Source organism: Heliconius melpomene, chromosome 12, assembly GCF_056956725.1.
Source record: "Heliconius melpomene rosina isolate 202511_hmr_F chromosome 12, ASM5695672v1, whole genome shotgun sequence".
In the NCBI taxonomy this organism is placed as follows: Eukaryota; Metazoa; Arthropoda; class Insecta; order Lepidoptera; family Nymphalidae; genus Heliconius; species Heliconius melpomene.
Genome location: NC_140400.1, coordinates 2,035,553 through 2,173,201, shown reverse-complemented (window position 1 = coordinate 2,173,201; position 137,649 = coordinate 2,035,553). Strand labels below are relative to the sequence as shown.

The 137,649-nt window shown below is 32.0% G+C and overlaps 3 protein-coding genes across 4 annotated transcripts; 1 reads left to right on the top strand and 2 right to left on the bottom strand.

The window, feature by feature from the left end:
- Positions 1-27,363: 27,363 nt before the first annotated feature.
- On the top strand, positions 27,364-30,414 carry LOC146533384 (stress-associated endoplasmic reticulum protein 2). Its single transcript, XM_085194622.1, has 3 exons — positions 27,364-27,502; positions 28,574-28,688; positions 29,518-30,414. The coding sequence occupies exons 2-3, from the start codon at positions 28,602-28,604 to the stop codon at positions 29,623-29,625; spliced, it is 195 nt and encodes a 64-aa protein (XP_085050748.1). The 5' UTR covers positions 27,364-27,502; positions 28,574-28,601; the 3' UTR covers positions 29,626-30,414.
- A 189-nt stretch (positions 30,415-30,603) lies between these two features.
- B4 (imaginal disc development protein B4) lies at positions 30,604-137,005 on the bottom strand. 2 transcript variants are annotated; one of them, XM_085194621.1, is made up of 7 exons: positions 136,867-136,979; positions 102,332-102,367; positions 88,792-89,372; positions 50,002-50,139; positions 48,641-48,777; positions 34,656-34,878; positions 30,604-33,961 (listed from the first exon to the last, which is right to left on the bottom strand). In XM_085194621.1, exons 3-7 carry the CDS (start codon positions 89,345-89,347, stop codon positions 31,770-31,772), a joined length of 3,246 nt encoding a protein of 1,081 aa, XP_085050747.1. In that variant the 5' UTR covers positions 89,348-89,372; positions 102,332-102,367; positions 136,867-136,979; the 3' UTR covers positions 30,604-31,769. The 2 variants fall into 2 exon arrangements, with proteins under 2 accessions (XP_085050747.1, XP_085050746.1); XM_085194620.1 differs by lacking the exon at positions 102,332-102,367 and having other exon boundaries at positions 136,867-137,005.
- Positions 38,568-39,254, bottom strand: LOC146533383 (uncharacterized). Its single transcript, XM_085194885.1, has one exon. The coding sequence runs from the start codon at positions 39,233-39,235 to the stop codon at positions 38,630-38,632; it is 606 nt and encodes a 201-aa protein (XP_085051011.1). The 5' UTR covers positions 39,236-39,254; the 3' UTR covers positions 38,568-38,629.
- Positions 137,006-137,649: the final 644 nt, after the last annotated feature.

Below are 137,649 nucleotides of genomic sequence, written 5' to 3'. Positions count from 1 at the left end.
TGCGGTGGACATCGAACTCACAACCACCACTTGTAGAGCCGGACCCTGCCCCACTGCTCCACGAAGGCCTCGAATTTTTGTGTACCTTTTAATTAAATTATCTTGTCTGAGAATAACATTTTAAAAAGTTATAAAATTGTTACGACCTTGTTTCCATCTCATCCTATTTCGTCGAAAAGACATTAAGCAAAATATGATATAACAATTTCCTTGTAAAATTTAGTATATTTATATTAAAATTGGCCTCTTATCGCTTTGGAATGTCGATGTTATTTTTTATGTTATTTGCTTTACGATGTGCATACGAGCTTAGAATATTTAAGGCTTTTCTTGAAACCCTTACAAAAATTTTATAGTAAAAAAAGGAAGTTCAAATTAACATTCCTTCTGTGTATATTTTTAAAGTCTTACATTCCATTATTTAAAATGTAAATATACTCGATATAACTGTATCATTTAAATATCTACCATGGCGCAACGACACAGTGTCTGACTCTAGGTATTGGTTCGGGGTTCGGCTTTCAATCGGGGGAATGAATAATTTTTATTTCCTCGCTGTAATACGTAGATAAAACGCACCATTGAGTTCCACCACTAGTAGAGTATCTCAACTTCCCGGAGCTTCCCTTTGCCTAATCGCTACATGTTATAGGTATAGGTACAGCCTACATTTATTATGCAGGAACGTATAATAACGACGTCAAATTTAAAAAACTCAATTTTTATTAATGCTTTGTTTTTAGCATTGAATACAGTTTTTATAGCACTACAACACTAAAATATTTTTAGTGTTTCCAAACTGCAATATCTTAAAATGCTGTCTTTTGAATATATTATATTATTATAGTAAATTTTTAAAACACTGTGTGATGATTGGCGGAATTCAACGACGCGCTTAGATACTCCAACAAAAAACAAGTATTATTTACCTTACTTTTTTTCATAACTGACAATTTTCATGAAAATAATTTCAAAACTCTTATTATGTGGATATTTCAACAATCAACTCATAAAAAACATCATCGTCGCGTACAATTTATCTCAATAAAGAAAAATTATAATTTTTTACGTCACCGAATAAAAGTAAAGCCATCAGTCGAGTGAACCGTAACCCAATATGTCGGAAACCGGATAGCAGACAGTGTGGCGCGGCCTTAAGTTTTCTTTTTAATTTTTCTTTTTTTTTAAAGGCAAAGGACTTTTATCTTGGAGCCCGTTTTAAGTTTTTTTTTTAAAAACCCTTTTTGTATCGTGTGTGATCCTTTACTTGATGAACGAATTGTTTTGGTGGTAGTTGTATATTAATACGTATAAGAATCGATTAAGCGTGTGCGTTTGTCAACTTCTTATTAAATAGAAAAAATCGATAAATGCTAGCCTTCTGTTCCAGGGAGTTTGGTTACAATTAATAATTTTAATAGATCCTGATATATTACATTGGAATAAGATAAAGTTTGTGTACTCCATTATGCATATTCAAAATATTTATTATTAGCTATTTTATTTTATATATTTTTTTTAGTTCACGCTTTACCCCGCATATTGTAACTTGGCAGATAGATGGGACGTAGTGTGGCACAATTTTGAAGACATTCTGTGCTTAGAGGCGGAATTCAATGTCATCCTTTATTTTTTATTAGAGCAAGAAAATAAAGAGAATTCATTCCCTCGAATGGGAATCAAACCCACAACCATCGCTTTTGTACTAAGTCACAACGGTTGTTTTATATTATGATTTATTATTAATAATAATAATCACTTTTATCTACCACATTATTATTATTATTGTATAGAGTACGCAAACGGAGTATATTATCTTAATGAGTTGATAACTGGATGACTAAAGCATGACTGCACTCGCCCGTCGGCCATAAATCACAATTATAGGGCAGATGACCTAAACACCTAGTTCTGGTGATAAAATACGAAAATTACATATGACTAATATTTATTATTTAGTATTGTAAAATCTTAATATATTATTGTTATCTTTAAATACTTTAACAAAAACCTCTTGAAACTTACAAATTAAATATAACACCTGTACGCGATGGTTATGGAGTCGGCGACTGTAAATGGTATGATTGTGGGTTCGATCCCCATTAGGAACTAAGGGTAAAACCAAGCACGGCTGCGAGTTTCGTCAGTTAATACGCAATGTCTCGAATTCTAGCTTAAGTTAGAAAACGGAGTTTTTCTCACTAGTTTCTTTCTGTTTACCCAGATTTTAATAGAGAAAGAGAGGGATAAAGAGATATGAATGATTGATGAGGAAATGTCCTGCCTTCACAAAAAAAAACAGGATTTCACACTATTTCTTACTGTAACAATATCCTACCTATGTTTTTTAGAACTAAAATGACAAAGATACATGTAATTTTTAACTAATATCTAAACTAAATTTAGCGAACACGCCCCCTCCCTGACAGGCGAAGAAAACCAAACCCTTTGACATGATAAATATTATTGCCATTCGACACCGATTTCGTTTAAAAACATACCTAGAGCGTACGACACTTCTGCGTATCCATTTTAATGAGCGCTTTTAAAATTAGAATGTTTACTTTTTAAATTGATGTGCTGTTTATTTATGGGTCTGTGGTTTTTTTTATCTGTTAAAAAATGTATTTATTTATTTTGATTCTTCTTATTTAATTATGATGTTTTTTATTTTGTTTTACTATTGTATCTGTGAAGATAAGAACTATTGTTCTCTTTTAACGAAGTAAATAAAGTTATTGATTAATTATTTCTCTCTCAAAATTTTAATATACAAAATGCAATTTAAAAAAAATTACTACATATATATGAACCATAGAGTCTATGGAGCCAATCTAACTCTACTTCTCAACATTAGATGCGGAAGACGCACAGACAGACGTCTATTATAATCTATTAATATTTTCCATGCTGACGTAATATGTGAGTTGTGCATGTAATTATACTAGTTCATTCATGATATTGAATGCAGTTGCTATACCCTGGGATCCGGCCGTTGAATCCTGCATAAACGAGTTTTCTTAATTAAACCTATATTAATGAATAATACATGATTAGTAGAACAGATTACACCTGGGTTGCCTGGAAGAATCCTGCCGCAATCACCTTTAATTTCATTTTTTCGTAACTCGTTTTTGGAGATAATTGCACCAATACGTTTTTTATATGAATCGCACATCATTTGAAAGATAATCGCATAAGGAATTGGAAAATTAAGGGTTGCCAGCTCTCAGTCTGCCGCAAGTCTAGGGTTGCCTGGTTTAAAGATGTCACTAAATGTTAATAATTTGCACTCATGTGTTTTTTTAATGAATTATATATCAAATTAAAGCTTATTTTTTTCTGAACACTATAAAACAGGGTTGCCTGGAAAATTCCTGCCGCAAACTGGGGTTGCCAGCGTTTGAAATATTTTATTCCGGTTCCGTTTGACTATGAGAATAGACGATGAAATGCGCGGTCTGCCCGATGTTTTAAAGTAAAATATTATATAATAGAAGGTCAATCTTAAAATCAATGTTTATTCTAATTGTTCACCTGTTAAATGATGATTTTAATCATATTAAGTACACGTAGAAAACTATTTAAAGATGAAATCATCCTTATTTTTCAAGTAAAATAATGAATGTATAATATTGAGTCTTTGCAAAATCTATTTTCTAAATACTAATATTTATTTAAATTACCATTTTGAAACAACTAAAATATTTTATTAAATAAATGTTTACAAATATCGATCTACTATAAGCTATTAATATACATACATATACATCATGTTTCCTTAATATAATGAAGGGTGACCATTATTGCGGATATTTTTTAAATTAATTATATTGAAAAATATATTTCAATGAACTCTCTGTCTCTCTCTCTCTCTCTCTCTCTCTTCATCCTCTACTTGTTTGATTTGACAACGCTTGCCGCAATTTTTTTTTCTCACGCAACTTTTAATAATTTGCATAGGAAAAAAATATATATATATAATAGAATTATAATAAACAAAACTAAGTTAGCAAAGATTAATTCCAAGAAAAACTATTCAACTAATAATAACTATTAAAAAATTATAAATAAAAAATTTCACTAGCAAGAACTTGTCCGTTTATGCTGATAGTTTTTAAGGCATTTAGGTCTGAAATAATTGTTCTTATAATTATAATGAAGCACAATCACTCCTAACGTCCCTAACTTAGTGTAATCAAAACTGAGGCAACTATCCCACTGCCACAATTGTCTAGATTTTATTCTGTATTAGAAGTTATTTACATAGATAAAAATATATAATATTAAACATTAAAGTATACTTACGTTTTGCATTAGAAAATAATTAAAAAATACTTCTTTATATTTTTGTTTTAAAACAATGAACTTTTTGTAACACTGTAAATGATAACCGTGCATTGTGTCACTATTAAAAAAAATGTCACTGTATTTAAAATTCATTTTTTGGCGAAACAATAGCATAATTTTACACTTTTGGAGAGATTCCTCGTTAAATTCTATCACATTTTCACTCCGGCCGCACAAAAAACACATCTTCATTTTTGTCAAGTAAAAACGTCTTTACTCTAAAACGAAAGGTAAGTAACTAAGTAATATGCTCAAAAACAACTCATTTGGCCATCTGCCCTTTTATTGCATTTAGAAACAATACATCTTCGAAAATAATTTTATTGCATGTGGTTTGCTTTGTTTCGCGCTGCAAAATGTTTATCTATAGTAAAAAATAGCGAACTAACTAATTGATATTTGCCGACTCCTGGTCATAAATCGTAAATAGCGTTTATTAGTCGGCATTACTGCCGAATTTTCTTGGAATTAATCTTTGCTAACTTAGTTTTGTTTATTATAATTCTATTATATATATATTTTTTTTTCCTATGCAAATTATTAAAAGTTGCGTGAGAAAAAAAAAGTTGCGGCAAGCGTTGTCAAATCAAACAAGTAGAGGATGAAGAGAGAGAGAGAGAGAGAGACAGAGAGTTCATTGAAATATATTTTTCAATATAATTAATTTAAAAAATATCCGCAATAATGGTCACCCTTCATTATATTAAGGAAACATGATGTATATGTATGTATATTAATAGCTTATAGTAGATCGATATTTGTAAACATTTATTTAATAAAATATTTTAGTTGTTTCAAAATGGTAATTTAAATAAATATTAGTATTTAGAAAATAGATTTTGCAAAGACTCAATATTATACATTCATTATTTTACTTGAAAAATAAGGATGATTTCATCTTTAAATAGTTTTCTACGTGTACTTAATATGATTAAAATCATCATTTAACAGGTGAACAATTAGAATAAACATTGATTTTAAGATTGACCTTCTATTATATAATATTTTACTTTAAAACATAGGGCAGACCGCGCATTTCATCGTCTATTCTCATAGTCAAACGGAACCGGAATAAAATATTTCAAACGCTGGCAACCCCCAGTTTGCGGCAGGAATTTTCCAGGCAACCCTGTTTTATAGTGTTCAGAAAAAAATAAGCTTTAATTTGATATATAATTCATTAAAAAAACACATGAGTGCAAATTATTAACATTTAGTGACATCTTTAAACCAGGCAACCCTAGACTTGCGGCAGACTGAGAGCTGGCAACCCTTAATTTTCCAATTCCTTATGCGATTATCTTTCAAATGATGTGCGATTCATATAAAAAACGTATTGGTGCAATTATCTCCAAAAACGAGTTACGAAAAAATGTAATTAAAGGTGATTGCGGCAGGATTCTTCCAGGCAACCCAGGTGTAATCTGTTCTACTAATCATGTATTATTCATTAATATAGGTTTAATTAAGAAAACTCGTTTATGCAGGATTCAACGGCCGGATCCCAGTCTACTAGGGCGTCGCGTCTGAAGCTGTATTACTTCATCACCGAAGAAACCTATTTTTGATATTTGTACTATTGTAATATTTTTTACCTTATGTATATAAAAAATATTTTAAAATTCTATATAATTCATATTTATATTATGAAAACATGTAGAATGTTGTTAACTTCATTTAGCTTCACTGTAATGTAGCGAGAGGGAATGAATCGCTAAATGCTACGACCTCTCCATACCTCTTTCGCCTCGTCCACTGTCATGAACTTCCATATACATGACCTCCGGAGGGACTTCATGCACTTTATAATTTTTGAATGTCGTTATACCTAAGTGCTAATTTTACATATTGTTCCTATTGAAAAGATTTTAAGTTATAATCAACATTTTTGAACAATTTAATATTTCCCTAGCACTGATCAAATTTAAGCAAAGTACTTACATGATGATAAATCCTATATCTTATAAAACAAAGTCGCTTTTCGTGTCTGTCTGAACTTTCTAACTCTTCTTCTTCTAAACCACCCAACGGATTTTTATGCGGTTTCCACCATTAGGTCGAGTATTTCTCAGGGAAGGTTTATATATAGTTTATTATTTGTACATTCTTATGTAAATTAACATAAATACGATAAATGTGTATAAAGTCCTACCCGTTGAGACACTTTCGCGCATGCGCTGCTTTAATGGTAAGTACTACATGAAAATAATGTACTGGAGTATTGTCCCTCTCAATAAGATCTACAAAAAAGTCCGCGAAGGCATATTTTTATCTTTTAAGGATAACGTGTAGTGATCATATTTCTGTCTAAAAATAGTAATTTCAATATATTTTTTATTGTGAGGGATATTTTTCCATAATGGTATTAATCCTTGTCCTTTAAAATACTTTATTAATTTTCTACGTTAAACGAAGATAAAATTTGCTGTTTACACTATTTCGAAATTGCGAATAGTTTTAGAGAAAAACGCATATAATTGTTGACACATCACGCCGTTGACTCATCAGCTGTGCCGACTCAAGTTTTACTTATCCGTTACTCTCAGCATATAAATAAGTATATTAGTTACGTTGTAGATCAAAACTGTACCATTACCACTTAATGTAGATCAAAACTGTCTTTTACTGTTTTTCATTTTAATAAGTACTTTAGAAGTTGTTACAATATCAAAACATCCTTGCTTATTTATACTCGTACAAGCGCGTCATGAGCAGTCATCGGTGGTTCAGTGGTAGAATGCTCGCCTGCCACGCGGGTGGCCCGGGTTCGCTTCCCGGCCAATGCATTCTATTTAATTTTCCTCACAGGCAGCCACGTAGTGCTTGCTTTTTATCACAGACAGAATACCCTCTTCAGCATTAACCACAAACTCGAAAAAAAAAACCCGCCCGCTGTAGAGGCATAGCAACGAAGATTTAGATGCGTTTGCACGTATTGGATAATTGGAGTTGAATGTATTATTTCAGCGCGATATATTTGGTTTCATATTTTTTGTAGTAGTTATTAGTAGGTAGGCTTTTGTTTATAATTTCTTCCGTTTAAAAATAGTCATTTAACTATATAAAAATAGTCATTTAAATATATTTTAATAAGTACTTGAAAAGATTAGTAGTACAGATTTAAAATTACGGTACCTACTAAAAAATCCTTGCCGAGTAAAACAATTGGAAAATACTTATTGGAACTACGAAAATGCGGGTTGCATTAGGGTTTAATTAATTTTCACATTATCTTAAGTGCTTTGCAAACATACATTATATGAATAATCCAGTAGTAAAAGCGGGCGAAGCCGCAAGGGGGTCGCTAGTCATAAATAAACCTTACATTTTTAAATTAAACCTTCATCAGTAAAACCTTTATCAAAAACATATGCACAATCAGAGCTACCAACCGAAAAATTGTGTTCGGACGAGTAGAAACGAGGAAATTCGATATTTTTGCACGAATTAGGGAATATTGTAAAAGTCTATTTTTCTTAGACGCATCGGCGCATGTGCTTGCGGTTTAGAGTTACCGTTCAATCAATAAAAAAATACATTTTACGAACAATGGATACATAGAAAGGGTCAACCGTTACTTTTTTTCACATAAATCCCAAAAATTATAACGCTTTGTATCGATGACCCTTTGAGTTACAATAATAAAATGTTTCCAAAAATATTTTTCGACCTTTAATTTTAATGTGATGTCTTGTATTACATGAACTATTTTTTATTGTTTAATTGTATAAGGAAAGGGTTGCTCAAACCTCAGTGGATACATTATTCTTTAATTTACTATATATTGTTATTTTTTATATATATTTATATATATTTTTACACGCTTAGATCCAATATTTTTTTTATTTCTACTACTTATTAAAATATTTTTAATTAACACTAAATTGCACAACTGTTTTATTTCTTTTTAAATTATTTTGGCAAGCATTACCTGTCTGACACCTGCACAAAACATTTGTAACATCGCCGCCGTTAATTAAAACCCATTTACAATTAAAACTAAACCAACCACCGGACACAGCTGGCGCGCTTCTACCATATTTACTTTAGTTCTGTCTTGTTAGTCATTCATACATTAGTAACGTATGGCCAACATACAAATTCTAATACAAAAATAAAGAAATAACAAATTTGACTTTAAATTTCCTGTAAATAAAAGCTAAAATACAGATTTTCATGAATATTTTTAAGTTGGTAAATAGAAATGAGATAAACATGCCGGAGTGAGACGTCAATCAGCTGTCAACGACTTTCCGCTACGTTATGCTCTCCTGGTACTGTAGTTAGTAATGTACTGGGATTTGGACGGATTTGGGGCGGATTATTTCTGTGGTCACGTGACGTTTGGTGGACATACGTTTGATACGTTGGTAGTTTTAATTAAACATTAAAAAGTTCGTATGTCGTTATACACTGTACTACGACTTAAATTAAAAAAAAATAATCATCTTCACGCTGTATCCCGCACACAGCAGGGTAGACAGAGGGCATTTAGTGTTAAGATACTCCGTTCCCCTAATAAGTATATGTAGTACATATAGTTATTACATACGTTGTTACGAATAAATCTTACATTTATTGCAATAAACTCTAGTTCTAGTTTTATTTTATTATTAGCATTCCTAGTACATTCGACGAAGCTAGACTTCTAGGTACGCTATCGCGGTTCACCACACGGCCGCGGTCCCACGAATATCGCTGGCTTTCTAGTTCACGCTCCGATTGTCGCATGTATCACCTACCTATGTTATATACCATATATAATATTTATATGACTTAAAGAATGATAGATTTTTTTTATAAAAAGTAAAACAATCTTTTGAGAAGTTTTATCCGTATGGTACCGTCGTGGCCCAGGGGCACAAGAGTGTGACTGTATCGCGACGATTGTGGGTTCGATCCTCATTCGAGGAATTGAAATATTATTTATCAACTTATTCAATTTATCTTTATACTTATTATAATATCAATTTATTTATCAAGTTCCAATGTTCCAATAATAAAATAACAAAAAGGAAAGTGTACATAAAAAAATCTAATTTTCAAAGCTTAAAGGTACGTTCACCTTCAATATTAATATCGGATACTTTTTAATGAGACCTATGAGAAAATTAATTTAAAAAAGTTATACTTTAGGGTACAAAAGGAGTTTTTGAATATAACTCATTTAAAAGTAAGGTCACACGAAACGTAAATCGAAGAATTTAGAGGGGTTCATTTTTATTAATAAAAGGGTTAAATTATTGACTTTTCTTGAATTTGGGTTAAAAAAATCGAAAAAATACTCAAGAAGGTCATGAATTAACCCTATTGTTACTATTTGTGGAGGTTAAACTTTTTCTCAAGGGTCATGTTTAGTATAAACTTAAGTAACCTTTTTACATTTTTTTGATATTAATATGAATTCCTTTAAAATTTGTATGCTTTTATTATTATAATTTATCGTCTTAGAAGGGACTTTTTTATAATCCCAGAGCTTTTTAATAACTATATTATATAGAACATGGAAAATTCATAATCTTACATTTAAGTAATATTCATGATTTAAAAAAAAAAACAAATGCGATACTTTTGTTTAAAGTAAAACTGCATCATTGTATTGTCTTCCTCTTCCTCCTGACATTAATCCCGGCGTATGTTGCCAGGGTATGCCTTCCTACTTAACTTACTCCCTTTGGACGGTTGTAGCATCCTCAGTGGTTAGACCATTGGCTCTCATATATACACCATTGTATTGAAATAATCATATAATCGATATACACAAATTATACAAATTTTACCCTCCCTTGTGTGGCGCAGTCGGGTCGCGCAAAAATCTTAGCTCATGCTTATGCTCATGCTTTTTCGCTTCACAAGTGGACTCATAGATTGCGACGGATTTGGTTCTATACACACATTTGTACAAGACTAAATAAGTACAGCTTTAGGCCAGTCGTGGCGTGGCGTGGCATCGTGGTTGTGGGTTCGATGCCCTCTCGAGGAAACGAAATGTTTATTTAAATTTATATTTCCATTTCTACGCTCTGGTGTCGAGGCAGTTTTAAGGCAAATCAAAATACGTATTATAAGAAGCAGGTGGCCACGGCAGGTCGGCGCCGTTTGTTTGCGAACCACTCCCGGCCGCCCTCGCTACCCTCGTACTTTAGGAAAAGTAAACACTACGAGAATTGGCGAAAAAACATTCGAGTAAAAGCCTTCCAATGATAGATCATTTAAAATACCTAGTGTAGTAAATAGATGTGATCATAGATTGTACCCAGTTTAGATTTATAAATAGTCAAAGAAAAATGTACCTAATGGTTCTTTTTTATATGTTTTGCCTAACTTTTAATGACTGCCTACTATATAATGGTAAGTACGAGTATAATTTAGATAAATTATCATATTTTTAATATTCATTTATCAAAGTTTGAGAAACTGAATGAATAGTTTTGATTCAATTCATATCACATGTGTATAAAGGTCCTTGCAAAGAAATAAAAATGACATTATAGAAAAAAATAAATATATATTTGTAAAAATCTTTATTTATACATTATTTTTATTGGTACCTACAGTAGTAGCTAATTCATAGAAGTTATATTCCTTTAAGTTAACCCTTTCTTTTATTATGTGGCAGAGGGTGACAAAAAATGGTTCAGCAATACAATAGAGGTCAAAGGTGCAATTTCTCAAGATCCAAATTTATGTTTTTATTATAAAAATAAGGATTTGGAAAAATATTAACAAACTATAATAAATTACGTATTTTTATACTTGTCGGACGGCTTTCTCTGAAGAATATCGTTAAACTTGTACACATGCAGAATCAATGGTTCTTATACTACCTATATAAATTCAGATTTAGCAAATAGGTACAAAACTCTTTTGTGTGACTGATATCCATGCTACGCACAGGCTCAGAATATCCAGGACTTGGAAAATTGAAATTTTGCATGTAGATAGGTTAGAGAGCGTAGGACCACCAAGAGAAGTTTTCTCGAAATTCTTTAAAACGGAATTAGGAATAAAAATATGTTTTCCATTTTACATCTTAAAGTCTACATAAACAAAGTTGTGGACGACGACGACTAGTCGAAAATAAATGATAAATGTGCAAAGCTATTAAATTACGATAATGGATGATTAAATTAAAAACCAAATCGTGCCTAAATGTAGGCGATGCCATTATACTGTTTGTTCTATTAAAAGGGGCAATGGAAACAAACAGACCCTTCCTTTTGTTTGGGGAGGACTCGATTCACAATCATTACGTGCGGTTCCAAATACTCCACCCTTGTGCCTCGGTGGGCTATAATGATGGGCTAGCTTTACTAAATATGATGTAAAATTAAATAAGAGTTATAAAACTTTATTTTTGTTGCCCAGATTAGATAGTTTTTTACGTCACTTTCATCTACATTACATTCGTCTTATGATAACTCTATATTTGATAGAATCATTTCTCCAAAAAGAATAACATAATATATGGACTTTTTTAATTTTGTTTTTGAAACGTTAAGTATTTTAAAATTATTTATTAAAATTAAAAAATCGTCAAATAACATAAAATATTAATTAAAGAAGTCTTACAGCTTTGTATATGGTTTTTTTTATATTAGGTGGGTTTGTAATCTCCCATTTTGTTGTTGCGACCAGTTTGAATTAAAAACAATATTCATTATATGTAATTTTATTGTCAACTAAAGTCGTATTCCAAATTTCAAATTATATATATGTAAATACAATTTTTTATGCCTTTTTAATTTTTAGTCAAATATTACAAGGTTAAAGCCACAGATAAAAAATATTTTTTAAAAATATATCTTGCTTACAAAAAATAAATAGACGTATTTATTACGTATACGTATAGACGTATACAGGTAAAATAAAATTTATTTATTTATTATTCTCTAACGAACCACACCTCCATAGTTAATAGGTAATCGTTACCAGGGTCGCATAGGTAGTGAGCACGTCAAATTATGCTATTACCGTAACGAGGGAGAATCGGATTTCGAATAATTAATTCCGTCAGGCGCGTGCCGCGTAATTGTGATTTTTAATTTACTTTATCTTTAGTTATATATTATACGCATAACACGCTAAGTGCATATAAATCCTACTACATTTTATCTCATTTATTATTATTAATATTATAAATGTTAAAATATATGAGGATGGAAGTTTCTTCCACATTCGAGCAAAAACTACTGGACGCATTTTCTTTAAACTGTACTATACCTAATATATTTTATACATTTAGAAAAAATGTATAACTTGGCTTGGCGAAGCTGCGTTTGCGTCACTAGTTAATACATATGCCTATGTATATATTCATAATAATAAATAATAATTCTGATAAATTTATGTTTATCACGTAGGTAACATCGTAAAATGAAATGTATCGTTTTAAATAATTGTACAGTACGTACATACGTAAGAAGTTTATAATAACAAGCATCATATCTTTGGTGTGGCCGTCATGGGTTTCATTTCTTCATTTACATTTCTTCGCTCTGGCAAAGAGCGGCGTTGAGTTCCGCCACTCAACACGCAATGCATTCAGAATTCGGCCGAAAGTGGGGAACGGAGTATCTAAACACTAGGTTTCCTGCTGTGCGCGGGATACAGCGTGAATTTGATTTATTTCATATCTTTGGTAAATTATTATACTGAATAACATGATGCATCAACTATTTATAGACTAATGTACGTATGCTGTGTGTAAAACATAAAATTACATAAATTATAGTTATATTAAATTTACATGCATATTTTACAGTTATTATTTTATTTACTTGCATATTTAAAATTAATTTAATTAAATTAAAAAAATACATTATCTATGTAATTAGATCATTACATTGGGGTATCATAAAAACACAACAGCTATATCTCCTGTAATGACTTCGAAGTAACACCTTAATAAACAATTTCAACAGTTTAAATTATATAATAAGGCTTAAAATTAACTGTAAGTGAGAAGCATTCTATAAATATACAGCATGCTCTAAGTTACGTAGGCCCACCGCGACCGCAAAGGCAACCACAATGGGCCGTCACAGGACTGAAACAGTATATAAAAATAAATAGGAACACTTTTAATAGCTATTAAGATTCTTAAAACAACGTTGGGTGTAAAATAATACACAGAATAATAGCACTATGTAATAAAAAAATAGTCATAGTGTAAGTAGGACATAAGTTGTCAGTGTTTCAAAGATCTGTATAATTTAAGAAATATTGTTTTAAATTACTTTATGATGACGCAGAGGAAAATTCATGAAGTAGGTACATGTGATAGTTGGGGACTCAATATCTAATCGGAAAATGACTATAGGTATTTAAGTTATGTTCATCTCTTACACCTACCTGGCAGGCTAGATTAAATTACTGTTGAATAGTACAGTTTTTTTATTTACCTCTAAGTAGCCAACGTGGTTACACAACACAAACGTACTAAATATTACTAAAGCTATTAATTTTTGTTTCAAAATATGTTAAATAAAACTTATTTCAATAACGAGTTTTCTACAAGCACGTTCTATATTTACATCACTTCACTTTATGACATAGGCACCATGGACACCATCAGCTGTAAAGACTCCATAAAAATACAAAAACCAAAACTCCCACCGCGTTTCACAAAAATACCTTATTTCAGTAAACCGTATAGACATGTTAAACAAAGTAAAAATAAGGTAAAAACTTAAAAAAATATTCTCCGAGAGCGGAAGCGTACGTAAATACACGAAAAAAACTCAGCCTGTATATCAAATTACCGTGCATCTGGTTTTAGTGGAAATTGGAGCAGTTTTAAACGAGTGTTTTATTTTAATCGTCTTGTAACTTATGAAAGCCTGGTACAAAATTATAATTTTTTAAAATAATATTGTTAAAATTAAATTGAATATAACCATAAATGGAAATAAAGAATAATAAATATTTATTTTTCTACCAACACCACCAATACAGAAAATATAAGTAATTTTTAATCGACCTTATCACACGCGTAATGTTAGTCAAAACAAAATTTAACCTTATCATATTGTATTTAAAGTTTATTTTCGCACTTTCTATAGTATTTGTACAAAGACTAAATTATATACGTAAGTTATATTTATGAAACCACTAGAAATACGATAGGCAATGAGATTTTTCCTTTATTAATTCAAAAAGCATCATTAATTGAAAGTAATATTTTTAAATACTAAAAGAAAAAATAAATCAAGTTATCATTATGTTTTAAGAAAAAATACATAATTTATTATGTAGATATGGAATTTAAATTAATGTTACCTATACGCAATTTATGTTGTATCTAAGAATGAAAACGTCATCTCAAGTTCGATCTCAGACCTGACAAATACGGGCAGGTTTACTTAACCTTACATTGTCATTGCCTATCGTGCTAAATGTGAGATAAAGAGTGAAGCTGATAATAAAAAAAAACATTAAGTATTTTGAACATTTTAAAAATTTCCAAGAGGTGCTGGTTTTAATCCAGCTACGTTCATTTTTTTTTAAATATAAAAATTAAATAATTAAATGTATCAAGAAAACTTGTCTACCATAATTATTACGCACTTAGATTCCACGTAATTATTAAATATTAGGCTTATATAGATGGAGCTTTGTTTGACGGCAACAAAGGCAACGTGTTATAAGGCACGTGACTTACTATTATGAGGAAGGGCCGTCATTAATTGAGGAACACTCCGTTTCAAGGGAACTTAAGCTTTTAATGGCCAACCGTGTGTGGGTCCGACCTAAGTTGTTGTATATTGTTAAATATTATTAATTATTAGATATTATTAATTATCTTTTGCTTCACGCTGTATCCCGCATACAACAGGATAAGCATAGGGAATTTTGTGCTAAACACTCCTATTCCCCCCACTTTCCGCCGAATTTTCGAGATTTCATATTGGGGATTGGAGAGCGACGGAACTTAACACCGCGTTTTGTCTTATTAACAGAGTAAAATAATTTATTACTCTACTCTAGTTTAAATCAAATCCACAACCGTCGCGTCGTGGTGACAGGCAAACACTGTGCCGCTACGATAATTTGCGAAGGCTGCTCTAGATAATATTTAAATTAACAGCTGTACAAGTAAAAAAACAATAGCTTACTTTTAAAATTTCCAATTGAAATCCCATTTAAAGCAATATATTCTATAACTAGGTACCTACTTGATATTGCCGCTTGGAAACTGCTCGATTTTAAACACAATTTTTTTTAATAGAGTAAGATATCACTTGTCTCTTTACTTATATCGGAAATTCAAAGAAATATATAAAGAATAATATTTATTTACTACGCATGAACAACTCATACCTACTATTCATTTTTTTTATTTCAGTATTTTATTGTTTATTTACTTTCAACTTAAAAAGAGCATTTTAATATTTTTTTTCTCGTCTCAGTAGGCAACACATTAAAACCTCATTAGCAATGTATTTAACTTTTTTATTTAATTATTGACACTGGCAAGACAGAGGGCGAAATACTTTTGAATGGAACAAACATTTGCATTGGCCAATTTTTGTTCACTTTTCAGCATTCTTTGTAAATAATAATTTGGCTTTTACGAGGTAAATTAACCGGTTAGTCGACAAATATTGGTTCTAGTTATTTATAGTAGTAAGTGTTTTAAATGTCTTAAATTTTAAATATACCTAGGTAGGTACATAACTCTGTCTGTTTGAGTATGAAGTGAAAACAAAGAGTTTCACTAAGTTCCTTTTAAGTAAATAGGTGTCTATCACCTGAAACCATTGTTGCTCAGCGTCGTCATCAGCATTTGATTATAACTGCCACGCTTGTGGGTTCGATTCCCACTCAGGGGAAAGCATCATTTTCATTTCCTCGCTATGGTAACATGGTTTGTCCTGGAACTTAACGCCATGCATGCATTAAATATCGAAATATTTAAACTCAGTTTAGATAAGAAAGGTACCTATCTATTTATTTAAAATATTTATATATAACGTAATAGCCATTACAGTTAGGCCCACAAATCACTACCACTTGAAATAATATAATACCCGTCCAACGCAAACACCATCGGTTTGGACGTAGCTGACAAACAAAACATAAGGTACACGCACTCAAAAAATACCTAACCTTGTATGCATCTAAAATGCTGCTTGAAATTATTAAATAGATTAGAAAAATCAGACCCAAATCTTGCACACAGCAGAGTAAGCAGAGGGAACCTAGTGTTAAGACACTCCCGTCCCCAGTATCCGCTACGTTCTGGAGGTGTGCATTCTGGACATGATGAGTAACGTAACTCAATTCCGCGCTTTACCTCGATATCGGAAAGAAGAATTTAAAAAAATAAGTTTTTAAGTAAATTAAATATGTATTATTAATATATAGATATTATTTCAGTTTTAAACAATGTTAATATAATTATTTAGGAAGCATACTTCAAAATTACAAAAAACATCTTACAAACCCCAAATTCAGTAAGAACCGGAACACTGTAGAGCAAATACAGAACGGCGCGGCGTACGTAGGTACCTACGAGGTATCTGTAATGTTGACAGTGAGGCAACGCGCATACACGGCGGCAAACAGATTAACTTTGTTCTCTTAAAAACCTAAAAAAACAGGAAACTTTATTCATTTTTTTATTTTCTTATGACACAGATTAATTATGGAGGACAGAGTGTTTTTATTATTTAAGTTTTTTAAGCCGGAAGCTGAAAGCCATAATAATGCTATAAGCTGAAAGTAGATAAAAGTTGAAATTATAAAATGTTGATATTATTGTTACGATAATTGGGTAGGTACTTATTATAGCAAGTTTATATTATATAGTTTTTAATCTTACATCAATCTCGAATGAAAAAATACATAGGTATGTTTTTTTTTGCGATAAATCGACCTACACAAATAAACCTCATATAATAATAATTCTTTTATAACGACTGATTTTTATTTAAAAAAATTATCATAAATTTCTAAATACTTTAGCTTTTCTAGTCTATTCTGTCTCACATTGTCACAGACCGAGACTGCTCATATTACAAGTAGGTAAAGTGACACTGGGCGCGAGGCGTGACGGCACCGACACGCTCTCTGTTTAATAAACCTGTTTAATTATATCTATATGTGATTTTTATTTGAGATAATCCTAAATATTTGGTTTTGTATTTAAGGAATTATATTTTTCTTTGTGTCTTACCTTCGTGTAAACAACCTACAGCAGGTTAGGCAAAGGGAACCTAATGTTAAGATATCGTTCGATTTTCCGGTCAATTTTTGAGACATTGTGTGCCCTGAGGCTTAGTACGCTATTAGCATATCTACGATTTACGAAAATAGAAAAAATATTGAAATGACTAATAAAATACAATATTTCTTTGCTGACCTGAAATTTAATTTTATTAATGCAAATTAAATATTAAAAAAATTAAAATATTAAAAAATCAAATATTTATAAAAATAATCTAGATTTATTACCGTTATAATAATTAGTGTTGCATACCAACTTCTCATATTACAAGATGGTAAAATAATATTGTTCACGAGGCGTGACGGTAGAAACACACTGTATGTTTGACTGCGAGCTTTACCTTCACTATAGAATATTGCTTACCTATAGCTAAATAATAATATCACTTCAATTATGGTATAAAATGTATAAGTAATAAGTATAGGTAGGTAGGTATTGTCTATACAGGTACTCAGTTGCGAGTCAATCCTCACTCGGAGAATCTCTAGCTCCAATGTCTTGGTTCTGTAATGGATATGTAAATTTAGGTTTTATTGTTTTAATGTAATTGACCAGGGAAAATACATTCATAAAAATAGGCAGTCAAAACTTAATAAAACAAAAAACCTAATAAAAAATCATTCGAACACTTATATCTTCATTTTCTTTGTCGGTTGAACATATTGATTTCTGCCGGGCCATGCCAACTTTTGCAGGGAAAGCTTCGAAGAATATTTTTGCAGTTCATTTCAAACTATACCTTGGTAGTAGGTAGGTATTAGGATTTATTTGATTTCTTCTATAGCATAAGTGAATGTTAATGTTGTTTTTACGTCGTTTTATGAACGATACAGCTATATTTTAATAAAAAATTTAAAACAATTATTATATATCAACAAAAAGTTTCGCATTTTCCCCCAAATAAGAAAAAAAAAGAACAACTTAAGTAAAGAAAACAAACATTATTTATATTTATATTTCCTATCCTGTAAAACTCTGTAGGAAGCCGTAAAACAAAATGCCTTAACTTTTTAACTTAAGCAAAGCCACTAATTTGTGAGGCTTCGTAACCCTTCAGGGAGCGATGAAAAATGTACACCGACAGTGAAACCCCGCAGGCGTGTTGTGGTGGAAATTAAAAGCTTAAAATATGTTTTCCATGGGGTTCTTTTGTTATAAAACAGATAGATTGAAATAATTACATGTTATATTTATTAGAGAATGTATTCACGACGGTTGCAAGTTCGATTTAAAGTACGGGAAGGAAATTATCTGGCTCTGGTAAGAGGTCAAAACTTAATATAGAGTTACGCCACTCAACAGACAATATTTTGAAAGTTTGGTGGAAAGGAGAGTACGGAATATATTAACATTACATTCCCTCTGCCTATCCAGATATTGGGGAAAAAGAAGAAAGCTTTCTTTATTATTGAGATAATAGTACACCGGCGTACATACTTATATTTATAAAATATGTATCGCTATATGTACATACTTCCATTAAGTAGAAATATAAAGGAATTTGGAATTTCATGCCATCAAAGAAGATACGGGTACCCCGCATGATTATCGAGCTTAATTGATATCGTATTTTTGAGATTCTGTGAAGTTTTTTATAGCTTCTTACTGAACCTGATTCTATACAATCTATATAGCATCGTAAAAAAAGATTTCTTAATGCTAAAAAATGTGTATAATTATGTTTAACGTCTATGTCGTCGCTTTGATGGTAAAGAGAGTCAACCCACATATTAGTAGTTTCGAGATAGAAAAGTAGAACGGTTAGAAAATTGTATTTTAATTTCAGTAAAGAGAAGAAAAATTCGCGTGGCGTCAGTGAGTCGTCAGTCAAGAAACTGAAATATTTAATATTTTCATTTCCTCGCTTTGGTTGGGTCCCGCAACTCTACTTAGGTACAATGCCTCTATAATCGGCGAGAAGTGAAGGACGAAAGTATTTTAATGAGAAGAAAATTGCTTAACACTAGCTTACCAGTTTCTCTTTGCCTACACTGTCACGTGCGGAATACATACCGATATGACGTTTATAGATTCTCTTAAGAAGTAAAATTTATTTAAACAACAATTGCGCAAACGATTCAAAAAGAATTCTTACACGTATTCAATACCTTTTACAAAAACTGTCACCCGTATAACTTCACAATATAAATCCTCAAGTTCCAAATTGCCTAAAATACAAAGAGACATACCAACCAACAATAAGACACTTCTCTACATCTCCGCCCGACCGTAGCCTCTTGACTAAGTAAAAGTGATAGTCAAGAACTCTTAAATGCCTTTTGCGTACAAATAAAGTGATAGTTTCGTCTAAAATTGACAAAAACTTAGGTAAGGTATATAAATTATAATGAAACCAAATACGCAATTGTATTTTAGAACGAAATGTTTAGTTGACCATTAAAATTGGTAATAGCGTAGGTAAGTATTGCCGGCGCCAAATTTTTGTGTCAACTTCTTTGTTTGAGGCCAGTCGTGGCGCAGGGCCACAAGTGTGTGACTGTGTGTGTGCCACTGGTTCTGGGTCTGATCCCCATTCGAGGAAATTAAATGTTTAATATTTTCATTTTTTCCCTCTGGTGTCGCAAATAGCGTGAACCTGAATATTCTTAAAACTTATTTCATTTATAGTTTCACGCTGTATCCCGCACACAGCAGGGTAAGCAGAAGGAACCTAGTGTTAAAACATTCTGTATACCATTTTCGAATTCTGGATTGCGTGTTAAGTAGCGGAACTAAACGCCGCGAAACAGACACCGTGCCAATGTACCACAACGGTTTATAATAAGAAAGGTCGTCTCCTCCAGTGATATGACATTTCCTATTATTTTAGGACAGAAAGGCAAAAGTAAGATACGTACACATACGAAGGTTATTTATTTGCCAGTGGCGCCTTCTATCCGCATTGTTTGCTAAAGCTCCGGAACTTAGTTTTCACTTTTAAACAAAAAATAATTTTGTTTTCAATCACCGTGAACTCCCGTCGTGCTCGCGTTGCTTATATATTATCTATAATTAATTTCGAGAGAATAATTGTCTGTCAGTCCATTATCGTAGAAACAAGCCAAATTTTATTAAATGTGCTGTGAAAATCAGATAAATAGGTATTTTAACTGTATTTATCTGATTTTCAGATTGTTTTTAGTAAAAAAAACTACAAGCACTAAAAATACTGAATTTTCTTAATATTTACAAAATATTTTTTTACGGAGCAGAAAGATATCGCCAGTCTTAAAAATTTTTTGTTAGTTTCATACTAGGAACCCGCAACCATCGTGTAGTCATCATTGCAAATGCGCTAGTATGGTACTATGGCCTCAATATTACATAAGTTAATATAATAGTTGTCTAAGTTGATTAGTAGAACGTTGACTTCGAATATAAAAGCTTTATTTAATTATCGCGTCGGAGGTACGTACCGACAGGAAATAATGACAGTTATGATTCCTATAGACAATAGAAGAGATATGTCTTAATTTTTGCAAATTACAAATAAAAAAGTAGTGATTCTCAGTGTTTCTCACTCTCTTTATTTTACTTTTTGTGTTCTTTAACATATTTTTTTTCGTAAGAACAATAGTCCTTAGAAAACAACATAATAATATTGTTTCAATATCTAGTAGGTATATTTGGCAAATAGCAAATTAAAATATATTTTTATATGCTTAAAAAGCAAAAGAAATAAATACGAATGACACACTATTCTATTTTACACATTAACCATAATGGCGACGTATTATATCTATATATTTCATTTCATGTCTACCGTTTCAATAGATAAGCGTGATACACATCTACCTATAGGTAGATGGTGGACCTATAGGTAAATAAAAGCGCGCGAGCGAAAAAGCTCCTTAAAAATATCCGAGTATTGTATACGCTACAATGTTATCTATAATCTTTTAAGGACAAGGGAATAAAATAGTAATGTATTAAAAAAAGATATCTCATCTTTTCTCAAGCCAATTGGTTAATTTGTATTAAAAATATATTTTTTTATCTGTTTCACGTATTCGTATTTGTTTAGTATAGACAAAGTGGGAGGCTGAAAACTGAGTTTTGACATGAGAATTATTTCTTAAAATGTCTATAGAAACGGGAAAGAATAGATATTATTTTCTGTTTTTTTAGCTTCACCAGAACCCTGCATATAGCAATAGGCAGAGAGAATCTGGGAAACTGAAAACTGAACTGAAAGAAGTGGTAGGTAACACACGCCGTGAGCAAAAGTAAATATTAAATATATCACTTCCTCGAGTGGTAATCGAACCTACAACTATCTATCACGTTTTGTTGCGCTTGTTTGTGCCCATGCATGAGATGCATATCATTAATTATTAATCCCTCTGCTTCGTTTGCTGGGGAAAATTGTGAAGCTTCATATTATTTACTAAAAATTTACTTTATTCTAATAGATCATAAAAGCGACTGTAAATTGTTACATTTAATAATTTTAACTTATTAGTGTTACCTATTCCTTTTTATAAATTAACTTGCAATACAACCAGTATACTGTATACAAATAATATGACCGAATCTTTTTAAAACATATCCAAAATTTTTCGGCATTAAGACACAAGAGACCAATACCAGAAAAAAAAACAAATTTAATTCTAGAACAAAGTAAAAGTAAAATGTTTATCTCGAAACGTTATCAGGAATTAAAGTAAAACGTGCAAATGTGCGTGAACATTTGCAAAAATAAACAAAAACTAAGTAAATTCTATAGGGATTATCCACAGACAGACGCTCGGCGCCGAAGCGTCGCTATTCCATTGTAAGCTTAAATAAGTTTACTTTCGATATACCTATATGGATTTGTATGTATGTATTAGACGTATTAGCTCCGAATTACAGGTTTTGCGCATTTTTAACCTAATGGAGATTTACGATAAAATATATTGATCGTAGAGTCTTAGTCTATGAAACGTTTTTGTTTACCTTAACCTATGTCCCCCAGAGTAGATAGAAGGAACCTGGGATCACGACTGGTTCAATTCTCACACAAGATATGGGCGCAGCTTGAGTTCCACCACTAAACACGCAATGCTTCCAGAATTCGACGGAAAATAAGAAGAACGGAAACAAAAACGAATGGAATGGAAGTGTCTTAACACTAGGTTCCCAGGTTCCCTCTGTCCATCCTCCCATATCCCATATGCGGGACATAGCGTGAAGCTAAATATGTAATTAAAATATTGACAGACAAACATTAGAGAACACTACCTATTGCCCATATACCTATAGAATAGGCTCTCACTGCCTCCATACGTAGTTATTACATAAAGAAAAAAAAACATACCTACCACGCTCAAAACTTGATACTTTCTTATAATTTAGTCAAATTTTTTTAAAAAATCTATAAAAAGCGCGCGAAAATAGTTTTTTTTTTCTTTTTTATTCTGCGTGACTTGAGTTGTGAAGAGGTTCGACGTAATGCAAGTAGCGTCGACCACACGTATGAAAAATTAACCAAAATCCAATTTAATGGTTTATTATTAACAAGCGATGTGTGAAATCCGTGTGGGCCGTAATCTTTCGATGTCGATCGTTTCTTTTTTTTTATAAGTAGGTATAGATATAATAAAATGTTTGTTTACTCTGTGGAGTAATAAAATATTTTTTTTTATCTGTTCTAGGATGCATGACGTTGGTCATAGCTTTATTATGTTTTACTAAGGAATAAAATAATAGTAATATTAATTAGAGGCCGTCGTGAAGCTGTGTGCGACCGTAATCGCGTGTGTTGTGGCTTCGATTTCCGCTCGGGAAATTCAATTATTTATTATTTTCATTTGTTCGCTCTGGTAACAAGATAAAACAATGTTTCGAAAGTTCTAGAGTGTAGTTATCTTCCGACACCCTGAGATGTTATGATACGGCGTGAAGCTAAAAAATATATATAAATGATATTAAAACTAGTTTTTAAATTTTTTATAAATGCTTATTATGCGTGTTAGCTTTACAAAAATCATATTTATTATGTATTTTAGCTTCCAAACCGCTACGTTTAGATAGACATGAGATAGATAGGTGGATACTTAGCGTCCAAACCATCCCTCGTTTCAGCGTGAATCTAAAATTATACAAACCGGGGCCGACGGGCGTAACCCGATACACCCCACCTCCCCTAACGCGAAACGTATGCCGCTCAATACTAAATTGGATGGCGTTATGCCGAAATATGCAACAATGTGCTTCATTAATATGAAGGACTTTGGTGATGCTTTTTTACCATGGTACCAGAGCAAAGAAATCAAAATAGTATAAATAATAATTATCACGAGTGATCAGGAAAACCCGTCGTGAAGAAGCGACAGCTCAGGTACAACGTCTGAGTGTAAACGTGACTTTTTGGTGTTGTGCGTTCAATTTTCACTTGGACTCCATTTTCTCTGGTATAGTCGTCTGGTAAGACGAACAACGGGGTTGAGTTCTGTTACTCGAACCTACTAGAAGTTAGAATCTTCTTCTCAAGTTAGGAAATAATATGTTTAACGGCACAGAAATTAAAGTGTATTTTAAATTACTAGTAACTTTTTGCCTAAAAAATAGTAAAATAATGGAGCACACCGCATTAAACCGTCCACGCAAGGTGCAGACAGAACAGTACAGTCACTTACGCAATTGTTTAAACAATGCTCTAATAAAATATCGTATTTCGAGAACGCATCCTGGACCATTGTGATAGCTGTGAGCGTTCTTTCGCTAAGGGTAATTAAATAAAATGGAAGGTACCTATCTATGGTTAGATTTGATTTAGTTTTTAACGTAGAGTTTTAAATAGTCAGTTGTTAGGCCAGTTGTAGCGCAGGGGTTCAATACTTTGACTGTAAGTAGGACAGGTAGTGAGTTCAATTCCCACTCGAGGAAATGAAATATTTAATATTTTATGCATATAGAAATATCTCATCTGTCTACTATATGAGAGGCAAGTGTATAAGACACTCTGTTTCTCAATTTTCGCACAATTTTCGAGACAGCCGGTACCGAGCTGATGATTGAGTGGAATTTTTCAAAGGTTAAAGGTTAGGTGGGTAAATCATTCTAGCTTAGGCTCTTATGTCTACGTAATTTACAGCTCCGAGCAAATTCTAATATAAGTATTATATTATAGTATTTGGTAGGGGAGAGGTGTTTTTAGTTATTTTTTAACTATGTACTTATAAATAATTACATTATTATTCCCTAGGTTCACTACCAAAACATTTTAAAATACAAACTATCTTCAAAAATATCGAAAAATACCTTCGTACTAAGTAACCTACAAAAATGTTAACAAAAGCCAGTTACTTCCCATCACATCCATGCCCCAGCAAGGTGCAACCAGAAGTGAACAGTCACTTACGCAATAGTGCTGTAATAAAATATCGTGTTACGAATACACATCCTGGCGTGCTACGGTTATAGGGGATGAGGGCTGCTCTTTTTTTAACAAAATGACTATTTGTTTTATTATTTATTGTGGTTTTTTTTTATATTAATATTGTCGAATTTATGATTTTGGTAATTTTGCTTATTTGTTTTTTTTTTCTTGATTAGGTAGGTATTGGGTGTCGAAAAATTACTTTTCATTAAATACTTATAAAATTTAAAATATGAAACAGTTATTGGAATATAGTAGATACATCTACTATATACTCTATTATAGAGTAAATTAATGAACTATTTGAAAGTTGATAGTGGGTTTGATACTCCGGGAAATATTTTTTTTTTCCAACCAAAAGATGATAACGCGTGGAATTATGTTGCACCATTTAACAGGCATGTCAGGCAACCTTTAAAGAAATACATCGTTTCTAATGTTTGACAACTATCTATTAGGTCTCTATCTATTACCTATATAAAAACACATCTTTTGATGTGTCAAGAATCAAGATAATTTTTACTTAACTTTACTAATTACTTAGTAGGATTTCTCATTTCTACTTTAAATTTGTGAAGTTTTATGTACTTAAAACGACTTGCTACATATAAAAAGATTGTTTATTTAGATACACGCGTAAGAGACTAAAATTAGTTTTTATTATTAATAAAAATAAAGTATCAACTACAGTATTCTATTATGAGAGTTAAGTTACATTAATTATTAGACTTCATTACTTTTAAAGATGTAAAATTTAAATTTCAAGAAATTAAGAAAATTAATAAAATTATAAGCTAAATATCAACATATTACCTATATCTATAGATACAACTATCTATTTCAGTTACTTATAACCTTCTCCCTTCGATATTCGAATTCAAATGACTTATTAGGGGCGTGGCCAGGCGTTGTCTATTCCCACCAATCAGAGAACAAGGATCACCCTCACAGGATAATGAATCATTCTGATTGGTCACATTCCTGACACCTATCATGTCCTTACATCCTATATATATCTGTCTCTTTTGTTCCTACAAATACAGTGTATGTCTATCTCTTTGTACTTAAGGAGCAAGTACTTTTATCTTTGAGGTGTTCTATTGACTTATCTAAATTACGTCTTTGTCTTGTTACTTCTAATAAATTATATAAAGGTTTCTAAAAAAATGGCAGTATATCAAATTTCTATGGATATTTATATTCTATCTCGCAATGTAATATGTATCTAATATCCTTATTATCTAGATAATAGTTAGATAAGTAGGTAGGTACTTCAAACATTAATAACCGTAGTAGGTACCTATTCACTTACTTAGGTACCTAAGATCTCAATCATGCCTACTTAATAGCTAGGTATACAATTAGAAGATGCAAAAAACATTTTATTCTTTAAAATAAGTTATAGGTGGTTAGCGGGAACCTGGTAACCAAGTGTACACTGTTTCTATTAAAACACTTCCATTCCCCTGTTCCCCACGTTTCACCGAATTCTAAAGGCATTGCGTGTTGAATGGCGGAACTCAACATCGCGCTTTGCCTCGTTACCAGGGCGAGGAAATTAAAATATTAAATATTTAATTTACTCGAGTGAGAATCAAACCCACATCTATCCCTTGTCTAGGTACCACGACGGCCTCATGAATTTTATATTATATTTATTTTTCATAGATATCTGCTTAATAATTCGTATTACCTTAATAATTTTACATTGATCTTAATCTTTGTCGTACAGAAAAAAACGACATATCTCTTCATGTAGAAAATACTTAAGACGTCAATAGACCGTTCATTAATCTTAATTACTTAATAGTTACGCGCATAAGTACCTACTTCAATTGTCCTTTACAATTAACAGAGGGCAATTCATAACTCAATTTAGTAATTACGACATAATTATGGCTTACAATAAACTATACCTATTTATTCAAACATAATAATCGACACCTGAAATAATAAGGTTCTTTTAGTAAATTCTATAATTGCTAAAAATAATGGATAATAACTCCAATATAATTGTATACTTCTCATAACAAAATAAATATAGCTGCCAAAGTGAGTGTGAAATTATTTATCAGCGCCATCTAGTGGTCAAAAGTTATAATTAATCCTGCTAGTTCCACCTATTGGGGAAAAGCTTATACAATAAAGAGTTATTGTATAAGCTTTTCTCAGCCCATAAGCTTGTTTAGCAAATAGTTTTCATTAAGTTTACTAGGTGGCGCTTTCATCGGTTAAAATTATTTATCAAATTTATTTAAAAATAAAACGCGAATTTTAACAATTAAATATTTTTTTAACTTAATTATTTTTTATTTATTTTATATTTGAAAACAGTGAATAATATAATTACAAAAAAATATTTTCTAATGATGGCAACACAAAACTGACGCGTGTCAGCTCGCGCAGGCGCAAACAACAAAAGGAATTTCGTGAAGTGACGTACAAACGCGACGTGTTGACGTTTAATAAAGTCGCTTCGGCAAATTGTTTCACTTTTACATACGTGTCAAGATAGCTTGTGCGTGTTTGGCTTAAAAGCCTTTAATTTTAAGATTATTGTAAGTATTTTTTATCAATTCTTTACTTAGAATAAGTTTTTTTAGTGCATATTAAAAGTTTTAACCATTTCTATTTAAATTGTCAAGTATATCCAATTCAAGGTATAATATTTACGTTATGGAAAATCTAGAACGATTTCTCGTTAATCACTTGCTGTTAACTTAGCGTTAAATTATATATTATCGGTGCAAAATGCAAGCAATATTTATCCCAAATTTTCGTTTTAATATATTTGTTTCGAGCTACTTTCTATTTTAGAAACTAAACAGCTGTGCAAACATTTTTAGTTCTTTTTTGTATTGTTTTTATGTATAGCTAAATAAAACTACGCAATTCCTGTGTATCTTGTAGCTTTTAAAAGTATCTTTATTTAATTAAATATACCTCACATGAAGATTAATTGATTTATATAGCATATATGATTGGGCAATAAATATTTATTTTCTATGTTACCATATGGAACCCCATTTATCTAACTAAAATCCAATACTCTATGTAACATATGTGTATATTTATTTACATTTTTAAAGTGTTATTCCACACTAACGATAAAAAATGCTTTAGAAAACATATATAAATTAAGATAGTGGGATCAAAACCTGCACTTCTTAAATACATTATTAAAAGGCATTTGTAGGAGTCTCTTTACATTAGAAATGTTGTTTTCCAAAATATATTTCTTTTATGTTCATTTGATTTTGCTTTCACTTTACTGTAAAATTAATTGCAATTTTCATGCTTTCTTTTAGGAATTAAACTATGAGGTAGCTTTTATTTGTATATTTAATTATTTTATGTTGATTTCTGTTCAAATTCTTATGTCTATAAATCAGCAACATAATGTCTGACTAAATGAGACAGTTATGGTATCAATTTCCATTCAGGGGAATAAATCATTTTCATTTACTTATTCTGGTAAGAAGATAAAGCCCAGCGTTGAGTTCCACCACTCAATAAGCAATAGGTATAATGCACTAGGTTTCTTCTGCATACCCCTGCCATATGCGAGATACATTGAGAAGATATAAAAAAAAGAAATAAGTAATAAAGTAAAATTTAACTGTTTCCAGGACAAATATCACTGTTTTTACAAGAAGAATGGCGCCCAAACAGAGAATGCGTATTGCAAATGAAATTGCAAGCAAAAACATCACCATGAGGGGGAATGTTCCTAAAACCACTAAGGTAATTTTTTTATCTTACTCTTGACTTTCCACATAGTAGGGTAGCTAATGAGAGCATAAAGAAAATTTAAGATATTATGCATTAAATGGGCCGACCTAACACCATGCTTGTCATAAAGGGAAAATGAAAATCAATAGTCTTTCTCTTTCGAAGGGATTGAACCCACAACCATGTTTACAGTCAGTCAGGGGACAGTGCCAATGCAACAATTTTTTATAATTTTATTTGATAGAAACTTAGTCAACTTTTAAAATAACAGATTTAACAACAAATTTAATCATTAGACACTCCACAATCTTTTATTATATGTACTAATTAATCTTGCATTATCACTGATAAATTCTTGTTTTCATTTATTTTGTTCTTTTATCTTAAACAATTTATTATTGAACAGTGATTACAATGATTTAGTAACTAAACAATTAAATTCGTTAATATTAAACTAATTATATTTTTAAAATCATATTAACTAATGATATGATTACCTTTTCTAAGTATGCTCTTATATATCAAAAACATAATTACTAGATACCATTTTGTCACAGCGGGATAGCATCTGACTGTAAATGCAATGGTAGTGGGCTCAATCCACACACATGGTGTTGGTTTATTTATGGAGGAGAATTGAATGTTGTATATTATGGCTTTCTGTTTATATGTCAGTATTACTTTAAAAATAATTATAATTTCAATCTCTAACAGTAATATAATTATAATATAGAAGAAAATGTATTATGATTTATAATTCATTAATTAGCAATATCTTTTCATCAATTTTTTTTATTATTTATGTTTATTGCGACTGACATGTTATTTTCTTTATTTCCAGGAAAAGGACGATCAATACCCCGTAGCACCATGGTTACTAGCTCTTTTCATTTTTGTAGTTTGTGGCTCGGCCGTCTTCCAAATCATTCAATCTATTAGGTTAGCCTAAACCTGTGATTCCCCGACTGATAATTTTAGTATCACGAAATTGTGGCTAAGTATTCTTCCTTTCATCTTTCTTTTACTTTCCATCCTATCAATTAAACATATCCCTTCTAATATATTTTATAATTCTATTTGCCAAATGTAAATATTTTTTAAATAAATGTTCAGAAGGGCCTTAATATTATTTGATTTAATTATGAATTATTTTAATAGAAAAAATAAATTTATAAATACTAATTGTTTTTAACATACTTTTGCCACAATTTCTAGAAAAAATTGTAACATCTTCATTACTTTGTATGAATGAAATATACACATGTATATATATTTGATTGATATAAAGCCTATCCATTTTTCCTGTAGCTGCAAATGCAATCTGTGTTTAGACTAAGCTCAGGTAATCTCTTTGTATGTACTATATTCTTGTATATTGTAAAATAAATATAAGCTTGGCCCGCACTTGAGAATTTTTATAGTACCTTATTATTATTATATTAAATAATAGTTAATTTAATTATATGTTTTTAATATATAATTATATTTGGTTGTCAAGTGTGGTCTCAGCTTTACTTTTAAGGTGCATTTCGACCAAGAAATTTAATTTTCATTCCTTAATTTTTTTATTATTAAATTAAGTTCAACGCACAAATCATAATTTTGTTTCTGCAAAGTTATGTTGACTGTAATTTTATTATGTTGAATATGTTTCTGTCCCAATGTTATGAAATTATTTGTCGGTACTATTTATAATTTTAAATGTAAATTATTTGATTAAATACAGTATATTTGTCTATTTGTGTTTTATTTTTTTATTTGAAGTTTTTCTTTTAAGAATAGAAGTATAATATGTGAAATAATAAATTAATTTTCTTATTTTAATTTTCTTTTAATGTTTTTTAAATATTTTTAAAGATAATTTTTTATACTTCCACTTTTTTATTTAAGTGTGGAGTAACTTATTTAGGTACATACACGTTCATGATATTTTGCTCATTTTCTAATAGGAAAACTTAAAAATACATTTGAATCGAAGGAAATCATGCAAATTAGAAGACTCCTAAAATAGACGAAGTGTTATTTTTTTATAATCGTTTTATTTGTTGAAAGCTCTAAAACAACAATTTATTACATTTCGTTTTCGAGAGCGACAAATTTAAATCAATATTTATAATACACAATATATCGAACTATATGGTACAAACAATTTACAAATATAATTATAATAATTGTCATGTGATATGTGATACTTATATAGTTATAGCCCATTACAGTCATAATATATTTATATACAGATATAAATATATTTTTTATTTATTTTTGTAAATCAATATTTTTTTTATTAAACACCAATTGTAATTCTGATACAATCACTAATGATTCAGCATATAAATATAAGAGAGAAAGGTAGATAACATATTATTTTTTACTATAATTTTCAAATAATATTTTTTATTTCAGAAATATTGTCTTATATTATATTAAGGGCCAGTTTTAAAAGTGAAATAAGGCTATATAAATTTAAATTACCGTAACATTGAGCACCTATAATAGCACCGATTTATAATATAAAATATTGCAAAAAAATATGTACTGACTTAAGGTTTCTTTTATGTATTTTTAATATATTTTTTGAATTAACATAAAACATTTGTAATATATAAGTATATTATTAAAAATTATTCAAAACAATAATATAAGGTTTGGTGCAGGTGCTAGAATTTACATTTACAAATAAATTGTAAATTTTACTAACATGTAGGAGATTCAATGAATCAACATCAATAAAAAAATTAAGAGACATACAAGTAATGGATGTGATCAGCCTCTTTTTTACAAATGTAAGATTATAATATGACACATTATGTATGTGAACGAACGGTGTATCTAAAAAACTAGGCAAAATCTAATAAAGCAATTCTAGAGGAATATACATATTGTTATAACATATTTCTTTATAAAATTGCATGTTCAAAACATCATTTTTGAATACCTACGGGTAACGCTGAATTATTTTAAAATGTTTTTAAATATCAACTTAAACATCAATTGATCGATAAATATTTTCATTTAAAAAATAATCGAACTGATATGATGTGGCTCCGCCGTTCAGTGTTTCTGTTGTAGACAATATATTAATATACAATTAACCTACTTTAAAGTATCGTAGATGGCCTCGTTGGGATATGTACCATTCAAATGTATACTATTACTAAAACTTAATGAATTATCTTTACTGAGATGAACCTCGCTGTCTAAATTTTGATTGTCAACAGGATAGTCCTCTATATTACTGGTTATTTCTAATCTAATAGCGTGGATTTTTGGTTCACTTTTAGTATTATCACGTTCCCATGAACCTATGATGGAGACGTCATTTTTGCTTCCTGTTTCATCCAACTCACTCGACATGACGCTGGAATTGTCTAATTCGGCTTCACTCCTCTCTATTACTACTACTTCTATGTGTCTAAAAGGGTTATCTTTGCTACCATTCATTTGTTTCGCCCTTTCATCGTTACGATCATTCACTTCTTTCTTAACATTGCATATCACAGGATCCGTTGCTAATACATCAACGTTGTAATCATAGGTTTCTTCTTCACTGGGTTTAGTGGTCGGAGCGCATATTTCAGCGTAAATATTATCTGTACTGGAATCTGAATCTATTATCTCCTCTTCTATGTGCACCGCATCGGCCACTTGACCATATGGTAAATCTTCGATCACAGGTAACTTTCGTTTTTGAATGGAGGATATAGATCGCCTAAGCTTTTTCTGCACCTGTGGTTCTTCAGATATGTCTACAGCGACCCCATCATCTAACTCTGATTTGGGTGTAGGAGCTCTTGGCTTGTCAATTTTTTTTCTAAAGTTTACCAACTTTTCACTTTCGTTAGAACGCTCAGTTTTTGTCGGCATGCTATTACTATTACTTGATTCTTTTCGGTCGTTAGATTTTTTAGGATGTAATAAGTTAGAAGTAGATTTGCTGAGCACTCTTTTCGTTTTAACGTGGAATTCTGAACATAGTTTTTCGGTAATGAAAGAGTGCTGTTTATAATTAATTTCAAAATCACTGTCGTTGTATAAAGATCCGGCTCCAAACATATTAATATCTTCGCAGCTTTGAATTTGATTGTACGATTCTGATTTTACCATTGCTTTTTCTGGTATCAAATCTGGTTGTATTCTTTGCCTTCGCTCCAGATTAGATGAAGATTTACTAGCTGATGATTTTTTAAGCATGTTTTCGTCAAGAGATTTTAATTTTCTACCAGAACTTGAGTCACTTTCCATTGAGCCACAATAGTTAATTTGATCAACACTTAGATTTTTTCTGCCATGTTTCATATTTATGCCACTGTCTTCTTCTTCTGTGTATGAGCTGTCAGGCATACCTGTTTGCACTGATACTGATTTAGTAAGAACTGGTTTCTTGTGATTAGAACTACATTGACTTGTACCCATATCAGAAGACGAAGTCGTTAGACTTTTGTAAGAATGGCTTTTCTCTGCTGTCCCATCATTTTTTCTTAAAACTCCAAATCTGTCTTCAATTAATTTAGCCATATCTTGATAGCGTTCTATTGAACTATGTTTTTCCCCTAAAGGATCAAACGGATCTTTAACGTCCTTATACTTTTCACTATTTTCAATAGCCGTAATTTTGCCATCTAATTTTTCTGTACTTTTTAACAATTTAAGATTCTTGAACCATTTAGTTTTCTTAGCCCCGGCATCTTCTCTGAATACATGCATTTTATCATTGGCAAATTGTTCTGATTCAATTTTTTCCTCACTCTTATCGTCTTTACCTTCGTCATCGCTGTATACATCATAGTTCATATGCTCGAGTTCATTTTTACTTAAAAATATGATTGAACCTTCTGTTTCATCTGGTATATCTTTTAATACTTTATCACTTTTCCCGAAAAGCCTAGACGTGTCTATTTTTAGGCCTTGTAGAGTAAACTTCTTTTCTTTTTCAAATTTCACTGGTTCGTGGTCTTCTTTGATGAGGTCTTCAACTGTCTTTGCTTTGCTAACAACAGTCGAATTTGCATAAGAGATCTGCCTGATCCAGTTGTCAACATTCAGTTGACAGAAGGTTAGTGCTTTTTGAAGGCGCGCAGAGAGGAACATCCTTTTTTCACTTTCAAATCCGAGTTGAGTTCTTCGTATTTTTATATTGCTGTTCAATGGGAGAAGTTGTAGAGTTTCCTTGGCGTGGTATCTTGGATCCATTTGCTTGCTCGGACTGGACGGCGAGGAATTATACTCTGGGAGAGTGCACATCACTAGCACAGGTTCAGTGATCGCCGCTCGCAGCAAAAGGTCCTCTGCAAATAAAATGAACAAACGTTTATTCAAGAACATGTACTATGTCACAATTGATGTGTATTTATTGTTGCAGGGTTTATATAAGAATGATGATTTATTTGAGTGCGCGGCCATGACAAAAGCCTTAAATTAACAAATAAAACGAGTCAGACGGGTCTGTGGGTCTAGTAATGCAAGTTTATTTATAGGATCATCTCAACAAAGTGCAAGCAATAAAGATTATTATCGATATTTTATCGTCCGTATCGGTAAATTACGAACTACAATTATGATATCATAGAGTTTTGTTACTGCACTGCAAAAAATATATGAGATTACTTCTCATAGGCCACTATCAGTAAAGAAAAAGATTAATCGTTCGATATTAATCACGGCCGTTTAATTCAAAGATACCTATATAAAATTTAGTTAAAATAGGCATTATTACAAAATATATAAGTGTTACATTTTTAGAAGTAGAATCTAAAATTGAATATTGCTATTTTTGGATTGGAACTCTTTTTGAAAACCAACCGAGAGGCGTCAATCTAATCCCATTACATTCAAAAATTAATATGTTTTCTAAAAAAGTATTTTTTTGTCCAAAGTTGTTTTTACAAAACACTATAAAAATGTAAAAAAAAATATCCAATCTCTTCTTTTTCTGTACACTGAAAAAAAGCTAACATTTCAAATTGTTCTCAATAAGCTTACCTCCAACATCATGCGCCATTTCAATAGGAACGGTGCCTGCCAACAGTCTCACTCGTGTGGGAAGCCTCCACAAACTCAAGAGATGAGGGAGTCGATGAGCTCGCGAGGATATTTCAGGAGGCACAGTAGCTGAAGGTGCAGCCTCTTCCCACTCCGCCGGTGACAGCTCCTCAGGACACACTTCGTACATTTCGCCCTTAGTGTTGATTGGGACGAAGAATTCCTGAAATTAGAAATTTTTTGTTTAATAAAAATTGATAATTAAGTTATTACTTATTTTTAAATAGCTTTAATAGATATAAATACATTGTCAAAATATTTTTCAATAACAATGTAATAATCCTGTCCGATACAAGTTAACATCAAGCTTTAGTCAAGCCGAGGAAACGAAAAATATTAAATAAACATAATTACATAATATTTTATCTGTGATCCAACTGATTTTTGACATACAAATAGCATCAGGTTTAGTTATTGATAAAACGTTGCATGTTTAAAATATAATCAAAACTTATTTTCTTTCTTAATTAATTGATTATTACAGCTCCACACTGACAAAACGCGGCGTTGAATTCCGCCACCAAAAAAGTATGAAAATCTAGACACTCAATTCTTTCTTAACCTGCTTTATGCGGGATAAAGCGTGAAGATATTTAATTAAATCCCATTTATAATTATTTCATGTCCACGTGTACAAGGGACATAACTATAAGGCGGGCCATTCACTACAACACATTCAACGTCACGCGTTACGGCATTCCAACATGGCCGCCATTGTCAAAGTATGGCTACAATACAATGTACTTGTATTTCCTTGATGTTAGTACTCTTAATATATTCAGGATAAGTTTTAATAGTTATGGTAGAAATTGATTAGGAGTGTATAGATAAGTAGTTATTATAATATGAATGTCACTCAGATTGTTTAATATACGATGTACACTAAAAAACTTGATAAAGCATCCATGGATGGTGCACGGAAGGAGAAAAACGGATAAGTAGATGGAAAGTTAGTAAAAACCAAGCTAAAATCGAGTCCTAGGTCATATAGCCGTTCTACTGTAGGTACTTTGCACAATAGCAAAATAAACAAATAATAGCAAATCACAAAAAGACAAAAAAGGAACCAGTAATGGGCCCGTAAAGTTACCGTCCGTTATTTAAAATATTACAAGCAAACATACGAATATATTTCAATAAGATTTCTTTTGCTAGAGTAAATAATTGCTTTAGTCTACGAGTATATGGAGCTTTTGGTGTATTTGGCGGTAGTGCTTTTAATTTCAAGCTTTCCAGAAACACCTGTCCAAGTAGCTACACAGCTTACGTAGTTTTTTTTAGCTTCACGCTGGAAGGGAACTTGGGAACCTAACGTTAAGACACTCCATTCCCATTAAGATTCTTTCGTTCCCTACTTTCCGCTGAATTCTGGAGATATTGTGTGTTGAGTAGCGGAACTCTATCTACTACGCACTTTGCCTCGACACCAGAGCGAAGAAATCAAAATATTTTATATTTCGTTTCCTCAAGTAGGAATCGAACCCACAACATGTCGAGTTTACAGCTCGCTTCTGTTCCTGTGCCACGAGTGTCTTCAAATTGTAAATAGTAATAGCAGTATATAATAGAGAAAAGTGAATTCAAATAATAGATAAAAATATATATTTTGATATCAACATGAAATATGTAACCATTAGCTTATCAGTGTGTAATCAGCCTACGACACGTTCCACCGCGAGCGACGCTACGACCACTGATTAATCTTATACTTAACATAGCAAAATGGAGACCTACAAGAAAATAACAAATATATAAACTAAATATTAACATTTTCAACTGTCAACGCGGCGGTTGTGGGTTCGATTAATAACACATTAAAATTCCAGCTCTGTTCGAAGCGCAGCGTTTAGTTCCGCCACTCAATTCGTGAACGTTCGAAAAAATGGCAAAAATCGAAAAGGGATTTGGTCTCTTTACTGTGAAGACAGTCTTTTCTAGACAATCCGCCTGGATTGCGTGCCAAGTGCGTGCCAAGTGGCGGAACACAACGCCGCGCTTTCTCTCTCCAGAATACGGAAATGAAAATGTGAAATAAAAAAATAAACTACACTTAAACACTTATAACACATACATAATATGCATATAAAATTTTTACTTTGTTAATTTAATACAAGAGCCGGCGTTGATTGTTGTCAATTCTTAAAAAAGCTACCGTCGACTCGAAATACAGTTGTACTAAGAAAGACCGGAAAGCAACGGAATGGAATCATAATTACGTCGTAATTGTGCCACCATATAAATAATATGTGGATGTCTCTATATACTTGATAAAAAAGGGATGACAAAAAAAATCTTTAGGTATATCTTGCCTGTTACTCAGTAAATGCTCAGGCTTAGCAGAAAATTCGCGGCGTAGAACGCTGGAACTTAACGAAAATATAAATAACACTCTATGAAGTGTTTTCTCGAAATTCCTGCGGGAAACGGGAAACAACTGGATTTTATGTTTCGTAAACATTGCAAAAAAAGTGGCGAGCTACAATAAGTACAATATAAAAAATTAGAAAACATCTAAAATGTGCTCAACTTTTTTAACATATGTTTTTTCAATTCATTATCTAAAATATTATTAGGTAACGACTGTACCCAGTATTCAAACAAATCGACAATAATTAATAATTGATTAACACAACGCTATTAATCATTAGAACTAGTTTCAATTTTGAAATTATTATACAGAATATATTAAAGTTCAGTAGACACCTATTCTTTTCTTATCTTTGTATAGTATACTGAATTTCAACGAATCTATCTCATAATCTATTTCACAAAGCATCGCAGCACTTGTAACTTGTTTGATATAACCCAAATACTGTAGTGTTGTAACTCTTATCTGATGCGAATACAAGTTATTTAATCACACCACGTAGGGTTGTCATTATGAAATTATATATTTTTTTATTTAGTTTATTCATTTAATTTAACTGAGATATTGCTTTTTAATTAATATTATTTATTATTTTAAATTAAATAAAGAAAAGAAATAGTAATTATGAATGTATTCATGAAACATATAATAATAAGTGCCAACCCTATATACGATAATATTGCAAACAGTTGTTAAAAAGTTTAACTTGTATATGCAAAACTATAAAATGTTCACGCCTATTTATCACATTAGTTATACTTATCATATATTAGTGGTTCTTTTATTACGAGCAAACAAGTTAATAGCATTTCTTTCAAATATTTATTTACTATTAATATTAATTAAAGTGTACTAGCAAAACATAATAAAAAAGCGTTGGTTATGGGTTCGATCATATCTGTTCTGATCTGTGTTGATCTGTTGCCAGAATTTTGGTGAAAAGCGGAGTTTGGGACGTCTTAACAAAGTTATAACAAATCAAATAATTATTTTTAAAAAATCAGCTGGAAAGTATAACTCTGTTTTTATTTTCATAAACCTACTTTATAGTATGTGCAATATTAGAATTAAAAAAATTAAAACAAAAGCCTTTTCTGGCCCAGTAATTAAATAGAAATAAAAATAATACATTCAAGTTCTTACAAAAATAAACTTAAAAGTGACAGCCCTAGTGTTGCAAAAAAGCTATAAAAAGTTGAGCTTGCATGCAAAACAGTTTTATCTTCACGCCTACTTAGCGATCACTTGTCAAATATTGTGACGATTCGTTAATGAGGTGTCATGTTCTTTAAATAGTGTCGCTCTTAAGTGATTGAACACTAAGTCTTATACTTAGTGTTCAATCATATAAGAACTTAACTGCGAATAATTAAAAAGAAATATTTCTTTAAAAAAAACGAATTTAGCTTCTCAAAGAAGACAGTAAGCTCGATTACTATAAAATTATAATTTTTATAATGTTTTCAGAATTGGTAGTTCTAATATAAGTTAAACATAACTAAGTTATTTTTTTAATACATGTTTAATATCTAATTTTAAGACTATTTTAATCTGATTTACTGTGTTTGCCAGCTTCAGTACCCTTCTTATATTTTTTCTGATAGCTGCCCTTGTCTGGTTTCATATTATTCATATAATTCCATTTTTCACCATAAAATATGAACTCCTTACTCAATTTGCGAGGTTTCATTGCAGAGGCGGTTTTGGACGTCCACGTTATAATAGCATTTTTCCCATATTGCTCCAAATCAAGTATACCATGGCTTGAAACTACAGTACCATCGATTTTGATCACCAACAAATGCGGTATACTGGTAACAGAATACATATATTTAAGAATCGTCACTAGAGGATCGTTAAATTTTATTCTGAACCAATTAGCTTGATTGTCGTAAGCTTTGACACTGCCTTCTTCAGTATCGTCCATGGGTATATAAATCACTTCTATGGGGAAGTTCAGAAATTTTGCATCTTCATATATTTCGTAGAATTTTTCAATAATACCATTTCTATCAACATTATAAGCGGTGAAAAGAAGTATTATAACGTCAGCTTTTTCTTCAAGCCACTGGACGGGTATTTTCTCGTCGTTTTTGTTGTATATTGTAGCTTCGTATAGCCATTTATATGGCTTTAAGTCATTGGACTCCATTTTACAATGTCGTTGCAAAAATTTTGTCTATTTTATGTCAATCGTATGTAGATTAAATATTGTTTGAGGAGACGTTTCATGTCAAAATTAAAAAAAAATAAAATAATAGTCATCTACGAAATATTTCAGAAAAATTGTACAAGAACTTTTCAAAAAGTAGACATACAGTAGGTCTAGTGACAAAATTACCGTTCTCAATTTTCCGCCAATGTAAAGATATTTGATAAGCCACCAGGAAAATATCTGTATTTATTTATTCAGATATTTTCCTGGTAGTTATATGACTTTGATACATATTTAAGTATACGAAGCCGTTGTCAAGCAGAGGGATAGTATCTGACTGTTCATTGGCAGTTGTCAGTTCGATTTCTGCTTGGAGAAATTATTATATATCCAGATCTGGTTGGTATTTTTAAAATATAGTGTATCTAACGGACCAGCAATAAAAGTTATCTGTCATATGTCACAGTTCACCCAAATATGGTTTAAAATAGACAAACACTCAGCTGCGGCTACTTTCAGTACTTAAAACCACCATAATCTTTATTCCTTTAGTAATAAAGTCGTATTTACAACCACTTATTGAAACTTACTGCATTAGAATTTCGGTCAAAGGCAAAACACAAAAAGACTATTTACTAACGAAAAAATTTGCTGTAGCTTTTATTTCATTAAAATAAGAACTAATTTCGATTGGCAAAAGGAATTTAAAAAAACAATTGTCTTAGTAAATGCATTCGTGCTATGATTTTCAAATACATAAAACTGACCGTGGCCGAAGCGTGACTGTAAAAACTGTCGCAGAATATAAATTACCCTTTGTTTTATTTTATGCCTCATTATTATAATAATTAAGTTGAAAATTGTTATTTTAAATATTGTTCGTGCATTGTGCGCTTCGTTTCTCGTAAGCTATAAAGTTTCTAAGTATTAGTTAGGTGGTAGAGACGAGTCCTAAATGTAGAGTTCCTGGCATTTTATATTGTTTTTTATTTTTTTTAGCTTCACACTGTATTCCGTAGATAGCCGGTATAAGGAAAACTATCCGCTCTCCATTTTTTGCCCAAATTCGGGATATTCCGTGGTCTAGTGTTATTCCACATTTAGGAAACAAAGATACTTTAGTTAGAAAAAAGGTTCCAACAAATTGAGAATCTTTTTTTTTTAAAAGTAGGTTCAAAACGTATAAGAATTTAAACATATGGGGATTTTATACGTGTTCTAAAAGACTAAAAAAAGAATGAAAAACTGCACTGAAGTTTGATTTAAATAAAAGATAATTAATAAAAGAAAATCAAAGAACCTGCCCTAATATTTTTATAAGGGACCCAATACACCGTACTAGATCAGGACAAGCGATACATTATTAAAGTTTTGCAGGTAATTAATTATTAATAATTTCAACTATGTGAATTCTATATACATACAATGTATTAAACATTGCATTTCATGAACTATTTAAATCTGAATAAGTAATTCTACCTGGCGTCCTATTAGGAAGCTATGGATATGTCTGGCTTTGGTGATATTCCTTTGACCACTCCATTTTCCAATTCGCAATCTATAACCTGTGTAGAAAAAATTTAGGTATTTTCTCGACGTTGCCATTAAAAATATTACAGTAAGGTAGAATACCTTAATAATTCATTTCTTTGTAAAAACAATAAAACCACTTAAGGTCGTAAAAGAGAGTTAGCAATAGAATATAAAATAAAAGATACAGGTACAAACAATAAAAAGAGAACAGCCCTACCATCTTCTACTCTACAATTAAAGAGGCAGTATAGGTAATTAAATAAACACGGGGACTATTAAGCAATTTGTTCTTAAATGTCTTAATAATTTGCGCAGTGACATTGTAGGTAGCGTTTAAACGATGGTTTAGTTAAAAATTATAAGATAAATATTATTAAAATTGTTGTATTATCTTTACTATAACATGAATTATAATAAAAGTAATTATATTTTTTAGTTTTATGCTAAATTCCACACATAGCAGTAAGTAAAGCACCTAGTGTCAAAACACTCCGTTGTCCACTGAATATAAGAGCATAGAAATAAAGATAATGCAATGTCCAGAGTAAGTTTCCAGATTTCACAACGTCATATTGGTAAGTTTATAGCAAAACACGTGTGTATTGATATTAATACAATAAGGCAAAAGAGTTTGCTTGGTTGAGCGTAATAACCTCAGGAATAGCTAGTTCGAATTTATTTCTCGTATAAGCTATATTACATCTCGGCCGGTCTGAGTTACCCTAAGCACTGAGAATGAGTCAAGTGTCATATCCTTACTTGTTTCCATTTACCACGCGGGCGAAGCCGCAGGCAAAAGGTAGGTAGAATTATAAAAATTCTTTGAGTGTGATTAGAATTGGCAATTATCGTGTCCAGTCAAGCATAACACAACTGCGCCATGTTGGCGTCAGCTTAATTAATATGTTCACATACTAATTAACATAATAAAAATATATATTTCATAGTTTTCGAAAGAACTAAAAGATTATATATCTAACAACTTTCGACATATGTGTATAAATATAATCTAATCTAATATTATCAAATTAAACGACGTAAGGTTCAATCAAACCAAGATACTTAAAAACTGTTACGAATTAGAAATATTGTTATTGATAAAATGAAGATCTTCGGTACACAGCGCCTTATTGTAAAGACGACGGTTGTGAGTTCGATTTCCACTCGGGGAATTAATATTTTTTTTATTTATCTATTTTGGTAACAACACAAACACACAAAAAAAAAACATTCTATCTATTGCCTTTATTCATTTTTTAGAGACTTTAACAAGTTTTCGCCTTTTTAGCTATAAAATGACCTTGTCCCTTAACGCCCTTGTAAGGTCATTTAGGTACAGATTGAAGGGTCAAGGGAGCGTCTGCCTGCCTCCAAGTTATAAGAACTTCTCAGAACATCCTAATTATATTGTAAGTATAGATCTTTTTGGGTCTACGTTAAAATGAATTTCATTTTAGGATGCACCAGGTAGTCCATTTTAAAAATGTTCTTAGTACACATGGTTCGAAGAATATTAGTTTCTATAGAAACGCCGACTCGTGTGTTACCATCTTTTTTTAAAAAAATCTTATTGAAACATTATAAAGTATGCGGGTTACATTATAAAGTTAAATTTTAAGTCAGAAGAAAAATATAATAAGCGCGACCATTTCGAATTTCTGAAATGACACCTAAAATATCGACAAATTCTTTTATGATCGAGAAATATATGTTATTACTTAAATAAATAACAGCGAAATTACATAATTGACCGCAAGTTTTTTTGTTCGCAAGCAAGACATTAGCAGATGAAAGTGTGCTCACTTACCGTTTCAAAAATTACCACTCGACGGTCAAATGGTGGTGGTGGTCATTTTCTAATGGGGTTACTAATACATTATATTAAACATTACAGTGTAAAGGTTTATTCAATTTTATATAGAAAAAAACTACAATAATAACTTTATTTTGAGCGTCTACTAAAACAAAAAAATCTTATTTTTTCCGTCTCCGTTGAAATTTCCAGAAATCCTCTCCAAGGAACGTTTTATTGATCTTATGAGCGATCTCAGAATTGAGAGCAATTTATAAATACAGGTCTTAGTGCTATCCTATACACCCCAACGAACTTACATCCGTATCTCATCGTTTTTGCGCTGTGTAGCCTTTATATGAATTTATCATTGCATCACTAATCTATAATTAAATATATCTATATTTTATTAAATTAGAGTCAAGACATTCTGTTCCCATTAAGACACTTTTGTTCCTCACTTTCTGCCGAATTCTGGTGGCAGTGCCTGTTGAGTGGTGGAACTCAACGCCGCAGTTTGCCTCGACACCAGCGCGAAGAAATAAAATATTAAATATTTAATTTTCATGTCCTCAAATGTCGGATCGAATCCACAACCTGTCAAGTTTATAGTCACAAGCTAGTCCCCCTGCGTCACGACTGGCCTCAATTGGCACGCCTATATTTTATATAGATACATAATTATATTAACAAAAGAAAAAAATATATGGCTGAGAGGCAAATTTACATACAAACAACATGCAGATTGTAACAAGAAAGCTAATTCATGACAACGAGTCACTTACGGATCCCATTACCATTTCTTGCTGTTCGTCTTAGAGTCGTGCGCTTTAAGAATAGCTCGCGGCGGTACGCTGATAAATGTTTAGACCTAGACTACATCACTATAAAAAGATGAACTAATTTTACTTAATTATATTTTATAATCTATATCTTTACCAAGGGAATAAAAAATATGTTTTAAATATTATAATGATGAAATTAAATCATTTTAATAAAATAAAAATTTGGTAAACATAGGTATTGAAAATAATTTGGAACACTTTTCCAAATTATTTTCAAAGGTCCCCAATTTCAAGTTAGAGAGTATGCATACAGTCTTAACTACATATTAGACTATTAATCTTCAAAATTTCAGCTTTGCTAAAATGACGTAGGTCTGGGGGTCCTGAGATCTTAGTTTATTGTCTTTACAAGGCTAAGAAATGCCGGTAGTACCATATTAATATTATTTTTAAGTTGGTAATTTTGTTTTATTTCTCGATTTATAAGTATCGACTTCCTACACTACTCAAGCTTTTTGTAGCTAGGTGTTCCTTGTAATAATTACACTTAGGTATGCATAAAGAAATCGTATACAACTGTATATGTAAATATGATAAATATTGAAATTATAGCTAATTTAAATTACATAGTTAATATTTAAAATATTTGTGAATTTTAATAGCCGTTTTGGAATCGAGGCAAAGCATGGCGTTGAAATCCGCCACTCATCACACAATACCTCCAGAATTCGGCGGAAAGTGATGAACGGAAGTGTCTTAATGGGAAAGGAGTGTCTTAACCTAGGTCCCTAGGTGCCCTATAGGCATAGGCCTATAGGGCACCCTGCCCTTCCCGGTGCCCTGGTATGTACGAAATAAAGCGCCAAGTTATAAAAAATATCTATATCTATATAAAACATTTCCACGCAACCCAAGTGTAGGCGACGACTACCTCAACATATTTAAGATAGAATTTCACACAAAAAAGTACAACTTATTTTTGAATGTTGTATAAGTACAAGAATATAAAGTATTTTAAACACTTACATATCATAACTCGTCTAATTTCTTTATAACGCATCATTTCTTTAGTATTGTGCTCGTATTATTCGTAATAGTCTCTAGTACTTATATAATTAAGCCCATTACACCAGAAACGAAATGTCGAGCGCATCACTTGTATATCCCAGGGGCGGGCTGTGAATGTGGTGATGAGAAAAATATTATGCTTTAAAATTTAACTTTAAAACTTAAAAAAATACTAGGTATTATATATATATTATTAAAAATTTGAAATTTTGTACTTTTTTGCGCTTTACGCTGTCACGCATATAGGAGAGTAGGTAACTTAATCTAGAAATTGGGATTAGAATGGCGGAATTCAATTGCCGCGCTTCATCTTGTTAGCAAGTCCCTTAAGTGCTAATCGAAACCATTACCACTTACAGTCAGATCCTGCGCCAAGACAGCCTCTTTTTTATACTACCTATGTTTTTAGTTTTATGTAGGCATCTCGCTCGCTTTATGTAGGCAGAGGGAGTCTAGAGTTGAGTCACTCCATGCCCCACTTGATCGTCGAATTCTGGTGGTAGTACGTGTTGAGAGACACCAGAGCAAAGAAACTAAAATATTAAATATTTCATTTCCTCGAGTGAAAATCGAACCCATGACTCATTCTGTTCATTAAAAAAAACTATTTTTTTTTGTCGGTTATGCCCAAAAGAAGTAGTTAAGTGTTATTGAATTCTATTTTATAATATTAAATAAAACATAACGAATTATTAACTTATTTAAATATAGTGACAATATAATCTATATTCCTTATTTACATGAACAAGTAGGAAACTATAAAAAAAAATGTTTTATTCCAAACTCACTTCCTGATAATCGTTAGAACATGGATCGACCTGACAAGTGACACGCTTTGCAAAGCACTGACTTAAATAGTTACTTTAATAGGCTATTTTATATAATAGAAATGTTTTGAAATAAAATCAGTATTTTTATATTTTATTTTATATAATTTGAGAATATTTTTATTATGTATGATTACAATGCTTATTAACAAAACAAATTTAAACATATCTGTATTATTATATAAATTAAAAAGTTACACTCAAATAAATAAATTTATAGTATAAAAAAAACAAACTGGTCATAGAGTCCTAGAGTCCAACAGTTACCTAACCTAAACCTTTATTTTCTTAGCAAAAAAAATAATAAAATAAAAAATAAAATCGTGACAGCCCTATTCAGTCGTCCTAGCAACACGGTTCACCGAGGACACTGCCCTCAGAATACACAAAAGGAAATCCTTTGCGTCCATATACACTTTTAATTCAATAGCATAAAGTCTATTTCACTATAACCAATTGTTACAAAAGCTTTGTATAGACACGAATTCTTTACTTCATTTTGCGTGTTACGAACACTCTATCGCAAACGAAATAAGGGATACATTTGAATGAATGGAGTTTAAGTTAAGTTGGCTAGATTTATACTGTCGAGGTCCTGCTGTGCCTTACTATGGGTTGTCGACGGAAAATAGACACAAAAGTACTTAATGTTCTTTCGAGTGTAAGGACGTATTTCTTTTTAATTTTGTTGCAAAGAGAGAATTGCGATTTTATAATGAAGCCCTTACAAAACAATATAATAGTACTCGTATATACTGTAACGTTACGAAATGGCCGTTTCGCCTATATATTTATTTTATAGTTCAATTTAAATAAAGTGTTCAATAGAGCTAATGAAGTTTTCTTATATATTTTGTTTTGTTAAGTATGAGCTGTAAATATACTTATAATAAGTAAAAAAAATAATATAAATAACTTGTGACTTTTCATTTTCTCGCTTTGGTGCAAGAAGTGAGTTGATTTCCGTCAATAGACACGCAATGTCTCGAAAGTTTGGCGGAAAATTGGGAACGAAGAGGATTATCACTAGTTTCCCTGACTACCTTGCTAAGCGGAAAAAACTGTGAAACTGCTTTTCTAATATATATTTTTTGGCCCGGGTAGCCAAAGCAATTCATTTAGTTCTAATACCCTCATAAGTGAAGAAACGGGCGGGAAGTGAAAAACGGAGAGTCTCAACACTATATTCTTTCTGCCTACCCTGGTATATCCTAAATAAAAAAATACACTCTTGACTAGTATGCTACTAATCTTAAGCTGATGTTAGCAAGGAATCTATTTTTTCGCTTTGCATTGTTCGACGTTCGTGATGTTCTTGATTAATCGATATTGGTTCAGTAATAAAGTACGGCATGCGCTGTTTATACTTGATAGAAACGCATTTGTTACTTTTATTTGCTTCGAGTTAACTATTGCAGTTTGGTAATAAATTTTAACCATAGTTTTTATATGTTTAATATGGAAAAGTAAATGAATAAGCCTATTTTTATATATTTTTTTTTAAATGTATAAAAATTAGAATGTAGCGGGATTTGGAAATCGTTCCAGTAGCGTGGGTTCAAATCCCGCTACGCTCGAATTTTTTATACGTTTTTAAAAAAGTAGATATTAAGTCGTTCCTCTTCCTTGGTGAGAAGGTAAAGATTGATTTATTATTTTAATTATTCTATAGCTTTACGTAAGCAGGATACCTAGAATTAAGACACTCCGTTCCCCAATTACCAAACATTATGTGATGATTAGGCATTAGGCGGCGGAACCGAACACCGCACTAGGTCTTACTAAAATACAATCAAATAAACCTTATATAATCATTATGAATTTTAAACTGTTTGTTATAACATATTACATTTTATTATTGCCAACTTTACTAAGGAACATGTCACTTAGGTATATTATATTTCTGATGGCCCGTGGGCAGACATGTCCTAGCAATAACGTAGGAGTAAAAATTCTTTATTATTATACCTCCTGCGGATTTGCCTGCACTAGATCTTCTTTGAATTGTTTATTTGTATAAAAATGACAACTTGCAGCCATATTTTAACTGTATATATGAGGCACGCGATGGTTATGGGTTCAAATTGATGGGGATTGAACCAACAGCCTCAAAAGTTTAAAAGACAGACGCTGCTCCACTGCGCCTAAAATTATTGATAATATTAAATACATATTTTTATTTACTATTTTCCAATTTTGCATTTTTTTGCTGTAAATGCGTGAGTTATGGGTTCGGTTCCCACTCGAACAAATACAAATTTTATATTTCAATTTCCTCAATACGCGGAACGAACGCGGAGGTAAAGCGCGGTGTTAAGCTCCGCCACTCAACAAGCAATGTCTCCAAAAAGTGACGGAAAGTGAGGAAGGGAAGTATCTTAATGGTATACAGAATCTTCTGAGTCTTAACTTCAATCAAGACAGTATTAAGTGACCAAATCCCATATATGTAGGGTGCTATATAACTTCTTTTAGAAGCTATTACAAAAAAAAAGAAATCTGCCCATAGAAATACGTAAACTATCTTTTATTATAACAAAAAATGCAAATATATATACTGCAATAGATAACCGTTTGTAATATTCTTATTTTATCCGTGCCCGCCCGCGGCTTCGCCCCAACAATGACTATTAAGTAAATCTTCTTTAGTATAATATGGTAAATTACGAGGCACGGTGTAGAAGGCTATTACGTCGTACATAAAAGATTCGCGCTAGAGAAGCCATTTTGATTCAAATCGGTGTATACATCGAAGTTTATAATGTTTAAAATTCCATATATTTATGATAAAGCCTTAACATCTTAGTAATATTAATTAGATAAGTAGTTTTTTGCGGTATATGGGAAACGAGAAATTTGTATTATAATAAAAGAGAAGAGAGAAAGCCACGTTTATTTTTGGCAAGCTTTTTTTCTTTTAGGAATAAAATTTAAGAATGCTTAAAATATTTACACTTAAATAGTTTTCCAATATTAACAAAAATATTGAGTAACACTAATGAAATTTCTATTATTCGACGCGACGATGTTTTTATTTGAAGCAAACTTGTTCAATTCTATTTAGTATGGAATACACGAAATTGCTAGTCTGCTAGTTACGTCTGTATGTCCAAAAGTAGACAAGTAATTTATTATACAGTGTCTAATGCAGGTTTAAATCCAAATTTGAAATGCAATGTACGAAACAAGGCGCTGTTGTGCTATGCGTAAACGTATTTTAAATATTTTAGGAAATATTTTTTTATCAAATGTCTCTTCCAAAATTTTCCAGACAGTGGACAGCGATAGTCAACGCCGTTTTGTTTGGAAATTCATGTCTTCCGTGTTTTTTAAAAATGATTTCCCTGGTTTATACATTAAAACATTATTTTAAATAGAAAATATAAAATCTACTTACGTTTCCTTGTGGATCGATAAGTTGTGCGTATTTTGGTGCTTTCGCCTTGCTACCGTCAGCAAAGACACCGGCCAGCCGGAGGGGAGTCCCCGGTCGCGCTGCGGCACGCTCGTACTGCGCGCCTACTCGCCCACTTTCTGTATATAAAATATATTAAAAACATACAAAGTAATACATATAAATATTGTATATTTTAGTTGTTACATATTAACATACTACAAGAAACTAATTCAATATATCAAAAAACTATTTATAAATTTTGCAAGTTCTTCCAAATACGCCATTTTTTCACCAAATAAAAGAGCGAAAATATAATTTTCTCTTGTTTGTAAGAGATGCGTAAATAAATGAAAAACAAAGAGTGTTCTACGAGAGTCCTTCACTCTTCTGATCATCAAAAGTCAAAGAAACAATAATCATCATACACTTAAAGACATTCCTCCACATCACAATATAGATATAAGATATAAATTGAATACGATAACGGTAGTAATCAATAACCAGCTATAAAGCTGTCATTCGCCATCATTCGATTAAATTCAAGCTTCTACAAGAGTTTGTGAAGTCACTTGAATATTAAACGCATGTCTTAGTATATTATGTAGGTGTTTGTAATTAAAATTATTCTAGTAACATATGTTTTAAGCATTAAGTACACTAATTATATCGTATATCGCAGGCAGAGATCATTGCGGAACTCAACGCCGCGATACTCTCTTAAAAATAATTTACATGTTCCGAACGGGAATAGAACCCACAAGCATTCCGTATATAGTTACATTTTTCAACTGTGTCATAATGGTTACTTGATACCATAAAGAAACACCAGAGAGGAATATAAAAAGAAATAAAAAAAAGCTTGTCTGTCTAACAATTGGACAATTCGTCCAAGTTCATATTCATTATAAGTCTAGTCAAGAATTATCTTATGAGGTCGGATATAATGTTCAGATTTTTCAAGCGAAATATGTTTTAGCATCTAATAATTATGAAATTCGAAGCTGAACTCGTATAAATATAAAAAAATATTGATATATGAAATTATTCCCTTATTTTACTAAATTAGAAATGTCTTCTAATAAATTTCTTCATATATTATGACTCGTACGGCTATGAAGATATTTTTAAATCCATATTCATGAGTGACGACGTATTGCGAAGTCGGGGCGGCACTGTATTGTACTTTGTACGACGTTTACCGCCAAGCAAATACCCCATTCGTCCTGTCACACAAATTCAAACGGAATACTTAAGAAAATATGAACCTTATCACATTTTCATATCACACAGCACAGATTACATCTTAAAAAAACATTACATTTTGAAGAATAAATAAATTATTTAAACATAAATGAAATTACCAGAAGCAGGCCTTGCTCGATAAGCTGAGATGGCACGTGGAGACACGAGGGCGAAGGCTCGACTTCGAAGGAGGGCGGCGATGGAACCCCGAGCAGTTGCAAGAGCTCCACCTCGACAGCCGCACGCTGAAAACCAACCTGTGAAAAAAATATTAAGTTACAAATTTTAATTTGAATATTTACTAAAGTGACAAATTAAGGAAAGATAAGTATGCCATAACATATTAAAAACATATATATATTAGTAAACTTCCAATTTTCAATGTAACTAAATATTTATAATTATTATGTAACTTTCCCACTAAATTAATAACCACAATAAACAATTTTTCCTACAAATCTTACTTTTAAGTAGGTACGTAAACAAATTGTATTATAAGTAATAATGTAAAATATAGAGTGATTTCTCACTAAGAGAAGACGAATATTCTCTACTTTATAAACGTCTAGTAGATTGCTAGACATTACTAATATAGGACGTAGGCCATAACTCTTAGGTCATGGCTATTTATTAACTTATTTAATGATGAGAATGAACACACATACATACCTACAATTAAGAGATACTAAAATAAATAATATTTCAAAATAATAAAAATAATGTAAAAGGCATCTAGTGTTAAAATATTCCATTCTCTACTTTCCGCCCCATTTTTGAAATATTCATCAAAACTCATCGCTGCGCTTTGTCTTGTTACAAGAAAAATCTATACCACGAGTGGAATTATTTATTGTTTTATAAGTTACTAGCGACCCCCTTGCGGCTTCGCCCGCTTTTACTACTGGATTATTCATATAATGTATGTTTGCAAAGCACTTAAGATAATGTGAAAATTAATTAAATCTTAATGCAACCCGCATTTTCGTAGTTCCTAAGGATTTTCCAATTGTTTTACTCGGCAAGGATTTTTTAGTAGGTATCGTAAATTTTAAATATATTTAAATTACTATTTTTAGATAGTTAAATGACTATTTTTAAACGGAAGAAATTATAAACAAAAACCTACCTACAAATAACTACTACAAAAAATATGAAACCAAATATATCGCGCTGAAATAATACATTCAACTCCAATTATCCAATACGTGCAAACGCATCTAAATCTTCGTTGCTATAAAGGCAGGCGGGGTTTTTTTTTCGAGCTTGTGGTTAATGCTGAAGAGGGTATTCTGTCCCTGATGAAAAGCAAGCACTGCGTGGGTGCCTGTGAGGAAAATTAAATAGAATGCATTGGCCGGGAATCGAACCTGGGCAGCCCGCGTGGCAGGCGAGCATTCTACCACGGAACCACCGATGACTGCTCATGACGCGCTTGTATAAGCAAAACGTCGCGGGGCGCGTTTCACAGCAAGGATGTTTTGATATTGTAACAACTTCTAAAGTACTTATTAAAATGAAAAAACAGTAAAAGACGGTTTTGATCTACATTAAATGGTCAACGTAACTAATATACTTATTTATATGCTGAGAGTAAGGGATAAGTAAAACTTAAGTCGGCACAGCTGATGAGTCAACGGCGTGATGTGTCAACAATTAAATGCGGTTTACTCTAAAACTATTCGCAATTTCGAAATAGTGTAAACAGTAAATTTTATCTTTGTTTAACGTAGAAAATTAATAAAGTATTTTAAAGGATAAGGATTAATACCATTATGGAAAAATATCCCTCACAATAAAAAATATATTGAAATTAGTATTTTTAGTGAGAAATATGATCACTACACGTTATCCTTAAAAGATAAAAATATGCTCTCGCTGACTTTTTTGTAGATCTTATTAAGAGGAACAATACTCCAGTACATTATTTTCATGTAGTACTTACCATTAAAGCAGCGCATGCGCGAATTTGTCTCAATGGGTAGGACTTTAGACACATTTATCGTATTTATGTTAATTTACATAAGAATGTACAAATAATAAACTATATATAAACCTTCCCTGAGAAATACTCGACCTAATGGTGAAAACCGCATAAAAATCCGTTGGGTGGTTTAGAAGAAGAAGAGTTAGAAAGTTCAGACAGACACGAAAAGCGACTTTGTTTTATAAGATATAGGATTCTACCTGTTGACCTACAATTCAAAAACTGGTACGAAACCCTTAAAGGACGAGTCCGACTCGCACTTAAGCGGTATTTATTTCTATTTAATTTGTGTTTGAATCTTTCTTCACAGCTCATTGATTACCCTGTTTCAAATACTAAGAAGCACCACTTATACTAAGTTTTTAACAATCAATTAACAGACGGAACGTCGGACCAATCATCATTTTATACAAAAAAACTATAATAATTTGCGTCCTTTTAAGTAAAACAATGGCCTTTAGAAAGAAAGGTCGTACCCACGTCTGAGTTAATGTATACTTTGACATTAGAAGTAATTGGTTTTATAATTAAATGTTTTACACTAAGGAAGGAATATTTACTAGTAGCGGAATTTTTACTGCATGCGGTTATTCCTAAAGGCATGCAGAGAGAAGTAGAAGATAAAAAAAGATATTCCGTTATCCATTTTGTATTCGGAAGATTTTGTTTACAGCTTCCCGCTCTATCCTACACTTAGGAGGGTAGGCAGGTTTTCGAGACTTAGTTGAGTAGTGAACTCAACGTCTCGCTGTGTCTTAGTAACAAAGCGGGAATATGAAAATAATACATTCTCCCTAGTAGTTATCGAAGAGAGTGTTTAAACACTAGGTTACCTCTTTGTGCTATTAAAGAAAAATATTACGAAGCTAAAAAATAATAGATAATAAATGAATTAGTAACCATTGTCCTATCAAAATAGTAAAATTTAATAGTATTTTAATGACAATAATAAAAACTGGTATGAATAAAGATATAGGAAAAAAATATCACCGAGATTATAAAAAATGACTAAATAAAAAAGTATTCACGCCATAAAACGTTTTTACCGTCAAAAAAGTAGACGCGGCAAAGATAACCCTGCCTGTATCGCATTCTCATCTTTCCTGTGTCGGTCGACGATAGAATGTTAAAATAAGAATTGTATAAAAAATATTATACCTAGTAAGTAAATATTTGTATCTCATTTATTCATTTGAATTAAATATATCATTTAAATAGCTTTTCTTTGCGGCTTCGCCCCCGTGGTCATGTGGAAAAAACTGAAAGCTTTGTATGAGCTTCCTGAGGTTAGTGCGTTCAAAAAAATCACTTACTTTAGATGTACATTGGTAAAGCAGACCTAACCTGATGCTTACTGGAGAAGTACCAGGTAAAATGGACAATGGAAAACACAGGATAGATATTCAATAAATCTTACTTTCAATACTATAAGATACAATAGACTTCCATAATATATTTATGTATTTATAAACTTTAATTATTCCCGAGTACTTGTAATGTTTTTCTGATCACGTACATACATACAGTATATATAAAATTATAATATAGTAGTATTATAAGCTGTGCTATTTAAATCATATACATTGTTTTTAAATTTCATTCTTATTTATGTAAGACTAGTAACGGAAACGTGGCTTCGCCTGCTTGAACGTATTGTTATATTATTGTCAAAATACTAAATCTTAACATAAATTGTAGCCTCTGTGTTACTCGGATATATAAACTGTATTACATACTAGAAAGTTTCTTAAAAATCAGTTGAGTAGTTTTTGAGTGTAAGTGGAACAAACATCCATCCTCGCATAGATGTATATACGTTTGCTAAGTAACAAAACCAATTAATAAATAATTAGTAAATGCTTGATACATATTCTAATGAGTAAAATCATCCGTATACGTCAACAGTAAGAAAGGTATTACATTACATTTTTTGTGTTTTAATTGTAATTGGAACAATAGTAGAGAAGAAAAATAAAGCTGCCCAGGAAGGCGGGTATGAAACAATTGATTTTCATAGAAAAAGCGGGAGTTTATTCTACTTACACACTTATTAGTAAAAATCCTACTTAACTTTAAACCTAACACGGGTAAAAGTTGGACTTTGCAGATAACGTCTTACAGTCAAACCAAACAAAATTTGCGGGTGACGACGCCTGTTTAAAAATAATATGCATATAAAAATGCTTTATCTTAACCTGTTGCATATTATAATATGCATTTTCTTATAATAATTCTAGTCTCGACACGAAACAAAACAAAAAAGTTATAATTTCGCTCATAAAACTGCGAGGGAACTTAAAAAGCTCGAAAGTAATTCACGTATCGTTATGAAGATCTAACGTTTCATAATTTAAAATTATGAATTATGATCGACTCGGTAAGATGCGGCAAGGGCGTGCCCACTAAAACTACGAGAACGTACAGTGCGACCGACGAGTTGTGGCCGCCCTGAAATTCTGCTGCAGACTTCTGCGCAATTCTTCTTTAAGTTTTTGATTATTTTTTAATATTTTCTTCTCGAGTGAAAAATGCGCAAAAGTTCAGAAAATATACCTTCAGCCACGATTCGTTGACCGTACTGTATAACGCGGCTGTTAGCCTGCGCTCGGGCAAAAAGTGAAGACTGGCACTTTTACTCGAACAGAGTAATCGTAGAATAGAGGAAACAATGAGTAGAATTATTAGGGTTTAATATATTGGAATTTCAAATATTTTGTGTCTGATATAGTGTAGCGTTAGGTTTCACTAGTCAGTATGCAATGTCTCGATTTCGTGTGGAAAGCGCGAAGTGTAGGGTTTAAGATCCTAGGTTTTTTATGTTTTTAAATAAGAGGAAGGTGAAAAAAGCATAGATTTTGCTAAAAAATAAATAAAGCATTAGCAAATAATTTATTAACTTCAAACAAGTTGTTTAATATAAATCTGTATTCGTATATTGAAGTTGCATTTTTATCACGTAATAAAACTTTATAATCGATTAGTCGCGATATGTAAAATCTATACTAAGAACAAGGCAGCCACATAAAACGGCTGTTAGCGAGTAATAGCAAAACCAATTCACACATACATATTTGTAAATATAGTGTAATGTTACAAAATACAGAATTATGCATTCTATGTAAAATTATGTTTTATACGTTACGCTGTATCCCACACATAGTAGGGGAGGCAGAGGGAACCTGAGAACCTAGTGGAATAATTCGTTCAATTAAGACGCTTCTTTCAATATGTATTAAATAATTAAACAAAAAAAATAAAGAAAAAAAAACAAAATTACATTTTTATTTTTACTTTTAAATTTTCATGTAGCTGGGCCTCCTTCTGTTTTTTACTTCTTTATTTTTATATCTTTATACAAACAATACGCACGACAAACTATGTCCCAGAGGTGCGGGTTCAAATTCCGCTATGTAAAATTTTTATATTTCTTCTAAAACGATCATATAACAAAGAAATATTAAGCTTGCTCTTTAGAAATATTACTCTATTCCATTGAGTCGCTCCATGTTTTATGGTGGGTTTTTATGGTTTTCGAACCATGTAACCGGTACGGGCGACCTTCAAGGACAGACCCGTCCGGTCGCGGGTTGCCTACTGCCTTTCTGGTTGATCGCTTACCTTTGTACAGGTGTAATATTGTTTAATTATAACCATATAGCTTACCTTTTAATAGAATTTAAATTAATTGTTTTTTGGGTACGAAATTGGGTAAATATCGCTATAGTTATGTGTTTAAAATTTGAATGATGATAAAATTTATTGTAAACTTTGGTAATAAGTATGCAAATTGGGTAGGCATGTATATATAGCTAGTATATATAGTATCAAGATACTCTTTGTCCTTTTTCAGTTCATTTTAAGGTAAAGATTTTTAAATAGCTTCACACTGTGTCCCGCACCTCGCAGAGTAGGCTGAAGGAACCTGGGAACCTAATGTTAACATGCTACGTTCCAGATTTTCCGCCGAATTCTTGAAACATTGACTTTTGTCTCGTTATCAGATCAGAAATTAAAATATTAAATATTTTATTACTTCGTGGGAATCGAAATAACAACCATCGTGATTACCGTCGCATGTTTGTGCCGCTGAGTCACAATAACCGTACTATCATTCTATTTGCGATCCTTTTAGTATATTTATCCTGTGGAGATGCAGTTAATTCTTGATTTTCCTTATTTATTCAGCACTGCACGTTAGCACATCCTTTCCTTTAGGAATGTACTAGGTATATCGGTACATAACGTAGCTATTTCAAAGATATTCATGTATCAATATTTTCTATAATCCTAAAAGGCTTGAGATTAATTACATTTTAAATGATACACAAAGATTCATCATACTACAATATACCTAATGATTACTATATACAACAGATTATAATATATGTTGAGGCCAGTCGTGGCCAGTCGCGACAGGTTGTGGGTTCGATTCAAATTCGACTCAACTCGAGAAAATTAAATATTTACTTTTAAAAATAAGGATTCTTCGTTCCCCATTTTTCGCCAAATATGGAGGCATTGCGTGTTGAGTGGCGTGCTTTTCCTCGAAACCAGAGCGAAGAAATGTAAATATTAAAGATTTCATGTCCTCGAGAAGGAATCGGACCCAGAACTTCGCGTTTTCAGCCACACTTTGTGCCCCTGCGCCACAACTCGCCTAAAACCCCCTACCGATCACATATTACAGAGTTCAAAAGGTATATATATCTAGTACCTACTTTCACAATTATCAAAGACAGAGTTACGAACGACCTTTAAAAGCTTCCACGTCACTGGTAGAGCTTTTGAACTTTCATTTGTGTCATTGACGCCTGGCTTAGACTTAACATTCAAATTAGTTAGCGAAGTGAGCTTACGTGAGATGGAATACCAATAATCACTATTTAATATGATCGATCTAGGTATTCTGTTACATTTTTTATTAAAATAACATCGCTTATAACGTAATATTTAGATAACATAATTATTTTGACATTTAAAACATTATAAATTGTGTAATTTTTTAGACAGTATTCAAATACATATGTGTGTCATACATTTAGAGTTCACAAAAATTTACTATTTTTTGCTTATATTGTAATAACATACCTATAAAACTGTGGTCTTCTTCAGATCTGTTATTTACGTAAAAAAAAGAATTTACGTTCTTGTCCTATTTTTTATAAATTATTACACTATATATATATTTTTTTACTTCACGCTATATTCCGCATAAAGCAGGATATACGGTAGGAATTTAGTGCCCAGGCACTCTGTTCTGTTTCCCACTTTCTGCATTGGCGATGCGCATTGAGGGGCGGAACTCAACGCCACGCGTGCAAGGAAACTGAAAATATTTAATACTTCATTCCCAGGAATGGGAACCCACAACCGTCGCGTTTACAGTCTCTTCTATTCTTGACAAATAAAATAAACAATAAAAATACCTACTGCATAACATAGCATGTGATAGGTTAAAATTCCATTGTTATACATTTAACTCGATCAAAGGCCTCACACTAACTAATATCTCCTTCCTCTTAATAAAATATACTCTTACTATGCTACTTACAACATTTTATCTTGTTTATTTTTGGGATTAATAAATGGGAACGAGGTATCTTAACACTAGGTTTCCAGGTTCTGTCTGTCTACCTTACTACGTGCAAGATACAGGAGAAGTTAAAAAAATGTTTCAATGTAACCTACAGCACCTGCGATCAGTTACCTCAGGCACTTGGAATGTGTCATGTGTCATACATAATTCTTAGTTATTTCCATTTGGCCACAGGACAGGACCAAAGCCGCATATAAAAGCTATTGAAATATATCTAAGAAAACTGAGGTAGTGTATATATAAAATAATATAAAGTGGGATTTAAAACCCACTCCTATTATGTTCAGCCAGACAAGTTGCTGCGATGGCGTCATCTTTATGGGAAACTATTTATGGTTAGACAATTGCAGAATCTAAATAAATATTTCGTTATTTTAAGCTTTAAAATTATTATAATTAAATTAGAGTCAAAATTCAAACTGTAAAAATACTCAATTATAATTTTAAATACGTTATAAAATAACTTTTATCTATTACTGAAATAATGAAAGATAATATTACAGTTATAAAAATATATATATATTATTTGCATTTTTTGTATTATTCCATTCTACTTTCTGCTCAAACTTTTACGACATTTCGTGTTGAATGTCGGAGCTAAACGCCGCGCCTTACCTTATTAACAACGTAAAAATAAACAACCTACATCCTTAGTATATTCTTCTTTGAATACGATATATAAACGTAATCGCGTACATTATTCTGTATAACTGCGAAGTAAGACAAGTTTGTCAGGTTATTTATTGTACTGGATTTCGCGTGATTCCTCATAGATTAGAACAATCTGGTGCACTTTGTATCTGTTCTGTTGGAGGAAGGTCTCGCGGACGGTCGTTACCCTTCAGTACTTACGTAATATATCTAGGTATATGGTATAAGAACATCTTGTGATTTACTGCATTTTGAATAGTATTTTAGCTATTTTATGCATATTTGTGTTGTTGAAGGAGAATAATATTAGTAAATATTCTATGTTTCTTTTCTCTCCGTTAATTAGTGTAGAACGAATTGAAACCCCTATAAATATTTTATTTCAAGTGTGTAACGATAGCGTCGGTTTAATATGTTTTTGTTGTCTAATTAGATCATGATGAGGCGTTTTAAGTTACTATATAAAAATAAACGATAATGGAAATATACATAATCTTGTATAATTTTAAGTTAAATTCAATTTATCTGCGTCATCAGACTAAAAATATGACAGATGTGGGTCCGATTCACTCGAGGGAAGGATTTTCAGAAAATGGAACTGTTCTGTTAACAAAAAACAAAGCTCGGAATTGAGATCTGCTACTCAATACGCAAAGTTTTGAAAATTTTGCGAAAAATGAACAGAGTGTCTTAACACTAGGCGTACTCCGCCTACCATATCTATTAAATTATGTAGAATATAAAAAATAATTTCAGTTAAAATTACAAACATTATCAAATATGCTGAAAGGTTTCTCAATACTAGTCCATATTAGTATAGAGCTTTTAAGCTCAGCTCATACAGTTCGTGACTCAGACAGGTGTCCATTTGATTTGCTGCAGATAAGGGGCAAAAATTTTAATAGTTGACATTTGTGTATAAACAGTTCAAATCAATTGTATTTTTTATTGCATTTCAATCCTAATTCAACTAAAATATTATAAGGTAATAAATAATACATTTACACAGTACTTTTAAAAAAACGCATAAAAATATTGACGTAGCATAGAGATTTGAACCTGCACCTTTTGAAAATCACCACAGCGTTGTGTCGCGAGTGGCGACTATGCCAAACATTTTCATTGAACTTCTTAGTTACGAAAAGATGCAGGTTCAAACTCAGCGGCATATTTTGATTACGTTTTCCAGAAAAGTAAATACTTTTTAAACATTTTTTATGTGAATCAAACTGAAATCCGTTTTCTAGTAAATCTTAATTACTGCTAAAGCTAAAATAAAAAAAAATTAAATAACTACAAAAAAACACATTTACCTCCACTTCCTGTTATCTTAGTTAAAGAAACATAAGTCGAACTAACATCACAAAATAACTACATATATTATACAGACACAATACCAATTTCCATCTCAGTCTTATGATTATTAACGTATAGTGGGTCACATAATACACAACGCGAGGTATTCTTGACCTCAATGGTCAAGTTCTGCCAATCAAATATTATTAGACGCTAAATTTAATATCTGACTAGCTGTTACCTAGTGTGTGACTAAACGCGGTTGGTTATGAGTTCGATTCCCAGTTGAGAACGAAATATTTAGTTAAATTTATATCTTCATATTCTTCGCTCTGGTGTCGAGGCAAAGCGTGGCCTAGAAGTCCGCCATTCAACATGCAATGTCTCCAAAGTTCAGTGGAAAGCGGGGAACGGAGTGTCTTAACACTAGGTTTCGTCTGCCTACCCTGCAGTGTGCGGGATTCAGTGTGAAGCTGCTTTTTTGTTAACTTTGGCTCTTCTCGCGTGGTCATAAGGAAATAATTAAGAGTTGTGTAGACACATTTTAAGTGCCCGAAGTAACTTAGGCCGTAGGTAGTGAGTTCCATTGAAAGGAATAACCTCCTCATAAATGTATTATCACCAACACACCACAGCAGTTCATGAGATTGGTGCGCTCAAATAAACTCTTCACCTTTGTAATTTTAAGTATTGATGTAATGATGATGATGTATGGGTAATTTTAATAAATTATTATTGTTTATAATTTGTTAATTCTTATTATGACATTATTACAAAATATACCTAATAATGTTAATTTGACTGGTTAGATTGGGTAGTATGTTAAGCAATGATTTGTAGATAGATAGTGGGTTCAATTGAATAGTCAAAAGGAAAAGGCTATGTCTATGTATATATATGGCAAAACGTTCGCGTAAAATGCGACGGTTTGGGGTTCGATCACCACTCGGGTGAATTTATTTAATATTCTAGATTTCCTCACTCTAGTAATACAAGAAAAAATCAGAGGAGAGTGGGAAATGGAATTTTGCCATATAGGGATACAGCATGTAGCTAATTTTTAAAATTTTATAAAATTTATAAGATTAGCTTCAAAATAGCCGACCAAATACCGAACATGCTCCAAATAGTAATTAGCCCACTTCCAATTTACCTAACTGTAACATTATCGCCCATACAGATCTTCGGCCTAGATCAGGGATGCCTGGACAACAACTAACAATTAAGACGCTAAATTTTACCAAAGTCAGGTAAATTCATTTAGTTTTTGACGTTATAGATTGTGCAAAGTGGAGTACGTTAAGCAGGAAGGCAGACCCTGGCAACATACGTCGGGATTAATGCCAGGAGGAAGATGCGTTGTTTAGATGAATCATTCTTTATTACAAGTTCAATTTGAGTGTGTTCAACGAGAAATACAATTTGCATTAATGGACAAACTTATGTAACTTATACATAATAGATTATGCAGAAAAAACGGTGCATGGCGAAAAACAGAATATGGTGACACTAGGTTATGCCCTCTGTATATTCGGGATAAAACGTGAATTTAATAAAAAAAAATATTAAATAATCCCTTATAGAATAAAACATTCATGAACATAATTTGACAAGCCCTGATTTAGATTAACGCGCTAAGTGATAAGGCTGCGCGTGCGCTGTATCCGAGCAGATCTTTTGTACGAAAGCGGGTCACTAACCTCCGAGAAGTGAACAGCTTTTCGTACTTTACTAGATTTTGTAAATTATGGTGGATTGTGGAATATATGTATTCTTTTTTGTAATTTTTTTTTCTAATACATTAATTAATACGTTTTAAATATAATTAAGTTATACTGTGAAAAAATTTAAGAATTTCTTTCTAGATAAGACTCTAATTTGTACCCATTATGATTTTAAAACAAAATATGTATATCTCAGATTTTTCAATAGATAATTCACTTATCAATAGAATTCATTAAATTATTTTATTATTCTAAGTACATTAATAACAGCTCGTTAAGCACATTCAACTTCTAACTGGAATATTGAAATGTTGGTAATCTCTTATGTAAGATGTCAGTAAATCTGCTAATATGGTGATCATACTCAACTAAGGTTACTATAATAGCACTTGTCAAATGAAAGTAAGCATTCGACTACATATATTTCTATAAACAATTGGTTATTCAAATATTTTCTATTGAAAGAGCATAAAATTTCGTACAAAATAAACAAAGTTTAAACGAAATTCTGTTCAAAGTTGTATTTTCGAAGTAAAATGCTATTATTTTATAGAATTAGCACTTCAAGCCCACGCACGTGTAGGTTGTGTGACATAACTGTTGATATATCACAGAAATAATGCTATTTATGGGTTTTAGAAAGACAAATGCACACATAAGTATATGTAACTGGTTTTGTACCCACGACTTTGGGAAAATCATAATATTTTACAATCACTACTACGCACTTCTGAAATGCACAGAGAAATATATATTTAAAATATATATTTTAAAGGGCGGCGTTGAGTTTCGCCACCCAACACGTAATGTCTACGGAATTCGAAGAAAAGTGGGGAATGGATTGTCTTGTCTTGTCGCCTCGATACGAAGACGAAGAATTAGAAATGTAAATATAAAATTTTCTCGTGTGGGGATCGAACCCACAAACACACTAATAATCGACTATATACTAATGTACATATATATTATATATTTATGTAAATAAAATGACAAACCACTTTAAGTACAATCTCATGTAACCTAAATTCATGATATATTACAATCTCTAATATATCATCCACTAAAGCGATTTCTATCGTCGTCTCCAGCGAGATGAAGCAACTGAATATCTTTGAAATCCAGGAATCGAACCCATAATTTACGAGCACGATCACCATCGATAGTCTCCATAAATAACGATTATACAACGCCCACAAAAGTCAGGTCAAACTAGTGATAATAATTTGCATTGCACCAAACTGGGAAGTATACTTATCAAACCCCTGGACCGTACATCAGTGCTTTCTCCGAACTAAAATCTATTATATATTTGTACCAACTTCAACCGTAACAATTGGGTCTTGGATTCATATTGCTGAAGCATTTTCGTGGATTTCCAGAGCATTATTCTGAATTTTCGAGTAAGGAGGTTGTATATTTGAGACCAGTACAAGGTTTTTGATCAAATTCCAATTTTGATATAAACAATCGCAACCGTTATGCAGTAAAGTGTTTGTTATCTGCCAATGACTTTTGGTTACATATTTACGGTATTTGGTGTATTAATGTCATACCTCTGAAACAATTTTAATATAGAATAATTGTATTTATGAATAATAGAGACGTAATAAATATTAGTCCATTTCAAACAAACAAGGTGCGCAATTACCAGATTTAAAACATTAAACAATTAAAATATAAATATTTTTTTATATATCGTCAGAATTCTGGAGACATTGCGCCAAACGTTTGTCTCGACACTCGAGAGAAATGAAAATATTAATTATTTAATTTTCTGGAAATCAAACCAATCAATAACCTATCCCGACTGGCCCCAAATAAAACATAAATAATAAATATATTAAAATTATTTATCTATATCAGCATACCATGTACAATAATAAGACAAATAGCTATAATGGCCTCAGCATACTATTTTAAAACTAATATGGTATCCATACCTATATTATAAATTCGAAAGTAACTCTGTCTGTCTGTCTGCTAATTTAATTGTGATAAAATACTCATATAGAGATACTTGAGGGTCCCGGGATGAACATAGGATACTTTTTTTTTCTCATATTTGTAATATTTTCGATATCTAATATATTAAAATAATTAATTTGACAAGCAATTTATTCCGCCATGTTAATAACAATCGTCGCTACGCGTTGCTAAGCAACGGCTTACAAAGTTTGTTGTTTTAAGAAAACGTCACCCAAAGTGAGTTTGCTTAATGCATACATGACGCGCGCCGATATAGATTTGTATACATTAACAAATATTAGATGATTTCTATAATTTGATATTCATCCTTATGAAAATAAATATTATAGTCACTTTTAGCATTTTATCTAGATTGAAATTATAGTTTACTGTATAACATTCTAATAAATAATTAAGGAGATGTCACTGATTCAAAATGACCTAACCTACGAGTGGTATAGTGTGACCGACGCGAACGGGCAGATGACTATGATCATTTTGTAAATTTTTATATATTTTCGAATTACTATTATTTTTTATGTAATTATTTGCTGCTTATAATTAATTTATCTCAGTTCGGTTATCTATACCGATGTTATACACTTAAAAGATCGTAATTTTAATCATTTGGGATTTTATTAAATATTGTTCGCAAAAATTAGTAATTATTTAATATAGAAAAATGTTAAGTACACGCGCACGGCAAACTTTAGGTACTTTTTCCTTCTTTTACTTCTTTTGTTTGTTCATTTCGGTTACTCAGATATTTTTTCTAATAATAAATCTCCACTTATTATTATTTTTTAACTTATTTTAATTATTTAGGCTTATATTTTCGCGGGCGTAGCCGCGTCCGGGCCCACTAGTATTACATAAAGGAAACTAACCCAGAAACGTTACACCTATAATATGTTAAATATAAGCTGCACATATTTCAATGTCTTGTAACAGTGAGAGTACTCTATCCTATACATGCCTCGTGCACCACTGACCTTTACTCTATACTACAATAGCACGGCAGTCTGCAGCTTGGATGATGGCGAGGTTCTCTAAATACCATTAGAATGGTTGTTTTACTTGTTTTGTTGTTTTCATTGATATAGTCCATTATTTTTAGTGAAAAGAGCGGTTGTGAATTCGATTTTTATTTGGAGAAATGACCCCGCTTCAATCAACAAAGTTTATCGGCGTTAAGTACAGTGTCTCAATTCACAATGTCTTAAAAACTTAACCAAAATATGAGGAACGAAGTGCTTCAACACTAATGTATAAGTATTGAAGCTTAAACTTTATATATTACGATTAGTAAGGTGCTTGATTTACTGTCAATTTAGCATTTTTTTTCAAGAATTTGAATCTGTGATAAAATTTGTTACGATAATAAAAAGGCAAAGAAAAAGAAAAAAGTGGGAAACAGAGTCTCTTAACTCTAAATACTCCCTGCTGTTCTGAAATAAATATTTCCCAAAAATGAAAATAATAAAATTTAACATCCATTACACAAGTAAGAAGTTTCATATAACATTATAACAATATGTTACGTACATTTCATAACTCTTTCACGATCTATTGAGCATCGGCTTCGGCCAGACGGAGCCAATCGTGCATGTAAAATGTAACATAAATATATAATATAGGAAATTCAATAGATGTAATACTAAATGTATGGTAATAATCGTGTGCTATACCAACATTCACCGGCTTGGATTGTAGGAAGAGTGTTTGTGTTCGTGTTAATATATAAAATATTATAATGCGATATAGAAATGCTATTAATTTAATGCAAACGTGATGGCTGTGGGATCGATTTTCGTTTGGGGGAACAGTTTATTTACATTTTTTCGCTCTGGTAACAAGAGTTCTGCCACTCTACATTGGGTACGGAGTGTCTATACGAGTGGGGTTCCTCTGATGGTACCTGGTACTATGGTAATGGTAGGCAGAATATAAAAATTGTAAAAAAAAAAATGATAAAAATTTTACTTATCTTCTCTTAATTTCAGTACAGTCAGTCAAATTAATATCTACATTGTACCTACTTTGTAAGGTTTTGTCGTGTAAATGGATTTAGACCAAGGACTACCGATAAGTATTCGGAACGTCAAGCTCAAAACTGTTAATAATCAAGAATTGTTGTAACATCGCTAAAAGTATTTCTTAATAAAGTAAAGTATAATTTAATAAAAGCCGGCTTGGCGCAGCGGGACAGCGTGGTTGGGGATTCAATTCCGACTCGGAACCCCACTCAACCGGAAATATCTTAAATAAATATTTACTTTGAATGATAGAGAGAGCGTGAAACGTCAAACTAAAAATAATTCATATTTTAGTATCAGTATTTTATTCATAGATACGGAAATGATAATATTTATATTGTTATCGTAGATGATAACATCGAGCTGTCATGATAATCTTATTTAGCATAAACACGCCCGTACTCTGAGCAAACATTGTAATCGCATGTCCAAAAGTGATGAGTTACTTTATATTTACTTTAGTTCTGTGACAAAATATATGATATTTTTAGTGCCATATAACTATTGTTAATTCCTATTTCAGGGTTCCATACGTTAAAATGAAAAAAGGACTGTCTATCAGTCTGTAAAGCTTAAATTCATATTCAATATCTATGTCCACAGTGCCTTGAAGCAAAGAAAATAAGCTTTTAAGTGTTGACTTAAAGTAAACTTTGTGTTGGCAAATAATAGATAAATGCGTATATACGCTGAAATTAGTATAAAACTCTATAGGATATACCCATTGACCTAGAATTATAAAACTTTGCATATAAAATGAGTGTTCGCGTTTACCTACAATCATAAAATTTGTACGGAACCCTTAAAGGGCTAATCCAACTCCTATAGTTAATTTATACATTCTATAGCCTTTACTGTAATTACTTGTGTTTAACATTAACTTTAGTACTAAAGTCAGCATAAATAATATTTAAGTAGCGATGTCTGTCAAAGTACAATATACTATATTTCGTTCAAAGCTCAAACAATACGCCTATCCTTCATTCACCATTGTTAATATATTAGACAAATATGCCTTTCTGTCTCTCCGCTAGAGATTCATTAACTCTAGCGGAGAGAGAAGATATTCCTAATTTTCTACGGCAACGGGAAAAAAGACAAAATTTTACAATCGTACGTTTATTACGTAAGCCCCAAATATAAATATATTTTTACAACACATATTAAACAATAACGTTTCAAATTTCATACATTAATCATCTCACAACTTGTATGATTGGATACGACATATAATGTTATAAAGAGAAACGCACGCGCAGCTAACGACTTTTAGAGTAAGTAGCGATCTATTACGAAAGCTCATTGTATGGATAGTCTTGGAAGTCTTGAGAAATTGAACCTGGTACCCTTGGATTAAGATTATCTAGTTATTATTTTTAACTTTAAGTGTCACTAAAATAAAATGTTACCACATTCTAAGCTACTTATATGAGTTTTTAGTACTTAATTGAATTATTTTATAATACAAATATCAATAGAGTATAGTATTATTTCGCAAACTTTACAAGTTTTATATATTTTTTTGGGTAATATAGAATCCTACTATTAAGGAAACATAACAGATAAAAAAGCAGTTTCAGAGTTTTTCCCATATATTCCCACTTTCCAATTTTTTTTGTGTTCAATGGCGAAAACAGCTAATTAAATATAATAATTTTCTCAAGCGGGAATTGAAACCACACCTGTGCCACGACGGTCTCAACTACAACAATATTAGAGAAAAAAACCATTTACAAATAAATATAAATAAGACCAAACCTTACCCAACACCAAAATCTCCTAAGAACAGGGTTTCTGAAAACCAAAGCCAAACGCGAGGTAATCGCGAACAAACATACATACACACAGGACAAACTGTGACCTCCTTCTGTAAGGTCGGTTAAACACCAAAACTAAGACAATCATATATAACAGCTCTACAATAGCGCAATCAGCGCACGTGGGCGTTCGCCATGGTGTTTTACCGCTTACGTAACGCACCGAGGCAGTCAGTACTCAGCTGACACACATAACCTTTGACGTAGGACGTCTCGCTGTCTCTTATTGAGGCAATACGAATGTGATTTTAGAATTTATTGAGACTTTAGTTCACGTTGATTGTAAAGTTGTAATTCGATTTTTAATCTTTTATATTTATTATATTTGGCATGAAAGAAATTTATCCTCGTAGCGTCACGTTATATTCCCCACATAGCAAGGTAGACAAAGGAACCTGAGAACTTGGTGAATTAAAATTAAAAAAAAAAAGTCGGAGCTTTGCGTGTTGAGTGGTCAAACTGTATCACTCCGTTCCCATTAAGATAATTCCGTTCCCGTTTCCGCTGAATTCTATAATTGAGTAGCACAACTCAACGCCTTGTTACCTTAATTAATATTTTATTTCCTCGAGTGGAAATCGAACCCACGACCTGTCACTAATGTTATTGCTTCAGACCTGAGAAGAACCAGCACAAAAAAACACTTTATCATTACCACTTACCATTCCTGCCAACGTAAAAGACCAGCAAGGACATGCAAATCAAGAGTAAAGATGAGATTTAAAAACAAAAACAGAAACTCAAGTGATCTTGAACTGCACTCAATACTTTCACTGTGTGCTCTGAATATTTTTACATGTCTAATGTCCCATTGGTTCCGCGTACGTTGACTTACCTTGTGAGTTGTATTTAACTACTACTTTTTATGGGTTTGCTTACTTTCTTGGTACTTTTTTAAGGAATTAATAGTAGTAAATCCTTTCCCTTTTTGCCAGTTGCAGAATTTAAAAAAATCTCTGACTAGAATATTTGATATTTAGTAGATACTAAGGTCATAGTGATCACCATGATAGTAGGAAAAGGACTGACTGTATGAGTGGTGATTGTGGGTTTCCCCACACGGAAAAACGATTATATTTTAAAAATTTTAATTCGCCCGCTCTGATACACAAAGTGCGAAATTGAATTCTGCCACTCAACACGTAATGTTTCGAAATTTTTTAAAAAAAGCTAGGTTCCCTTTACCTACCCTGTTATAAGGAAAAAAGGTAAAGTAGTAAATTTAGCTTTATTCTAAATTGTCATAACTCTTCACTAAATAGTACTTGGAAAGTAATTATCTATTGAGGTCTGGAAGGTATGGCATCTCCACAGCGGTGCCATATTAGTAACGTATGGCGGTCTCCTTTTAAAACGCTTTACTCTAACTGATAAGCAACTTTCACTTTTTATGTAAATTGTAATTGGACCTAATGGTTCTAACGACGTTTTTGTCTATATTAGGTATTGTATACACGAAATATATACAAGGCGGTCGCTCTGATTTTGCTCGGATATTATACAATTTTTCTTTACAAATTGCATCTTATAGAAAGGCAAATAGAATAATTAATATAATAGATATATTGGTATGTTAGAAGTTTGGAGCGGCTACGACGTAATTTTCTACTTCTTAAAATATTACAGAAGACATTGATATATATTTAACTTGTCTTAGAAAATATTGAACCAAATGAGAGGTTTTCTGAGATTCTTCTTGACTTGAAAATACTGTAAATATTTTTTACACTTAGGATAGAAAAATACTTCTCTTTAGAAAATATGAAAGCGTCAAAGGGCTCTGATCAACTAAATTCTTTCGGTACAACTTCGCTATGCTACGTCAAAATTGTGTTATAAAAAATACTGTAAAATGGCTTAGAAATATGTCAATAAAAAATAACACATAAAAATCGAAAACATAGTAAATATATAGAACATAAAAACAATGACTTAAGTACTAAAAACACATACACTAAAGATAAAAACTAATCAGTAGTAACATCCGGGCGGTTTCACTCGACAATAACAACGTACGACGTGCGAACTGCCGCTCCTGGCATTTGTGAAACACTTTCTACGCCCGCTTTAAATAAAATAATAGAAATTACATGTTATTGTCTTCTTTGTTGGCAGCCTTATCACTTGTATAATTGTATCTACATACATATATGGCGATGATAGTGAATTAGTTTTTTTTACGAAAGCTGCAATTTGCATCATCTTTATAGCAGAGTAGGCTAAAGGATCCTAATTTTGAGACACTCCATCCCCTATTTCCTGTCCAATTAAAAAGAATCGTGTTGAGTGACCACCGTGGCGCAGTGGCGCAGCATGTGACTATGGGTTAGATTCCCACTCGTGGCAATCATTAACTTACTTTCTTCGTTCTGGGAACAAGACAAAACGCGACGTTAAGTTCCACCATTGAACACTGCTACATCTCGAAAATTGGCGACTATTAACGGAGAATCTCAACACTAGGTTCCCCCTGATTATCCTTTTATATGCGTACTAGCGGACCCGGACGCGGCTACGCCTGCTTGAAATATAAGAATATAATTTCTATAGAAATATAATTTCAATCTAGATGAAATGCTAAAAGTGACTATTATATTTATTTTCATAAGGATGAATATCAAAATGATGCGGTAACGAACGCGGTCGCGTAGCGACGACGGTTGTTATTAACATGGCAGAATAAATTGCATGTCAAATTAGAAAGTATTTTAATTTATTAGTATATATGTGTAATGTAATATTATATAGCCTATAGCACTTCTGAAGAATGCAGCTTTCATACAAAACAAAAACAAAGTAAATCGATCCAGTAGATCCAGAGATCTTAGCGTTCAAACAAACAAACAAACAAACAAACTCTTCCGCTTTATTATATTAGTATAGATATACAAAACTAGCGGCCCGTTCGCGGTTTCACCAGCGTGAACTATGTTATTATTAATTTATGTCTCCATGGCTACGTCCTAGTGACGTCTATGCAAAATTTGAGACTCCTAGCATTTGTAGTAACGAAGTTTCATACAAACTTTCGACCCCAAAAACAACCCCTTAGAAGTCGAATATTTGCAAATTCTCGTCTTAGCGAGCACGTACGTCCTATAAGTAACTCCTATGCAAAATTTGAGATTCCTAGCACATGTAGTTTCTGAGATTTCGTGATGAGGGAGTGACCTTTCGGTTTTATATATATAGAAGATAAACTTATTGTAAAATTAACGTTATTTCGTGTTATTCTTCTTCAACTTCGTAAATATTAAAAATTAAAATCATTTTAAAAAACCAGTCCCAATATAAATATGCCGCAGTCGTAAAGTGAGAAGCTTTTAAATTAAGCTATAATTGAACACCGGATAAAGTTCTTAACATACCGAATGCACCGCGGGAACGAACGTTTATAGCATTATGGCACGATCATAAAAATTAAATAACTATAAATATAATTAAAATATTAGGTATTGAATATGAAATATTTTCTTATAATTAATTTATGTGCGAAGCCAACTATGATAGAAATTAACATAATATTATTAATACATTTATAATAGATGAAATGTATCCGGCAACTTCGTTTATTCAGACTAGACGGGAAATGCCATATTTTCGCGTTTTCGTGGTAATTTCGGGAAAGCTTCTCTTCGTCCTCTTCTGTACTTCAGATATACCAAATTTCGGAATTTTGTTCATGGTCTCGTCTATACAGTTCCTCCGAATTATGGAGGCATTGCATGTTGAGTGACGGAAATTAACACCGCGTCTTGACTCGACTTCAGAGTGAAACTATTAAATTAAGAATATGTCATTTCCTCGAGTGGGAATCGAACCCACAAACTGTCTCTTTTATAGCCACAAGACCCTGCGCCACGACTGGCCTACATTCTATAATATTATGTTTATTTAATTTGCATTAGTTACTTCCATTTGATTACTTGTTCGATTATTGGAATTGTATAAAATTTCATTCGTTTTGAATCATGTTGAGGGATAATCGAGGCAATATCCGTTATGAAGACGTAAGTCCCTTATTTTGAAAATAACGGAACAAATAACATGCTAAAGTAATTTTGACGAGCGAAATTATATGTAAGTAGGTTCTTTGGTTTCTACCAACTTGTGTTTGTACTAATTAGTATTATGTTAAAATCAGCTTCACGCTGTATCCCGCACACAGAAGGGTAGGCAGAGGGAACCTAGTGTTAAGTCACTCAGTTCCCCACTTTCTGCCGAATTCTGGGAGCATTGCATGTTGAGTAGTATTATGTTATTAAATATAATAAGTCTAGATGTAGGGTACGTTTGTATATAAACAAACTATAACTATATATAAAAAGATCATAATTATCAAAAAAATTGACATATAAATTGAATGAAAATCATTTCGTTCATTAAATTCCATTTAATAGTTTTTAAGTTAAGAGCGCATCGATAAACATACACATGCATACACTGCTAAATCATAACCCTCTTTTTGTAACCACATTGAATTTTAACCAAAAGGAAACTAAGGGAACCTAGCCAAATAAAATATTTTTTCTTTCAATTCTACCATGTCACAGACCGCTAGTACATTATACAGTTATTCGACAACAAAGCCTCTTGTATCTCTGTCCACTGCATTTCATAGATGGTCCCGTTTGTTCCTGTTTATGCGGAAATGCTAATTTTAACTTTATTATTGAAGGTATAAGGTTGACAATAGATTACATTGTTTTGTATGATTAAATTCTCACTAGCCCGTGCAGCCTCTCTATAATGTTGATTCAAAAATTATTTAACCCAAACAGTCGGAAGAAAAATTATACAAGTATTTTTTTTATGTAATATATATATATATATATATATATATATATATATATTTAAATTAAACTAAGTTTAAAATCTTATTTTTTAACAAACATTGGTTACATTCATATACTAAATATATAAATATGGACACTATGTAGTGTTTGTACGAACGTAAAAAAATAGGTGTTTTACTATATGACGATAACAATCTGTCTAATCTTTGAGTTTACTTTAATACAATAAATAATTATCCATACATGTATTCTATAATTAAAGTTCTCTATTGAACAATCGGTGCATTAATGAACACTACAAAAAATTCGTTGCGTAGTTCAAAAGATATACGCGTCCATAGCTAAATTGCAACATTTTTTTGTATTAAAAAAGGATTATAATATTTTTATTAAAGCTTTACGCTGTATCCCGATCACATCAGGATAGGCAGAGGGAACCTAGTGGTAAGACTCTCCGTTTCCCATTTGCCACCGAACTCTGAAAGTATAGTTTGTTGAGTGGCGGAGCTCAACGTTGCGCTTTGCCTCGACACCAGAGCTAAGAAATAAAAAAAATATTTCTTTTCTTCGAGTGGGAATCGAATCCACACACTCGCGTTTACAATCACACACCCATACTATAATATTATTAAGCAATAAATGTTCTTAGCAATTGCAAAGGATATTCATCATTATGTTTTTATTACGAGCCAGTGTTAGAGATATTATCAGAGTATAAATCATAGCTTATTTCATTTCTTTAGTTAAGTATGAACGAGCGTCTCTATAGCCGATTCGGTCGACGCACTTGTTATCAGGTTGTCGTAGAAATAAATAAGTTGTACTGAAAGTGGCTTTATAGTACATTAATAGGATAGCTATACAATATAATAGATATTACTATCCCATAATAATATTTTTGTAAGGTATAATAAAACGGGACGTGAGTGAAGGATAATTACGCACGAAATATATTTATAGAAATAGTTAGCACGGCGTTGAGTTACGCGACACGCGCGGTCACGGACACGGTCTTAAAATTGTGCAGAGTACAATCAATATCAATCTCTTTCTAGTTAATCACTTATTTATATTTACTATACTATACATACAATAACGGCAAATACATCAATATACATTTAGTTTCTTTAAGCCTATGAAATGATCGGACAGGCATAGTTTGATTCAATTGTTGTTATCGAGATGGCTCGGATGGTGCGGGTTCGATGTCCGGCATATCTTCGATCAGCCGGATGGGGATTTTTTCCTGTTGCGAAAGAGAGATACATCCGTAAATGTTCCTTTGTTAAGTTCTTTATACCATATACATAGATATTCCTCCTGTAGCTTTAGTTCGATAATAGGTATTTTATTTGATATATTTTTACAAACAATAATAAGATGTGATAAAACACCCGACATTTATTAGTGGACGGAATATAAAGAAGCAAGTAACATATCACTGTCTTCTTTACTGACTCCGCAGACTCTTACACATAAATACCTTATATAATCTAAAAACATATTTCTATGCTTAGATTAAAAAACATTTATATACTTACTTAAAATATAATAATAATAAAAAATATACTTTATTGCACCTTTAAAAAGAAATCAAACAATGTAAAACGTAACCTTTTTTTACAATTCTTATAATAAACAATAAAAAGAATCTGGAATCCATATTATTTTATCCAATTTCCAGGAGGAAACAGGTGAATTAATTCTCTATTTTTTTTTCTATTTCCACCACGCCTCGCTATCTATTTGAACATGGTAATGCCCTTTATTCACGATCGCCGGATATCGATAACATTATATGTTTAATAGATTTAATGTTAACCTTTAATATATTTACATACAAAAATAGATTGCGGATGTTGTGGTTCAGTTTCAGTATAGATAAACATATAGTGCAGGTTCAAATTTTCTAGTAAATAATAAAAAAATCTTTAGAAAAAAAGCAAGAATCGTTATCCTTTAGCTTTCTAGGGTCATAATCAGAAAAGTGGACATTTTCGAATTCGTAACGTAACTGATAAGTAACAATGCTGATAATGTTTGTTACGAAACTGATGTTATAAGGCATTATACACAACAAAATAAGAATATTATATGAATAAAACTATTGGTTTTTTTTATTTAATGAGACACAAATTAAAATTTTAAAGATTCAATCGTTGAATTAATAGATTATAAATGTAAGAAAACATAACAAAGTGACAATATTAACTATATAATAACGCTAGTTCGTAACGTAATAAACTTATATTTCTAGTTAGAAATCACAAAGTTAATGATAAAATTAAACCCACTTTAAAATATATCAAAATTTGAGTCGTTATCACGGGAATTAAGTTGAATTCTTTGTAAGTGTTTATTTCGCATATCTTCATTAATAGGATTGGTCTGTTTAAGACGTTCTCTATATCTTTTTTGTCTATCAGCATTTGACATAGGAGCCATGACGCTTACTGAAAATAAAAAATAGTTATCAATAGGTATTTAATAATATTTCATGTATATTGTCTAGTACAGAACCTATTTGTTTTTAAATAACAGCCTCACCCGCTTGAGCTACATATTTATTAATGCACTATCTCCAGAGAAAAAAAAAATTACAAAATCACTACTAATTTCAGGAAGAATAAAAAAATGTTTTTAACTAAATCGGTTAAGCCGTTCTGAGATAAGCGTGCACAAACACATTAAACAAACAAGCAAACAGACAAAAAACTTAAAAATCATTATTTTTGGTTACTTCACGTTATCAAAAGTCACTAATTATTTTTTTCATATGCCAGCATTTTTTTTTATATACATAATCTTCCTATGGTAACGTAATTATGAACTAGGCTTCATATTTTCTCAGTTCCGTTACGTAACGAAATATAACAAAATTGAGAATAAAATCTGAGAAATTTTAACCTTTTTAAATATTTGCTCATAAGCCATGTGTTGCATGTGCAAGCACTGAAGTTCTTTTTTGAGATTTTGTAAAAAGACGCAAATAACATAAACAAGAAAACGAAATTATAGAATACTTACCAAAATAAAAGCCGTTTATAACCCTGAGATGTAATTTCACGCATTCCCTCTAAAACATTTGAACCCCTCAACTGCTGCGAGAACACTACTGGTTGTAGTTACGACAGCATTGACTTTAAGAATTATGGTGCCACAATAAAAAATAATATTAAATATCATTCAAAATAATTGCGTTCATAATTTAATTGTACGTTACTAGCCCTGAGTAACAAAAAGACAATATTTTGGGACAAATTTACTTAACTAATATATACTATTTACTAAATAATATATCAATAAAAGTAGTTCTATTTAATATTATGCATAATGTAAAGTAATATAAACACATCTGAAATCAAATAAAACCATAAATATTCGTAACAAATCTATTTTTAAAAAGTAAAGTGGTGAATGGGACACGAAAAATTGTATGGAAGCATTTTGAAAGGATTTTTGCAACTAACAAAAAATACTATTATTAGCCATAATACATTTAAAATATTACAAAAATCTTTAAGTTAATAAGTAAATCTATCTTAAATGGCAAAATATTTAAGCTATCTTTAAAATTGTATTTTTAAAACGCATTCAAAGTAGCGGGACAAGAAAAGACACAAAATGGTCACTTTTTCTGATTATGACCCTCTAATGTTTTTATGCAATTAAAGATGATCCCAGCATGCAGTAGTAAGTTAACAGCAGGTATTCATTTAGCACAGCTATTACTATAAAGATGCTAATAGAGTGATAATGTATCTTCTTTAGTACACGTAAAGAATAGAATTTAACGGAGAGTTATGGGAAGTCCGGGATCAAAAAAAAGCATGTATTTATAAACCTAAATATTTAAATTTTTAAATAAGTAAAATATAAAATGATAAGTCCATTTTTTTAATAATATTATACAGCTAGATTTGTTTTTTTTTAAATTATATTTCTCTATAATTCGTCTTTGTTCTTATCTGTTAAGATCGTGGCTGGTCTTAGGAGCCACTGCTGTCCGTGTTCCGATATACATCTGATGGAACTACCCGCAACATTGTAGTCGGGCTAGCTATCTGAATTAGATTATACAAGTCTCTGATAACAGCTCTTCTATCTATTATATAGCGTCTGAAAAATTATCAATTTTTAACTAGAGTTAGCGTAGCCATACCCATGCAATCTATTTGATTAATGTTTCATTAAGCTTTTCTTAACACAACACAACCATAACACAACCACAGACAGACACCACTCCGCTTTTTTTACAATGGCCTGATGGTTTCTTCAAATAAAATTTATTTAATTTTATCCATGACTAGTGGACCCGGACGCGGCTACGCCTGCTTAAATTATAAGAATATTTAGTAAAACAACAAACAAACAAACAAACAAACTCTTCCGCTTTATTATATTAGTATAGATAAAAAAATGTACGTTTGTGGTTTGTTTATTAACATTGAAATAATTAATATTAGTTTAATTATGCGTTTTTCTGTTTCACCTACACTGGGGCAAAGCCACATCAATCAGAGCATATCCATTTCGGACCTTGTGACGTCACTGCAGTATGGTGGTAAGGTCAAAAAGCAGGAATTATTTATAGTATGTATTTAGTGTATATAGTGTTATTAAAATTTAAATTTCCGGATCACGCAATACCTCAAGAATTCAATGAAAAGTAGGGAAGTGTCTTAACATAAGGTTCCTATTAAAAAAATTCTGTTCTCCACTTTCCGAAATCCAGAGGCATTGCGTGTTGAGTAACAGAAGTCTTCCCTAGTTTTACTCTCGTTACTAGAGCAAGGAAATGAAAATAAAAAATATTTCATTTCCTCCAGTGGGAATCGAACCTACAACCTATCCAGTTTAGTCGCACGCTTGTACCACTGCGCCACCACTGGCATCATTATAATAGTAACTATTATAAAATGTAAAACGTTTAAAAATTATATGAAACTACGCTCAGTAATTAGTTAAATACGATTTAATAAACATAATTTTTCATATTTTCCTTCCGACGGAGATTTGCTTCGCGGTTTTGTAGGTCACACGCGCGTGTGCGAAACTATCAATTTCAATACAATTTTTATTCTTAAAATCTGCATCGTTAATATCTCTGTTGTAAATATATATATATATAACTGTACGCGATAGTTGTAGGTTTAATTCCCAATGGAGAAAAATGATTGGTTTTTTGCCTTTCTTGCTCTAGTGAGAAGATAAACTACGGCATTGAGTTCCCCACTCAACATGAAATATCTTGAAAATTTTAGGAACGGAATCTGTACCCTACTAGTAGTAAAAAAAACTTTCAACTGTAAAAGTAAAACATATAAACATATAATTTAATTTAATATGAAGAACCCAACACAATATAGGCACAGCAGTAATAAACGTACCTGTAACAATAAAATAACATCCATTAATTATATTATTATCATTGCAGATTGTTAAGCTTATTTGCAATTAGTTTATAGTAAATTTGATGGCGTCATAGCTCAGTGGGGCAATATCTGTTGTGGGTTTGATCCTCACTGTATTAGAATTGAAAAAAAGTTTAATTTCCTTGCTATGGTAAATAAAGGGCGGCGTTGAGTGTTAATTAATGATAATTAATATGTAGTGTCTCAAAAATTGAGTATAAAAGGAGGAAACGGAGTGTCCTAACACTAGTTCCGTACTGTTTACACTGATATGCGGGAAAAATGTGAAGCTACTTATAATAAAGCGGATTTTAAAAGTCAAAAAGGTTAAGTGGTTTTTGGCCAAAGAAGATAGAACCCAATTACACATTAGAACGTTCTCTATATGTTTTCAGAATTGAATTACGAAAAGATAAGATATATTTCTCCATTTTCTCCGCAAAATATCAATTTCTTTCATATCCACTTGGTAAATCATACAATACACGACTTATTCAAATGACAATTAGTAATTAACATAGAATGGTGACAGCTCAAGCCGCTCGGTATGCAGTTACGAAATTAAAATTCCACATGTACTTCTTATTTTACGTTCACGTTAAACTTTGCATCATTTATGAGGTAATAGTCGGTAAATAATGAAAGAAATTCTCGAGGAAATTGTAAATAAATTAAAAATGGGCAATAGCATAAAAAATTAAGGTTGCTTCACGCCCTTTCCCGCAAATCAGGGTAGACAACAAGACAGGAACAAGGTAGGAACATACCATTACAACACTGCGTTCCCCATTTATTGATGGGTACCGCAACTCTGCACACGCTTTGTCTACCACAGCGAGGAAATAAGTAAAAGTAATCTAACTCAAAGATCTCTAGTAACTTTTCTATATAAATAATTTTCTAATATTTTCACAAATATTTTTTTTGAGTTTTATAACTTTAATTCTGGGGGTGGAATAGGGAATACGTCCACAGCCGCCTTGTAATCACAAGGCGATTGTAATCATAGGTGATACTACACTAATATATGCTTGATGATAAGTAATTTTATGCGAACATTTAAGACAATCAAGCATCAACAAATCGAATTCAAAACCATCGCGTACATAAAAACAACTACACCAGAATTATCCATTTCCTAATAATAACCTATAATTCTAGCATCAAATATTAAATCCACAACAAACTCCCTTTCTACTGCAGCACGCTCCATTTAATTCTGACTTTTCGCCTATTACGTACTAAAAGGATACCAGACGTAATGCCAACGTAACCTCTGATCCATAGTTTTTACGTAAGACGATAATCAAATAATCGAGTCAAGTAGCATCGACAACCTGTTCGACTCCTACGAATATGCCGAATGGATGTGGTATTGCAGGTCTCATAGTTTGGAACGTAACGTGTTTATTATATGGTTAAAATCAACATTGAAGGCATTAATCTTTTAAATCTCATTTACCTGCTTTAGAAGACAAAGTGCGACGTTAAGTACCGCCGTTCAACGCGAAATGTCTGAAAATCAGGCGGAAACAGATCGTCTTAGCACTAGATTTGCACTGCCTACACTGCAATGCAGGTAATAGCGTAAAAATAAAATCAAAAACATAGAAAGGCAGTTCTGTTACTTCAGTTGAGCGTATTTGGCTTGGGCGGATGTTTCTAATGTGTTTATGTTATAGATTAAATTGAAAGTGACAATATTTTATGGAATCTAGCTCATAAATAAGACAAGTAATGTTTTATTCGTAAAATAATATCAATATTTCTTTCTAAGGTCTTCGTGGCCTCGTGGCGAATTGGGCTAGTGTTTGAACGTGGAAATCCTTAAATTAAAATTATTTCAATTTTTCGCTCTCGTTCAGGCAAAGCGTGGCGTTAAGCTCCGCAAATTCAGACACAAGTGGCGCCAATTCCTGCGGAAAGCAGAGAACAGCGTTTCTAGACTGTATTCTCTAAGTGTAACAACAGTAGGTACATAAATATTTGTGAATATTTGTAGCATGTGCATGTTGCTCTCAATTCTAAAGCTGTTGGCTAACATTATAATTAAAACAAACAAAATTACAATTCAAGGCCGCGTGTTAAATAAACAATGGAGTAGAAATAAAAAGATTCTAATTACATAAGCAGATGCTCATGCCTCACGAGGCTTTAATGAAGAAGAAACAATACGTCCCCTGAGATTTAACGTGATCTCGTATCTGAAATGACCTTGATGTTATCAAATAATAACGAAAAAAAAATTAAAATATATTTTCACTAAAGATTCTTAAAATATTTATGTCATTTTAGAAGCGCAAATAAGTACACGCTGCACTCATAACGGTGAGTCTTTCTTTGCAAACTGTGAAATATTTATTTTTTAAAAATTTTTTTTATTATCTAGTGAGTAAAGTGTGGCGTTGAGTTCCGCAATACTCACGGGCCTTCTGAATAAACCACTCCTCTAAGCACTTTCGCTACATTCATGAAATTATTTCTATGCGACAGTAAAAATTCATTCGTATAAAAATTTAATTGGACAGAAGAAAGAAAATAATAAAAACTTTTTTTAAATATATAAAAATAAAACTTAAAGAAAATACCTCCTCCAAATAATTTCTCACATCACAAACTAGATCTAGGCTATATTCCAGTCCAGTCTAGTCTAGTCTAGGGCGTTAGTTAACCCAAACGTATAACCTATATTGACCTACATCGTGCTTCCTTTATACGACAACTGTTTATTTATGATCAATTTGGATAATACAGCAAATACACCTTAATAGTCTCTATATTAGTAAAAAGTTAAATAAAAGCTTTTAAAAAAGTGAACATCTTATTATTTTAAATATATTGAAAATTGACAATAAATGACATTATTAAAACTATTCGAATTAACACGCATGTAGGTTTTATAATATTTAAATATTTGACTGTAAACGTGACAGTAGCGGTTTCAAATCCCACTCGGAAGAATGAACCAATTTCATTTCCTTGCGCTGGTAACAAGAGAAATCACGGCGTTGAATTCCGCACACTCAACTCTATCACGAAAATAATGCGAAAGTGACAAACAGAATATGTTAACACTAGGTTCCCACTTAACCTACATATATATCATCGGGATACTGCGTGAATCTAAAAAAAAACATTACATAATTATCTGAATACATCGATCTCTATTCGATTAACGGTCTCGCTACTGGTTCAATAGCGTGCAGTGCTACTTGCTGGTAGTCGGATTTACAACCGAAACTAACTTGTTCTGACCCAGTTTAAACTTACATATATATATAGAATATATCTGTACGTATGTATGTATTGTTTAAATATTACAGTTATATGACGCCATCCTGGCGCAGTGTGATATCTGATTTTACACGCAATGAATGTAGCTTCGATATACTACTATACTAGGAAATAGGTTCTAGTAAAATATCCTGCTGGGTTTTGCCATTCAATAGAGGCGGAACTTAACGCGGCATTTATTATAATACGCATATTGACGCAATATTTCTAAACAGAACGGAGTATTTGAACACTAAGTTCTCTCTCCCTCTTAAACAGTATATAAAATACATGTTTTATATGGTACCGCAAAAAAAAGTAAAGATTCAATAAAAAAGCAAAATTATCATTTCTTCTTTGAAATACACCATAAAAAATAAAGAGCTGTGACATACCTGTGTGTGACTGGTTAAACTAGTAGCCAATACCACGTAACATCTATAAGTGATTAACACAGTAAAAATTCTTAAGATTGATCATTTCCCACTTTTAGAGGAAATTACGTATCGTACTACTTTAAAACTAGAAATTACTAAATTTACATTACCAAACTTTGTCAAAACGGTAAAATTGTCAAGTTATGTAAATATATTAAAAAAAATATTGTGTAATCGTAACTTCAAAAATATCCCACATTTTACATTGTAGTAAATAATCCAATGGTAAAAACGAAACGAGAACGTTTCGTTTAGCTATTTTTGGCATACAAAGCCATGTATATACTATTACCTACTTATATTTACATACTTACTGTATACTTGTATTCATCTGCTTGTACTGCATACTTGTATTTCCACCAATAAATAGTGAGACGGGAATACCAATGGAGCGGAAATAGTTGAAATGTACTCGCTCAGTTCTAAGTAGTGTCCAGCGAAGTAATTACAAAATACTACACTCTTTGTTGGTGGAAATGTAAAGCTATTTTATTTGAATTATCCACTCAATTCTCTTACGCGGTGGAAACCGAGCTTTACTATTATTATTATCATAAATATTTATATTTAAATTTGTGGATAAGCTGCATAATCCTAATATATAAATAAATCAACGTAAAAGTAGAGATGGATCTTCAACTACTTTGCAAAACCAAAAAAAAATGTTGAAAGTCAAAAAGTATATACATTCATATAAGGAAGTATAAAAAAGTATATAAACACTCAACAGGAAATAATAATGTCTAAAAAAAGAAGATATAATTGTATAGTGCAAGCGGGCGAAGTCGGAATATTTGCGAAGTTCCTTTTAGTTGAAATCAAGATTGATTAAAGTGCAGCTTATAATTTTTATTCTTTTTTCTATAAAACCAATAAGAAATTAACACTACAAATTGCACTGTGAAAAGGAAAGTGCTGATGATTGGTTCCGTATAATTATTATTGTTCCAATCGTTTTAATTGTTCCGTTTTATATAGTTCTTGTATGTTTTATCAAATGCGGAAGGATCGATAGAGGTAGGTTCAAATTCGGATACGAATTGGATTTTTTTCTCTTTTTTTATATTGAAATAAATGCGAAAATACTCAATTTTTCACTATCTGTTGAAACTTTTTGCTCTTAATCTTAGCAGATAAAAGAAATTACTACAATTATTTCCCTGAGTGCAGACCAAACTCGCAATCACCCCTGGTTACTTCTATCGACATCTGACTAACAAAGTGACGATTGTAGGTTCAATTTCCACATGAAATATTTTCAATTTCACATACGAAGCAAAAAACAAATCAAATATTAAATAACCACACACATATTAACAGGTATGTACATAGATTACATAAAAAATACATGAAAGTAACTACATACATATATCTCGAATGCCACTCGTATAAGCGATTCTAGATATTTATTGTTCTTATGTTGTCCTCATGTGAATTTTTCCCACAAGTTACTTGCTTACTATATTCCATTGTACGGTGTTGCGTAAGCGTCCCATAGACAACCATTGTTGAAGTTTTGCAACCACTACCTATTGTAATTAATGTCGCGCCTAAGTAAAACTGCGTTTCGATTTTCCAATTTGAAAAAGGCCGTTGAGATTTACGGGTATTTCTATATAGGTGATAGTGGATTTGCCACTGAGCAATGTGAGTAAAGTTACTACGTTACTAAATTAAATAAATATTGCAATTTTAATTAAATTATTATATACGTATTTCAATCCGGTGTTTTAATTCAAACTTTTACGGATCAAATTCGTAATTTAACATTTCAAATTCAAGATTTATACATACAATTCATCTTTTTAAGCCTCAAATTAATATTTTTTAAAGTCAAATTCTTATGCTACTTCGATTCTTCCCAACTTAATTTAAATAACAACTTTCTAGTTAAATTCGTCATTTAAAACATAATTAGTAAACACATTGTCGTATAATTGAATATTTCGTGAACAATGTCTTCATCAGAAATGCTGGCGTGAGCTAAATACTGTATTCCCTCCTCTTTGAGGGACAATGGCATTCCCGCCTCTATCTCGATACGATCGGAAACACGTACCAATAAAATTTTATTTTACCTCACAACAAGGTCTCAAGGGAAAATAAACTTTATTATAGATAGTTTATAGTGTTGGACAAAAAAACATTTATTTCTTAACAAAAATCTGTGAAATAAATAATAATATAAATATTTATTTATTTACTTTAAGTTTACGTGGACTTTATGGCCTTTGTCAAGCTACTTTCTTTCATCTTCCTCCCGATTTCATCGAGCAGAATATAGAACACTGAACTCTCCGCTTTCCAACTGAATTTAAGATAATGCGTGTTGAGAGATAGCTCAGCGCTACATTATTTAAATTAAATGATTAATAAAAAGAATAATATTACCTACTTAACTAAACAGGACTGGCTAATCGGTCAGCTCCTAAATGTATATAAATTCCTAGTTTCCTGCTTTAACCGGCATAGAAATAAAAAGAATAAAGAATCATGTCACTCCATGGTACGTTTTTCATCCGAAGTCGACATTCTATTGCTTCTTAGGAGGAGAACTGAAGCGGTGAAAGACAGTTCTATATTAAAATAGATTAAACTTAATAATCATTTTAATTATTTTTAGTATCATTTCAAAGAGGGAAACAATCATAATTACATTAAACTGTCATAAAACTTGTAACAGAAAACATTTAAATAGGACTAACTGTTCTAACCGACATCTTGCTTTGCAGTACCATTGGCTATACTAGTGATGACATTAAAAGTGCAGTTAGGTGTATTTATATAACGTTTATCTATTTAACTGCAATATATGTATGTCAAATTTGAATCCTAAATGGTTAATCTAGAACCTCCTGTTTTAAGGGAGCCAGTGATTATTATTTCATTTCACATTTTCTTTCTTTCAGCTACACCCTGTTTGCCATAGGTATATAGCAGGAAAGGCCGAGGGAACCTAATTTTAGGATACTTCGTTCCCCTCTGTACACTGAATTTTCAAGGCACTGTGTGTTAGTGGCGCAACACAACACAGCACTTTACCTTGTTATCAGTGATAAAATGAAAATATTAATGAATAATAATTTATGTTGATTCTAAAACATTACAGTTTCCCCATTATACTGGATATGGATATACAGTGTTACGCATTTCTAGAAGTAGTAGAGGTAATAGTAATCAGTTCACTTATAACGTGCCTAAGACAGGCAAATATATGTATTTATATTCAATATTTCATAGCAATTCCTAAGTATGGCAAAATAGACTGCCCGAATAGACTTCTAAACAAAAACTTTTCTCTGAAGAAAAGAAAAAACGTTAAAATAAAACTATATAGAAGGTATATAATATGTATTTAGGTAATAGTTATTCAAGCACCATATATAGAGTCACTACCATATCTCACTCCATACATTCATGCAATTGGAATTTTCAAAAACCAAAATATTTCTCAGTAGTACTGAGTACCAATCTCGAGTAATGCTAGAACGGAAACGTTATCTTTTCAATATTACTCCGTTGTGGATTCTATGCACGTTTGTTTGCGATAGTGGGTCTCGGATGATTGTAGCGTGCGAATGATTTTCTGTAGGTTCAATATGATTTTGCCTATAAATAAATATTTTATTAAAAAATATATTTAAGGCTGTATTTTTTTATATATTTTTTGTTTTTATATTGTAAAAAAATCTTTATAATCTTAATAACTATTCAATATCGCTTAGTACAGTTGAAGCTATCGTGGCGTAGTTGTAAACGCCTTGGTTGTGAGTTCAATCTAAACTCGGGAATGAAAATTCATTTTTCTTATTCAGTTAAGAGTACAGAGTCCGGTGTTCTGCCACTCAGCACACAATGTCTCAAATTCTGACGGAAAGTAGACAACAGAGCGCCTTGATAAAGTTCTCTATGGCAACCCTGCCTGATGTTCAATAAAGCGTCAAGCTGTCAGACATTCAATTTCCATAACTTCCACGCAAAGCCTGTAAAATGGACAGACAATAGAAAATGCAGTAAAATATCACTTAATTCTTTTCTCTTTCAAAATGTTAAAATTGCATCTATATTTATTATTAAAGTAGTCCGGAAAACAACTCTACGAATGGTCACAACACTCGTGAATCACTTAAAAACTATCGATGCTTGTGGCTTTGTATGCGCCATAGATAAAATATTATTTGCATACACAGGTATGCAAATCATTGTTTTGATTGTTTCTAGTCTTCTGTTAGATATCGAGTTTCATATCTACAATGTTCATTGATCCATTTAAATATTTATTGGTAAAATTAATTAAAAATGACTTCTATGTCTCGGTATTTATTTATAAGAATGTGAAATTGACTTAGAAGTGATACAGACTAGAATTTTGAAAATAAAATATTAGTAATAATCTTATATTTAAAAAAATATTTATTTATTTTTTAATGTTATTTAATACTAAAATCGATTTTTTTTATGAATATTATAATTTAATGACATTTAGTAAATATAACTGTTGCCTATGCAATATGCATAACATACGTGACTAGAAATTTTAGTTGTATTATGTTACATTTTTTTATTACAATAATATATTTTATTTTCTTTAACTTGTACTAAATATGATATTATACTACCGTTATTACTTACGTATAAATACATTATGAACAAACAAAACACTAGTAATAGAAACAATGAAAACTTTTCTTTCTTATTTTATAAGCAAATTCTAAGTTTCTAACAACGTCCTCGTACTAGAGCCTTGGCCCATAGCGTGGGTGGGCGGTCCCATTAGCTAGGCCATATGTGGCAAGGAAGTACCTACACTTAGTTGTTAGGTCGTTAAGATAATATCGGTGCATTTTTGTTTTCATATGCGATTTATGATTTTATTTGAGTTAGTGCCCGTTTTAGTCAAACCCACGTATTAGGGGTGAAAGGACACTAGGATTCGAAAAGGTTTAGTGTATTACATTCATATTTTCATGGAAAATTTTAAAATTAAATTTTAATAATTATTTTAATAATACCATAAAGATAACCAAAATATTGGATTCATCATTATATCACATTTGAAGCTTCAATAATTTGAAATTAAAAAAACAAACTAGTAATAACTTACTCTTCTTTTCGTTTATTAAGTGTTGAATGACAGAACTTAGATCAAAAAGATACAATTGGAGAAATAATCTGCACTAATAATATAAAGCTGAAGAGTTTGTTTGTTCGAACGAACTAATCTCAGGAACTACTGTTTATTTTATTTGTATTGGGGCTATATTACATTACCTTAATCCTTTCTATGTAACCCGCTGTACATGTGGTCCAAAATAATATTGTCATTCACAACTCTTAGTTATTTCCATTTATCCACGTGGGCAGAGTTGCATGTAAAAGCTAGTATAAACATAAATTTTCCATTGAGTAGGATTGAAAACCACAACGCGTCCAGCCGGACGCGTGCCAACAGCGCCACAATGACAGCAAATAAACTTACATAAAATATATTATTGAAGGTTTTACGTAGTATCGAGAATTTTGTATCATTTAACTTTTACTTTTAGGGATAAATTATTCCAAAAAAGGCTTGCTTTTATTATTTAAAATGAAGCTTTTATTTGGGTTCAATTCTTTACGCGTAGGAAAATTGTATATTTGACTTATTTTTATTATTTAAAATACCAATATTTAATACAATTTTAAATATATTTCATACAAAATAACAGTCACACAAGGCTAGCGGCGTTTTCTTTAATACACACATTCAGCGATCAGTTATATTAGCGTCAGACACAGACGACCCTTGCCTTCTATGGTCAACTCTAATGGGGCCTCCTTAGACCTTCCAGTTTGACATCAAATTAAACCCGATTAGTATATAGCATTGAAATGGCCAGGCTATAGGATTTATTTAAGTTATATATACTTGTAGTATATCCGGTATCTTTTTATAAGTGTGTTGAATGATTGACTGGAAGTTAATTGAGTTCTGTTTAATAATAACAATAAAATATATTTTTTTAATAAAAATATATTCTTCTTTGTTTCTTAGCATCACGCTGTATCCTACATATAGCAGGGTAGGCTCCAGTGTTAAGACACTCCGTTCCTATTATGACAATTCTGTTCCCTACTTTCCGCCGAATGTTAGAAGCATTGCATGTTCAGTGGCGGAACTCAAATGGCGGAATTCAATTACCTACTAAACACATACCTAATGCCTCGCAATTGAGGGGTGCACGGAGAACTGAGTATCACTAGATTCCATCTGCCTGTCCTGTTATGTGCGTTAAGCCAAAAATAAATTAAATAATAATAATAAAAAAATAATCTACTTTTTGACCTTATATTTTTTTTATTATTTTCCACATATATAAGCGGCCATATATAACCATAAATAGTAAACTAATTTAAATTTGATCCATCAAAACTAATTGCGTTGACCTTACAATATGTTATAATAATAAACATACATAGGTATATAATATAAAACATTAAATATTATTTAAAATTGTAGGTAAACTGTTTTAATTTATGGTATTAATTTCAAATTGTTTCATTGATTTCTGGCTTCCTTATTTTGTATTAGAATTGGGCCTCACCCAGTTTATAAACCTACCTCTAATTTGTATTATGATTGAATCAATTATTCAAATTGGTTTATAGCAATTTAGTAGTTCCAATTTAATTATAATTTCTATACGTACAAATTTTATTTATTAAATACATATGAAACTATATTAGGTTTGGAAATTTATATATTTAAAAAACACTTATTGAGTGATTGACGGACAACGCACAGACGAAACTATCGGATTCAGAAATAAAAATATATATTTATTTTATGACATTATTGTCTCGTTTCACATATATTTCACATGTATACTATATATTTCACATATATCGTGCGAATTATCTTACATTTTATAATATAAAAATTGCATATTATAGTAGTCTTTATTATATGCCATTGAATACCAAAATTGAAGCAACTTTGCAATTATGATGCAAATGCACCTTACGTAGTTCAAAACTCCGTTCTTATTACTATGACCATAAAGGCTATTTTATAGCAGCTTTATTATAATATCAATATAAGGAACGACTGAACGTCATAACTATTATTATTAGGACTAAATTTGCATACACCTTATAAAGTCATCGCAAAGAAATACTCAGGATTATTAAAATTTTGTAATAGGATTTTCGTCTCTATTAACAAGACAATAGTGTTGAAATCGTTCTAAGAATATTTGTAGTTTTCAAGCGTTTAGATATTTAGGCCAGACTATTATGCATTGTTAGGTAATGCCTTAATGGCTAGGTTTATTGTCACCTACATTATGCAAAGGAAAATATTAAAATTTAACACAGGGATCGTGACCTAGGTGATACGGAAATACGAGAACCTAGTGTAACAATGTTGTCTTGAAAACTTAGAATAGATGCGCCGTGCCACAGCACCTCACTATAAACCACCACTTGTGAAAAGTGGAGAACGGAGTGTCTTAAGCCGTTAATAAATTCTAGTATGTATTACTATTACATTAATATGATAGAGAATTACTATATACTTTTATAAGAGCAGACAAAGAAGCTCTAGTAGATAGAGCCTACTTCCTTTTAAAAATATAACGAGATTACACATGACATATCGTTTCGTAAGTAACTTAGTATAATCCGTAGGCTTTCACTGGCTCACGTTGATATCTTTATTTAATTGAATTCTTAATAAAAGCTGGCCAAGTGTGAGTCACGTCTACCAATGTACGATCCGTAGTTTAAAATTAATTGAAATAACAGAAATTACAACTAGAAGAGCTACAAATGCGTTGCCGGCCTTTGAGGTGGAGATAGAGGCGCTTTTTGAAGGTTTTCTGAAGGAAGGTATTAATCTTATATATGTATTACTGTTATATAAATATGTAAATAACTCACCGTCATATGAATCCGGGATGTAAAGTGGCTTTCCAACCAATTTCCCCTTCTTCCCAGACAGCGGAACAGCTTCAACACGTCTATGAGCTTCCAGCACTCGATATAATAGCACAGCCCTATCCTCTCCCTCGAACCTCACTACACGAGGCAAAGAAAACTTATCGACAAACTCTTTAAGCGTCATAACATCACTACTCTCCTCTTCCGGTTCAACAGAACCATTTCTCCGTCCTAGCAGGAAGTTGTCCGACCATTCATGTCGCCGTTCAGGGAGTTCTGGCCTTTTCTCGGTGCTTTTTGGTTTGTACCTTGGTCGATCTCTTCTGACCATAGCTTCATTGGCTTCAGCAAGCCATCTAGTGACGAGCCGTTCACGTTCGACGTCGAGGTATCTAGGCTTAGATGCATCACAGGCGAAGCGGGCGGCGTCGAAGCAGTACTGCGGGGGCGGTGGTCGTAACCGGGGTGGAAAGAAACGGGGTGGCACGTAGGGCGGGTGCGAGGCGTACGCCGGTGGCGTCCGCGGCCCGGACTCGACTGACGCCGTTCTGAACATCCTTTCAGGCCATTGATGCTCGCGCCTGAAACAAATGAAATGATTTGTTATAATTTAAAACGATTATATAAATATATTTCTTTTGTATGAATAACTATGTAATGTTGCCATATAAAATACAAGCATAAGTTATTTATGTAGATAGTTAATAATAAAGACATCACTGCAAAAACATTTTTCATTTTATTTTACAATAAACTATTGTTGGATCTTCGTTTCAATTTTTTTCTGGAGCTATCAACTTGTGTCTTCTTTTTATAGTAATAATAAAGCTATCACAGAAGGGGAAAATGTAGACTTATATACATAATTACCTCGGCAGATTTCTATCTGATTCTCAGTAAGCTTAAATAAGCTGTAACAAAAACTGTATCAAGTTTTGTCGAGTCACTGCTATTATTACGAAATAAGCAATAGACGTCTTAAATAAATCTAATTTTAAATATAATTAAACATTTAATTGTAATGTTCTATGTTATTGAAATTAATTGTAATTAACACAATTGCGAAAGATTCTGTATCAATTAAGCCCACAGCCTTTAGTTCGTACAAATTAAAGACTATTGATTGCTTTGAAGCAATTGAGCTCCAAGTTCCGTATAAATTCAATATTACCTCTGTTGGTACATATTTGTTTACGTATAAGGCAATTTTTTACACAGAGTACGTAAATAATTGGAAAGTATTTTATATTATTCTCATATTCTTGAATGAGAAATATTTTTATATTTGTAATTGGACCTGAGCTCAACGGGAACGATAGTAAGAATGCTCTCGTTGTTTCTCATATAAACATATTTTAAACAGACTAGACGTCATCGTGACCCAGGGGCCCAAGAGTGGAAATGTATCGCGACGGTTAAGGTTCGAACTTTCGAGGGGTGAATTATTATTTTCGGTCGGGGACCAAGGCAAAATTCCGACATTAAGTTCCGCCACTCAACACGTGATGCCTCCAAAAATTCGGCGGCAAGTGGAGAACGCAGTGTCTTAACACTAGGTTCGGTTACGCCCTGGCGCCTTGCAAGATACAGCGTGGATGGAGATTTTTTTAGACAGATTAATGTCGGACCGAGAACGAGCCGTGACGGGCACTATAGTGGAAATCCATCCTCCCTTAAAGTGTAAAGTTGACAAAAATAAAATAAAAGAAACAACCTTTTCATAGTTGCAGAAATCAGAAACTTTTTTTTAATTCTTTGTAAGCGGCAAGAGTAAAATATATTTATTTTATTTCTCATTTAAGTATGTAGATTTAATTAAAATTACTGTCGTCTCGACCTATTACATAACTCTTAGCGTAGATTAGTAGAAAAAATATGCGTGCCATTACAAATTCTCATTTAGGGTTGCTAGTATAATACTTTTAGTTTTTTTTTTATTATAGCAACTGTGACACAAGTTATATGTTCCTTTGAATGTTATTTTTATTTTGAAATTTGTCTTTGTAACTATTTAATTATATTTATTGTTTACATATTAAAATTAACTGCTTAATGAATCTTGTTCCTTCGTGAGCAACAGTATGCTAAACGCCAGTCAATTAACGACCTATTAATTTTCTTAACACTTTTATTCACTTTTAACAAAAAATATCTTGTCTTATCAAACCTTCAACGTTTTCTAAGCAAATCTTATTAAATAAAACTATTGGCAACCCTATTGTATTAAAGTAGCATATATTACGATTTTCTCACAGAGATAGATTGTAAGTATTATACAGAAGAACCTGTAATAAGCATAGTTAATAAGTAGCGTTCTTTAAAATGTTTTTAAATCTTGGATTTTTTCTGTAGTGTAATGATAGCTCCCATTCTAAAGAGAATAATGAGAAGAAAAATGTTGATACTTATTTCTCTGTTAGCTTCCTTCAACTCTATAATTTTAATTATCAATACAAATATTAGAGTAACGATGTTGAGGCCAACGTAGTGCAGTGGGACAACAATTGACTGAAAACGATTGTTGGTTCGATCCCAATTTGGGATCATATATCAAAAGTATATTTCATTAATTTTCATTTCACTCTTGTGGATAAAATATTGCATTTTATTGTCAAAGTTAACATGCATTGTCTTGAAAACAGGACGGTATACCTTATCACTAGGTTCCATTATAAGAAGCGGCTTCCTATTCTTGTTTTGGGTATTGTTGTTCTTGAGACTTACGTGTAAGTACTAACTACTGATATTTAATGTACTGTGTACTTCCTAAAAAAATCATAGAACAGTGCTTGACAGTTGTATAAACATGATGATGATGAGACATGGACAGAGATGGACTGACCGTGGGTTCGGTTCCTAGTAAATAAAATAAAACACGACACTGGACAAAAGTTAATAGACTCAAAATGGAATACTTAGAATATCTACTATTTCCTTCAGCAACTCTCCGTTTTTTTAAAAAAACATGTTTTCTGCCTCGCTTACTAATAATTTTATAGATTGAACTAACAGTGTATTGGCATTTGAACTCTGACACGTACTTGACTTCATCAATCAAATAACGGAGGTCTTACATACTATCACTTATCAAAACCATTAAGTACTAGACGAAAAGTTTATAATTATATAAAAAAAGTTTTTTTTTCCTCAGGTTTATCATGGCTTGGTCGAATATAAACCAATCAATTAGAAATTTTTTTGGCTTCACACTGTACACAAAGCAAAGTAGGCAGACCTTAATAGAAATTAGTGTCAAGACCCTCCGTTCCTAATAGGACACTTCCCCTCTTCACATTTTACTGAAATATTGCGTGTTGGGTTGGGGAAATCAACGTCACGCTGTGCCTTTATATCAGAGCGAATTATTTCATTCCCCTGATTGAAAATAGAACCCACTACCATGCCTCAACGCCACGACAGCCTCAGATAACTAAAATGCCTTGAAGTATAGTAAAATAATATTAATATCTACTAATGGCGTAAACCAAAGGAATAACTACAATATCATATTACCTTTCTCGGTCTCACGTATAATAGGTGCAATTATGCTAATGACTCGGATGCACATTGATTTGTTGCTATTAATGAACATTTGTTTGCAAAACTGAACTATTTGAGGCCGTTGTGGCTCAGGAGAGACTGTAACGCGACCGGTGCGGGTTCGATACCCATTCGGAGTAATGGATTATTGTTTTTATAAATTCTTTATTGCACTCAAAACATATAAGGAATATAACATTCAAAGGTTAGTTACAAAAAGGTATTAATGTATACATTTCTTCGCTCTGGTACCAAAACAAAAACGCGGCTTAAGTTCCGCCACTTAACACCCAATGCACTCGCTTTGAAAATACGAGGAACAGAGTGTCCTAACACTAAATTCCCTCTGCCTACCCTATATAAACTAGCATACCCAAAAAAAAAACTATGTGTATAATAGATCGAGGTATGCTAAGTATAAGTTATTTATCAAAAACGTAAAAAAGTTTAATCATCTAGAATTCTTTCGTATTTAAAGTTCCATACGCTGCATTTACCATCAATCACTTACTACTTCAATTATGCTACTTACTTGTCTTTTTGTTATTATTACTTCACGAGATATAAATAGTAACGTGGGCAATAATTAAACAAATCTTTTTTTTCTCATATCCCAAGTGGGAATTGAACCCACAACCATCGCTTTTCAAACTAGATTCTCTCTGCCTGCTCTGATATATACGGTGTACATCGCGAAGAAAAAAAATCAAATACTCTACTAACAACTGAATATGCGTGACAGTAAAAAAGGTAAATAATAACCTAATCTAAACTAAACTAAACCTAAACCTAAAATCTAAACAAAAAGTAGGCAGTGACGCATGACGTGGCAGAGCCACAAGTGTGCGACTATAACCGCGATAGGTTGTAGGTTCGATTTCCACTCGAGGAAATAAAATATTTAATATTTTATGCTAGTAACGAGGCAAAGCGCGGCATTGCCAATGCCTACAGAATTCGGCGGAAAATGAGAAACAAAAGTGTATTAATGGGAACAGAGTGCCATAATACTAGTTTCTCGCGTTTCCTCAGCCTACTCTACTAAGTGCGGGATACAGCGTGAAGCTGAAAACAAAAAAAACGTAAAAAAAAACAAAGTTCCCTTCCACAAAATACAATTATCTCAAAGAAAACAAGACAAACACAACAAAAAAATCAAGTAAACTATACAAAACCTTCGCAATTAGCATCTCATTTACCGCAAACCTGGTAAATAGTTTCGAAGCAACAATCAATCAGCGATCGGCTCATTACGTGCGTCGTATGCACGCAACGCGAGCGAGGACCACATATGCTTATGTTTGAGAAGTAATGAGATACGAAGCCTTCGTGGTGCTGTGGAAGAGTTAGGAGGTGGTAGTAAGTTCGATCTAAGGAGGAATTATATAGTTTTTTGTGAAATTTTGAAATGTTTCTTTATTACTGTACTGTAGTATTTACGAATACCTACTTAGATTTTATTGTGCGGAACCCAACGCTGCATTTTGTTTTTCCAGATCAGGTCAGAGATTACAGAGATTAGGAAAAGAGTACAATAGAAAAAAAAGATTATTGGGGGATTAAGATACTTGGGGGATACCAAGTACACAAGGAGTACAAGGAGTATTAAGATACTCAGTTTCTAGTCAATTTTCGGGACAATGCGACTTGAACAACGGAACACAACGGAAATGGAAAGAAATCAGTCCCCCATATGGGAATTGTATCCAAAAACACCTTGTTGACACTGTGACGTGCTCTTGCACCACGACAGCAAATATTTATAGAGCAATAGTTTTCAATGATATATCAGTAATCACGTGGTTATAAGAACCAGCTAACCGCAAGTAAAGCGAGCAACGGATGAGTTTAAACGTCGTAGTAGTTGAGATGTCGATTATTTAGCGATTATTTCCACCATTTACCATATCACAGAGTTGGATGAGGAAACCAGTGATTCATATTGAGATTGATTTAGGAATGTATGTAATATTCTAGTATTGTATGTAATTTTTTTTCATGGTGATAAAATCCCTCCCTAATAAAACGCCTCCGAGTTTAATGGGTATGATAAATACAATAAAATTATAATATTAATATAACTAATTCTTCAGGTCTTGATTATTTATAAATTATAAATAGCTGAATAAAATAAGTATATGAATGAACCCATAAATATGCTAAAACAAATTATACAAATATATACTTCTTTTTAGCAACAAATATTATGCCGCATATAAATATAGAAATCAGAATAGTCAAAAGGGTAGTTTCCCTATTAGGACACTTCGTTCCCTACTTCCTGAATAATTTTCTAGACAGAAAAAAGAAGAAAAGAGAAGAGAAATAATTAATTCCAATAACGAAAATAATCGTTAGTTGTTTGTGGTTCATACAAAAAAAATTTTAATTGTTAAAAACCTTACCCTAAAATCGAATTATTTCATACAATTATTTAACAATCATAAACGTAATATATTACACCATACAAAATACTATGCAGTTATTATTTCAATACTATTTCATTTTGCATGTCATTCATTTATCGGATTTTGTAAATGAAATAGATTGATGGTATATCTGATAGGTTACAAATGAAGCTTCAAGAGAACTAGAATACTAATATTAATTGTATGACGCCTCCCCGAGGAGACCAGTTAGCGTGTAATTAATGGAAAAAGGAGGATTTATAATGTTACCTTTCTAGGAATACTAGGCGCTACGGTATGGAAATTGTAATGAGATTGTTTTTTGTTTGAGTCCAAAGTGGTCTTTCAGCATGATTAGGCAGAGGTAACCTGGGAACCCAGTATTAAGACATATCCCATCAAAAACATAAATGTAAAATGAAAGCCAAGTTTTGTAATAAAACGTATGCTTTCAGCGATAAAAGAAGTGAGATGTAAATGTATGCCAAGTTCAATGGTCAGTCCTGAAATTTATTTTTAACAATATAAAATATTTTATAACAACTGAAAATGCCCATTCTTCTTACAACTTGGAGACTTTATCTATGTGTAATATCTGACTTGGCTAGTTTTCAAATGAATTTACATCGATATAAATTAATGTATTCAAATTCTATTCTACTCAGATTCTATTGTAAATTCATAAGAAAACTAGCCGAATCAGATATTACACATAGATAAAGTCTCCAAGTTGTAAGAAGAATGGGCATTTTCAGTTGTTATAAAATATTTTATATTGTTAAAAATAAATTTCAGGACTGACCATTGAACTTGGCATACATTTACATCTCACTTCTTTTATCGCTGAAAGCATACGTTTTATTACAAAACTTGGCTTTCATTTTACATTTATGTTTTTGATGGGATAATATCATATTCATAAACCTAGGATATACATAATCCAAAATATGCTCACTTAAACATTCGCACGTTGAATCGACGTATGGTTATCTTTAGTGTAAAGTGCAATATAGTTATCTATCTAGGATTAAGTGCTGACGGTACCAATCTGAATTGATATGATCCCAAGGTCGACTTCGTTCTCTGCCGTTTTCACAAGTGTTCCTAAAACCAGTAAAATCATGAAACCCAGGCCAAAAAAACCATTAAAATATGAGCGCCTTCGTACAATAAAATATATCTAATATAATTAGATATTTACTTTTTTATTATGATCAATAATATTATGTTTTATTACTCTTAAGACGATATTTAATTATATATGAAAATAGATTATATTTATCTATGAATCTCGACTATAGTTTTTATTTTGTTAATTAAATGACAGTTGTCAGATTAGAAAGTAATTAATGTATGCTGCGTTTAGAAATCTGATATAATTATTATTATTTTTTTCTAATTTTATTATTTTGTTGGAATAACTCAATACGCAATGCCTCCAGAGTTCGAAGGAAAGAGGGGAACTGAGTGTCTTAACACTAGGTTCCCTCTGTCTACCCCGCTATGTGTGGGATACATCGTAAAGCAGATTTATTTATTTTTTATTATTTTGTTTAAGTAATTTTTAATTTTCTCTTTTTTTCTCTTATTTTTTTTATTAACGATTACTTAAATTTTTACTGTTAATAATTACTTTATAATTACTTCTGTTAAGATAGCTGGTAGGCTGACAATATATCAAATTAAAAATAAAACCAGCTTCACGCTGTATCCCGCACACAGCAGAGTAGACAGAGAGAATCTAGTGTTAAGACACTCAGTAACTCCACTTTCCATCGAATTCTGGAGGCATTGCGTGTTGAGTGGCGGAACTCTACGCCGCGCTTTGCCTGGTGGTGGAAATATAATTTTAAATAAATATTTCAATTCCTCGAGTGGGAATCGAACTCACAACCAGTCTGTTTTACAGACACACTTTGTGCCCCGGTGCCGCAAGATGCCGCATCAGTGGCGGCTTAGCTTTATTACCCCTATTTACAAGGGAAGGGGCAGTGTTCAAGATTGTGGTAGTTATAGGGGCATTAAGCTTATGAGTCATACCATGAAGCTCTTCGAGCGCATGATCGACCTCAGGCTCCGCCGAGAGTGTACTGTCTCTGAGTCTCAATATGGATTTCAGCCAAGATCGGGCACCATGGACGCCATTTTCGCCCTCAGAACTTTGATGGAGGCATACAGGGAAAAAAGGAGAGCTCTGCACGTGGCCTTTTTAGATCTGCAGAAGGCCTTTGACTGTGTGCCTCGTCAGTGTATCTGGTGGGCATTGCGATCCAAAGGGATCCCTGAGGCCTATATTGAGATTATCAGGGGCATGTACCACGATTCCGCTTCTATGGTTAGGACTGCTGTTGGCGACACTAGACCCTTCCCGATTACAGTGGGAGTTCACCAGGGCTCGGCTCTTAGCCCGTTCTTATTCAATGTGGTGCTCGATACTGTCTCGGCTCACATCCAGGACCAGCCTCCATGGCTGATGATGTATGCCGACGACATAGCACTCATTGCCGAGAACCGACTGACGCTGGAGCGTAAAGTGAACCTCTGGAAGGGTACGCTTGAGAACGGCGGTCTTAAACTAAATGTTTCGAAGACAGAGTACATGGCCTGCGGGAGCCGGGACTCGTGCACCATCCTTATAGGTCCTGAGCCAGCCGTCAAGTCGGAGAAATTCAGGTACCTTGGATCCGTTATGCACGAGTCTGGAGGCATCGATCACGATGTCCATGGCCGGATAAGCGCTGCCTGGGCCAAATGGCGGGAGGTCACTGGTGTGGTCTGCGACCGCAGAATACCGCCCAAGCTCAAGGGGCTGATATACAAGAGCATCGTCCGACCGGTTCTTTTATACGGCAGCGAATGTTGGCCAGCACTATCTCGGCACACTCAGGAGCTTCACGTCACGGAAATGAAGATGCTGAGGTGGATGTGCGGCGTAACGCGGTCTGACCGCATACGCAACACATTAATTCGAGGTAGTCTTGGGGTCCGTGACGTAGCGGATAAGCTCCAAGAGCGTCGCTTGAGATGGTTTGGCCACGTTACGCGCCGGCCTAAGAACTATGTCGGACGCAAGTGCCTTGCTATACAAGTTCCTCCCGGACGACCAAGGAAGCGCTGGTTGGATGTCGTGATGCAGGACATGAGAGCCAATGGTCTAACCACCGAGGACGCAAAAGATCGTGCAAAGTGGAGTAGGTTAAGTAGGAAGGCAGACCCCGGTAATAGCCGGGATTAATGCCAGGAAGAAGAAGAAGACTTTGTGCCCCGGTGCCACGACTGACCTTACAGATAGTATATTATTATTAAATTTTATATATATTTCTATCAATATAATTATTTTTTTTATATTTATATTTTAGTGTATTTTTTTCTGTTTTAGGGTTCTGTACCTCGAAACCAATAAAACAGAACCCTTATAGGATCTTATATAGGACTTAGTACTTAAATATTGTAATAATAATTTAATATCAAATACGTTAATCGACTATGCAAATACTCTTAGTATAATAAGTACTAAAACATATGTTTAAATTATAATCCTATCCTATCTATATATATAAAATCGAAAGGTCACTCACTCATCACGAAATCTCAGAAACTACATATGCTAGGAATCTCAAATTTTGCATAGGAGTTATTTATAGGACGTAGGTGCGCGCTAAGACGGGAATTTGCAATATTCGACTTCTAAGGGGTTGTTTTTGGGGTTGAAAGTTTGTATGAAACTTCGTTATTACAAATGCTAGGAATCTCAAATTTTGCATAGCAGTTACTTATAGGACGTAGGTGCTCGCTAAGACGGGAATTTGCAATATTCGACTTCTAAGGGGTTGTTTTTGGGGTCGAAAGTTTGTATGAAACTTCGTTACTACAAATGCTAGGAGTCTCAAATTTTGCATAGACGTCACTAGGACGTAGTCATGGAGACAGAAATTAATAATAACATAGTTCACGCGGGTGTAACCGCGAGCGGGCCGCTAGTATCTTATAAAACAAAGTCGCTTTTTGTGTCTGTCTGAACTTTCTAACTCTTCTTCTTCTAAACCACCCAACGGATTTGGATGCGGTTTTCACCATTAGGTCGAGTATTTCTCAGGGAAGGTTTATATATAGTTTATTATTTGTACATTCTTATGTAAATTAACATAAATACGATAAATGTGTATAAAGTCCTACCCGCTGAGACACTTTGGCGCATGCGCTGCTTTAATGGTAAATACTACATGAAAAAAATGTACTGGAGTATTGTTCCTCTTAATAAGATCTACAAAAAAGTCCGCGAGAGCATATTCGTATCTTTTAAGAATAACGTGTAGTGATCATATTTCTGTCTAAAAATAGTAATTTCAATATATTTTTTATTGTGAGGGATATTTCTCCATAATGGTATTAATCCTTATCCTTTAAAATACTTTATTAAATTTCTACGTTAAACGAAGATAAAATTTGCTTTTTAAACTATTTCGAAATTGCGAATAGCTTTAGAGAAAAACGCATTTAATTGTTGACACATCCCGCCGTTGACACATCAGCTGTGCCGACTCAAGTTTCACTTATCCCTTACTCTCAGCATATAAATAAGTATATTAGTTACGTTGGCCATTTAATGTAGATCAAAACTGTCTTTTCTGTTTTTCATTTTAATAAGTACTTTAGAAGTTGTTACAATATCAAAAAATCCTTGCTGTGAAACGCGCCTCGTGACGTTATGCTTATACAAGCGAGTCCGCCGCGCCCGCCTGCCTTACACGCATCGGTGGTTCAGTGGTAGAATACTCGCCTGCCACGCGGGCAGCCCGGGTTCTATTCCCGGCCGATGCATTCTATTTAATTTTCGTCACAGGCAGCCACGTTGTGCTTGCTTTTCATCAGGGACAGAATACCCTCTTCAGCATTAACCACAAGCTCGAAAAAAAAAACTCGCCTGCCTTTATAGCAACGAAGATTTAGATGCGTTTGCACGTATTGGATAATTCGAGTTGAATGTATTATTTAATGTCATTTAACTATCTAATAATAGTCATTTAAATATATTTTAAAAAGTACTTGAAAACATTAGTAGCACAGATTTAAAATTACGGTACCTACTAAAAAATCCTTGCTGTGTAAAACAATTGGAAAATCCTTATTGAAACTACGAAAATGCGGGTTGCATTAGGGTTTAATTAATTTTCACATTATCTTAAGTGCTTTGCAAACATACATTATATGAATAATCCAGTAGTAAAAGCGGGCGAAGCCGCAATAGGGTCGCTAGTAAATAATAATTAAGGATGTTAATCCATTTATTATTTATATACATAAAAGGACTTGTCCTCACTGACTGAGGTAAGACGCGCGCACAACCAAAACCGCTGTGCGTAGAAACGTAAAGTTTGGACAGACGTTTACTTTCGTAATCTGGACATCCGCTAAGAAAGGATTTTGAAAAATTTTAACTCTAAAGGGGTGAAATAGGGGTTGAAAGTTTGTATGGTTTTTTTTTTAAATCGGCACCGATTTTTATAAAATTTGAAATTTAGATTTTTAAAAGTATTTGATTGAATACGTATTTCATAGTTTTCTAGATTCTCCCGCTAAGGGTGCAAATAAGGGGTTGAAAGTTTGTATCGATTTTTTTTAATCGGCACCAATTTTTATAAAATTTGAAATTCAGACTCTTAAAAATATTTAATTGAACACATGTTTCATGGTTTTCTAGAATTCAACCCCTAAAGGTGCAAATAAGGGGTTGAAAGTTTGTAAGGAAAAATCTTCAAATCGCCACCGATTTTTATAAAATTTGAAATTTCGCTCTTAAAAATATTTCATTGAACACATGTTTTATGGTTTATTAGAATTCACCCCTAAATAAGCTAGCGAAGCTGCGCGCGTCCGCTAGTATTATTATATGTTTACGTGAAGCCCTTGAAGTCCACATGACGACAGGCTCTCTCAGGACATAAATTAGAGTCATTTTCAGCTACAAATGGAGACATATCTTATATTAGAATATACTTGAAAGCATCGTGTTGTTTTAGATGGCTTACGTAAGTAATAGTGAAGTTAGTCTACAAAACAAATAAAATATTTACTAACGTGTGACATAAATAAAAGCAAATATGTATAAATAATGCATTGCTCTTATTTTATTGGCAGGCGCTACACTATAAGTAAATGTTCGTAATTGAATCTATTTATTGAAAAATTATAAGAAAATGTTAGAAAAATACTAGTTTCGGATTTTTTCCTTTACATACACCCAATTACTTAACCGGATGCTAAATTTCACCATTCCAGGTCATCTGGAACTTGGTTAACATTAAGGTCTATAGGTCAGTCACCCCCCTAAAAATTTACGATTTTTGGACGTCATTATCTAAATAACTGTTTGAGCTGTGTTTATGAAATTTAATGCACGTATACAGGTAGGGGGTCTAAATATTTGAGCCAAATATGACAGCTTTAGATAGAATAGTTTTTGAGTTACTAATAGGTAAAAAGTGGCTTCAAATGGTTCGTGTAAAATAACACACGGTGCTGCTCGCCAGTTTTGTTTGTAAAAAAACTTGGCCACGCGCTCCGCGCGTTTTAGATCCGTTCCATAATCCATCCAGTAACATTATATATTTATATATAGCGTAGGCAGAGAGAATCTAATGTCAGGACACATCGTTTTACAATTTCTCCTAGAAATTAATTCACTCAATTGGTATTCGAACCTGCAACCACTATATACTCGTTTATGCAGAACACACAATGTTACATCTAAATTAAATAAAATTACAATAAGAACAAAACTATAGAGCTAATTATAATTAATTTAACAATTTACATATTTGTTTTTTACGTGATTTTAATAAGTGAAACGTCCAATTATGCGTCGCGTCGTACACAAATTATCTTTTTGCTAATCACTTCCATATCAACAAATGTGTATGCTATTATTTAAAATAGTATGCAAATTAATTCTGTTTCTTATATAACTTTCTAAGAGCAAAACAGTGGAAAAAGCAAGTGATAGTAAAATTTTATTGTACTTATATGATTATTGTTTCCTTTATATCTTCATATATTTTACAGGTTTAAGGCAAATCGAGAGAAAGAACTCTACTTTCCTTTTATTTGTAAGCATCTAGAGATATTTACTGGGGTGGCCTGGATTTTCGCTTTGGACAAATATGTTGGTGTAAAGGTTTTTTTTTTAAATTTTTTTAGGGTAATTTTTTTGTTAGTGAAATTTCTATAATGGGCACATTACTATTCTGGGGTGGGTGGACCGTTTGTAAGGAGCAGTTAGGGCTGTCGTGGCGCAGTGGGACAACAAAGTGTAATGTGTAAAAACACGACAAAACGCGCAGTTGAGTTCCGCCATTCAACACGTAATGTCTCGTAAATCGAACGTAAACTGGGGACCGGAGTGTCCTTATACTACCTCTGTACTCTGTACCCTCTGTCCCTGCCTGCCTGTCCTACAAATATATACAGCGTGAAGCAAAAAAGTGATAATTGTGTCCAGACAGAACATAGGTTAGGAAGCATAGGAAAACACTAAGGAAGAATTATTAGGAATTTCTTTGAGAACTGAAAGTTTTCTTACGTTTAAAGCTCACCTAAGCAAAGTTGCGGGCGTCGACAAGTATATTTACCTATAAGTACAAATAAAAGAAGCTTTACAATTCTCACTCAAACTCTCAATGGCAGGATAAAGAAAAAAATGAAGTTTCTTATTACATAACAACTGGGTCATTTTTATGCGTCTTGTACTACCCACACTAGTATTGTAATTTCCTTATACCATTCAATAATATTCGGTTTCCTCATGACAACGAAAAAATTTAATAAAAAATATGTATAGATATTTAAATATGTATCTACATAAAAAAAATTATATTGTATGTTCTTCTTATTGTCTGTTCATTGATTTTTTTGTGTTGATGGCTTTGTGTAATACACACAAGGACAATCATAATATTCATTACATTTCAAAATTCGATAATTATAATATTAAATTTGTGTAATGAAAAATATAAACTTACACTTACATATTAAAAATAAACTTCCATATTAAATATTTGATTTTCTTTCAAAAATCAATAGAGTCGTAATATATAAAGCCGAAGTATAAGTACCTTTGGTTGATTGCGCCAATCTCAGAAACTACTTGTAGGTATATAATAACAATAAAATATATGTTTATAGATTATAGCAACAAAAAACGCTATCCATGAATGTATAAAAAAACAACTTTTTTCTTATACACATCGACACGCCCCAAACATTTTATATGTACGGAAGGCCAGGTGTCAAATTAGAGCATGAATCATTGTCCTCGCTGACATTGAATTTTATATCAGACGAGTAGTCCTCATAATAATGGTAAGCTATTATGGCTAATGAAACATTACATTTTATGGAAAATATACATGGAATATTATACTCTATAGAGTTAGTCTATCTGTATGTACATATGTTTCAAAGACTGCTTCTTAAAAAAAAATGTTTCTCCTGTTTTTGTTTACTTTTTATCTATATTGAATGATATATATATTAAATTATATAAATATAATTATACAATTTAAGGTTAAAAACTGATATTACTATTCTTTAACACACTCAAAGCTTTAACATTTATATGACGATTTAACCTTATATTTGATAGAGATTTCGTGTTAATTTAAGCACTATAGGAAAAAAATACTTGTAATTTTTTATCAATGGTAAAAATATAATAATCTTACGAACAATAAAACTGGTTGTATTCATCTCTGACCTTGGAAGCAGAAACGAAGTCAATCCCATCTGAGCAGGTGGGAGGTACAAAAAACTACTTTGTACTACCATTTCATGTCTAATCGATATTAATATTATAATACGACTTCTAGGCGGTCGAATTTCAGAGGAGGATGAAAATATTTAACAATTTTCATGCTATATACTATACTAATATCATAAAGTTAGAGAGTTTGTTTGGTTAAACACGCTTTTCTTAGAAACGACTTTATTGAATTAAAAATTCTTTTTGTGTTGGATAGTTCATCTTTCAAGTAAGGCTATATGAGCAGATTAACAAATATGTCACAAGAAAGCGACAATTTGCCTGTTGTAGGTACTCTTAGTATTTCTCATTTCTCCAAACGGGCGAAACTGCTGGTAAAACCTAGTATTATTCACATATTATTATATTCAACTAGAAAATCATAAAATTAATGAGTATGCTAACTAATATTACACACAAAACTCCACCTAAAATCAATTAAATAGATATTTTTTAAAATAACCCTACAGACAAAACAAAATTGATAATCTATACAAATGTTGTATTGTATTGTAAGCCATTACCTTTTACCTTTCCTTTAGAGGCAAGTAAAGAAAATCTGAGTAATTTTTCCAACGCCATTGCACTTGTCATCTCAGCTTATAGGAAGCTCGGTGCCGTCATTAAAAACATAAAGCGAATAAAATACAATGTATAAACTAAGCCTGGTGAATACAAATCATATATAATATGCTAAAGTTAATCTACAATACGCTATTATCGCCTTTACAAAGTTAATATTAAGGTTTAAATTAGAAATGACGTTTTTCAAGTGCACACCTGATATAGGTGTCACTGTTGACGAATATGGTAGTCTTGTTTAGAATATGAGCGGTGTAAGTTAGAAGGCGAATGAGTATTAATTATGTATTTAGATATTAGTATTATATGTATTAATATATTTTTTAGCTTCACGCTGTATCCCGCACATAGCAGAGTAGACAAAGGGAACCTGTGAACCTAGTGTTAACACACTCCGTTCCCATTAAGACACTTCCGTTCCCCACTTTCCGCCGAATTCTGAAAGCATTGCGAGTTGAATGGCGTAACTGAACACCGCAAAAATATAGTTAAGAAAAACGTAAAATATCACGCTTTTATGAAGAGTTTCACTATTATTGGTACTGCCGGCTTCGTCAGACAAGCTATACCTGCTGCTGTCATCTACAATAATAAACTGCAATAATTATACTAATAATTGCCAAGTTTCACGATGATACAATTATTACAAGTGGGGCAATTTCATTTCTAGATTTTATTACTATATATTAAATGAGTTGGACGATATAACTAAAGCGTTTAGCATTTAGGTATAGTAATTTTAAACAAATAATTCCATTCAATCTATTTTATATATATAAGAAAAATAAAAACAAACATACAACGTTATATAATAACTGTCATGGATGAGAATAAAACCCACGACCTCCCACTTAGACTTCAGGGTCAGTACGCTTGTGAGGGTCACTACATAAATTCAATTGTTTATTTTATTTCTTTAGCCTCTCGCTACCACATATATCAGAATAGGCAGCAGGAACCTAGTGCTAAGATACTCTGTTCCCCGCTTTCCGCCGAATATTCAAGACATTGTGTGTTGCATGGCGGAGCTAAACGCTGCAATTTGGCTTGCTACCAGTTTAAAAATTAAATAGCTTATTTCCTCTTTATAGGAATCTTGAATATATTACTAAATGGTCTTCTTGAATATTTTACTAAAAACGCTTTTCGCTAAACGCTTATATCTTAAACATCACTAGCCTAAGGACACTTAGCGTTGGACGTCAAGTTGGTACAGTAACAGCGAGCTACGAGCACTAGCAACGCTAATAGACGTATTGAAATACCACAATCGTTTGGACGAACGTTTTGTGGACACTAGAGTTATTTAGATGTGTACCCACCACTCCAGAAATGTTATAAGATATTATGAGTACAGTTTGAGTTGTTATTTGATTTATGTTTTGTATGTGTGTTGAATTATAAGCGCGCTAGGTCCAATTCGATTCCTTACTCGTGGAAATGAAATACCTATTTGTTATTTCCATTTCTGGTGTAAAGCGAGGCGGAGTTCTGCCACTCAACACGCAACGCCTCCAGAATGCGGCGGAAAATGGGGAACGAAGTGTTTTAGCACTAGGTTCCCTCTGCCTAGGTTCTCTCTGTATACGGCATACAGAGTGAAACTACTGTTACACATGGAAGAAGCCAATTCATGGCTGCCATTCTAAGACAGAGAAGATTTTCTGTTCTTTTCTTAGTTTATAGAGATAATGTGAAGTTAACAGGATTTAAATCTCAATTTATAGGTGTCATTGTGATGCAGTGCAAATGTGGTTAGCAGGATTTAATGTAGAAGAGAGAAAATTTCATATTTTTGTATATTTTTGCATATTTTTCTTTTAATGTAACATTTCTTATCTATACATCGATCTTTTTTAGATATTGATAATTTCTATCTATTTACCGCTGCAATATAAAACAGTCATGCCCAGTTATCCAGTCATCCAATGAAAACTATCATTAAAGATTTCAAAGATATCAATTTCAAGCCCCACATCTGCAACTAACGTACCTATCTATGTAATTCAAAATTATAATCTTTATAATATTTTCCACAAATCACATATAATTTGTATCTGTTTAAACGTATCTATAAGTAAAATTATTCAATGGCATGATGGTTTCTCAACTATAGTATTTCTATACATGATATAGCTCCAGGCTGCACTCGGCATGTCGACTGACGTGCAACGGAGCTGACCTCGGGCAACACGTCTATGTGATTAGCGGATCGCGGGTTCAGTCAAACAACGCTGCAAAAGATAAATAAATTGTCGCCCCCTAGCATTCTCTATTCATTCCGTGAGAGTGCTTTTGTTATATAATATTTAAGAAATAATTTAGTATGTCAAATTTTTTATAATAAATAAAATAACATATTTATTTTGAAACCTTCCGAAATAATAAATGTAATGTTTAATTTGCAACGTCAAGTCATTGTTTTAATTAAGAAAGAATTTGACATTATTCATATGTTGTAAGTCCTCATATTAGGTAACTTCAGCTCTTTTAATATATTTTTTTTATGGAAAAAGGACAAGGCAAACGAGCGTTCGGGTCACCTAATGATGATCACCGCCGCCCACGACCCCGTGCAGCACCAGAGGAGCTACAGGTGCGTTGCCGGCCTTTGCCGGCAAAAAATATTTTTTGTAATGGTAAAGAGACTTAATTTAATAAAAATAGGCCACGACCTCCCCTTATTTAGAATTAGTTGGGGTCTAATACAAAATTAGTGATTTAATGGTAATCTGTCCCCTTATACTAACTTCTACAATTTCCTACTTACGATTGTTGTAACAACAATAAACAATCGCGAACTATGTTCCCACGTAATTTTAATTGTATGAAAATCCTTGGTTTTTACGCGCTGAGGCTACCGATATTATCTTGAGGTTGCGCACTAACTTTTCGGTAATGACTTTTGTCATCTTTCTAGTTAGTTTGTAAGGTGATTACTGAAATGGGCATTCCAAGGAGCAAATGATGAATGTTGATGTTATCGTACTGCAGTAATGAAGTTGAAGGTATTGTTTTTTCAAATCCCACTCCACAGAAACTTTACTGGTATTTGTACATTCTCGTCGTTCAAAACGCAAGTCTCAAGTAAATTTGGTGGTGCGTGGACATCTGAGGTATATGCCGGATACACCGTGAGGCTATAAAAACACATCACTGCAATAATATTTTGGGTTTTACAATAATTTTTGAATACATAGAATCACCAAAATTCAGAAGATAATAAAAAAATATTAATAGCTTCATAATTCATATAGGAACACTCTCTCAGGCATAACCTTTCCAATAAGAAAAAATATTGTAATCGAATAAAACACATACCTTAAAACAAAATATGTGCGTTAACTAGTAAATCTCTTCCAATTTCTTCGTTAATATCAAAATATGCTAAAAATATTTTTTTTATCCATAATATTTTTTAAAGATTTTTAAAGAATAACTCTACAGTTTTTTGTCACATCACTTTATGCTGTATAAATAACTAACGCCATAATAATACAATATTACTTGAATTTCGATGTAAGACGACGTCGGCGGCGTGAGAAACATCTTTCAATAATGCATACTTCGTAGATATATCTACCTAGTCTTTATTTCTTGACACAAACACTAAAGTATGAAACAATGTGCTTTCGACAAGTTTTCAAAATGTGTCTATGTATTTTTATTTTGTCAATCGAAGTTGATGAGGTTCTTGTATTATCAGGTTTTTTATAATAATTCCACTGGTTTCGCCTTAAAAAAATATGTGATCAAAGGTATATTCTGTTTTTTGATGATTTTTTTAGCTTCACACTGCCGTTCACATAGAGCAAGGTAGGATAAGGCAACGGAAGAGGCTAACACTAGGTAGTGTTAAGACACTACGTTCACCATTTTTCACCCAATGAGATAGTGGTAGAACTCTTTACCTTGCTTTGTCTTGTTACCAGAGCGAAGAAATAAAAGTATATAAATAATTCCTCAGAGCGGGAATCGAACACACAAGCGTCGCGTTTTGTAATCACACGCTGTGCTGCTGACGGCGTCAATAATAAATTAAAAATTAAATAAGTATTATTAATAAAAGTATATTCGTTCATAAGATGAAAGAGGATACGGGATGATTTATTCTTCCGGTTTCTTTATTTACCTTTGAGGATCAGCGAGATAAGTCAAGTTAACATGTGCGATTTATCACATAACATAAGCCTCATAAAACAACATTACTTAAAATTACCTTTTTTTAATAAAGCTATTTATTGCACATTGAGGAAAAAAATATTTTTCATATTTTTTGGTCAATTTAATGGTATATCTCAGCAAAATAGGTAAAAGAATCTAGTGTTAAGACACTCTGTGACACTCGCATTGCTCAAATTCCAAAAATTACGAAATGTATGAAGAAACTCAACGCCGCGTTTTGTCTGGTAAACAAGAAGGGATGAAAGACAAAAAAATAATATCCAATGAGTGGCAATCAATCCCGCAAACGTCTGTCGTTGCCAAGACGGCTTTTTAAAAATATATAGAGATATTTATCATACATTCCTTAGATTTTTTTTAAGTCTAAGTATTTAAATGGCAATCCTAAGCGCCACCATCACTCAAGCCGTTGCGCGTCGTATGTACTCGTATTGCAAGTATTCGCTCCGAGTGGAACACGAAAACGCTTCCTCACTGGACGCGTAAACCCCGCTCAATGATAGATTACACAGCTTGACTGATGGTCTACTCGTAAGGTAGGCGTTGTCAAGTTAAACTTTTATGGACATAGGAGTTTTTGTTTTTTTTTTTATTTAAAAATAAAAGCAAGTCAATTTTTAAGAACAAAGTGGTATGAACTACGAAAATATAGAATGTACCGTTAAATATATTCGGTTCAAGTTTGGTTTGGATTTTGAGGATACCGTACCGATATCTTAAGAAAAAAGTCTATTATCGTTACTGCTAGCAAGACTAATAAATTAAACCAACGTTGGTTATAAAATCTCCTCCTCCTCTCCTTTCTTCATTAGGAGTTTCGGGAAGTCCTCTTCCTGCAGTCTACACACCCATACACTCCTCAAACACATACCAATCATCACCTCTCAACGCATTGTAATTCCGGCTGTTCGCCAATCATTCAGTAACAGTAGAGTTTTACATACATACCTGTATAGATAGAAGAATTTGCAAATAATTACGACCCGCAGCTTGAAGCCCCCATACAGTTAAGTACAGCAATCCTCGATAGAGGGCACATCACAGGATATAATAGATGCGTGTAATTAGTAATGCGTGGATGTGGATGAATGATGCCTCCCTTCATTAGTACTTCGGTCTCCGTTACGGTACCGGTACTGCTACCGATGCGGGGCTATTACTATTTATTATTTATTGTTTTGTATCCTATAATGTCAAGTATATTAATATTTTAAATACAGATATATTTTTTTTATTTAAGATTTAATTGAAACTCAATAAATGTGAGGGGAAGTTTACCGAAATTCGAGCAGAATGGTGGTAATTGGTGGTTATTTAAATCGTTTAAGCCGTTTCTGAGATAAGCGTGACGGGGAATATCTCTCTTCATTATTAAATTTTAATTTTATGTTTTTGAATCAGACTGGGCAAAGTGCCTCTTTAGTTTCCGCAACCCAATAAGTAACATCTTTAAGTTTCAACAAAAAAGCCAAATTACAAAACAAACTGATATCTCACTAAATTCTTTATTTATATTATATCTCTATGGATATATTATGTTCTCTATGCTTATATTTGTATTCTCTTAACCTATCCTACAAAATGATTTAAGTTTTGAAGATAAACCAATTAATTTCTAATATAAAACGTTATTGTACCTACCTTTTGTTTTCGATGTTACATTATGGGGAGAGGACAAGGCTATTGTTTTATGTCGTCCATAATGAGGAAGGTCGATCAGAACAATTGAATGCTAGTCATTGCTATTCATGCTTTTTTGTGAATGGTCTGCTTATATTTTGAAACAAAACAAAAATCGTAAATTTTGAGCTTAATTCAACTAGTGAAGAAAACCTGCCTATAATAGAATATTTTAATAAAAATATGTCGCTAGATTTTTTAAAATATGCTTCATCAAAATCCTAGCAATAATAAATAAGACAATAAGTAATAACTAATTCTATATCTTAACATTGTTTAACCAGTTAGACGGAACGTGGAGAACGGAGTGCCTTGACATTGAGTTTTTTTAGTTACCGTTTATTTTATTTATATGGGCTGTAGCATGAAGCTGAAAAAAAGTAAGAAGAATACATAAAAGATTCTTATAACAAACCTACAGCTTTCCTTGTAAATATACCTAGAACTTTTATTGGATATTACAGTATAGAGTTAATAATATCATTAAACATATAAAATAATGAAATTTGATTCGATGTAGAAAATATATCTAAAATCATTATTATATTAATAAGAATTTCATTATCAAATATATAATAAACATATAGAAAGGCTATTTACATTAAGGCTTATGTTGTAAAGTCTGCTATTTACACTGATAATATAACGTAAATAGCTTATAATAGTTAATGCCTACATTAAATATAATAATGCTAATATAAAACTAACATGCAATTAAGTATATGTAAATAAATATACAATTTAATATACTAAGTCAGTAGCGTAAGCACGTAACTGTAAACACCGCAAGTTGTGGGTTCGATTACAACTCGAGGAAATGAAATATTTAATATTCCAACACAGGTAATGTGCGGCGTTGAATTCCGCCATTCAACACCAGGATTCGGCGAAAATTGGGAAATAGAGCGCGTTAACACTAGGTCCCCAGGTCTTTGAAGCTATAAAAATATACTAAAGGATAATACGAAATTAACTTTGTCTTTAGTTGAGTTGAAACTGACTCGTAGAAGAAAATTTGTAATCTGACTTTTCCTAGCTATAATTATGTTTAACTTAAATAAAAAGATAGTCTAAAATACTCACGTCATTCGATTTTTTTTATTGGGAATTTTTCACGTTCGTTTGTAATTTCGAAAGAAAATTACTTCATTCTTTTTCGTTTTTCACGAAAAGTTAATAAATGTTAAAGAACTAAAATTTCAGCAATAAATGAACAAAATAAAATAAAACCCGTAACAAAAAAAACGCGAAACCTCCATATCGTACCTTTTCTACGACAACCTATAGTAGTATCCTAGAATATACCGGCAGTATACCAGCATATTTTAAGTATACCAGCATATTTTAAGTATACCAGCATATTTTAAAACAATGTATTTCATAGACCTGTAAAACATCTGAAACATTGCCCCGCTAGTACCATATCGTTTTATGGACCTATGAAATATAGCCTTACAGTGTTTAGTAAAATATCGCTTGCGTTATTATGATACAGTATCATATAGAAACAAGTCTTTTTTTCCTTATTAATATATTTATTATATACTAGCGGCCCCCTCGCGGTTACACCCGCGTGAACTGTGTTATTGTTAATTTCTGTCTCCATGACCACGTCATAGTGACGTCCATGCAAAATTTGAGACTCCTAGCATTTGTAGTAACGAAGTTTCATACAAATTTTCAACCCCAATAATAACCCCTTAGAAGTCGAATATTGCAAATTCCCGTCTTAGCGAGCACCTACGTAGTTGTAGTTTCTGAGATTTCGTGATGAGTGAACCTTTCGATTTTATATATATAGATAAAATATGTGCTTATAAATATTTTTAAGAAAATTTTTTAATAATGTCGTACATAGTTGCGCAGCGGCACAATGTGTAAGCACGACGGTGGTGGGGTCGATATCCACTCGGAGATAATTCTGTGGGAGGAAATCTTAGCTTTAGTTCAAAACACGTCATTGAGAAAATTGCGTGGAAAATGCAAAACGGAATGTCTTGACACTGAGTTTTCTCAGCCTGGTCTGCTATAAAAGTGAGGTATAGCGTAATTATATTAATTATATTTTTTATACTTTTTATTATTAAATAACTTAATATTTAGAACTATTAGTCTTGTATTTTTAAGTAACTATAAAAGTGCACAACATGCTTGAGAACGCAAATTGTAGTTGAAAATAAAAAAATCAACCATTCATACTGTATATACCTTAAAAGGCTATATTTTCATACTATAACTCTGAAATGAAAAAGATAATATTACGCAATTTGTCACATATCTTAACCAGTTGCAGATATACCTATAGGAAGTAATTTAACAAGAATTTTTCCTCAACATTATCTCTAATTTAAAAGGCATTTAACTCAGTCATTTGGCGGCAAACATCAAATATTTTGTAAGTCCACTTCCAATGTCTATATAGTATACTAGCGGCTCGCCCGCGGCTTCGCCTGCGTGAACTACGTTATTATTAATTTCTGTCTCCATGAGTACCTACGTCCTATAAGTGACGACCATGCAAAATATGATACTCCTAGCATTTGTAGTAACGAAGTTTCATACAAACTTTCATCCCCAAAAACAACCCCTTAGAAGTCGAATATTGCAAATTCCCGTCTTAGCGAGCACCTACGTCCTATAAATAACTCCTATGCAAAATTTAAGATTCCTAGCACTTCTTAGGTTCTGAGATTTCGTGATGAATGAGTGACCTTTCGATTTTATATATATAGATATACTTCTTTAGCTACTCGCTCTATCCCGTATATTGCAGGGAAGGCAGATGGAATCTAATGTTAAAACACTTCTAACCCCACTTTCCTCAAATTTCGAGACATTGTATGTAGGTTGGGGAAACTCAACGCCGTGATTTATATGACCACCTCTACCAGAGTGAGAAAATTAAAATAACCCATTGACCATTTCCATGAGTGAAAATCGAATCCACAACTGTCATCTTTACACCCCGACACTGTGTCGCTGGGTTTAAATTTATAACAAAAGAACAATATAATCAAAATATACCTAATAATTCAATACTAACTGTGCGCTTCACAAAAGCTCTCTCAAAAAGGCGTTCTATAGTTCAAAGGCCCAGTAATTGGCCATTATCGTGCCACTTTAGGGCAAAGCACCTAAGTCTAATTAGAGTTAATTTTCACATACATATTTTATATACTCACGTAAATTATTCGAATGAAAATAAACAACAACATCTGAACTTCCTTATTTGATAGCAATAACTAGTAACATCAGTTTATTAGCTTTCAGATTTTATCGTACATCATCGAGACCGGCACTTAAGTTTATATACGTTATAAATATAATATAAATATGAACCTGCGACCTACGTCATAGTATAATGACACCCAAATTACCTATATAAACCAGAATGGAATATTTTATATAGTATATTCTTAAAGTCTTATTAGACCCTTTAAAGCGAAAAATATTTTATAGAAAAGTAATAAAAAATTGAACGTAGCGATATTATAACCCATGTCTCTTGGAAATCGTCCAAGGCTCTGACCACTAAGCCAAACAATTATGATGTTATCATTATTATAGGGAGATTTATTTATTGAACATTAGGTTCCCTCTGCCTACCTTACCTAAGTATATATACCAATATTAGTCAAATAAATATCCTGAATCGAAACCATTACAGGCTGGCTGGCTACATACTCTAACCACTACACCTACTAAGCCTACAAACACGTCATAAATCTTCATTGTTATAAGACCAAAAAAATAGCTAGATTACAAGAGTATTTTTTACAGCATGCCATTAATACGAACACCTGGTCTAGAAGGTCAATAGTCAAAATAATTTGAAACAAACAAAATGCTTCGTTAAATATTTGTTATATAATAAAAAATCTTTGGTGGTGAATGTATGTGGTATGAGCCATCGTGGTGCAGTAGGACGTCACTATAGAAACAATGGTTGTAGATTCAATCCTATGGGGATTTTATATATTTTAAGCGGGGCTTTAAGACTTGTACGCCGTTGGGGTTACAACTGTTAAGTAACTTACAATTGTGTTTAGAATAAAAAATAAATGTATATAATAATAAAATATATAATTTTGTCAAGTATAATGTAATGAGTTATAACTTTTGTTAAAGATTTTTTTATACTCTTGTCTGTTTTGCGTTCTACAGTAAATTTGATTTAGTTGTACATATACCTATTTATTTTGACATAAATTATATTCAATGGAGTAGAAATCGAGATTACTTTTTAACCGACTTCTGTAAGAAAAGGAGATTATCAATTCGACTGTATTTTTTTTATTTTTTTTTTTTTTATTTTTTTTTATGTTTGTTACCTCATAACTTTTGACTGGGTGAACCGATTTTGAAATTTTCTTTTTGTTTGAAAGGTGAAGCTTCCCGAATGGTCCCATTTTTTTTTGGTCCATGTCTGACAATGGTATCCATGAGAAAATCACATAAGTCTTAAATTTGCATTAGGTATGTGCGCGACAAATAGACGAATAACTCAATGTCGCGCCAACCGATTTTGATGATTCTTTTTTTATTTGAAAGGATATACTTCAAGGATAATTTGGTGAATGTTTGGTTAGGTTTCGATTATGGGATCCGGTGAAAATTTAGAAAGTTTGGTAAAAAATTGATTATACTGTAATAGTTACAAGCAAAAACTTTTTAAATTGATGTCAGAAGAGAGGTGAGATTCCTGATCGTTGCATTTCTTTTCAACCAACCTCAAAAAAGAGGATGTTCTCATTTTTAAACAACTTCAAAAAGGGGAGATTCTCAATTCGCCCGAATACTTTTTATGTATGTTCTTGTCAATATACCAAAATGTAACTTGGCACAAAAATAATACCTAATTAAATAAAGTTTTACATAGGACAACCACAACCACTCGTTGACAACCACTACCATCACCACTCATTTAAGAAGCATCATCTTAAGATCTACCCATCACTAAAAATCGTAAAATAAATTATTTTTTAACAAAAACAAAAACCGACTTCTAACAAAGAAACTAAAAAGTGAAAAATAATTATACAAAGATTTTATAATTTTGAAGTCGGTGTCAAACTAATGCTACAACACCCTTACTACAATATCTAATTACTAAGCCTGTTTGTTTTACTTGGCACCGACTTGAAAATTATAAAATCTTTATAAAATTATTTTTCACTTTTTAGTTTCTTTGTTAGAAGTCGGTTTTTGTTTTTGTTAAAAATTAATTTATAGATTCTATACTTAGAGTCTTTTAATAAAAATGATTTCTGGCTAAAACTAACGCATTGCGGATAGACGACAGATAATATGATTAATTCTTTGAATTTAAGAACCCGCTACCATTACATTCTAATAGAAACGTTCTAAATGCGCCTTTATGGCGCCGATAGCATTATTTGAGATAGTAGACAGGAAGAATTTAGTGTTAAGGCACTACGTTACCCAAATTTCGCCAAATTTTCGGGCCAAAAATGAAAATTCTTCATTCTTCCGTGTGCGAATCAACACCGCCACTGAGCAACGAAGGCCTCATATCGCGACAATCATGTATTAAGCATAATAAAATTTCATTACACATTATACTCATACGCCAAGAACTGTAGTAAAATAACGGAACTCTACTACATTAGCTATAGTAACATAACTATAACTCTCATCGTATAACTATCGGAGTTGTAGATAACATCTATAATTTCAATTGATGCACACCGTGTCGTAACAATTGCATGATCTCTGATCTAAAGTCCCACGTTCTAACCCAATTTTAGGGTTTTTGCTATTTACAAATCTAGTCAAGTTACTTCTTACATTATGTAAGCAGTTCTTCATAGTGTTGCGCGAAATAAAAGTTAATGGGCCATGAGAGTATTGTCTTCAATTGTTATAATTACTGTAACACAAAGGAGAGTGGCTAAGCTTTATCTAAATTGGACTTGAGTTGAATTATTAGAATAAATTGGGCTTGTTGGTTGTTGATTTCTTGTGTTTTTTTTTAAATAATGTTGTTTTAAAAAGGTGAAAATGCAATAAATATAGTTGTATATAATATAACAAAAATAAATGGTTTTGCAGGTTTCATTGTAATCGGAGTACCGTAGCGTGATTCCCGAGCTATGCAATACAAAAAGAACCTTCCAATTGGATTCAGTAGTTCTTTAGATTAACACCAAGCAAACAAACTCTTCAACTCTATAATATTAACATAGATTAAATACAAGAATATAACAAGCATTGCATGACATGTAACTATTAAGACACCAAGTATCTCGTTCATACAAAAAAATAAGACATTGCGAAAAAAAAACGACAGTAGCCTTATTTCAAGAACCATTAATTCTATTCTATACAATGCTTACATCAACAATGTTATTAGGTAACCGATACACGATAAACAATTATCTAACGTCGCGTGGGTGCACTTTATGCGTTGAAATTGTAATAAATTTGTATTTTGTATATAGATATTTAGTGGGGGTAGCCGAAACTTGATGTAAATTTATTATATAGCTTACCGGTTTGATGGATAAATTGTCGTGTATTTTATATTAAATCCGAAAAGCTTAGTTCGACAAGTATTCTTATTTGGTCGTAAATAATAGGTAGGTAACCTTATATATTGCTTGCCTTTATATACGACAAGACAAGCATAAGAACGTAATGGGGATATTGTTTAAAATTTCTTTAAATTGAAGCAACCTGCACTTCGTCTTTTTAGTGAGTGCCACCCTACGTAAAGAGGATGAAATTAAAGAATATACTACTATACTACTGTACGTATCTCAGGAAACATTATTTCGGAAAAACTTTAAAATGGAATAGAAACGCTATATATTTGGCGGTGCGTGAAAACACACTAGCTTCACTCTGGCTATCCCTCTGTAAGCGTGAAGCTAAGAAAACAAATATATCACTAAAACGGCAGCAATACATCTATTTGTCGACATAAATCATAGAACAATATGCCGGTTTCCACATTACGCAACGAGAGGCGACGACGGATGAAAGTGTTTATTCTTCTCTCACATTACCTTGTATGTGTATTTATTTTCCTCTTTAGAACTTAACCTTCCATGTAAGGGCTTTGCACCTGCGCTTAGCAATTTAAAAAAAATCTAAGATTAAATTTAGTTTATTAAATGCGGCGTTAAGTTCTGACACTCTACGTTCGGAAAGCGGAGTGTTTTGACACTAGGTTTTCTCTGCTGACGGCGATAATATGCAAGATACAACCGAAATTATGCTGATATAGTTCATTGTGTATGAATATGGATAGCAAGTCTCAATAGACGTGTTTCTTACTGTAGAGTTAGCAGTCGTAATTTTACATACAGTTTATTAGTTTTTATAATAGAATCGCGTTATTTTTTAATATTTATATAATTTTTTTATAGTTGTTATTAAATATTTTAACTACTTAATTTACTATCGACATTAAACATACAAGCATTTGTAATAAAATAGATTAGCACGTATATTTAAAGTTCTAAAGGTCCTAACAAAAATATCATACGATCAACGTATCGAAGCTAACAATCTTTCCCTATGGAAATCCCCTCAATTGGCCATCCCGTTACAGACAGGCAAAAACTTAAACTGGTTCCATCTAATCATATCGCAGAAACAATTTACAATGGTACCTAGTGAAGATCCAAAAATGATTTTGAGATATATACCATATACTTATCTTTCGTTGGCCGTCGTAACGCAGCGGCACAAGGGTGTGACTGTAACGCGACGGTTGTGGGTTCGATTTCCACTCGAGGAAGTGAAATATTTATTTACGTTTATATTTCCATTTCTTCGCTCTGGTGTCGAGGCAAAGCGCGGCGTTGAGTTCTGCCACTCAACTAGCAACCCCTCCAGAATTCGGCAGAAAGTGGGGAACGGAGTGTCTTAATATTTGATTCTACGTAACTAATATTATAAGAGTTTGTTTCCTTGTACGCGCTGATCTCGGGAACCACTGATATGAATTGAAAATATCAGTGGTTATATTTTTGTGTTAGATAGTCTATTTGTCGGTCGGCTATGGACTATATTACATGACGTTAATCGCCACCAATCAATGTAAGCCACTGTGCCTGCGGTCAGAGGTACCTACTTCGGGCACTTGGAATGTGACACGTGTCATACATAACTCTTAGTAATTTGAAATTGACTACGCGGGCGAAGCCGCCGTTTTTGTAGCGTCTGTGGGTTAAAATTTTAGGTATCTAAATCTATAAATTACTGAAATTCTGCGTAAAATACAAGTCTGGTTCTTAAAATATATTATATAGTAATATCAAATATCAACTATCAAATTCTTACATAAAATCGAATCTCACTATATTAATTGAGTCCACTCTTCTCAGAAGATCTTCTCCTTCGAGAACTTCCACTGCCTTCCTATAGAACAGACACTACTGATATTATGATGTAAATTGTTTGTAACAGCCTAATTAATAAAATAATATTTTGACACTAAAATACTTAAGATACGCTACTTTTGGCTTAAATATTCTTCATTCTCCATATTATTAACTATAATGTTAACAAAACCGCTATTTCCCTTTTCAATAGTCATTGTTGGTATAATATATAGGTAGTATATCCCCTAGTAATTTAGTAGGTTAGGTAAATCAATACTGCTAGATGTAACACAAAGCGTGACTTAGCGTTTACTTGCGATTAACTCAGAACAGAATGTATTTATGCAAAATGTTATAATTTATGAAAATGTGTTTCTTTTTGAAATTTCATAGTAAAAACAATGTTATATTATACTAGCGGCCCGCTCGCGGCTTCGCCTGGGTGAACTACTTTTTTATTAATTTCTGTCTCCATGAGTACCTACGTCCTATAAGTGACGTCCATACAAACTTTCAACCCCAAAAACAGTCGAATATTACAAATTCCCGTCTAAGCGAGCACCTACGTCCTATAAGTAACTCCTATGCAAAATTTCAAATTCCTAGCACATGTAGTTTCTGAGATTTGGTAATGAGTGAGTGATCTTTCGATTTTATATATATAGATTAATAAACGATAAAGCTATCTAATAATAAAATAAAAGAAGAGAAGGCCGTCGTGGCGCAGCGGCATAGCAGCTAATTTTAAATGAGATATTTGTGAGTTCGTTTCCTGCTAGTAGGAATGAAATACTTAATATTTTCACTTCCTCGCTCTGGTGAAAAGGCAAAGCGCGACGTTGACTTGAGTTCGGGCAGAAAGCAGAGAATAGTGTTTTAACACTAGATTCCCTCTGCCTATTCTGCTATGCGTGAAACTAAAATAAATTAAAAAAAAACAGAATCTTTTAGAACACAATTGGGTAGATACGGCTTAGATAGTTTGCACAACTGCGTCCAACTATATACGAGAACTAATGATCGTACAAATCTCTGTACCGGCTTAGCCTTGATACACTAACAAAACTGTATCTGGGGCGCGCTCTGAACAAAACCACTAGAAACGTTTATGAGTTACGACGTATTATAATCTTTTTGTTTTTTTCGAGTGGTATATAATCCTCATTTTGCCTATAGATGTATGGAATTTTTTTTTTGATTCATTAACTAATTTGCTTAGAAAATATGTATAAAAAAATATAAAGTGAGACAAAGGGAACCTAATGGTAAGACACTCCGTTTCTGAAGTTGATGAAGTCCATTACCCTTTCTGTTGGCACCATAATTTTTTTTGCTTGACAACGTATTCTACATATGCATGATAGACTATGAGAACCCATTGTTTAGACAGAAAAAGACGGAAAAAATAGAAATTGCATGGTGAGTGGTGAAACCAACTACTTCTTTTGTCTTCTTAAATAAAAAAGAAGAAGCTTTTATTTACCGCCAGCTCGGTTCGTACCGCTGCGCCACAACGGCATCATATAACTTACTTGCAAGAAGTAAAAATTGAAATTCATCATACAACATTTTTTCTTGTTACTTTTAAATGATATTTCTTCCAAACGTATTTTAACAATGAAATGGAGGAAGAGATTTTAATCGCTTCATTTTAAACAATTAAAAATACCATAACCTCGTTTCTCAGCACATCTTCCATACCTATACAGTCTATACACCTATCTACAATACTCAAAAAGAGATCCATCACTTTATTTCGCATTATCATCCGAAATCCGTATTACGGTACGAGTAGCTGTTTAACACAGATACTGTTATGACTCGATTATCCACTTCCTGTAAAATACTACGGAAGTGGAAGCCAGTTTGAATCTTTCACCTTGATTGCATTCATTAACTTACGCACTGTGATACTGTGATATAGTTCACTATTTGTAATGTTGATATATATTTATGAAACTTTCGTATAGATATAGTTACGAGTTCAAACTGTTTTTTGTTGTAATTTATATTATTTATGTAAAATTTTAATGTTATTAATCATTTAATGAAGAAGAAATTGTTTTTCGTTCACCAGAACTGCCTTTCTAGCGAGTGAAATGGTTCATGTTTATTATTAAATTCAAAAGTGCTTACAAAAATCTATTTGATAAAAAAATATTTTAGATTTGATTTGTTATATAATAAAAAAAATTCTAACAACAAAATTAATTTACCTGGAAACCTTTCCAAAAGGCAAATCATTAATTCAACTTGCAAATAAGGCTTCGTCCCGGAAACGCTAGACCCTAGATCTTAGTCGCCACGCCGTTTTAGGTACCCTATGGATGGTCTAAGATGCATTATCTAACCTATCCGTGCCAAGGTACCGTTTTTTTTCACTCCAGCATCCCATTGCTAGCACCAATTTATTTGCTTAACCATTCATTCGGTTCGTTGAACTGTGAAACTTTGACTGCGAAATGCTATTCAAAATTAGACCTTGGTAAGTTAAAAATAAGGCTAAGTACGTCGAATAGGCTATATTTGTTTTAAGAAACAAGACAAATTTAATTTTTCAGCTCCTTTACAATGACACGCAATATATTTTGATCTTTATCATGTTGTGGTAGAGTCTAATTTAACATATGAAACTGGAATTATAAGTGCAAATAGCTCGTAAATTTTTCTTTCAACGTACGTGACGTTACGCTGAGTAACTTCTTACATGGCTTCATTCACAAAAAGTCTATTTGATTTGACACTACGGCCTTTTAGTTGAGTAAAGAGGTGTTAGAGGTCTGTGTTAGTGTTTTAATTTTGATAGTGTTAATTTTTTTTTTGTGTTTGCTCAGATATTTTCATGACTAAGTTTTTTTTTAAATAAATAAGTTGTATCCACACATATTAAGGAAAATTATTTTTTATAGCTTCACGGTGTATCCCACATATTACAGGGAACCTAGGTTTAAAACACTGTTTATCACTTCACTTGGCCTCGTTACCGAAACGAAAATATTAAATATGTCATTCCTGAAGTGGGAATCGAACCCACAACCTATAGCCTTTAAAATCACGCTTTTGCCGCTTCACCACGACTGGCTTCATCATGATCCAAGTTAATAGTAATGTAATATTGTGTATATCTAGTTATAGCTTGCAATTTGTTTATATTTCGTAAACGCTTGACGCCGATAAAACATAATTTGATTTGCTAATGGCATTATGCAAAAAGTAATGCAAAAATTTTATTGATCTATAAAATTGTAAATATTTTTTTATGGAATTAGTTCCCTGTTGTTTGTTGAAGTTGTAGTACATCCTACATATTGCAGAATTGTCAGAAAATTGTGTTTATACGCTCCTCTTTCCGCCTTCCACCCAAATTTGAGACATGAGTCTTGAATGACAGAACTTAACGCCGCACTTTTTGTTACCAGAGCAGGAAATTCAAAACAATTAATTTCTCCAAATGTACATTGAGCCCACGACCATCACGTTTATACTTAGAGACTGACTTATTACTTCAAGTTGGCCCAATTTATTGTCATCTTGAATAAATATATCGAGGCTTTCGTGGCAGTTGTACAGAGTGTGGCTGTAAATGGCAATAATTGAAAATTATTGTTTGAAAATAATTTTCATTTCCTCGCTTTGGTAGACATAATGCGGCGTTGGGTTCTGCCACTCAACACGTAGTGTCTCCATTTGCTATTTGGGTAAGGGAGAATCTTAACACTGGGTATGCGGGAAAATGAAGCTGTTTAAATAAATATAAATACCTATTACCAATAGGCACTTGATTCGTGATGTTCTTTAACTGAAACGTTGGACACGATCACGTTACACCATAAAATGACCTTGTACGCACGTTAAATTTTTTTACTTTAATAAAAAAAGCTAAAGTATTGATTTATCCTCCAAAAACATTTTGACACTCATATCTCAAAAACACTAAACCATTTTTAATAAAACTTAGAATTTTTCGTAATTTGGAATATGTGTGATTTAATTGATAAAAGATAATCTCGATATGAAAGCTTATGGATAAACATAGATATGTACATACGTTTACAAAATTTTGCACTCATCCTTAGAAGACTAATAGATATATGTATAGATTATCAATTCATCATATTCAAATATCTCGGGCGTCCAGTTTAAACTAATAACCTCCTATTTTTCGAAATAGGCTAAAATTAATTGTATTTTTTAAACAACTACTTAATAAAACTAATTAGCTAGTATATGATAAAACCTATTTCATAACATAATAATGTTATTCAATACACATTATGCATCCATGTAACAAACAAGTACAGTTAAACCAGTGCCAGTCTTCTCAATAAAAACACGGCGTTGCTAGCGCATAAAAATAGTTCAAATTACATAATTACTTGTAGAGTGCATCCATTTTTAATTATTAATGTGTAAATGCTAATTTGTAATTAACGTTGAGTTTACTATTGAGTTCATGTCTATTATGATTAATTTTCGTTTGGTTAAGTAGCTGTAAATATTTAGCAGTTATATAGTTCATAATAGCATGCAAAGAAATCTTTAATTTTTATATATAACTTTTGACTTAAGTTGCTTAATAAAAAAAAACAAGTGTGTTATAAAAAAAATTAAGAAAAAAATTTTAGGAAATAACTTTATCAAAGCTACAAGAGTTCCAGTGTCTTATATGTAGATACATTGTGTAAAGTTCAATTAATTTTGCAATTTTACTGCAAATTTACATTTTCAAACGATTCCGGAAACCTGTTAATAATTGTTAGAATGATTTAGGTAAGTAATTAAAATCAAAAGTGTTACTCGTCGCCCTTGACGGCTCACTCAGATGGTTTTAATTTAGACAAAGTGGTTGAACATGTTTAAATATAGGTTATACGAGAATCTATAGAATATGACTTTATAATATAAAAAAATCCACAAAATGCAACTATTCAAATTCCGAAAACACTATATAAAGAAACAAAATTTATAAGAAGATTTCTTTAACGTGGTTCAAGTTCTGGACATGTTTCATCAAAATCAGCTTTCTTGTGTACCTGCATTGTTAAGATAATCGTATTTTAAAGTCATTTAACTCTCAATAACGGCTTTATCGGCTCTACGTCATAAAATCGTTGTTCGCTTTATTCATTTATAGCTTTTTTTTTACAGCTAAGTAACCTCAAACAAATATTAAAATGTATTATTATTATAATGTCTTACTTTATCTGAAAATATCACCTGAATAAGAATTCAGTCAAAAAAAATCGATGGCATAAATGTTTAATTTTGAAAATATGCGCGGCTTTGATTTCCTCGTTGATTTCCTCCACCGCCATATGTGGGATAAACCGTGAAGCTAAGAGAAGGATCTATATTATTAAAGTTAAAGAGGGTTATAAAAAAAATATTACATAGTTAAACATCAAAAAGTAAATAAGGCATTGATAGAATTACTCAACAGATTTAAAGCGTCAACTGTGTTTTAACACCTGGCCATTGAAGTAATGTAGCAGATGCCGAATTGTCATTGATATATTAGAGTAAAATGGTCTTTATGTCTTTGTAATACAATTTAGAATTATATTTTTCGCACGTACAGCTGATTTTTATAGTTCAAATATTTAGAATCAGTGTCAATTATTATCTATTACAATTTATCTATTTACTCTATCTATTTACTCTACTGTCAATCATAAACCACGTGGTTTACACAATTATTATACTCTAACACAAATACAGCTTGAACTAAATAAGTAGTTAAACGTTGCCATTTTATGTATTAATTTTGATGATATTATTTTTTTTGTTTAATAAAAGTTCAGATAAAATAAAAGATACGATTTGCTTCGTTCAGTAACGCATAGTAATTAATTATTTATTTTAATTCTCGTACATATGCGCAATATATATAAACTAAACATATTGTAAGCTATCCATAGAAATGGGCTTCAGAACCATAACAACCAAGGGCAAAAAGGCAGAGAGATCTAAAAAAAATACTATATGAAAAAAAAAAGCTAAAGCAGATGTTTCGCACGTGCCATAAAATTCAAAAGCTCAGTGAGTTATTGAGCACAATGCGCCCAAACTGTGCTCTGGAGTGAACTTTACAAGCGAAACGTAGGTTCGTAACAGCTGTCCTTTTTGGTTCATGGATGATAAGCAATTTAATATGCGTGATTTGCAGAGAAAAATTACCGCTTCACGTTGTATACCGCATATAGCAGGGTAGACAGAGGGAACCATTAAGACACTTACAGGTGGTTCCCCCTTTTTCCGCTGAATTTTTGAGGTATTGTTTGTATAGTGACGGAACTCAACGCTGCAACCATGATGATTCTATATTTTACCAAATATAGCCCAAAAATAATTATAGACTTGCTTTGACTCTACAAAATTCTGCTGAAACTGATTTGTACTTGCTTTTTATATTTTTTTCTCTGCTTATTTTAAATTTATATTAAGATGAAAAAAATATTAAAGATTTTGCAAGTAATTTTATATTATTGTTTTCTACTGAGAAGAAGAAGTAAGGCTTAAGTTTAGACTCCTTCAAAGCAAAATTCTCGCTGTCCTACTGCGGCGCGACGTCTCTACAATAATAATATATTACTTTCTCTTTACTTGGGCGGTTAAATTTAATTATGGTTTTAATTTATACTCTTGATTTTATTTGAGCGATTGATTTCCCCGCAAAATGCGGCGTTAAGTTCTGCCACCAGGCAGAAAGCGAAGGCCGGAGTTTCTGGAGACAAGATTCTCTTTGCACCCGTTTTCTCACGCAATGCAATATGGGATAAAGCATGAAGTGAAAAAAACATACATAAAACAGTTCCCCTGATAATGAACCCCCATTAAAGGGGTTTCCTTGATAGCCGCCATTAAACCTAACAAGTTCCTTTAATCTGGTTATTAAGAAGTAACGATGTAAGTCAAATTGAACCGTTACAGTTCTCTACAGTTATTTAATTGCACATCCTGAACAGGTCAGCGACAGCCGTGGGAAGTTTGTGTAAGCATTGCTCAAAGATTGTAACATTTTTTTTAAGAAATTCTTTAATATTCCATAATATATGTGAAGTAGTCAAAGTGTCGTAATAGAGAGCTGTTTCTATTGCAGAGGTCGCATGTTCCTATTCCTGCTTGTGTAAATTATTATCGTTATTAATGTTTTGCTTGTTTGTCTTTTTTTAGCTCCACGCTACTTGCGTGAAGAAACGCGAAACCTGGAAACCTAGTTTTAAGATACTATCCCAATAAAGACGCTTAAGTTTTTTTAAAGTTTTTATTATTGAAAAAGACACAAAACATGACACAGGAAATGCATTCAGCTGGACAATTACCTAATAATTTTATGTCTTTTATTAACGCGTCCGTTGTCCATTAGATCCAGATCTGACTCATCGATATATTTACAATATAATATAAAAAATATATTTATTTTTAAATAAATTAAGTATTTATAATACCTTAAATGAAGTAGAATAGGCAGCATTCGACTGCAAGCGTTACGGTTTTGAGTTTGATTCCTACTTAAGGAAATGTATTATTTCCATTTTCTCGCTCTGTTAATAAGATAAATTGCGGATTTGAACTTTGCCACTCGAAAAGCGAAAAAAAGTTTTTTTTTAAAAGTGATATACATGTTGTCTTAAATGTCTTAAAGCGGAGTGACTTCTCTTCGCTAAATCGTTAAAATATATAAAAGAAAAAAGGTAACACGTTACTAATAAGCAACCATATATATATTAACCTTTCTACTTCATTAACATTTTTCTAAATTAGTCATAGAAAGTAACCTGAGCGTCGCATACTAACGAATACTTTGAACGACTCTTAACTGTTCGATATGGAGGATATATAAATTGTGGTTATAGCTAGAAATAAAGCTTTAGTGAAGTTAAAAAAATAAAACACCTAAAAAAAACTAAGTGGAAGGCGGAATAACCCTTAAATTTCACGTATTTTTTACTTGAAAGAGATATAAGACTTAACATAAATGAAAGTTTGAAAACTGTGATGACCATACTAATATATGTAAGTCCATAAAAATGGTTATGTTTTATATATTGTAGTATGTAGTTTGTATGTTTATATAAGTCATAAGTCCTTCTAAAACATAATGTCTCTTAGATACTCTTTTTTTAGATTACCTCACAAAAATTAAAAGCAAAATCTAAGAGCAAAAAAGTGTAAAAAGCAGTACAAATTGTAAGAACGTGCAAAAACCATACATAATTATCAACTAGTTAGTACTTACAAATAAAAACTACAGAATCATTTCAAGTTACAACATATATTACTCAAAGTTACTTAGGTAAGCTTAAAAGTTAGTATATCAAAAGAACTAAGTAGAACTACAAAGAGTAAATTCAATTAAAACAAGCTCAGGCTATCTGATGTGCGTCACGCGAACACGCGAACTACAACTTTTATTTAATACTTTGCTGTTATCTGTGTTTGAACTTTCTTATTAACATAATGTCTATATTAGTTCGAAATTGTTTCGTTTATTTGCCTTTTACTAATGGTATATTTTATGAAAATAGTACCGTCGTAGTGCAGTGGTACAGCGTCTGACTCTAAACGCGTGTGGATTCGATTTCCACACGAAAGAATGAATTAAATAAAAACGGTGCGTAGGGAATGGAACGTCTTGGCATTACGTTCCCTCTGCCTATCAAACTATATGCAAGATACAGAGTATCTCCAACTCTTGACATAATTTCTCAAATAAGATTAAAAGTGGAGAATGAAGTCACCAAATGTAAGAATACCACAGTTACTGTAATATAATTTAATAAAAGCCGTTTTAAGAGCAGCTGTAAATTGTAAAACTTTGCAGTTCTACCAACATCTGCCCGCGAAGGAATGTCGCACCGCCCCGAGCATCACTCAGTTAGCAAGTTAAATATTGCATTATAAAAATTATACGTTATCCATATTATAGGTCTACATGAAGTACGGAGTATCTTAACACTAGGTTCTCTTTTGTCCACTTTGTACTAAGGAAAATAACAATGCAAAAATTACGCAACGCAAAGAGTATCTCCCTCATTGTAGTGACACCGTTTCTCATACTCTGCAAAATTATCTGGATTTTGCGTGTTAAGTAATGGGAAAATGAAAATAATTGAAATATCATTGCCCCGAGTTGGAATCGAATCTGTTAATACGTCTCGATGGTTTTGATATGTAACATTTAAGGACATTTATATATAATCATTAACCTTTGTTACTTTTTGTGTTCGTATTCTTCTATATTTTAATTCCTATAAGATACAAAAATATTGAAATGGCAACTATTGATAGTAAGTTATATTCAAACGCGGTTAAGGTTGCCTTATGCTAAACCAGTTGTAACTATGAATTATAATACATAATTATCATCAACACCAAACGTTGCTCGTTCAACAATATTATTGAAACAAAGAACAAGTGAAGAAGTAAAAAAAAACACAATAAAATTATTGTAACACGGAGTTGAATTCCGCCATTCAACACGTAAAGCCGAAAGGAGAAGCTATACGACAAAAAGTGTAAAATAGGCTCTTTCAATTTTATTAGGTTTTTTTAAAAAAGTAAAAGAGCTATAACAGAGCACTTTAATGTGCAAACGTACATACAGAAACCTGAATTATCTATATTGTTATAATTTCATAAGCAACTCGTTGCAAATATATTATAATTTATTCATAAAATCGTACGATATGGTTTTATATTTTGGCAACTTCGCTATGCACACGAATAAATAATCTTTTTATTCTTTTAATAGAAATAAGAAAGATTCATTCATTTTAATATGGCCATTGAACTCTTTAAATGTTATATTTGTTTACAAAATGGAGTCATTTTGGTATTTTTATTTGCACGAGTTGTAAAAAGTTACATCATGCATAATGTCAACGTGTTTAAAAAGATATATCCGAATTTTTTAATGTACTTAATATATTTTTTAAGATAAAAGTTAATATCAAAAATAAATATAAGACTCTAACGCTACTGAGTGACAGATAGACAAAGGGATGTAGAATTAAAAAAATTAACAACTAGGTTCTATGAGGAGTTCCTAGGGGAACTGTAAAACCACGATCTTACATTTCATACAAACGAAGTTGTGGGCTATAGCTACGGGCTTTTTTTCATATAGATAAAAGAAAAAGAAAGAATTTCGTTTCATAAACTAAAATTGCACAAATAATATAGTACTCATGTATGCATATACTATATTAAAGACTTAAGCAAGGTGAACATATTTATGCAAGGGCTTGCCTAATGAACTTCTAGCTGCTATTAACATTCCATATATTTTCCTTGACTTAAAGAGAATATGTCATAAATTGTAACTATTTTCTAAGTAAATTAGTTAGTTACCACGGGTTCAAGATATCAGTATATATAGTAGAGAATGGAGAGTTGTATCAACAGATTCTCTCCTCTTAAACAAACATTTATAAATACTAATTCCATTAATATTTAAAAATTCAACCATTTCATTTACTATCACGTGATACCCAACTATCATTTAAAATTTAATAATCGTTGATAATATATTAAACTGGTTTGAGATTATAGAACTATTTGTATAAAAAAATAAATATTATCGTTCAAATTAGCTTGTAACACGTTTATATTAAGTACCGTATAAAAATTCATTCAAATGTAACTTTCCTCTTAATATTCATTTATAATGACTGATCCGTTACCGTCTCGTGGCCTTCGAAACGTTTTGAGTTCAGTCACTGTTTGTTTACGACATGTTATTTCAATGATTTCAAACACGACGGTTGTGGGTTCGATTCTCAGTCAGTCAATAAATTAATATTATTTCCTCACTCTGCGTTAAGTCCGAAAATTGGGCGGAAAGTGAGGGAACACAATGTCTTAATTTTTGGTCCCCTGTGACTACTTTGCTATGTACGGGATATACAGCGTGCAGTTATTAATTATTGAAAAAAAAATCTTTCGTCGTGTATGTGAATAAGGTGCTTTTATTATTGGTTCAAATTACACTGAGAGTAATATTTATTTCTAAAATAAAAACGAGTTTATTTACGAAATATTTTTTACGCTTTTAGAAGTAAATGTGCTTTCGGGAGAGTCCCAAAATTATTCTGCTTATGAAAGAGTCTACGTGGGGAAAATAAAATGTTTACAAGAATAAAAATTACAGATAAAAGATTTTATTGTTTTGTCTCCAGATTTCGGCGGAAAGTTGGGAAATATTTAATGGGAACGAAATATCTTAAGATTAGATTCCCAGGTTCTCTCTGCCTGTCCTGCCATGTTTGGGATACAGCTTGTAGCTAAAGCTAAATAATAACGCTAATATACATATATTCAACTAAAGTCTTACACCACCACAACTTATTGTGTTGTAAAGCGTGAAAACAGTTAAGTAATAAAACCCATACGGGCGATCGATACGATAAACTGCTTCTCGTGTTGCGGGTCGATCAAATAAGGCTTTTAGTATAGTCATTGTTGGATCATATATGTTGATTAAGAATTTGCGGATTTTAATATCTTAACTTAACCTAACTTCACGCTTTATCCCTAGCGGGGTAGTCAGAGGGAACGTAGCGCCAAACGCTACGGTCTCTACAAACCTCTTTCGCCTCGGTCACTGTCATCAACCTCTTCATACATGCTCTCCGGGGGGTCCTCATGCTTTTGACCTTCCTCCAGTATCTTTGATACTGTTTTCGAAGTCAACCGAGGTTTCCTCCTATCTCTCTTAACACTCACTTTTCCATCATAAATCGTTTTTGCTATTCTTTCATCACTAATTCGTCTGACGTGCCCAAACCAGCTGAGCACGTTCTTCTTCATTCTCACCGTGACATTCTCACTAGTACCTGCCATTATGGGTATCTCTTTATTTATTTTTTTATATAAATATATAAAAAATGAATAAAAGCTTTGTTGATTCTTCTTTTCTATTACGCTATCAAAATGTAATAAAAATTTGGCCCTAAATAGTATTTTAAAATAAAATCAACAAAAATCATCACCCAATTCCACAATAAAGCAATTATTATCAAAAAATTCGACCTTGGAAAATAATAAGTTAAAACATACATTTGACGTAATGACTCGACCGGCCGTTTAACTAAATAACTGAGTTCGCGTAATTACGACTACATACACTTGTCACTTCGGTCAGTCACCCACTAAGCTATAAAAACCGGATCTCCAATAAATATTAAAAAGAACATATTCAAAGACTATCGCCTCCTTTGTTTCTAGATGTAAACAGCCTCTAAATTATGTAAAATATATTATAAGAGATATTCTTGTAGCATGTTATTATGAGATCGTAGTTAATTTGATTGTTTTTATATTTAGAAAATTAAAATATAGGCTTACGTGTTCAGCGTACTTAATGTCAAGCTATAATAAGAATTATATCGATTATTATTTTGTAAATATACCTATTTGAAATGCCGTCTTGGCGTAGCTGCAAAGTATTTGCTTATAAGCGCGAGAATTCTGGGTTCGATAGCCACTCGAGGTATTTTTTTTTTCATTTCTTCTTTCAAATGAACATTTATAACACTAGGTTCCTTTTGCCTATCCCGCTATATGCGATTATACATTGTGAAAAAAAAATCATCGTAAAATTGAAGTAGAAATACTTTACATCGTTCTCCACTCTCTGGACATAGCAATTACTCGCTAAGTTGGCTTGGCAATTCCTATGATATTGTGTGGTTAGTACCTAAAAGCAAGCCTATATCTTTTTTTAACTAAATTAACTTTTTTTAATTAAATTAATTTATATTTATTTATATTTGATTTCGTATCTTACTACCATATATGACTCAATAACCAAAAATTCTAAAGGCAATCTCGATCTCGATCTACGCTGAATTAATTAGGGAAATATGTATCACTTACATAATATTAAGCTAAATTTTGTCATAAAATTAAAATAATATCTTAAAATTTAAACCCGTTATTCTAATTTACATTTTATTTGGTAATACATTTTTTAATCTTCTTAGAGTAGACAACAGACACACCGTCCTTCGCACTTTCCACTTAATTTCAAGACTAAATTATGAGTCGCGGAGTTCAACGCCGCGCGTCCTCTTACGATAGAGAAGTAGTACATAGTGCTGAGAGAGTCCATAACTCAACGCCACACTACACTTCCCTATAGAGCGAAGAATTGAAATATATTTAGCTATCATAACAATTTAAGTATCATTACCTCACAGAATCAAACCTACACCACCCTTACAGCCAAATACTATTTTATTGGGCCACAATGGGCTATATAATGTCTTTACATTATATAGGTACAGAGATAATAGATCGAATGATAAATAAAGATTTGAGTGAATACGTTCGGATGTTGCAGCTCATCCTGGAAACGGCGGTAATGCGTCGACCTTACGTATATCCTCCGAAACTAGTCTATTCTAGGCCAAAATCATTTTGTTTGTTGCATCATTGTTAGAAAACGTAATAAATATTAATAAAATAAATCAGCTTCACGATGTATCCCGCACACTATAGTGTAGACAGAGGGAACCCGGTTTTAAGATACTTCAATCCCCACTTTTCGCTGAATTCTGAAGGCATTGAAACTCAACGCCGCGCATTGCCTCGACAGCAGAACGAAGAAAAAAAAATATGGTATATGGTATAAATGAAATGGTATATGGTATAAATAAATGAATAAATGTATAGTATGGCATAAATATGGTATAAATAGTGGCAAAACACTATTCTCTGCTTACCGACAAAATTTGAGACTATTGCATGATGAGTGGAGGAACTCAACATCGCTCTCCTACCAACCAGAATAAAAAATAGAAATAATACATTGCCACGAGTGGGGATCGTGGGTCCTATTCGAGGAAAAAAATATTTTCTCTAACAATTAGTACTTACAGTACAGTTACAGCTGCCTCACTTGTAAACATATATAGAGTGTTATACAATAGAATTAAATATATGACCCACTTCGATTGTAACGTAGATTATTTTGATGTACTTGTAAGAGCACACAGCTCTCAACCTGTTATCATTGCATCTGATTAAAACATATGTTACTAGCTTTTATCGTGAAAATTATTAACGTTATGTAATATTAAGTAATATTTAAGTATCCCACACATTACAAGGTGGGAACCTGGAAAGGTAGTGTTAAGACACTGTGTTCCCTTTTAGATACTGTCGTTTTTAATTAAACAAACTAGGCAACACAGAAATATTTTTTCATTAATTCAATTCCTTCCGATTGTTATATAATAATAGCATGTGTGCATAAATATATAATTATATTAAAGAATACACGAACTGTACAAACTAGAGTTATACTAGTTAAAAATATAATAAGCACTATAAATAACACCCAGATTTCCAACAAAAGATACAATTATCTATTTCGTAATACAAAAATACACGCGCAATGATTCATCGGTGATTTAACTTAAACATTTATATTATAAAGCAAAGCAATTATATGAATAAATCAATTTCACATCATCGTCCTTCGATCACGCGAAATAAATTTTAACCAATTAGTACAGGTACTGGTAAATAAAATTATTATGTTTATCTGTAGATAAATTTATAGTTTTTTTTTTTATTTTTACATATTTTTACAAAATATTTAAAGATCATAGAGCTATATTTATCATTCTATCTTCAAATTTTATCTATAATTATTACATATGTAAATGTATTAATAAAAAAATATGTTTTAAAAAAATTATAAAGAAAACAATTTTTTTTGTTATCTATACATTAAAAAAACTAGCATTAAACAGATTAAAAAAACTTAACAATGTGACCTGGTTTTATCCGGACACTGTTACTTATTTGGTACTAAACAATTTCATTACTTATGCCTTTATACTTTTTTATGAGAATGCAAAAAGTAGCCTTGGGATACGCACACTACGAGTATGTTAGAAATAGACAGTTATTAATTAAACTTTAATGTTAAAGTTTACTTTATAATTGAGACCTAATCATTTTAAAATGTAAGCTACTTTTGTACTTAGAAAAGTTTTACTAATTCGTTGATGTACAGTTTTTTTAATAAATGTTATATTTTTCGATCATTCCGGAAACTTATTGAATTTATAATATTCTCATAAGCTTAAGATAAAACAGATAGAAAGAAGAAAGAAGTAATAAAAACAAATTCTTTAAAAATTGTGACATTTAGTAAGAGCTACAAAAAAGTTTTATAATGTTTCAAAATATTTTTTCAGATATTTATTGCTTAGCTTAAAAAATGAAGAATAAAACAGCTTAATTTAAATTACTACCAATAATAATTCACCTTATAATTTTTCCCAACAATTAAGTAGTACTTAATGAACTATCAAAATTTCTGCGTAACTGCGTTAAATTTCTTCATTTTAAGATTTTCAATACAAGGTTAGAACTGATTTCGCAATATAACCGCATCGAAACCAATTCGATAAAAAGATTCGTTAAAATACCTTTTTTGCTAAAATACTTCTATTATATTATTTTTTGTACTAATTATATGGAGTCTTAACAGCCGATATAAAGGTATTGTATGAACATTATATAAAAAAGTTACCTTCAATATGTACGATATCGATAATACTAATATAAAGAATATATCGATTTCTATTTATTTAAATTATGAAATAAATGTTATTTTATACAATATAATAATTAACAAATATATGTTTAATGCAATAACAATAAAAAGAGAAGTAACGAAACAAAACGTAATACTGGTCTATATTTAATTATATTATTAACAGCAAATATTAATAATATTAATATTAATATTGCAAGATTTTAAAAAAACGACAAAATAGCTATTATGTTACATTTATATTTTTTTCTAAATTAGTTTTGAGAATCGCGGTGGACAACGCGCAAAATATTAAATATTTTATTTCCTAGAGTGGAAATCGAACCCACAGCCGGCCGGTCTCTCGCACGATTGTCCCCCTGCGGCAAAACTGGCCTTAAATCCAATTATTTTTTAACAAACTAAATATAATAAACATTTTATCATCACACCACACGATTTTTTTCTTAAGATAAACAAAACTCAAAAAACGAAATTATTATATGCAAAGAATATCGAGCATATTTTAAATATAATCATTTTTTCATGCAACAACTATCCTAATTAAATAATTCATTAAACTGAATTATGAAAATATCTACAGTTCGTTAAAAACGGAGCAAAGCAACCTTAAAATATTGCAACATTTATCAGAACATATTAATAAAGAATTGTATTCCTTTTTAGATTTCAAGATTACCAAAACATAGCTTCGGGACGTTATTTCATATGCAATTCTAATAATAATTATCACATGATATACGACTATAATCATAATAGCTAGTGTAAAGATAGAGGTAGAGGTAGAGGTATAGGTAGAGCATCGAACACGCAACACCTGGCCATACAAAATTTCATATAACAGAACCAGTTCAAAATAATTGCATTATGAAAGGCATACCTCGCATTTTGGTCTGCGAATTTCAATTGATTAGGTGTTTGCCTCTAATCCGTTGATTGTGTGCTCATTATGTTTGTAATACTGCAGAAGGTGCCGCTACCTTTTTTTAGTGACGTTTAAAAAATCGACATGTTGCACGATAGTTTTATATGTTGTTATAATTTTTTTTAACTCATGCTGTATCCTGCTCATAGCAGGGTAAACAGATTGAAACTAGTGTTAAAACACTCCGTTCCCCATTTTCTGTTGAATTTTTCGTGGCATTGCCTGTTGAGTGGCGAAACTGAACGCCGGGCCAGAACAAGGAAAGGATAATATTAATAAATAATAATTCGAGTAGGGGATCGAACCTCAACCGTCGCGTTACAGACACACTAGGCACAGGCACAGCGTACGGGCTACGATGGCCTCATGTGTTCGGTAATAATTGGAAGAAAACATTTTTTTATAAATATCTTTGTTATGATAATAAGATAATACGGGGCGTTGAGTTCTGCTAAAAAAAACAAGCAATATTTCGAAAAGTAGAGAATGGATACACTAATTTCCCTCTGCCTACTTACTAAACGCGAGATACAGCGTGAAGCAAAAACATATATTGTATCATATGAAAACTTTGCGCTATATTAATTATTTTGCATATATTTAAGTAATCTTACAAAGAAAAAAAATAAGCAATACCCACTTACTGAAAGTCTATTAAAAAACATGGATACATAAGATAATCGGACTTAAATTGTATAATAAAATATCTTTTTAATACGAAAATAAGGAAAAATGAGACACTTCGATAAATATGTTTCTTAATAGATAGACCCTGTAACTGCGTTGCAATCTAAAGTAAACAATTCTCATATCTGCACTGACTCTAATTATTTTGCATATGACTCATAATTTGCATTTTGTATTGCATATGCAATAGATATGTGTCTTATGCAATAATGAGATATGTAGAGTTATGCATGAATTAGTTGTAATAATTATGCATTTGAATATTTAAAAAAATATATATTTAGATTTGTAAATCAAAAGTTCAAAATTATTTAATTAAAGTAAGTATACGTTGTGTCGCCAATTTTTATGAATGAAATAGTGGACTTCGAAGAAACATATAATAGATATCATATAAGTCTTCATTTAAGTAAGTTCAATATAAATAAATAACTTTAAACAAATAAAAGTCTTATCATCATTTTACTTTATACATACATATATGTAGATTTATACATTTCTATCGCATTTTACAGAGAAACCAGAGAAAACATGTTGTGGGGTTCCCCAAAGTTCCCCATCTATTTATTAGATTACTTTCACTAAAAAAAAAAAAAAAATTACGATTAATAGCATTTCATACATCAACTGTCCAATTGTTTCGTACGTTATTAAAGGGAGCACGCATGGTTTGAATTCGAATGACTTACATAAACTTATTATGGAATGGAGGTTAATATTACAAATAATTATGACGGATCCTTACGAATCAAAATATTAATTTTATATTGTTACATTTTAATCTACATTCCTGCATATAGTAAATTAAATAAAGTATTTCTTTTATATAAAACTTGTATAGAACCAACCAAATAACGTCACTACATACTTAATATATTTCATTGTTTCTTGTAAAAAAATATATTTATAACTCTACTAAAAAAAGGAGATTTTTTTTATCTTAGGTCCAAGACAAATATTTATAGCAAATCTGTGACATACACATTTTTTCCTATGTGTCATACAGATTATAAATAAAACATTACCAAATATATGAGTTTAAACAAAATTCCGAGTATTTGTGCCCTTACAATACATTTATATACAGCATAGTACCGGATCTGAACAGCGCCTAAATCGACGTTCACATTTTCTTTGACCGCCTAACATTCCACCAACTTACAAGGTCGGAGAGATTGAAACCATAATAAAACTCTCCGTTTACAACATGGATACCGTAAAAATATGTTTTACATGCTTAACTCTATTGATTTGTACACAACCTCAGAAAAAGTAAAGAAGCTCAACACTACATATTATTCAACTCTATTAAACTTAAATTACATATAAAATGTAAACTAACTCACCAAAAGTAAATAATTTTATCCGTCCATATTAATCACAAAAGCTCTGTAAAACTTTTTCAACCAATTGTTAGAACACTAAACATCGACACTGACCGCACACGTGCGCCCCCGACGGAGTCTCAAGCATAACTGAGGCCTGCTAAGAAACTGGCCGGGGCGGTTGCGACTGCTAGTTGCGCTCGCGCACCCAACGGATGGTCCGGTTTACGCTTGTTAGTTGTTTCATTTACCTTTTGTCATAAGAATATATCAGTTTCTTTAAATTATGTAATATTTGGCATTTTTTGTTTGGATTATTGACTGATTATTTTTATTTGTACTAATAATCAAAATATTTGACTGTCTAACTAAACTGCCTTTGTTGTTCTTTTTGTAAGATCTTAACTGAAGTGGCTTTTAAAAATTTAAATCAATCCATGAATATAAAATAGTTTCAAAAAATGTATATACAGTAGAGTATATTGCACATATATAATCAATACACGCAAAATTGTATGAGAATAGAAGTAAATGGAATTTGAAACATGATAATACGAAGTTTTACATTAATCTGTACATTAACTATTTTAATATAGTCAAGTTACACTCAGTCTATAAAAAACACTATGCAAATAAAGTTGAATATTGATGTTAATTCTTATGTATAATCAACGTACAATGTTACTATTTATGTTTATGTAAATTTAGTTAATCGATACTTCTTTAGTTTAGATACTTTTTTAATAGATATTAAATGAACACGGAATGCTGGGAATTCCGTCAGTAGAGGGAGAACGGAATATC

Excerpts from the sequence above, each read along its gene's own strand:
- B4 (XM_085194620.1), bottom strand. The coding sequence starts at position 89,347 with ATGTTCAGAACGGCGTCAGTCGAGTCCGGGCCGCGGACGCCACCGGCG. Across the intron at positions 50,140-88,791 it reads CATCCCGGATTCATATGACG|GTTGGTTTTCAGCGTGCGGC; the intron begins GTGAGTTATTTA and ends TTTTTTTCACAG. Across the intron at positions 48,778-50,001 it reads TCGAGCAAGGCCTGCTTCTG|AAAGTGGGCGAGTAGGCGCG; the intron begins GTAATTTCATTT and ends TTTTATATACAG.
- LOC146533383 (XM_085194885.1), bottom strand. The coding sequence starts at position 39,235 with ATGGAGTCCAATGACTTAAAGCCATATAAATGGCTATACGAAGCTACA.
- LOC146533384 (XM_085194622.1), top strand. The coding sequence starts at position 28,602 with ATGGCGCCCAAACAGAGAATGCGTATTGCAAATGAAATTGCAAGCAAA. Across the intron at positions 28,689-29,517 it reads ATGTTCCTAAAACCACTAAG|GAAAAGGACGATCAATACCC; the intron begins GTAATTTTTTTA and ends CTTTATTTCCAG.